The 144,179-nt window shown below is 37.4% G+C and overlaps 7 protein-coding genes across 9 annotated transcripts; 4 read left to right on the top strand and 3 right to left on the bottom strand.

Moving 5' to 3' along the window:
- Nucleotides 1-5,036: 5,036 nt before the first annotated feature.
- On the top strand, nt 5,037-15,750 carry LOC129281277 (UPF0561 protein C2orf68 homolog). Its single transcript, XM_054917216.2, has 4 exons — nt 5,037-5,301; nt 8,053-8,177; nt 10,843-10,934; nt 12,835-15,750. The coding sequence occupies exons 1-4, from the start codon at nt 5,186-5,188 to the stop codon at nt 12,955-12,957; spliced, it is 456 nt and encodes a 151-aa protein (XP_054773191.1). The 5' UTR covers nt 5,037-5,185; the 3' UTR covers nt 12,958-15,750.
- An 11,176-nt stretch (nt 15,751-26,926) lies between these two features.
- LOC129282220 (la-related protein 7-like) lies at nt 26,927-43,735 on the bottom strand. Of its 2 annotated transcripts, XR_010296521.1 has the most exons (11): nt 43,605-43,735; nt 41,335-41,525; nt 40,212-40,396; nt 37,155-37,319; nt 34,619-35,397; nt 34,010-34,139; nt 32,431-32,565; nt 31,408-31,570; nt 29,717-29,814; nt 28,070-28,883; nt 26,927-27,191 (listed from the first exon to the last, which is right to left on the bottom strand). XR_010296521.1 is itself a non-coding variant. In XM_064113394.1 (10 exons), exons 2-10 carry the CDS (start codon nt 41,522-41,524, stop codon nt 28,827-28,829), a joined length of 1,902 nt encoding a protein of 633 aa, XP_063969464.1. In that variant the 5' UTR covers nt 41,525; nt 43,605-43,735; the 3' UTR covers nt 26,927-28,826. The 2 variants fall into 2 exon arrangements, 1 of the variants encoding a protein (XP_063969464.1); XM_064113394.1 differs by having other exon boundaries at nt 26,927-28,883.
- A 4,195-nt stretch (nt 43,736-47,930) lies between these two features.
- Nucleotides 47,931-55,139, top strand: LOC135157491 (alcohol dehydrogenase class-3-like). The gene is made up of 4 exons (XM_064113255.1): nt 47,931-48,171; nt 51,960-52,061; nt 53,508-53,737; nt 54,953-55,139. Exons 1-4 carry the CDS (start codon nt 48,148-48,150, stop codon nt 55,122-55,124), a joined length of 528 nt encoding a protein of 175 aa, XP_063969325.1. The 5' UTR covers nt 47,931-48,147; the 3' UTR covers nt 55,125-55,139.
- Nucleotides 55,140-63,754: 8,615 nt separating this feature from the next.
- LOC129281564 (alcohol dehydrogenase class-3 chain L-like) lies at nt 63,755-81,381 on the top strand. The gene is made up of 8 exons (XM_064113440.1): nt 63,755-63,809; nt 65,938-66,032; nt 68,870-68,956; nt 71,358-71,487; nt 74,543-74,673; nt 75,996-76,131; nt 78,398-78,536; nt 79,081-81,381. The coding sequence occupies exons 1-8, from the start codon at nt 63,755-63,757 to the stop codon at nt 79,103-79,105; spliced, it is 798 nt and encodes a 265-aa protein (XP_063969510.1). The 3' UTR covers nt 79,106-81,381.
- Nucleotides 81,382-84,711: 3,330 nt separating this feature from the next.
- LOC129282211 (methionine aminopeptidase 1-like) lies at nt 84,712-104,647 on the bottom strand. The gene is made up of 10 exons (XM_064112919.1): nt 104,174-104,647; nt 102,375-102,509; nt 101,472-101,532; nt 97,119-97,210; nt 96,330-96,481; nt 95,431-95,501; nt 93,755-93,886; nt 91,344-91,487; nt 90,044-90,109; nt 84,712-88,750 (listed from the first exon to the last, which is right to left on the bottom strand). Exons 1-10 carry the CDS (start codon nt 104,300-104,302, stop codon nt 88,578-88,580), a joined length of 1,155 nt encoding a protein of 384 aa, XP_063968989.1. The 5' UTR covers nt 104,303-104,647; the 3' UTR covers nt 84,712-88,577.
- Nucleotides 104,648-104,773: 126 nt separating this feature from the next.
- Nucleotides 104,774-114,302, top strand: LOC129281545 (vitellogenin-like). Of its 2 annotated transcripts, none has more exons than XM_064113395.1 (3): nt 104,774-104,954; nt 111,033-112,173; nt 112,990-114,302. In XM_064113395.1, exons 2-3 carry the CDS (start codon nt 112,030-112,032, stop codon nt 113,704-113,706), a joined length of 861 nt encoding a protein of 286 aa, XP_063969465.1. In that variant the 5' UTR covers nt 104,774-104,954; nt 111,033-112,029; the 3' UTR covers nt 113,707-114,302. The 2 variants fall into 2 exon arrangements, with proteins under 2 accessions (XP_063969465.1, XP_063969467.1); XM_064113397.1 differs by lacking the exon at nt 104,774-104,954 and adding an exon at nt 107,404-107,835.
- Nucleotides 114,303-125,374: 11,072 nt separating this feature from the next.
- LOC129281257 (uncharacterized) lies at nt 125,375-139,311 on the bottom strand. The gene is made up of 2 exons (XM_054917198.2): nt 138,718-139,311; nt 125,375-129,432 (listed from the first exon to the last, which is right to left on the bottom strand). Exon 2 carries the CDS (start codon nt 129,430-129,432, stop codon nt 127,147-127,149), a length of 2,286 nt encoding a protein of 761 aa, XP_054773173.2. The 5' UTR covers nt 138,718-139,311; the 3' UTR covers nt 125,375-127,146.
- Nucleotides 139,312-144,179: the final 4,868 nt, after the last annotated feature.

Raw genomic sequence — 144,179 nt, 5'->3', positions numbered from 1 at the left:
TCTTTTACATACATTATTTTAGGCATCATGGCCGCTCTTTCATTTATAAAATACTGTTTATGTTATATTATGAAATATTGTATTGTATGTGAAAGATATGAACGATTTTAGTATGTTAGACCATGCATGGACCTGCTAGCTAGAGAGGTCCATGGTTAGATATAATATAAATCACACTGGGGCAGCAACAACAGAAGAAACGGCCTCATCTATGCCCATGGCAAGTAATTAAGATATAGACATATGCAGATAGAAAAGTAGAATATAACAAAGGAAATTGTAAAGGAAAAGAAGGGAAATGAAATAATGGAAGAAATTAAGTTATTCAATTCAAACAAACAGTATCGGCACGAAACGCGAGAAGAATGTTTAAAACCTAAAAATGATAAATGCTTATGCAACCAAACGATATCAATTCGAAATAAGTTTTTACTGACCTGATTTTTTTAAAGCTCCGCCGTCAGTTAATAATGAACATGATTATGAATCTCATTAAAAGGCAATATACAAGCGCGAATTACGCGGCATTTATTGCTAGGCCTTGACCTGAATTTTTTTTTCAATTAACTCTTTCTATCCCCTTATATACCCACCTCCATTATCTTTCGTGGCTTCTTCGTATCTCCTCTCTGCATGCCCCTTCTTTTTTGCCCCCCCCCCTCTTTATTATTAATGTTTGATCACTATTGGGGGACTCGGTGAGTCTTGATACATTCAGCCCAAGCCTATATAGAACTTGAAAGGTATATAGGCCTAATATTGATTAGCACAGGCCCGCCAGACCTTCCTATTGATGGACTTCTAGTTTCTTCCCATTCCATTTTTTGCCCTGACTGTTTATTTTTGTGTGTGTGTGTGTGTGTGTATTTCAAAGTATTAGTTAGTTCTTCCAGTAACATATGCCAAGCAGAAATAATGATTTATATGCTAATTTACAAATTCAATAACTGCACAAACTAAAATCAAATCAATCATTCAGACCACCTTTCCCGTCCCTCCTGCCCCGCCCCTCTTCCAACGCAATTAAGCCCCCGTAATCGTTTCGTAAAGAAAAAAAAGTACATGAGCCTGAATCGGCAGAAAACCAAAGACACAACCACGGGCAGATCCAGGATTTTACAAGGGGGCACACCCGCGCGGCCGGGGGCACATTTTCCCAAACAAAATTAGACGAGCAAAAAAAAGGGTTTCCACCTAAAAATGAAGGTTTAATCGTCCACGTAAATGAAAAGCAAAAATAAAAATAATAATAGTATTAAAAAATGTCCTTACTTGTGTATGAAGGACATATTGCTATTAAAAAAAGGTATGCTGTGACTTTCAAAAGGAGGGCACACTCGTGTAGGAACGGCATATTTACAAGTTTCAAGTTTAAAGATTATTTTTATTGATTTCAAATCCAAATATGAAGGATTACAATCAAAATAAAATGCACAATTTTTTTTACAAATTATATCGAACATTACAATGATAAATTAACATTTCTAACAATAAACAGAACAAAAGGAAAAATATAACAAAACAAATCAAATGCATGAAAAAAACAACTATATGCTGTCAGAAACTGTTTCATCAGGGCATAATTATTCTTATCAAAGCAATAACCCTTGTATTCTTTTGTCTTTGTATGTTCTGTTTTGTATCCCTTCTTTTTCTTTCTTTACTGGGGTGGAACTTCTAACAGATCTTAATGCCAGTCCACACTCGAAGCCTGTTTTGTACGCTATTTACTGTATTATCATTTTTGTTACTTTGTTTTGTTCTTGTCATTGTGTATTTCTTATTTACCTGTATAGGCCTATTTTTATATATTTTTTTTTCAATGTTATTTTTATCGAGTGAAATAAATGAATTGAATTAAATTGAATAATCATGCAGGAATACGTCGTTCTAATTTATCAACTGCAAAATTATCATATAATTTGGATCGCAAATCATACATTTTAATTATTCCAGTGTATTTTTTAATTATATATGTTTCTTTGGCCGTTTTTTTTACATTAAACAATATAAATCTTTCATAAAAACGCTAATTAATAGTATATACGCTTCATAGGCAGCCACCGTAAATCGTCGATATGTGTTGCTGCCCTCTACGTTCGTTGATGAACTGCGCCCATAGCCCGGTGTCATAGCGAACTGGCCCGGGTACCGGCGGTCCAAAACAGCTAGCTGATTAGTACCACCAGTACAAAACGGCTAGTCGATCGGGCCCGCCAGTTCCAAATGACTGGTTCAAATTTTTGCCGAAACGATAGGAGAGCCGCCGTTTGCTTCCACATTTATCAAATCTTTCTAAGGTAGATATTATAATTATTTACTTTGATAAATGTCAATATATATCTTAGTGTAATTTTTGATGTAATTTGAATATTATAGCTTAGAAATGATGATTTCTATAATTCTGTTTAAAGATAAGAAATATATTTCTATAAATATTTGTTTTGATCAAATGTTTCAATATTGGTGTAATTGTTAATGTAATTTTAATACTATAACAGAACCGATTATTTCTATAATTCTGTCTAAAATAAAAATTGTTTGTCTAGATAAGAGGTATTTCAGCCTCGTACGGCTACACTTTTTTTGCGCACGCGACATGCGTATATTGCAGCGCTGGACAGTTGACATATACGGTACTGTACCACGTCTCTTTTTTGGAGTAGGAGCTAGTTTTTATACAACATTTTACTTTTTGATTGTAAACATGGTCCGTGATTTTTTATTTATTTAATGAGAGGACATCTTGCACTACCTTAGGCATGGGGGGGGGGGGGTATCTGTTTGCACACAATACCCCCTTTTGACATATATTATTCTCTGAAAATTGTGTCAAAATCTATATATCACAAATTATATTTTTTATTAAAATATGTCAACATTTTGCTAGCTCGCAGCTTAGAAAAAAATCGTACACCAAGTCTGCCCCCTCAAAACTTTTGCCTCATTATGCCTCTGGGGTAGATATATAGTAGACTATTTTCTTTTAAAATTGTTTTTTGTTTTAAGTTCACTTTTCAAAAGAGGAAGTTCCCCCATTTTCCCCGTGCCCCTTCCACTTTCAAATTTGCTCCGCCGCCCCTGATTATATTATTCTCCTTTTTCTTCGTATGTATAAATTTGGTGAAATATATAGCTTGAGAAATGACCCGCGGACAGAACGTCGGTGCCATACTTCAATGATCAGTGAAAAAAAAACGACAATACAAAACTTGTTGCTGCTTAGTATCTTATTGCGCAAAGCTTTGATGATCGTAGGAAGCTACGACCAGTTTTGAGTCGTCATAAATAAGATATATATACACCTGTGTGTGTGTTTGCTTATGTCAGCACCAAAGCCCCCCCCCCCTCCCCCGATTTTAAGGTCAATTTGGTGGCCCCTCATTTATACAGGTCAATTTGATGCCCCCTAAGTAATTTAATGTCAATTTGTCCCCCCCCCCCCATGTGAAACATGAATGCGTCCCAGGCCAAACATCAAATTGCTGCCCAAAGGTCGAACATAATTATGATCAATTCGGCACCTCCTTACAGGCCACACTTTAAATAGCCACCCACACTCTTGTATAACCTTTTTAATCTCCCCCTTGTCACCCTTCTTTTTTCCCTTTCTACCCCCTCCTTAATTGCCTCTTCCTTTTTTCCCCTTTTCTCTCTTATACTTTCCCCCATTTTAGCGATCCTTCTTCGAATCTCCCTTTTTTTCTCTCCCTTATATTTTCATCTATTTCTTTCTCCTTTTGGCACCTCCTTTTAGGACTATATACCCGGGGGTCCTTAGCAGGGGCCGCGGAACGGTTTTCAAAGTGGGGGGGGGGGGGGCTGAGCCAAAAGTGTGGGGGGCTGACCATGCAAAAAAATACAATCCTGTGGTCATTTTTACGTTTTTGTACACGGTTTTGGAAAAAACCGCGGCCCCTGCTTAGCCCCTTAGCCCCCCCCCCCCCCTCCAAAAAGAAAGAAAAAAAGTGTCACTGAGAGTTCCCTGTGTTTTTGGCAGCCTTGTTGGACTATTAAGCTTTTAGTTCTTTTATTGATATATATTTTTTTTCTTTTCTACTTTGGGGGTTTTGGTGCATATGAGCACGCAGCAGTGTTTACCCCCACCCACCCTCAGCACATCAGTCGCCATCCCATCCTATTTCTTGCCCCGATTTCTTACTTGAGTAATGAAGACATAGATCTATACAAAATCGAAGTTCACGAATAGCACATCATGCAGGTGTACAAAGGGAGCGCTCAGTGTGAATATGACTTCGTGGCCCAACACAGCTGTAATCAATTGGAAGTGTGCTAAAATAATGCATAAATTATATATTTCCAAAACATATATATAGTGAGTGATTGTATATCCGACCGGCCTTGTATTACCGAACGCATCCTACGCATCAGAAAATAATTTCATACGCTCAAAATTTTGCAACATCCTTCCAAAGAGAACTTGAATAGAAAGATGATGAAAAATGGTAAAAAACAATTTTTCAAAGTCTTAATATTCTAAAAATAATAAAATATGGTCAAAATAGCTCATCAGTGATTTTGTTTTTTTTTTCTCAACTTTTCCCATAGAAAACACACGTTCGGTAATACGATACCTTTTTCAAGTGACCAAAATATTTCACATGCGAAGAGGGGTCCGATTGGAAGCTAATATCGTATAAAGGAAAAACGATTTCGGCAAAATTTTTACATATTTATATTTTGTAGGTAATTGTGTATTTATGGTGAATGTTTGGTGCATTTTATGAGAATAATGTGTTTGATATGATTGAATTCATGAAAAGTGTTCGGTAATACGATCCACTATATACATCTCTATGTCCAAAATAAGATTCATAAATTGGCAACTATATTGTTCTGTGGGTGTGGTTGATTTGGAGGAGCCAATTATTGGTTGAAAAGGACTACTGGAATTCTACATTTTTGCTGAAGGGGTGTCAAAGTTGCATGAACGGCGTATATAGGAACAAATCGCCTGGTCGGAACAAATCGGCTATGACGATCGCATCACACAACAAAATTCGGAACAAATCGGCGGATAAAAAGAGCCGCCGATTAGTTCCTCCGGCCCCGATCGGCTGGCCGGTTCAAATCGCCTATGACACTGGCTCTCGATCTATATTAAATTGGCGACAGGCGACGGGGTTCTTGCCAGCTTAAAATTAAGTGAAAGGCCAGGATTAAAATGGAAGATTGTGACTTGGAATTGGATGATGGGACGAGTGACCGTGGCGGAAATGTTTCTCGTTTAGATCTTACTTCCGGATTCATGAAACATATCATTCGCAACCAGCAAAAGAGGTCAGGCGATAATTGATCATGCATGGCACAGGCACAGCCTCAGCAAGGCTAACCCAGGGAGCTCCCGCCCGCGCAGAGGGCGGGAGCCCAGGGGCTTACCGTGTATTTTACAATACTCACGGGACTAGGGTGATTTATGGTCTGAATTTCTCCAAATGAATTGTGAAAACAGAAATTATGCACTTACCACGATTATATGGATGAAGGTCTAACGAGTGGCAGTTTCCTGACATCTGGCATGTCTGGGCACAGACTGGAACCTCAAAAAACGAAAAGTTCTCTCCTACCCCCGTCTCGATCGGCCATTTTTGTTATGGATTGTAACAAAATGGCCGATCGAGACTGGGGTAGAAGGAGACAACTTTTCGGTTTTTTTTCTAGCATGCAATCGCCCTATAGTATCCCAGGCAGGGAGCTCGGGCCTGAGCCCAGGACTCGTCCGTGTATTTATTAGGCAGAGGGTACTCTCCAAAATGGGGTAGAATGGGGTCGCGCGCAATAGCACCCAAATAAAAGGGGAAAAAATAAGTTATGCACTTTAATACCTCGATTATAATATGGGCTCTCACAAGTATTGCGAGGTTAGTATTAGTATACTAACCTCGCACCATGACATCCATGAACCGCGTTTGGCAGTGGATTTCTAAAGGAAAATAAAACAGGTTACTAAACGGACGACCAGGAACATTTTAAAAATTGTTTTGAGGTGCTAACAAGTAAAAATTTATTTGATATACCTTCTGTTATGATAAGAATGATAAATGACACATCAAATTCATTTTTGTCCGATATTTGGAACTAAGCCTGAGTCGAATCGATTTTAAAATCGGTGTTCGATCGATGTCATCGAGCGCCGGTGCAGATTTTGCAAAATCGGTGCATCGAAAAAAAAAAAAAAAAAATACGTCGGCTGGCCGACTCGTTTGGTTCACACAATCATCAAAATAAAGAGTAATGTCCAACTTGACTACTACTTACTTGATTTGTATTCCCCCAAAATGAAACCGATTGTGTAATTATGATGCCTATTCACCATTAATTTGAAGTTTATTTCGGTCATAGTTCGAGTCTTACTCGTCTGCTCTTGCCGGGATAATATGCACGATTAATTCTTCATGAATGGAAGTCATCGATCGTGCAGCGCATGCGCAGTACTGTGCTTTAATCAAACCAGAAAATAGCCGAAAAATTGATGGATCAACGTAAAATAAACCTTGCTATCATGAACAATATTAATATCATGACCATAGAACATTATTTAATCGTAATATTTAACAATAATTTGCATATGATAATCATTTAATATGAATTTAGAGCTTGATGTGAAACGTTTGTATTTCGTTTCAATTTTCAATGACGGACATCACATGACGATCGACTTGAGTGAGTGCACTTGTCTAAAAAAAAATTATCACGTCAGGATTGATTCTCGAACATTGTCAAAATGCAGAAACTCTTTTCAAGATCGTAATATCACCATATAATAACATTTTACATGACAAAACAGAAAAAATTGCGTTTGATATTTTTCCCATCAATTTGAAGCTAGTTTGTGCCCAACTTTGGGCTCTGTTTTCATGAATGGAAAATATGTCCTACGTCAACGAACGCGCATGCGCATTGTGCTTCTTTTTTCTCGGAGCTAGCTCCGGAGACGTCCAGGCCAGAGATGGAATAAAAATAAAAATAATGCCAGATAATACTATTAATGAACATGATATATACTTTGCTGACTTCGTCAATATTTTTAGTATGGCCATAAAATCTTATTGAATCGTAATTATTTAACATCCAATAATAATTTATATGAATTTAGAGCTCGATCCGAGACATTCATATTTATTTCGATCGCATGCTCTTGTCTTCTGTCTAAAATATAAAAAAAGTGGATTATCATATCAGGATTAATTCTCGAACATCGTCATAACTCATATTCCACAATCTTTCCTCACAATCGTTATATCAGCATTGAATACCAATTCAAATGACCATCCAGAGAAAATTACGTATTTATTCCCATCAATTTGGAGCTCATTTTGGATCCAACTACTCAATCTCAGGCAAGTTACAGTGTTCCCGCTGTTTGCACTTGTTTGCTGGCGCTGGCATCAAGCACGCCTGTCGTTTCGGGAGAGTGAGTGTACGGGGCTGCGGGCGGGGCTGGTGTGTGCGAGTCTGGACCGCGAATGCTAGTTGACCGAAAATCGTTCGGATCGACTCTGCGTGATTCATGTCTTTGATATTGTTTCATTTTAAACTTATATGTTGTCATCTGCAAATAACATTGTTGATGATATTTTGGGAAGAATTCTGCATTGGTCCCCGGCTTTTTTTGTGTTTTGTGATCATGGAAAATACAAACAAACTTTGCTCTATCATCTGCTTGTGCAACGCTCACCCGGCCAGCGCATATAAAGCGTGCATAGCGCATCGACGCGACTGCCGGAGCAAAAAAGAATTGACTTGATTTTCCCTGCCGCGCCTTCAAAATTCGATGCATCAATGTTCGATCGAATTAAAGCTGTCGAACACCGGTTTTCAAAATAATCGATATGACTCGGGCTTATGTGGAACCATCCGATATTTGGGTTTTTTACTGTAGATCTTAAGTAAAATGATTAACAGTTAAAGTTCGACTTAACTGCTAACCGTTTTACTCTTACTATAGACAGGCAAATTTTTTTTTTTTTTTTGGGGGGGGCTGTGTTGGACAAAGTGACTGTCAAGGCTAATCAAATTTTTTTTTTTCAGGGATGACTACGACAAGGAGGTGAAAGTAATGCAAGAGCAGCAGAAAACAATCGCAAAGGAAAACAAGAGCCATGCAAAGAAACCAGGACAAGCCATTTATGTTCCTCCTGTAAAAGGAAACAAAGGTAAATATATAGGCCCGTATTCTGAAGTCAGGTTTAACTTTATAGACCATGGTCTACAAACTCTGTGCTTAAATTATGGGAAGCCAAAAGTGTCAAATTTGTATTAAGTTGTATGTTTCTTATGTTTACTGTGCTCTTTCCTGATTCTTCAATGGTGAAGACAATCATCTATTTATACTTCCTTGATACATGTAATTACAGTATGAATAATTTGAGAGCCAAATGAGCTGAAATATGATATCTTTACTGGAATAGTGATTTATGTAACAATTGGCTATCCATACTTAAACCACAACTTGAAACCTGAGTTTAAGTTAAACCCAATTCAGAAGTCCGGCCATAGACTCTAGGTCTATCTACAGGTTTATTCACTTGGGCTGAGGTCGAAAGACTCAAAACACAATACTAACAGTTTACAGTATTGACCTCATACTAGTCTAGGCGACAATAGCGCATAGACTTTTGGGTGGTGCATTCAATTGTACACAAAGATGACAAGGTTTTTCGGCAGGGTGCATTGTTTAGTGATTTTTTTTCTCTTTTAGTTAATGAATTTTTTGAGTGAAATTATTTATTGTTTATCGCAGTTTAGGTATTACAAATTATATCTAAGATAAAGATCTTGATTAAATATCTGTGGATATTGTACAATGGTGCTTGAAAGTCCGACTACTCTGGCAGCTTTTTTCCACCTTATTGAGGTCCCAATGCCCCCTGGGGTGCTTGGTCTACTAACAGATGGTTAGCACTATTGTAGGGGTGCTGGTCAGAACATTTGGATCATCCCAGCTATACAGGCACTGTCTCATATTTCAAAGATTTCTCCACACAAGAAAATCTAGGAAAGTTCACCAACCTGTCAAGTGCGCTAGTCAATGTAAACATATTCGTTTTATAACAGGAATATTAGAAGACGAAAAGTCATAAACAATAGCTTGTGAACTTGGGGAATCGAGGTCACTGAATCTTTTTTTAGCACTTTTAACAAAATCCCATAAACAGAATGATTTGAAGTCTTGAAAAGTTGTATAAAAGATAATCACTGGTCCTATTTTAAAAGGACCTGTCATATTTATAAAAAGTGCACAATTTCTACATAAAATGTATATAAAGCTAAAGTTTACTAGCATCCAATCAAATCAAATGATTTAAGTAGCTTTTAACTACAAGCTGTTTTGTGAAACAGGTCTTACATGTAGATCTCAAGGAAAGAATTGTAATCAGAATTTGTTCCACCTTTGGGCTATTGCAGATTTTTTTAAACGCATTTTGGTGCAGTGTTAGGCAAATTTTACCCCCCCCCCCCCTGAAAAATTTAAGAATTTATGTACAAGAGAGGAAGTTAAATTTGAATGAATAAATCTTGCAAACATCCAAAATTAATCTTTTCCCTGTGCTTATGAAATAATGCCTGTCTTTATTTTCTCTCTAATAATAGCTGGTAATTGTTGCAATGTGTATATTCAAGTAGATTGCTCAACTCATCCTCATTAAAAAGTTATTGACCTTGATTCAAGGGGGGGGGGGGCTTTCAGTGTTCATGTAGATCACTATGTATCTATGATAATGTGCAATTTATTAAATGATTTACAGGTTTCCTCTCAAATTAATCACTCATTATGATTACATATTTGTAGGTAACATTGCATATTAAAGTAAAATTTTTTGGGGCCAGAAAAATCTGTTCAACTTTGGGGAAATTGTGACAGAAATACACTTGTTTTGCATAATCTGATCAATTGACTTATTAAATGCCTTAATTGACCAAGGTGGATATTTAGCTTTATAGGAGGGTCAACTTTATATGCAAGTGTACTTGTTTACAATGAATGGGGTGGGGGCGTCGTGGTCTAGTGGTTACGACTCTCTTTCAATCTGAGTGACGTTGGTTTGATTCCCAGCCATGGCGTGTTTTCCTTCAGCAAGAAATTCACCCACATCATGCTGCACTCAACCTACATGTAGGTGAGGTGAATGGGTACCCGGTAGGTAGAAATTCCTTGAATGCTTGAGCACCTTTTTGGGCATCATAGCCAAAGCTGGGGTATCCTCAGGCAAAAAGCGCTTTATAAACAGAGCTGGCAACCAGTACGTTTTTGGCGTATTTAGTACGTTTTTGCAACCAAAATACGACAGTACGTTTTTCTTTTCAACGATTCTTTTTTACGAAATCGTATTCTATAAAGAAAAAACATACTTTGTGTCTCTTTTTCATAAAACTTACACAAATATGGTTATTGGATCAATGTAATTTCAGGTAACTTTTTTTTTTTTTCAATCATTTTGTTAAAACCAGGGTGAGACACATGTTTCAATGGTTTTTTTTCATCTGCAAGAGCAGTGTGCATTCTAGCTTGCATGCAGCTTGAGCACCGCACATTTTATTATGAAATGCAATTTTGTGGGGAAAATACATTTTTTTTAAATCACAGAATACAATTTTTCATTCCCAGAGGTTGGCAGGTCTGTATAAATCAAGCTAGAGTGGGGTCTGGGAAATTTTTAAATGCCTTCGGGAAGTTTGGGTGATTTTCATCTAAGTTTTCAGGTGCTGGTTTTATAAGCAACAAACTTTCTTTCATTTAAAACTAGAATTGCTCATAGAATTGCTTTAAAAAAAGCAGAGAATTGATGATTTTGGTCATTTTCTCATATTTCTTTGAAGGAAGTGGACATACTGATGAAAGTGATAAAACCATCTTCAGGCTTCAGTATGAGGACCCAGACAGAGAAATTTCAGAATGGCTAGTACACAAGGTATGTTGCATAATATTTACAACCCTTTCACAAAACAGTAAGCAATTTTAGTTATTTCTTTTTTTCAGAAAGTGGCCATTTGATTTTCAGATTATTAAATGATACCTGGAGGCCTTTTTTTTTGGAAATATGCAGAAATATCAAGTGTTCTTTTTTTGCATTTTTTTTAATGAAAATATTGCAGATTTCATAGAAATACATTTTTCCCAAAATTGTATGATACACATTGTCTATTGCAGATAATTGCAAAATACTGTTTTTCTACCATAAATTCTCGGTTTTTGTCTCACCTGCATAGCAGAGTGAGACTGTAGGCGCCGCTTTTCCGACGGCGGCGGCGGCGGCGTCAACACCAAATCTTAACCGAAGGTTAAGTTTTTGAAATGACAGCATAACTTAGAAAGTATATGGACCTAGTTCATGATACTTGCCATAAGGTTAATCAAGTATTACTGAACATCCTGCCTGAGTTTCAGGTCACATGACGAAGGTCAAAGGTCATTTAGGGTCAATGAACTTATACCATGTTGGGGGAATCAACATCAAAATCTTAACCTAAGGTTAAGTTTTGGATATGTCATCATAACTTAGAAAATATATGGACCTAGTTTATGAAACTTAGACATACAGTTGATCAAGTATTACTGAACATCCTGCTTGAGTTTCACGTCACATGACCAAGGTCAAAGGTCATTTAGGGTCAATGAACTTTGGCCAAATTGGGGGTATTTGTTGAATTACCATAATAACTTTGAAAGTTTATGGATCTGAATCATGAAACTTGGACATAAGAGTAATCAAGTATCACTGAACATCCTGTGGGAGTTTCAGGTTATATGATCAACGTCAAAGGTCATGTAAGGTCAATGAACTTTGGCCAAGTTGGGGGTATTTGTTGAATTACCATCATAACTTAGAAAGTTTATTGGTCTAGTTCATAAAACTTGGACATAAGAGTAATCAAGTATCACTGAACATCCTGTGCGAATTTCAGGTCACATGACCAAGGTCAAAGGTCAATGAACTTGGCCATGTGGGGGGTATCTGTTGAATTACCATCATAACTTTGAATGTTTATGGATCTGATTCATGAAACTTTGACATAAGAGTAATCAAGTACCTTTGAACATCCCGTCCGAGTTACAGGTCACATGACCAAGGTCAAAGGTCATTTAAGGTCAATGAACTTTGGCCATGTTGAGGGTATTTGTTGAATTACCATCATATCTCTGTAAGTGTATTGGTCTAGTTCATAAAACGTGGACATATGAGTAACCAAGTATCACTGAACATCTTGTGCGAGTTTCTGGTCACATGACCAAGGTCAATGAACTTCGGCCATGTTGGGGGTATTTGTTAAATTACCATCATAACTCTGTAAGTATATTGGTCTAGTTCATAAAACTTGGACATAAGTGTCATCAAGTATCACTGAACATTTCATGTGAGTTTCAGGTCACATGACCAAAGTCAAAGGTCATTTAAGGTCATTAAACTTTGGCCATTTTAGAGGTAATTATTAGATTGCTGTCATAACTTTCAAAGTTTATAGATATAGTGTATAAAATGTGGATATAGGGGTAATCAAGTATCACTGACAAGTTTTAGGTCACATGATCAAAGTCAAATGTCAATGAACGTAGTGTTGTATCATTATATGAATGGTGTCTTTTGTGAACAATTATTTTATAGTAGTTTTCAAAGTCAGCACTGCTGCTATATTGAATCGTGTGATGCAAGTGAGACCGCCAGAGGCATTCCACTTGTTTTTATTTCATCCCTCAAAATACTGCAGTTCAGTTTACAAGGTTGCCATCCCTGTCCATAAACGAAAACAGTGGAAAATAAGTTTAAATTCTAATAACACTGTGTTGATTTTAATCCTTAAAAAAAAAAACAGGGCGATGATCCCCATGGCATAGCAGTTCGTTTTGGGAGGCAATGCAGGCTCAATGGTCTTTACATCAAGGCTTTAGGATCATTCATCGAGGAGGAAATGGAGAAGAGAGGATTTCTGACGTGAAGCAGCATCAGGTCGGGTCAAAGTTGAGGTCAGATGAGGTCAAATGCCAGATGAGGTCGCCTGTCAAGGTGACGGCACAACAGTGAGGTCTGCAACGTGAAGGTTGATTGATGAAAGGAAACAATCAAACTGGTATATGTTTTCAATCTGTGTGTATTCCTTGTATGTCCTTGTTGAATTTTCATATGAAAGGGTATATTTTGGTATTATTTCTTACGCCATGTTGATGTAAGACAAAAAAAGATGATTGAGATAAGCTCATGCTTATTGATGTGAAGATGGTTTGAGAGGAATAATGGCACCAAAAGGCCCATTTTTATTTCAAAATTCAGAAAAAACTGCATTTGATGAAAGCACATTGGAAAGTCATGAAGTCAGAAATAAATGTAATTCAAATTACTATATTGGTTTATGAGGAAAAGAAGATTTGTATAGACATGAAGATGCATGTATGTCATCATTAAGATAAAAAATCAGCATTGTGTTTTAGTTAAAGAAATATGAGAAACCTGTATGAGGGAAAATGGCACCCATGTAAACGTTTTTTTTTTTAATTCTGAAAAATGAAAATGAAAACAGCATGTGATAAAAGCACATTGATACTTCATGAAAAAACAATGTTTTCAAAATGACCATTTTGCTCCAAGAAACAAACATGTGGAGAATTGGTAAAAGACATGAAGAAAAAAGATATGTTTTGAAATTAGCCTTTCATTAAATTAACTAAAAGTTGAAATGAGTAAGTAATAATTTCCTTTTAAGGAAAGTTATTAGAAACTAGCGCTAGCTAGCAGTCTTTAATGATTGTTCATCCTATGATACATAGAAAAAAAATAGCTTCTTATGAATATGAAGTAGTCTAAGTGTTCAAGCTATGGAGATATGATAGAGTACATAGAATATGATAGGGCATGAAAACATGCAGGCTTCTTTTATTGATCTTTTTTTAATTTTTATTTATGTACATTATTTATTGCATAGAGTAATATATACATAAAGCGGAAGTTCAATTTTCATTTCTTTTTAATGTGAAATAAGATTGCTGCATAGATGTAGAGTATTGAAATCAGAATGGTACAGTATATGTTTGAGTCTTTTTTATTTTATAGAACTTTTCATTGAAATAGAACAGTGACAATCATGTTATGATGATGACACTAAAGCTCTTTTATGAAAAAAAAATCATGAAAAGTGAAAATTGTATTTTATATTTCAGAATGATCATGCCTTTGATTATGTCACTCTTGTTTTGCTAAAATATTTATGTTGCATGATTTGTAAAGAAAATATTAGATTATTATACAAATGACGACATAGATAATGTCTTTTTATTTTCCGATTTCTTTAATAATAGAACGAGTTCAATGTGAATTTCGATAACCTGCGGCCGTTTCATGAAGCTATTTGAAAGTTCTGCACGACTGGTAACTTGTTCTTGGGTGCTAATTGGATTTTTTTTAAATAAATTTTGCTCCAATTAGCTCAGCTGAATTTTTTTACAGCTACATGTAGTTCAGAACTGTCACATACTTGTAATTTGGGGTCTCTCTTCATGAAATGCAAATTCATATAAAGATCTCAGGAAATGATTATAAAAAGTTACATCAAGACATCGGATGACTTGAAGTCATCTTTTGTGAAGTGCCCGCTACAAACCACAATGCCGGCATATTTCCGGGCATCGTTGGCATTAAACTTACTTTTCCTCCCAACAAACGAAATCCAACGCTTCTGGGTTGCAAAAAAAATTTCCCCCCGTGTTGGGCATTTTTGGCAGGCATTTTGTACGTCCACAGCCCATGATGGCTTTCATCGCTGCATCCACCAACAATGCATCTTCCCGAAGTCTTCAGAAGGCTCCGTACATTGATTCCTCCTCCATCATGAGAGATTATAATCAAAAGAATAACAAAAGTAAAGAAAAAAAGAATACACTCATTATCTCAATTAGTTGTAGAGGTTATTTGACTTTATCCCAATTACCCCAAGCCAGGCAGGAAAGATCGCAGGTTTGATTTGACACGGAGCGCCTGCTGGTGCAGTACGAGCCGAGAATTAGGCGAGAGCGCAACTAAAAAAACATTTTCAAAAGTGTTGTATCAGGCTAAAGTGCGAAAATAAATCTGAATGGCTAGATTAAATGTGATGAATTAAAAAATGTCCTCCCGAAAACAAAAACAAAAAGAAGGCAAACAACAAATTTCAGCTGCAAAACAGAGTCAGTAACTTAGACTAAAACACTCAATACCACACAAAAATCATGTATGTACATGCGTAGGATTGTGGGATATGTTTAGGATGTCGTCTAAGGATTTACGTCATTTCCGCTCTACGTAAGTACAGTAATGTTTTCAATTTCTGAACGTGGACGATTTTTATGGCAAGTCAAAAATTTTCTTTTAAGGGGGGTTGGAGGTGGTAACATGGTGTAAATGAAATTGCATGACATTTTGGAAATATTCAAGATTCATAAAATGTGAAATTCACACGAATTCGCAATTTCAGTAATTGTTCATTTCATAGATCCTTTAACACTGAAAATTTGATCAAAATCGGATGCAAATTATAAGAAAGTTATGATATTTTGAAGTTTTGCTTCATTTCACAAAACAGTCATATGCACTTCCTGGTCGGTATGCGAATGAGGCGACTGATGACATCATCCACTCACTATTTATTTTATTGTTTTTCATTATATAAGATATCTTAATTTTCTCCTCATTACTATGTGAAACAAAGTTTTATTCCTCCCTGAACATGTGGAATTAACATTGTTTCAAAATTTTTGGACATTATTGTCAAACCTGTAAAAATGGAAATATTGTATAATTCAAACAATAAAAAAAGCAAAAGAAATAGTGAGTGAGGGACATCATCTACTCTCTAATTTTCATATCACTGAGTTGTGCATAAACTGTGAAAAATAAGCAAAAGCTTTAAAATGTCACAACTTTCTTATTTTACAGGTACATCCAATTTTGATGAAATTTTCAACGTTATGCTTGTTTGATTTTTCTTGATTGAATCAAATCAACATTTTTCTGGGATGGACTTGACCTTTAAGGAGTGCTCAATGAGAATTTGAAATTCAATTGGAAACAAAGCAAAAGATTGCAAAGCCTAGTCGGTTCCCTCAATTAGATTTGAATTGAATTGAATTCATTCGGCAACAGTAGAGATCAACATCAAATTCATTTACAAAAATTTCACAAAGATGTACAAAATAATGAGCCAGGACCTCTAAAAAGTACTATTTGTGGCCTGATGCCCTCATAGTATGGTGTGCTTAGGAATTCTGTTTTCTACGATCCAGGGCATATTGCCTTTGTAACCTCACATGTCCAGGTGGGCAACAAGCGCAGCCCTCAAAACTACTCGCTCCAGACAAACTTTTGGAAAGTCTTCATAAGCTATTACACAGTTCCGTGGAGACAAAAATGTGCACTCCATTAGTGTTGGCATTACTGCACAATTTCCACAACTGCACCGGTCATTGTCCATTCTTCCTGATGGTGGTGGCGATGGATCATTTGCTCCACCATCACTGTCTCTCTCTCCCTGCTGACCGTGCCACATGTACGTTCCGCTGCTAGAAATACATTTCAGGGCCATTATAAGAGCCAATTCATATTAAAAGCATGGGTCGATTTAATTCCCCTAAACCGTCCTATAAATGAAGATTTCAGTCCGTGGTAAGTAGTGAAAGTTTGTCTTTCTATCCAAAGTCTAGCTTGTCTTTGAAGGCTTCTTTTGAATGTCCTAAGTATGTCGGTGAATTTAGAAGGATTCATCTGCGATCGGTCAAGCCAAGCTCATAGCGTTGAGATCCCGTATATTCACAATAGCGAGTCTCCTACTTATATACATGTACCTAACTTATTATCAGGTTTTGATGCGTTCGGATATTAGTGAGCCTCCATCCTTTTTTCTAGACATATCTCCTCCAGGGCCTCCGTCCTTTCGTCTAGACATATCTCTTCCAAGGCCTCCATCCTTTTTTCTAGACATATCTCCTCCAGGGCCTCCATCCTTTTTTCTAGACATATCTCCTCCAGGGCCTCCATCCTCTTGTCTAGACATATCTCCTCCAGGGCCTTCATCCTTTCATCTAGACATATCTCCTCCAGGGCCTTCATCCTTTCATCTAGACATATCTCCTCCAGGGCCTCCATCCTTTTTTCTAGACATATCTCCACCAGGGCCTCCATCCTCTTGTCTAGACATGTCTCCTTCAGGGCCTCCATCCTTTCGTCTAGACATATCTCTTCCAAGGCCTCCATCCTTTCGTCTAGACATATCTCCTCCAGGGCCTCCATCCTTTCGTCTAGACATATCTCCTCCAGGGCCTCCATCCTTTCGTCTAGACATATCTCTTCCAAGGCCTCCATCCTTTCGTCTAGACATATCTCCAGGCGGGCAACAAGCGCAGCCCTCAAAACCGCTCGCTCCAGACAAACTATTGGAAAGTCTTCATGAGCTATAACACAGTTCTATGGAGACGCGGGGAAAAGGACCGGGAGATTGAGCTAGTCAGGATTGATTGACATATCTCCTCTAGGGCCTCAATTCTTTCGTCTAGATATATCTCCTCCAGGGCCTCCATCCTTTCGTCTAGCCATATCTCTTCCAAGGCCTCCATTCTTTCATCTAGCCATATCTTGTTGAATCAATCATGGTTCTTAAGGCATTTCCGACAGAGTATATGTTGGAATCTGCCCACGTCCCACCTTCTTATTGATGTCCAAGACTGTAAGATTCGCCAAAATGGTCAGCCTCTTACTTTTGCTACAAGAGGCAATTCTAAATCCGATTCTAGCAAGAGGTTGGTCAGGGTAGGCCGATATGACGTCTTCAAATTGTTGGAGACTCCAATTCCTCTGCAAATGTACCTTACCCTCAGAAGCAGGATCCAGATTCGGAGGATTTCCTTCATTAAAGAAGGGGAGTGATTAATTAATCTTGGTCAATAGTTGTCAGAAATAGTACTTCAATAATTTAATTTAATGATTTTCGAAAACCATTCCCGACAAGTCAATCTTTTGAAACCTTACTTTTCCAATATTTCATTTTCATAAATCAACAAGTAATGGAGCGAGCCCAAACTATGTCAACTCAATTTTGATAGATATCAACTGTCTACCAAATCTATTGTATCACTTCTATGAGCAATATTTGCATTTATAAACATTTATGAGTACTGTGACGTGCGACCTCATGACCCGAAATGTTATCCAATGGATGACAATAGATTAAATTCATCTTTAATTGTTGTCCTGTCTGTTCACATCTGAAAATGTCCCATCCACCAGCTGGAATATTTGAAACTCTTGGCAGAAAAGAATCTGGCACAAGGCCAAGTTATAGAATAGTCAAGTGCACTTAATAATGCAAAATGTTACAAGAATATTTTGATTGGGAAAACTTATTCAAAAATAGTAATTAATTTCTAAACATTTATTGTAAAAGGTGACCATAACATGTAGATGTAAAGTCAAATTTCCAAACAAACTTATCCTCATTTCATGTTTAAGAGCTTTGAATATGAACACCTGCTTTGCAGCATTAGCTGTACCAAGATGGTTCAACTTGGATACAACCAGTTTGTAGGAGTTTAAAAACCCTCTGTACACCAGAGGATGCAACTACAGCAGGAAACAGCATCTTCATGACTTACATATTTTGATATAAATTGTATTTTGACTGGATTTTATTTTATTATGAAATGAATTTTTGCATGGCTTTTGTTCACCCTTTTTCAGAAGCATACTCTTCAGAGTTCATGATACTTTGATAGATTGCCTAAGAGCGACACAATCAATAAAAAAAAAAACTTTGATATTCATTAACGAGCCCGTTCGTAAGCAAATTAGATGCAAATGAATGTTGACAAATTTGTTGACGTTCTCGATCTTCCCGCTGGCAATTTTGCCTTCTGCTTATCAAGGGGTTTCGATTGTTGGTATGACAAGGTAAACTTCGTATTCTTATTTTCTGTTTGTGTTCATTAAAGGAGAATGAAACCCTTGAAACCAGCTGAATCCATATCAAAGAGAAAAATCTAAGAAACATATTGTTGAAAGTTTGAGGAAGATTGAATGAATAAGAAGAAAGTTATGAGCATTTGAATATTGAGATCACTAATGCCATGTAGATCCTCCCATTGGCAATGCGACCAAGATCTGTGATGTCACACACGTACAACTCCTTCATTACTTTAGTACTTATTTCACTTATATTTTCACTTTTATAGAGTCTATCACAAGGTGATGAGGTGTTCTCTTTATGAGAGGACAAGTACAGAGGTTTCACAACATTATATCATTGATGAATCGTTTGTCATATGATTAGAATGAGCAAAAAGAGATGTTTTGGGGTATATTTTCAGTGTCCAAAATGGGAGAGTTGTTCATCTGTGACATCATAGATCTTGGTCGCATTGCCAATGGGAGGATCTCCATAGCATAAGTGATCTCGACATTCAAATGCTCATAACTCTTCTATTGCTAGTCCTATTTTACTCAAACTTTTGTTGATCTCATTCTTTGATTTTTCTGCTTTCACAAAAGCTAACTTGCTCCAAGAGTTTCATTCTCCTTTAAGAAAATATGAATTTCTTTTTGCAATGAAAGGATTAATGAAAAAGAAATAACCGTGAATAAAGCGGCAAATTCTCGACCGAAATGTCCGGCCAATGTCACAGTCCGTATGCATCTTGATACCGAAGCACTGCTGACTTTATGGGCACATGCTATTTGATAAAGCAACATGCCCCCAGCGTAAAACATCAGTGCGAGACAAACTTGTAATAGCACAGGTAAGACTCTATTACGGTGGGTTCTGGGCTCTAAATCTGCCCTTAAAATGTCCACAATATGTTCAATCCCATTGCATGTAAAGCGATATGCTATCCTGATCTTCCTGTCGCCCAGACCATGGAATGTATCCTCCCTTGGGAGGAACACTCTTCTCGCCCTAGCAGCCATTTTGTTGCTGTGACTATGACTGCACTTACGCACAACTTTAAGAATAACCTTACGCACAACTCTGGTACTTAGGAACAGCTTTATGAAACACCCCCAAGTCTTCATGATGCAACAGTTCTTGCCATTGCTCTCCATCAAATTCAACTCTACATGTCATCATATCTGCCAACCATTCCAATTTTGGCGGAATTATACCAATTTTTCAACCTTAATTCCGAATTTTAAAACCAAAATTCTGATTTTGGGGTTAATAGTGTTGAAATTATTGAAACGGCTGTATGATGCGACTAACGCATGCACGGCTGTAAGGTTATTCTCCACAAGAAAATTTGCATTCTTTATTTCCATTTTTGCAGCTGATTCTGAGTTTCTTGATGTCGAAAACGCTGAGTTTATTTTGGGTTGTGACTTTTCAAGATGGGCATGCATTTTAGAAGCTTCTTGATGTGACTTTGTCCCTGCATGTCTTACAAGTGCTGTTTTTGCACAACCTACCTTTGTTTTACAGTATTTACAATACAGGTACATGTAACTTTTACCCAATTCCTTCTTAACATTAAGCCAATTTGAACAGCTGGGATCTGAAAGCCAAATTTCACAAAAATTTTGTGTATACTTAGCTCTTTTCTTTGTTGCTGAACTTGAAGACGTTGAGGAAAACTTAGTTGAAGAAGCAGTACCGGTAGAAGTGCGATGCTTGACCCCGGCTTTGGTCCGTGGATGCTCTTGAGCCGTTCAGATGAGCGAGCTCCAAAATGAAGTAATCCCGACACAATCTCGCATCCGATTCATTGATCATCTCCTCGCGGCTGAACAAAGGCTCTATGTCGCGTTTGTAGAAAAGTTCTAGTCCACTGGCGATCTGACGTATGTCTTCCATGGTGACTTCATGCAACACGTTGTCTCCTTCGGCCTCTATGGAACGAATATTCTGTTCCTTCTTGCAGGTGCTGCCCAGCCTTCTCCACACCTGGGCTGCTTCGTTTTTTCCAAGATAATCTAGGAAAATGGCCCCGCTACAACAATAGCTGGCAAGTGTCCCTGCAGCCCTGGTCTTAGCTCCTCCTTCATCTACTCATCCACTTTCTGAGACACGTTGCATAAACCGGCGATGTTGCCACGGCACAGCTTGCCACGCAAGACGTAGGTAACCTGACGAACGTGCTGACAGGCCGACTTCTTGTTCATGTTGGGTCCCAGTCTGGACCCGAAGTAGTCTCAGAATCGATGAAGCAGTTCTCTCACATCACTTCTTAGGTCCGCAGTTTGGAGGTCTGCTTCTCTGTCTAAAGTTTCTTCACCTTGTACACCTGCTGCTGCTTCCGTGACTGCATCCGTGCCAGCGCTTTCTTCTACTCGTGGATGCAAGAGGGGGTTTTTGTATAGCAGGGTGTCTGCGGGGGTTTCTCCGTACTTCTGAATTGTCTTTCATGAAGCTAACATTGTCAACCGATGGTGTAGTGCTATTGGCAATGCTGAAGTGGCATTTAATTTTTGACGAGTCCTTTCTCACAACATTCACAAGATACAAGTCCATGTCGGCTGGCAGCAAGAAATATCTTTTCTTGGTCCACGAAGAGGCTCCCTTTCTGGATTGTTAGTCCAATATGATGCAACCGCTGTTGCCTAGCATATTTTTCTTGGGCCTCTGGCTCTAGCCGTACTTAAGTGATGGTAGATCCAATTTTTCTGAAGAGTCCTGACTGGTAATCTTCTTAATTAGACTGTTCGGCTTTGGTTCAATGTTCAAAGACAACTTGCGTCCTCTGGTTATGACAGGCTGTGCAAGAGACACAGTCGCATGCCCAATTCGTTGCTAGTGCCAGTTTGGTTTTCTGATTGTCCTTTTGTAGCTGCTTCTAATTCAGAAACCATGTTGGCGGTGTAGACTGGCAAGCGTTCAAGAAAGCCATCGATGGATATTTCTTGAGCTGAAATCGATGGAAGGGAATGTGGTATAGACGAATCTACTTCTGCTTCGGTAGACATCTCTGGTGCATGAGTGGAAGATGAAGTCTTCTTACCAGCCACGACCATCTGGAAAGCACAAGCGTCTTTGAAGGTGGGATAGAGTGCTGCGGTGATAGACTCCAATGAGGAATGAGATTCATTGGATCGTGCACTCAGTGGCATGAAGAGTCGTCTCACTTTTGGGTTGATGCCCTCTGCTGTATCAGATGAAGCTGAAATTAAGAAAACATTTTTCTACCCAAACGTTCCAAAGCACATCCCTGACTCTCTGCAAAGCTGTACACTTTTATTCTTGAGGAAACAGTCGCTCTTGTCATCGATGCCATGGTATTTGACTTCCTCCATCCAACCCGATAGGCCTTCTAGTCTCTATCGTCTGACATTAGTTTGCGGCGAAGGGGAATGTCATCAATGGAGTTTAAATGCATTCCAGTATCAAATGCCATTGTTGGCCACATAGTTTTGCAGCTTCCGATATCCAATATCCAATTGCTAGGCTGTTTGGGTTGGGTAGTGACCCTGTTGAAGTTTTGAGAGTCTCCTCAAAATGTCGATTTTTCTTGTTGTCTTTGTCTGCTTGAGATGTTGTAGAAAAAACAGGAGCATTGATGAAGTGTCAAAATAATCATATTGCGAGGAGATGAAAAGTATTGTTCGTTGATCGAGTCTAGAAGATCAGGCTTCTCAAACTTTTAACTTTATGCCATCTCAATGAGTTCAGCCATATTTCTAAGTCTTTATCAGGAGAAGCTGGAAATTTAATTCTCAACTGGAGATTTAGTTCTTTTCTTAAAGTACAGAAGAAAATTTAGGGTTAGTTCTTTTCATTGACTGGAGTCTTATTATTTCGGTGACATTCCTAAGTTCTCGCCGACATGACTTTTGAGTCAAAGCAAATATCTACATTTTTACAAATTGTTACTTTCTCTGTCCTCACAAACAGAAGAAAAATTTATCAGTATAGTACTGTCAAGGAGGCCTCCACTATACTTTACTTTATTATCCTTTATTAAAAATCTTACCGGTCATCAGACGGCCGGCCTAAGAAGGCCTTTGAGTGATGACATCAAAAACTTACGTATCAAAATCATATACAATTACAACAAAAGTAAATAAGGTATACACAAAGTAAACCTACAGTGTAACATTATAAATAGTACATTAATGTATACTTAAAAAAAAGAAGGTCAAATATTTCTTGAGTATATTATTTCTTTACGTAGAGTGAGAATTTCATTTGCATATCTGGCTATTGAGCAGCACAGTGTATCAGAAGACAAAAATAAAGATTGTTGGTGAGAGGTTAAATCATTGAACTCAGGGTAAATGTGTGAAATAGTATTAAGTGTGGCAATCTGTAAATTTCATAGGCTGGACAAATCATAAAACAATGGAACTCATCTTCATTATTATCCAAATTACAAATGATACAAAAATGTTCTTCATAAGGTATATTTTGATAACGACCAGTTTCAGTTGCAATAGGAGCACATCCAAATCTAAACAATGCAAATGCGCGTCTATTTGATCTACTTTGGCACTGAATAGTATAACTTGAAGTGGATAATGATTGCTTAAAGTTGCAATGTGTTCTATTGCCTTCCACAATCTAGACTCCCAACTTCAGATTCTCCTCACTGGTCTATTTATAATATTTTTTAATACCACTTTCCTGCATAGCCATTTACAATTGAAACACCATCTTCCTAATTTGAATACGCCCTGATCCAATCAACTTCCCCCTATCCTCCCAGGATACTCCACTTTTTTTCACTTCCCCAAAACCCAGTTTGGTATGTCCTCTTAACAGTTTCTTTAAATCTCGACACGAGACATTCGAGGCACGCTTGGTTTTTTGCCTACAACTCATAACATGTTCTTCTTCGCTGCTTTTTGTTTATACCTGCCTCTAGTTGGATTTGGGTTAGTTAGTAAAATATTTCTCCAATATCTTCTCCCCTACCTTTCTGCTAAGGGTAAACGTTCTCCGTTGACCATTAATTTCTTTGAACCTATGGGGCATTCACTTCTAAGATATTGTCAGGTATTGCACTCGGAACTTTCGGTGCTACTTTGGATTTATATATAAACATTAGGGTTCGAACTCTCCTCCCAGATTTTACCCTAGTTGTACTCACCCTGCCTTCTTTATATTTTAATTAAAATTTGTTCACCAGCTTATTATTTCTTTAATTATTTGACTTCCCATAAAAGTTCAGTACACGACATTCATATCAAGTGGACTTGGCCTTTAATGGCAACGCTTTCATCAAGGATGGCTGAGATCAATGAATCAATGTTATTTATTTTTATTTATTTATTTGGTATTATTTAAACAGGGTAACCCCATCAGTAGTCTTGTACTTTGGGGGCCCTGTATGACATAAAACAAAACAAAATGGAAAATACAAATCATGAACATAAACAGATGGAAATTTCAGGTATAAATCTAATAACAGAAAATTGTGTATGAAATTGAGAACAATAATTCAAACCAGAACTACAAGTAGAAAGTAAGGATGAGTTGAGGTAAAAAGAACACGGCAGAGAGCTAGAGCGGGAGAAGAAGGCACATCACCATTTACACAATAATGCAATATCATAATAAATATCTTCAGTTCTTAACTGCATGGATCCAGGTTTAACATACTAGTACCTGGGGATTAAGATCGAATGATTAAACATCAGTAAGAAAAAAAAATTATTTAAAATTAAAAAATTGTGAATGGATTGTACATGTAGGTCATTGGTTCAGTAAACCTTGGTTTTGTTTTCGCTTTTTATTTATTATATCTATTTATTTATTCTCCGAAATTCACAGTAAAAAACAAATGAACATATAAAAGCAAGATATAAAAATAACAAGTCAGAACAAACATATACAAAGAAACAATATCAAAGAGACATAAGAATAGTGAAATCGGAAGGCCCCCAGTTCATCTCTGCCCATAGACAGTACTGTTCTTCCATTGGGTCCAAGGATTAAAACACAAGTAATAAAGAATATTCTTACAAAAAATTATGCCGTTATTAGGAAATTGATCACTGTGCTCGTGCGAAATTGGCTCCAGTCTTGATATCAAAGAGGGCATAGGGTTAGAGATGGGATTGAATTATAGTTTATGGTTCAGAATAACTTAAAGATCAGGTTTGTTAGGGTTTATTTACTTTTGGAGGTTTGGTTTTATGTTTGGCTTAACATGCAGATTTTTCATCGGAGCAATTTTTCCCGGAGCAATTTTTCCCGGAGCTAATGTCATGGAACTCTACTTTTTTTAATATAATTTGTTTTACATTTATGTATTTATTTGTACTATCCATTTTTATTTTTCCATTAAATGTGTGATTCACTATACTTTCCATTTTCATTTGCTTTATTTTGTGTAGTACATGTACTTCGATAATTTTTTGTATGTATAACATGTAGTATGTTGGCCCTTTGAAAAGCAGCTTTGTTGAAAAGTTTTCACCATGAAAAGGCCAGGGGTGTCGTCAAGGCCGGCCTCAAAGTTGAGTCACATGCACAAAGAGTATGGGAGAACATTTTCTCTAGCGACCTTGTGGCTCTGAAGTACCGGCATTGATGAGATACCTAGACAAGGCCATCCTATTTTAGAGGAAAAGGCCATCCTACATGTATTTTAGAGGAATTACAAAAGACCACTAGTGCCATACAGAAAAAAAGAAAATACATGTAGTATTTCTTATATGCGTATACAGATTGTAACTTATAAACAGGCAGTAGAAAAACCGCAATATGTATTTAACCTGTTTACAAATAAGGTAATCTGTATAAGGATTATTCAAAAAATCTGTAAACTGTGTAATACAGATTATTAGAAAAGCTTGGATCTGTTTTTTACAGATTGGGAGGAAACCATAATCATACAGTAGAAATGCTTTTTTCTCCATCGCACTAATGGTCTTTCGTAGGAAACGGATAAATGGGATTTATGTTTGTTAATATTACATGGTAGATGACGACGATGATGGGTGATGATGATGGTGATGATGATGTTGACGATGTTGATGGTGATGATGATAAAGATGATGGTGGTGGTGATGATCAGTGCACTGATACACCATTCTCATTCACTCTCTAATGATGATTATGATGATGAAGAAGATGATGGTGTTGGTGGTGGTGATGATGATGATGGTGGTGGTGATGGTAATGATTACGATGATGATGAAGATGGTGGCAATCATGATTATGATGGTGGTGGCGATATTGAAATGACGATTGAGACAAGCATCATAATGATAATGGTGGTCATATATGACAACGATATTTATTAGTGTTGTTGATGATGATGATGGTGGTGAAAGTTGTGATCATTTAGTGTTCTCATGATAATTTCAATCATAAACAAACAGGGTATGAATTGCAGTTAATAACCCCCAAGTGGAGACACAAAAAGTCATCTAACATGATGAGAAGTCAACCTATTCAAGATTTTGAAGTCAAAGTCCCTCTCCTCTTCAACCCCTCCCTTCGATCCTGAAGATCAAATAGAGGGGGTACATCACAGTGATTGTGAAGTGCAATTTCCATTACATTTCTTCCATCTCTCCTGTTCTCTCACTCTTATTCTCTCCTGGTCTCTCTCCCTCCCCTCACTTTCTCCCTCACATGCTTTGTACACACCCTACCTCTCCCCTTGCACCCCACCCCCTTTCTCTCTCCCTTTACACCCCCACCCCTTTCTCTCTCTCCCTCTCTCTTTATCTCCCCTCCCTTTTACTATTAGCCACAAGCCTCCATTTCTCTTAATACTCTTCTACCAACTATTATTTCTATCCCTTACTACGATCTTCCAACCAGTCCCACCACCCCCTCCCCTTTGCCCAAATATGACTTCCTTTTTTAATTTTACTGATATTTCTCTCCTCTATCTGCTACTTTATCTTTATTTCTCTCTTCCTCTCTCTCACATCCCTCACCTTTCCATATGATACTATCCCTATCCCCCCCTAAAAAAATAACAGTTTAAATAAAGACAGAACCATCTTGATAAACTTAACAGAAAGTTTATTATACATGAATGGCAACTCATGAAGAAAAACACTCTGTCTCATATCTTGGCACTTGGACATGTACATGTAGCTAACTCAAAAGTTGGCTCTCTTGAAATAGAAAAGCAACCTCACATCGAGAAGTAAAATATTTTGTAAGGAACAAATATCGGACACAACAGAAGATGATGGTATAACTTTTCAAAAATGCGATCGTGGGTATATAACCTCATAATGGAAATTTGGAGGGTAGATGATAATAATGTAGGTATGTCGCAATCCCCGCATCGCGGCAGCGAAATTTCTGTCACTGTGTGTGCGTGCATATGGGTGCGAGATGGACGGGTATCCCCTGTAAATGGAGCTTTCTCAGTGGTTAAATGTACTTCTAATACATCGGATACTAGTTTTTGAGAATGTTGAAAACTTCCTCTTCAATTTGGTATCTGATTTATATTGAGACAATTTATGCTTGCGATAAGTCGACGAAGACAAAGTGAAGTGAAAGTTCAACCCGTTCAAATTCCATGACCGGGGTATTGGACCCAGATAAAAGGTATATAGGATGATTATTTATCTTTTAATTAGTGCTCATGTGAAATCTTATCGAAATTTGACGATTCCAACTATCATTTTTTGAAGCGACATTGGTGCATGTCATGGATTGGCAGTAACTCTTGTACGGTCACTACGGCTACGCTGTACCCGAATGCTACGTACTAATACATGAACTTGCACTATGCTGTGAGTGGCGATCGAACGATCTTGTTATGTCATTAATTATGTATCAACAGTCTTTCCCAAAATAATCTATCAAGACAGACAAATGTATTTGGTAACAGATATTTCACTCTACTAATGGTAAAAACGTCAGATGGATTTCTTTATCCTGAAGAAAGTTATGACAATTTTCATTCTTCAATAGCGTGATCTTGATCACAGTTTTTGGTCGTCTACATAGGAAATGAATGCGGTGTCAATATGCAAATTTTTGCGTATAAAATTAGCATAACTTCCTTAATCTAAAACATATAGGGATGAGTAATGTATCAAATTAAAGGTTTTTGCAAGCTCTATTCAATGAGATAAGTTTCAAGATGTTTCCATGATTTTAATTTTTTTTTGTAACATACCTAAATAATGGGAAGAGGCAACTCATTTATCTAAGTAGCCAATGTCATTCCTTATAGTTGTATTGACTTTGAACACTTAAAATGACCTTGTTGACGTTTGTTGAATAAATTCAACCTAAATATACAGATATGGGTGAATTTGGTTGAATATCACTGAAATGCATTTTCTACACTTGTGTTATAAAACTTTTCTGAATACATTGGCCCGTAGTCTAAGTCAGGCTTAATTTAAACTCTGGTTTAAAGTTGTAGTTTCACAATAGATAGCCAATAATGACAATCTATAACAGTAAAATTTCAATGTATCAGCTCAATTTTTTCAAATTATTCTTAACGTTTCAGAAGGATTATTCACGAGTTAGGAAAGAGCAGGAATGTAAGGAAAATGTTTATGTTTTAGGCTTTCCATGATTTTAGCACAGAGTTAGACCATGGTCTCAGTTAAACCTGACTTCAGAATACGGGCCAAAGAGTTGTCATGCCAATCCAAAGGATCAAAAGGGGGTGGGTGGTAGGAAAATGATTAAAAAAGTAGGAAAATTGTGTGCCCTAAAAGATCAAAATAAATTGTGTAAAATGAATAAAATGTCAAATTTATCCAATAAAACATTCATTTCTTATCCTTCACATCACAGATCCCTATCACTGATAAACAAGAAATGATTGAGACAGTCTAAGTTATTCCATACAAAATTCTTCAAGCGCCAAACAGGAGTAGAGTAAAATCCAGTCTTTGCCGTTCCACCTCTTAGTTTTCTTTTCGGACTTAATCATCGAATCTGATGTGCGCCGTCTCCTTCTCTGTGATCGATCGGCCAGCAGTCTGTACAGAAAGGATTCAAAATGAGAGAATAACAGAAATACAGCTCAGAATACACTAATTGGACACTGTTTTTATCGGCATGAATCATGGCGTAATATCAATAATAATAATAATAATTGAAAAAAAAGGTTAAAACTGTCACACGATCTTTATATAACAGCAAAAAAAAAATTGTAATAATAACAAGGTTCCAGAATCATGGAGCTCCAGAGACAGTACTTTGGTTGACACCACCCCACCCCCCCCCCCTCCCTTCTATGGACTGCCACTCTCAGTTTTAGTACAGTTAATCATTTTGATAACTAAATCACCTGTAAAGCTGCCAATTAGTAATAATAATAATATTAAGTTCTTTTATAGTACATAACACATAGCTACGCATGTCCCTATGCACTTGGATGAAATTAGAAAGTAAGTAAAGAGTGTTGGGCACTGAATTCATTACATGTTGAACAGATACTTTTTAGGGAAGTCTTAAACTTATCTAAATCATGTATATTTCTCATATAATTAGGAAGTGCATTCCATAAGACGGAAGAGGCATGTGCAAATGAGCGCTCACCATATGTTTTGGTAACAATGGGAGGAATAGCAAACAGCCGCTTTTTTTAAACGATTTTTATCCTATTTAGCAGAAGTTTTTAGTGGAAAGTGACACTAAATGAGATTCCCCCCCCCCCAGAAATAGAATTTTTCTAAACTTGCAAGAATGAGGATTTTTAGAATGTTATCCAAAATTTAAAGAAAAAATAGAATTTGTGGCTTGAAAACAGGTCAAAAAGAAAAAAAAAAGATTTTTTGTCAAAATTGCAGTGCAGCTCTGTTTCTCATACCTTATTCACTCCTCTCTTTTTCTTCTTCTTCTGTTTAGAGCCCAGCTTGATCTGTCGATCACGGGAGAGCTTCTCCCAGTATGCCTTTTCTGCGACTCCTGCAACAAAAACAGCAACAACAACAAAAACATTTATAAATTCTCAAAGGCTTAGGTTAAAGATAAATGAAAGTAGTTGCAGTAAAATGATTTCACAAGAAAATCTCTAAAACCAAGATTAATTGTCCCTATATCATTGAGGATCTTAATCTGGTACAGATTACACTGAAATCTTGGCTGAAAAACGATCACACTGAAGATTGCCAACACAGATGTGCCAATGTGGGACAATGTATCATTATTGATTTGAAAAAACCTGACATTTTGTTTGAATCCTGGGGTGGTATTCTGGAACACTGTCATAACTTTCGTCATAAATTTTGTCATTTCTCTCCGAGATGTGACACCGCTGTGATTGTCACAAATCGGTAGTCTGAACATTGTCTTTTCCCTGTCATATCTCTCTAAGTTCCCGCCCATCTTTTCGGAAGCAAACCAATCAAAATCATCGTTAGATCCCAGTGGGAGCCATTCTAGACAATAGGAAGGCCCCGTGACAGGTAGGGCGTTTCCCAAATACAGTTGTTGGCATCGCGCAACTACGCGTATATCGATGCGCTTAATTACAAAGAGAGACAGGGAGCTGTGAAGGATTTTAGAGAAGTAGAAAAAGGAAAACAGAGAAAAAAAAGGAGGAATATGTAGGGCCTAACTAATTGTAGCATGAAAATATAATATTGAAAATTGTCGTGGATGATGAGTGAAACTAATACCACAATCTAATCTAAATAATATGATTATATGCTTGACATTCAGTCGGCAGGGTATTGGGATATTTGGTACTAAAAGATATATCAAAATTAATGACTGCTACCCCCTGTCATAACTTTTGCTTGTATAAAAGGATTACGCGCATTTAAAGCCGCATATTTTTGGTGCGCGCTAAAGAGAAGAGACAAAATTTATGACAATTTTTGTGACAAAAGTTATGACATCCACCAGAATACCGATTTTGTCATATCTCTGAGAAAAGATAAAATATGGAAAAAAGACAATGTTCAGAATACCGCCCCAGGATTATTTTGCTAATTCCTCAGCAAGGACACACGATTCTTCCAGAATCCTGTATCACATTTTTTCATATTTATGCCAACAGACAATTGGGTGGTCCTTTAATTGGATTCTACATGAACACATTTTGAAAACATTTATCTTAAATACTGATTTGACTCTTATACATCTTAGCTGCAAGATCCCCCGTGTCACCCTGTGCCTGTGATATCACACCCAGAAATAATTTTTTAGTGCTTCAAAAAAAAACTGAAATAAAAAAAATGACCAGAAACACTATCTTAATTTCATCCCATACACTAACATGTGTTATATTAATCTCCAAAGGAGATTTTACAAGTGGTGATTTTCAGATACAAATATTATGAAAGTGTCAGCAGGAATTTGAATTTTTCCTTCCTGGGAGTTTTGAAACTTCAGTAAAATATTCTTTTAAAAATTGTTTAAAAACCAACGAAACATATTTCGGTACTTAAAATGTAACATATAAGTAGTTATTAGCACTATGCATCAAGAGGAGTCAACTAGGTCTGGACGGCACAGAACCTTTTAATGGATAATATTTGGTTTGAATATACCTACCCGTAACCAGAGAAAGTGACAGGTGCTGTGAAGCAAGTTGGGCAATGTTGGTATCTTGAAGAACAGCCTTAGGTCCGTCTGCGGATTCGAACCTTACAAACCCTTGCGTGTGACCTTCAAGGAGTTCGACGTAAGCAACGGGCGAGATGGCTTGAAGGTGTTCCTGGAGATGGATTAAAGATTTTTTTTTATGCATGTTAGTGATTTTATTTAGCCCTTACTAGTAGATACCTTTCAGTGTTAGCCAATAGAGGTAGGCCTTCAAGGAGTTCAACATAAGCAACAAGGAGATGCTTGAAGGTTCTCCTAGAGATGGATCAAAGATTAAGTGTGTTTTTTTTTTACTTAATGTCGCCCTCACTTGTAGATACCTTTCAGTGTTAGCCAATAGAGGTAGTATTTGCCTTAAGAGAGACTCGATTCAAACCCTTGGGTGTGGCCTTCAAGGAGTTCAACATAAGCAAGAAGGTTGGCTTGAAGGTTCTCCTAGAGATGGATCAAAGATTAAGTGTGTTTTTTTTTTTACTTAATGTCACCCTCACTAGTAGATACCTTACAGTGTTAGCCAATAGAGGTAGTGTTTGCCTTTTAAAAGAGAGACTCGATTCAAACCTGACAAACCCTTGGGTGTGGCCTTCTAGGAGTTCAATGTAAGCAACAAGGAGATGCTTGAAGGTTCTCCTAGAGATGGATCAAAGATTAAGTGTGTTTTTTTTTTACTTAATTTCGCCCTCACTAGTAGATACCTTTCAGTGTTAGCCAATAGAGGTAGTATTTGCCTTAAGAGAGACTCGATTCAAACCTGACAAACCCTTGGGTGTGGCCTTCAAGGAGTTTAACGTAAGCAACGGACGAGATGGCTCGAAAGTTCTCCTAAATATGAATCAACAAGTTTAACATAGTGGATATCTATCAGGTGTTTTTTAAAGCTGTTTGTAAGCTACAAGTGACTTTATGAACGACTGGTGATTCTTTTACGGGCCTCAGGTACATATAGGACTTTTAAGATGTAAAAATGTATACCTTAACTTCTTTCCTTGAGACCCCTGATTGCAAGCATTCTAATTTCATGACGGTCCCTGCAGTAAAGGCAGGCTCGTTGGTCGTAGACTGGGTGAGATCTTCATTCTTAGGCTGTAATGTATCGCTATCACACACCTGTAGTAAAGAAAGAGAGAAAGGGAGAGAGAGAGAATGAATGAATGAGAAAGGGAGAGGAAGAAAGTGGGAAGAGAGAGGGGAGTGAGAATGGGGGATAGAGGAAGAGAAAGAGGGACATAAAAAGAAAAAGGAAAGAGGTAAGGAGAGGGAAAAAAAGAGAAAGGAAAATGGAAAAATAAAGATGAAGAAGGAATGAAGAGTGAAATGATCATGGGGATTAGATGAATTGATAAGAATTTGATTGAAAATGACAAAACATCTATGATCATGTGTTATGAAATCAACATGTAAAAAATGTGGCATTGTTAATCATATTGCAAGCATAATGGGTGCAAGGTACATTTCACCTATCACAAAAACAAGCTATTACCTAGCTCAGATAAGGTAATAGAAAAGTTAAAGACAGTTTAAAAAAAACAATCCCAGGCTTCAGCACTTTCAAAGTTTGAATGCTCTAATTTATAATTTAAAAATCATTAATATTTTACATCTTAAACATTTTAGAATTTTGAATGACCTTTACTTACTTTGGAAAATTCAGAATGTGCAATCATAATTAAGAAGTAAAACATAACATTTTTTGGATTCTTTGGGAAATTTTCCTTCAGAATTTTTTTTTCATCGGCTAGGAGTATGAAGTAAATGTATCACGAAAGATGGCAAAATATCATGTAACACACCAAGGCAGGCTGACCTTGTAATGCATGTCATATACATGTACACTGCATTAATATGAGAAAATTACTTTAAAATACGCCTCTTCAATATATCCCACAAATATACAGAAGTTGAGCTAATCAAGATCTCCTCTATTTTCCAGACAATCGGCTGTTATATTATGGCAGAATCATGCTTTAAAAAATACATTTCTACACCAAGGATGGCATTCTCAATCATGATCAATAAATATTAATGTTTTAAAAAACTGTGTCTTAAAATATCATTTGGGGGCCAATTTCATAAAGAATTACAATTATGCTACCTGGAAAACGTGATTTTGATTGGCTGCTGAGCCCTATCACCATGGCAGTTTACATAATGGCATAGATCACCATTATTGTAGAGTCCTTTTGTGAAACAGGCCCCAGGGCTTAAAGATTATTGCTTGATCACAACCGATATACTGTATGCCACAGAAATGTGTTTAACCGTCTCTCCCCTGTTCCATAGATGCAGGCCAAGTGACAGAAGAAAACACTCCATCCCTTGGATAGGACTGTTAAATGGAGGCCCCATGTACAGGAGTCACCACCTTTGCACGTTAAGAACTCAATGCACTATCCGTATAAGAGTAGGGGGAAACCCTGGTGTAGTGGTCCACCTGCACTCCCCCAATCAGCAATATCGGGAGGAGAGACCTGCGGGTCATAGTGATTTTTGATTTTGCTTCCAAGGCACAGGTGACGCCAAACAAATAAATACAAAAGATGTCATTACTTACCTTTGGGGCAGTTTGAGTTCCTTTTCTAAATATGGGCATTGGAAAGTTTGATCTCTTGGCTTGTTTCATCTGGGCTAAACTCTCCCTTTGGAGGTCAAGATACTCCTCTTTGAGTAATAACCACTCTCTCCTATTAAAAATATAATACAGTTTGTTGGTCAGCTTCAATTTCTTTCATTTCTTTCCATTTTACTTTTAGCATTTCATTTTGTTTCATTTCATTTCGAACATTTCACTTCACCTCATTTCATCTGAACATTTCATTCTGAACATTTTTTTTCATTTCATTCTATTTAATTGAATATGAACATTTCATTTCATTTTTAACATTCACTCGAAAATCAAACCAATGTGCATGCAAAGTCTCATGAACATGAAAAAGTGTGGAAGTTTTTCACTCCATGTTTTTCTCTAATTTCAATACAATATAATTATTCCCATGATGGAAACACTGTAACACCTGGCGACATAGATATATTTGGCAACCGTAAAAGAGGCATCCATTGTCCAAGACAAAACTTCCTCAGTGGCCCAAAACCAAAAGATTGAGACTGTACGTTAGATCACCCACTAAGTGGCAATGCTTTGGTAGTGAATATCAATACTCACTTTGAGATGACTCTAAGGAAATGAGTTTCCTCTTCCTCCTGAATCTTCTTTAATTTCTTCTTCCGATTCCGCTTCTTCTTTTCCTCGTCTTTCACCCCTTCACCCACTGCATCTCTTGCGTCATCGCCTCTCAGTTTCTTCATTGCCTTGCTGCAAAGATCAGGATCGTCACCGTCTCCATCCTCGTCCTCTGCCATCTCCCGGACACTCCACATGTCTCCTTCGCTCAGACTCCGCTTCCGCTTCATCATTCGCCTCTTGGCCTCCTGCAAAGTCTTGGGCACCTGTCCATCTGCTTCCTCGTCCGCGTTGAGACTCTCACTCACAGAGGCACCCTTTCTTGAAGACGTGTGGCCCTCCAGGTCAGGTTCCACCATCCGCTTCCGCTTCAGCCCCTTCGGTGAGTCCGACGATTCCCTCGGTCCATCACTGGTGTTCTTGTCTTCGCCTGAAGAAGAATCCTTCAGTCTCTTGCTTCCATCTGAAACCCCATCCCCATCCTCAGACTGTATTTTCCTTTTCTGTTTTCCTTGACCACCATACAACCTCCCCATCAGATCACTTCTTCCCATGTTCCCACTAGCCTGATTTGCATCGGTTCCTAACCTGCCACCACTGCAGTTTTCAAGTCCTTGACCTGCAGCCCTAAGAGGCTGGTTGCTACTGGGATAAAATCCCTTGCTCTGGTCAAACTCTAAAGGCACTATCCTCTTCGTTCCTCTCATCTTGGGGAATTTTCCGGCCCGGTCCATCATATTGGGTGAGGGATTGTTTAACAGCTACATAAAAGAAGGAGAAAGAAAACCATTGAGCTTTGAAGGTTTGTATGGTGATAAGACTGGATGGTTTTTTGGGTGAGGGATTGTTTAACAGCTACATAAAAGAAGGAGAAAGAAAACCATTGAGCTTTGAAGGTTTGTATGGTGATAAGACTGGATGGTGAGATTTGCAGTTACACCATGTAAGTTGGTCCTGAAAAGGACTGTTGGTTAATATTTCTGATAATAGCTCTTATTAAGAACTGTTATTCTCGACGTTTCAAGCACATATGCTTTGCTCTTCATCAGGAGTAAAGACTTGATCCAAGATTGAGGAAGTATTCTTCAGTTTCTTGCTTCCATCTGAATCTGCATCTCTGTCTTCAGACTGTATTTTCCTTTTCTGTTTTTCTTGACCACCATCCAACATCACCTTCAGAAGTCTTCACTCCTGATGAAGAGCAAAGCATATGCGCTTGAAACGTCGAGAATAACAGTTCTTTTAAGAGCTATTAACAGAAAGATTAACCAACAGTCCTTTTCAGGACTAACGTACAGGGTGTAACCGCAAATCTCACCATCCAAGAAAACCATTTCAGAATAAAAGATTATTATAAGATAAAGACCTCCAGGAATGGGGCTGAGGGCAATTGCACCTCCGAAATGCTTAAAAGAACCCTGGAAATTGAAAAAAAAAAGAGCCCTAGCATATCCCCATGCACTGCCACGTTAAAGCTTATCCAACGTCACTGATTTTGGCAGTGGGCTGTTAAAAACAGCTCCCCCCCAAAAAAAAAAAAATCTTGCCTGAAGACCTCTTATTCTGGTGTTCAGTTATGAAAATATTATGTCAGACTAAGCCACACTGAAACTCTATGACCTAGTGTTCTGTAATCAAACATATAGCTATAGAGAACTTGTGAATCTGTGTGAATAAATAATAAGCAAACAAATCATCACTCTTAAATTTCATGACAGGAGCATCTGATAGTAAGGATTCTCCATTAATATTTAAAGATTAATCAAAAACCTTGCATTGCAGGGCCAAAAAGAGCTTCCATTACACATCTGCCATGCCTTGCCAGTCCAGTAATTTAATTTGCAATCAACAGTAAACTTAATTACATGATCAATAGCTAGGCTTTGTTTTACACTATTACCCGGTAGTAAAATCAATTACATGATCAATGACTACACTTCGTAATACATGGCCCTATTGAATTAATACACAACTAAACATGCCTGTAAATTACATGAGCAATCATTAGTAAGATTAAACATATGATCAATCTGAAACTTTGTATCACAGGGTGCTAGACAATTCATACCCATCTAGCATGTCCTGTCAGATCAGTAATTATGTTCAATTAACAATAAAATTAATCACAGAATCAATGGCTATCCTTCGTGTTGCATGGGCCTCAACAATTCATACACGTGCTTGTCACCCCTGGGGCCTGTTGCAGAAAGAGTTGCGTTTAAACGCAAGTCAAAATATCAAGCGCAAGTCCCAAATAGGTGCCTCATTGGCTGAAAATCAAGTTGCGCAAGATTTTTTGAGTTGCGTTTGATCAAAACTCTTTCTGCAATGGGCCCCTGTTCAATCAACAGTCAAATTAATCATATAATCAATGACTATCCTTCGTGTTGCATGGGCCTCAACAATACATACACGTGCTTGTCACCCCTGTAATCATGTGCAATCAACAGCAAAATAAATCATATGATCGATTGCTAAGCTTGATGTTACAGGGCCATATACAGGCTTTCATACACACCTGACAAGCCCTGCTGGCCTCTGTGGGAGACTCAAACTCAATGAAAGCAAACCCCTTGATATCCGAAGTCGACTTGTAGCGGGGTAGACTAACATACAACACTTTACCGCAGTATGAGAAGGTCTTCCTGAGCCAGTCATGGTCTGCCTTCTTGGGTATGCATTCCTATGGGAGAAATGAAAAACACACACAAAAATATTTCAATATTACGACTTCTGAATTCTGCAATTCTCAAAGAACACCCAGTAATGGCATGAACTTTTAATTCATGCATTGGCAAAACCAATGCACAAAACTATGCAGTTGAATGGGTTTTTTTGTAGATTTTGACATGTCATTAGACAATATTTTCTTTTTGGTAATGGGGAGGATGCAAGCCTACCAAGGAAAGACATAGTTTTGTTTCTTCAATTGAATAACAGGGGAATCCATACCTCTCCTTTTTACACTCTTCTATCTAATTTCTTCCCTATCCTTTTCCCCCTCTTCTTTACTACTTAAGAACTAGAGATGCTTGGCGGGTCGCGCGGCTGAGCACATGTATCCCCCGAACCCATCGCATCATCCACCATTGCGATATAGAGCTCACACAGAAATTTGACAAATAAATACAATTATCATGGCAACAATGACCCTGCCCACATTTTGCCTGTGGGTACCAAATTTGATGAAAATAATACGATGCAGCAGCGTGACTCTGCTGAATCTTAGGTATTGTCCAGTAGCACCTGTTGGGGAATACAATTACATAGTAATCTGGATATATTTTGTAAACCTAACCCTAAGACCTCCCCCCCTCAAAAATTATACGCATCTTCGCTTTACCTTCTAATGTTGCTTCTGTGTGCCAACTGCTATGACAAACTTTCTATATGGGAACAGCATGGTATAATGATACATGTACCTTGGAATGAAGTAAGCATGATACATTGGATTTTCAAAGTTATTGGTAACACTCACTCACCATGGCAATAAAGACCCCCTCCCCCACCACCTAAATGATAGGCATCTTTGCTTTACCTTCTAATATTGCTTCTTTGTGCCAACTGTTCTCACAAGGACATCTCTGCTATGTCCACAAAAACTCTTGTTACCATGGCATTGATGTCTCCACCCACACCAAAATCGATAGGCGGCTTTGCTTTATAATAATGGACCGTCATGCCACATTTGAAGATGATCGGAGAAGAAATGCAGCTCATAGAGCGCTAACAAAGACATATCTCTGCAATTCCACAAATACTCTTGTTACCATGGCAATGATATCTCTGCCCACACCAAAATCAATAGGCAGCTTTGCTTTATCATAATGGACCTTCATGCCACATTTGAAGATGATCGGAAAAGAAATGCAGCTGGTAGAGCGCTCACATGGACATCTCTGCTATTTCCAAAAAAACCTGTTACCATGGCAACGATGTCTCTGCCCACACCAAAATCAATAGGCGGCTTTGCTTTACAATAATGGACCGTCATGCCACATTTGAAGATGATCGGAAAAGAAATGCAGCTGGTAGAGCGCTCACATGGACATCTCTGCTATTTCCAAAAAAACCTGTTACCATGGCAACGATGTCTCTGCCCACACCAAAATCAATAGGCGGCTTTGCTTTATAATAATGGACCTTCATGCCACATTTGAAGATGATCGGAGAAGAAATGCAGCTGGTAGAGCGCTCACATGGACATCTCTGCTATTTCCACAAAAACCTGTTACCATGGCAACGATGTCTCCGCCCACACCAAAATCGATAGGCGGCTTTGCTTTACCATAATGGACCTTCATGCCACATTTGAAGATGATAGGAGAAGAAATGCAGCTGGTAGAGTGCTCACATGGACATCTCTGCTATTTCCACAAAAACCTGTTACCATGGCAATGATGTCTCCGCCCACACCAAAATCAATAGGCGGCTTCGCTATACCATACTCGACCTTGATGCCAAATAATCGGAGAAGAAATTAAGCTGATAGAGCGCTCACAAGATATCTCTGCGGCGGCGGACGTGGCTTGAGAGGCCAAATCCATCCTTCGAACTCTGTTCGGGGATACAATTATACATGTATGGGGCAGAAAAAAGTTAAAGGGCAACACCTTTTACACTCGACATCCATGCAATATTTTTTTCTAAACTGTTCGCTGACAAGATCTGAACAACTTGGTTTAAACGGGGTAAAGAAACATCTATTCATACATCATAATCAAGTAATGCCCCATCTCTACCCCAACAGGGCAACATCAGAGGACAAATCAGTCACAGAGCACTAGCAATGATTAGGATCATACTTTAATCCAGAGGTGCTGTTCACTTCACGAGTACCCATGCTCCCCTCCCCAATCCCTACGAAAACTGGAAAAAACATACCCTGATAGCAGAGTTAAAACTCACCACATATACGGTGCAGTCACCAGGATCATACTTGGGCGACTCCAGTGGGAGCCCAAGTAGCCCTCCCCAAGCCTGGTTTATTCCCAATTCGTCTAATGCCAATTCGTCCAATTGCCAAATCGTCTACTACCATTTGGTCTATCATCAGATCGTCTACTCACCACATGGTCTACTTTCATTTAGTCTAATGCCATTCCGTCTAATAACCAGTTGGTCCAATAACCATTTAATCCATATACCACTGGTCTAATTAAACTTAAGTGATAATTGTGCAAATTAATGAAAAGAAAATGGGTATTAATTTTAGACCAACTGGTTGTTAGACCAAATGGCAATAGACGAACTGGTGATTAAACGAAGTGATGATTGGACCAAATGGTTATTGGACCGAATGGTTGTTAGACGAAATGTTGATGGACGGAATGGCATTAGACTAAATGAAGGTAGACCATGTGGTGATGGACGAGTTGGCAGTGGACGAATTGGCAATTTACCCCCAGCCCTCTATAACAGAGTGAAAATTCATCCCATATGCAGTGCATTCATCAGGACTGTACTTTGGTGGCCCCAGATGTGCTGTCTGCTTCACAAAAAGTGTTTAGTCCCCCCCCCCCCTCCCCTTACCACTACAAAACATGGAAAATACCCTAACAGAGTGAACACTTACTACATATACAGTGCAGTCATCGGGATCGTACTTGGGCGGCTCCAGAGGTGCTGTCCGCTTTACAAAGAGCTGATCATCACTGAGCTTGAGGATTTTTGAAAGCTGAATGGCAGAGACAACCTCCTTCCTATCTTCAGTCATGGATAACATCTTGTTGAAATTGGCTATGGTCTCCACGCTAACATCTAAAGATTGAAGAGAAAAGTGAAAAACAACTTTGAAATGATAATCATCTATTCTGTCACCTACAGTTGGGCTTAAAAGGTAATAAACCCACCACAAAATGCACTCCTCCATGCTGAGTGTTGAATGTAGATAACACTATGATGTTCAACGAGCCCAGATAAACAATCTTTAATGAATGCAATATTTTAACACCTGGTTTCACAATTAAATGGCAGAACTTGAACACTTTAAATATGTTCTGGGGCCCGTAACACAAAGCTTAGCAATGATCGTAGAACATTTTTCTACGATTGATTGCATTGACTACAATGTACAATCAATCGTGAAAATCAAGTGTACGATTAATCGCTAACCTTTGTGTTACGGGACCCAGGTGGGGTTCACTAACTTTTGAGCACCACTGTGTAACCGGGGAAGTAGTCAATGCTGGTGCTTCCGAGTCATGAGGTCGCTGTGCACAGAGAACCTTTTCCCATAGACTTTGAACATGTGACTCGGGGCGAGTGCCGGTCTTGACTACATCCCAGCCTATAACCCAATACATTGCAGTGGATTTAATGACAAATTCCTGTTTGCCCTAAAACATTTATGATGTGACGGAGAGGAAAGGAAATTGTGCTTTACAGGATAAATTTTACAATTCTACATTAAATCCAAATAAAAAACCTGCATTTTTATTCTTTGAGAATAAAAAGATACAATCTTTATTTGAAAAAATGCTCAAGCTTTTTTTTTTAAAGAAAAATAAAAACACAGCGAGAGAGGGCATCAGATATCTGAGAAAGGAATGCTTGAAATTCCAGAGAGAATCAATGGTTGAAAAAAAATCAATGGCTAAGTACACTTCTGTAAGATTGACATGTCAAATGGACGACAATGGTCAGTTGTAACCCTAACCAAACGTTTGAGCCAGCTTTAAAACTGACCACAGACTTACATCCATCTTTATTTTTAGACATTTCTTGCTTCAGGAATCGATCTTTCCTCAAATTGGCATCGCTGAAGTAAAACTCGATCTGCTGACTGACATCAAGTATGATTTTCTTATGGCGCTTTCTCCTCCGCTTCTCCATCGAGGCATCTCCAAGCGACGAGTTGTCTTTTGCTTCTGCTTTATCTGCTTTCATCCTGCAGATATGGTACAGATGAAGAAAAAAAATTAGAACTTAAAGCCCAAACTAACAGAGAGGTAACATGTTCAACTGCCATCAAATATCTAGGAATAGTGTTAGGGCGACATTTTATTGGAGCTGTTTTTGGTTCTTATTTTCACAAATATTTAAAACAATCATCTTTCTATCAGAGGGCATGGGTTTGAATCCCAGCCATGGCGTGTTTTCCTTCAGCAAGAAATTTACCTACATTGTGCTGCACTCAACCCAGGTGAGGTGAGGCACCAGGCAGGTTTATGCCCTTGAAAGCAGAGTGCTGCAAGGTACATGTAGCTCGGGCTAAAGCTGGGGTAATAATTTATAATAATAATAGTGCACCTCGAAATGGATTATTTCTAGATAGATGGCGCTATACAAATGCCTATTATTATTGGTAGTAAAACACTAAAACTAGTAATAATGTATCGCCCGGGTAATTTGTCAATTATTCATCAGGAATGATGATGATCCAGAGTGAGACTCAAAGAGTCAGACAGCCAGGCCCATATTCCAAACCTGGGTTTAACTAAAGTCTGAGCTAAATTTTTGTTGTATTCAGACGTGAAAGCAGGACATTAAATGAACACGCTGCATATCTTTAAAAAGAAACTAATTAAGTACCGAGTGTGAACTGAATTATTTCTTTCTTTAGACTTGAAAAAAAAAAACGAATTGTGCCTAGTAAGCATAGCGTGCAGGATATGATTAATGTGAGCGAGAGCATTTTTATAAGCAGAATTTATTTTGGCATGTGACCCAACAGGATTGCTAAATATGCCAAACCCCTCCTCTCACTTTCTTTACCACTCTTCCTCCTTTCAATTTTTCTTCCTAATTCTTTTATCGATTCCTTCCTTTTCTTGTCTCTCCCACTTTTTGGTTTTCTTTTTTCTTCTCCTTTTCTTTTTTTTTTCTCCTGTCTTTTGTGCCACCAATTATGTGTAGGCCTCTTGGGTCAGAGCTCTTATCTCTTTCTATTTCCCTTCATTTATTAGGCATAAATATATATATATTTTTTTTTTTTTGGGGGGGGAATGGGGAAGTATATAAAGGAAGCAAAGGTTGTTAGGCTCATATTCCACGTCCTGGACGATTTTTAATGATTGTGCAAACCCTTTGCATCTATCTAGACCCGCACGCACACATTTACCAACACACATGACACACTCCAACGATTCACGTACCACCAGTGATTCACCTAACCCACTGATTCACTTTCCGCGAAAAAATGTGACTATTCAGGGCGTGTGTATGTGTGTTATGGGATTGGTAGTGTGTTATGTGTTTGGTAGTTGCATACATACAAAATATAAAACATTCCAGGAGGTGGACTATTAGGCTCATAGATTCGTATTTTTTCAATGTTTTTTTTTTTAGGGGGAGGGGAAGGACCGAGGCTCCCTCCCCTGGCTCCACTTCAGCTTCAATCCCTGGCTAATTATGGCCAAACAAAAGGACCAGTCCAGTAGCGTACGTCAGCCCCCCCCCCCCCCCCCATTTGGTATTTTTAAACCCAAAACTCCCCTGAAAGAAATCAATTTTTTGCTTGTCAATTTTTTTGGGGGTAAAAATTTCCTACCCAAAAAAAATTGACAAGCCAAACTTCCCAAAGACAAAGTCTTGAAAAAAAATGTTATTTTACTGTGGCTATATTTAAAGGAAACGACCTAAAATTTTGGGGTCGTCAACATTTCATTCGGCTTGAACCCCCCCTTTCAAAAATCCTGCATACGCTACTGGGCGAGTCATTATTTCCGCTATCATGAAATTTGTCACCAGTCCCCGACGTTCATTTTCAGATTCACTGCTTCAGCCTTCGGCTTCACTTCAGATCACTGACTTCATTATCATTAGTGCATGCTACTGACAGCTTTCCATAATTCCATTCCCATAGACTTTGTACAGAAACGAACGCTGAACGATTAGCCAGCGCCAGCTCAGCAGGCCAAGCAAGGCGACAATAAGTTCAAAACAAATGTAAATAGTGTCCGACTTTCCATCACCCACACGACAAGATTACCGTATGGAAGTTTCTTACCTAAATGATTGTACTTACTTTTAGAATACAGCAACAAAATACACGTAGTATATGTCTAGGAGCTAGTATTTAGATGAAATTTGAGACAAACGCCGTGTTCACGCAAGATTTTCTTTTACAGCTTTTAAGTATGGAACGCTATTTATTACGTTCGTAAACGTAACACCACTTCGTTACTTTGTTGGGAGTTTGAAATTTATCCCGAATTTATCATACACGAGGCCGAGGGGGTGTTGTTTTCTTGAGCTTGCAATGATGGGGCCCCCATGGGGGGCAAGCACGGCGAAATCATTTCTTTATGGGGGGGGGCAAACCTCCCAGGAGGCCCATCGATTGGGTCCTTTGGGGGAAGTGACCAAGTGACAGGTTACTATAAATAGGAAAGACCGGGGACATGCAGAATAATCAACTTTACTAAATACTTGCTTCAACTTGAATAAAATGAAATATGCATATCTAATTGGCTTGGCATATATCTTATATGGATAAATTTGGGTTAACTAATCTAGAAGCTAGCTGTTATCCGGGACTGTTATATCATTTCTCAATTCACAATTGCCCCACACGGCCGGGGTATAGGCCTTATAGTAACATCTAAATCATTTCTGTCAAATGATTTTGTTACCAAATCGTTACTGTCGGTTTATTTTGTAACAAAATCATTGCAGTCGTTTGATTTTGTATCAAAATCCGGGGGGGGGGGCACTTCCACTTAACAATTAAGTATTGGAAACAAAACGATACTCTTGGCAAGTATTCCCTGAATTGGATCCCTAAACAAGTACCGCAGCGATAGTTCTGTTTTATACCTAATTTACCTGACATCGTTGGGTTTAATTAGTTCAGCACCACCTGCCACATACCCACTAGCGTACCTATGGGGGGGGGCAGGGGGGGCACTCTGCCCCCCCCCCCCCCTGACGAGTCAAAACCCATGCAAAAACGTATCTTTGCCCTGACGGGCTTGTATAACCTTTTTTGCCCCCCCCCCTGACGAGCTTTAAGACCTTCAATGCCCCCCTGACGAGCTTGAAGACCTTTTTTTTTTTTTTTTTTTTTTTTTTTTTGCTTGTCAATATTTTTCTGGTACGAAATCCTTTATTTGTGATCGAAGACCCTTTTTTTTTTTTTTTCAAATTTTTTGGCGGACGGTTTTGCCCCCCCCCTGTGGAAAATCCTAGGTACGCCACTGCACGTACCTCCCCCACATCTCGCGCAAATCATACTCTAAACAAGTAGAGTTGACCCTTGGGGCATTATAAAACATTTTAGTCTTCATTTTTGTACCCTCGCAAATTTGACCCTAACACGTGCGTAGCTTTCCTATAGCGAAAATAGATAACCTAATTTTAGTGTTTTTGACACCCTTAATACGTTACGTCCGTAACGTGCCCTATCTTGAAAAAGACATCCTTTTTACGTGTTTTTTTGGTCGCGCATGGTATCCACTCGTGAATAAGTGCCCCCCCGGGCCCCCCGGGACCAAAACGATTTGGAGAGTGTTTTTGTTACAAAATCATGCATTTATTTTAACAGAATAGGCCTACTAATTTACACTTGTATATCCCACATGATGTGCACCTCTTAATATTACTCGCCATGAATTGCCTCGTCACACACACAAAAAAAGTAAAAATTTGCCGGGAAAATTAGCTTCTGAAAAAAAAAGAACTACTACTGCCCAGTAAGATTTGGTGTGCCCCCACTGAAAAAAATTGGCAGAGCAAGAAAAAGGGAGAAAGAAGAAAAGAAAAAGAAGGGGGAAGAAAGAAGAAGAGGGAAGAAAGAAGAAGAGGAAAATAAGAGGAGGAAGACGAGTGAATAAAATAATGGGAAGACAAAAGAAAAAAAAAATTCATGTTGCTTCGCGCTCGGATTGCCTTTTCGATGAGAATCATGTCTTGCTAAAAAGGGTGATATGGAGTCCCAGGACCAAAATCCAATTGAAACCAGTTGGATTTCCAACTGGTTTCAATTGGTTTCAATTGGTTTTAACTGGTTTCAATTGGTTTTAACTAGAATTTAACAATTTCCAGTTGAAACCAATTGAAACCAGTTGGGCAACTGGAAATCCTAACTGGAACCAGTTGGGTAACTGGAAATGATTTTTAACTGGAACCAGTTGAGTAACTGGAAATCCCAACTGGAACCAGTTGGGCAACTGGAAATCCTAACTGGAACCAGTTGGGTAACTGGAAATCCTAACTGGAACCAGTTGGGTAACTGGAAATGACTTCCAACTGGAAATGATTTCTAACTGGAACCAGTTGGGTAACTGGAAATCCTAACTTGAACCATGCAGTTGTTTAACTGGAAATCCTAACTGGTACCAATTGGGTAACTGGAGATGACTTCTAACAGGAAAGATGGGTAACTGGAAATGAATTCTAATTGGAACCAGTTGGGTAACTGGAAATGATTTCCAATTGGAAACCAATTGGAAATCATTTCCAGTTACCCAACTGGATCCAATTGAAACCAGTTAATTTGCATATTATCTGCCAGTGTGCACAGATTAATGTTTTATGAGATTCATCATCATTAACAATGTATCTATTTAATTCTTTTCAATTTCAAGTACCACATTTTTTAAAGATAAGTATTTAAAATACTTAGCAGTGAAAACCATGTTCATAAATGTCATAGATTATAATTAAAACAGATTAAAGGATAATTAGTACACCACTAACTGTTACCAAATTACATCAAATAAAAATACATATATTTGAAGATCTTCCATATAAATATATACATATATGAAAGTCTGTATTTTATCAATGCCCTTTACATTGGTATTAATAGACATATAACACTGCTTCTGTGTTGGCATGAGCAATAGTTAGTGCAAATGCTAATTCATTTGTAACTAATTAAGTTCATTCCAACTGGAAGTTCCTATTGGATCCAGTTGGAAACCAATTGGTTTCAACTGGTTCCAGTTGCCTCCAACTGGTTTCAACTGGAACCAATTGAAACCAGTTGCCTTCAATTGGTTTTAATAGGGAAATTGGAACAACTGGAACCAATTGACACCAATTGCCAACTGGTTCCAGTTGCCCAATTGGTTTTAACTGGAACCAATTGGCAACTGGTTTTCAATTGGAACCAATTGGTTTTAACTGGAACCAATTGGCAACTGGTTTTCAATTGGAACCAGTTGTTCCAATTCCCCTATTGAAACCAGTTGGCCAACTGGTTTCAATTGGTTTTGCCCTAATTGGTTTTAACTGGATTTTGGTCCTGGGAGTCGTCATGTATGTTCCTGCATATATGTTCTTTATTTAAAATGTGTTTGAAATTATCCAGTATCAGATCAGAACTTTTATTTTCTGCTCGCGCTTCACGCTCGCATTATAATACCCAATTAACCATATCCTATTCATGATTTACTAAATATGAATAGATTGTCCCGTTTTAAGGTCTAAAAACTCAAATTTCTTCCGCTCGCGCTTCGCGCTCGCATCAATTGTTTAGTTACATACCTAATATCCCATTTCACATTACGAAAAGTGCTTAGAATGACCATTTTTTTTTAGGTTGGAATGTCAAAAATGTTTAGCTTGCACTTCGCCCATAATAATTGTAATATGTACCTTCTTCGTGTGTAACTATAATTAAACAGTCCTTAACAGGTCCCTTTTCGATCATGCCAGAACATTTATTGAAAATTTCTGCTTGCGCTTGGCGTTCGCAGTAATTATCTAGTGTTCAGGATCACAAACATTGCCCAGAATGTAAGATTTTCAGGACAAAATACATGAAAGTTTAAGAAAAATTAGCTCACACATCGCGCTCGCACTTTTTATATAGGGCTTATGAGATTAATCTCATATTGTTTAAAGCTAAGAAGTGACCGATCGGGGAAATATATAATTTTGGGCCCACCCCCTAATTGGCGAAAGTCGGATTGGCCCTTGTGACACGCACAGAAAAAAAATGTTGCCCCCCTGAAAAAGCAAGGACCCCCCAGTGCCCCTCCAGGAAAAAAATCCTAGCTACGCCACTGTACTATATAGTACTCCCTATAAGGGCCTAGTCTGATCTAAGAACTCAAAATTAAGTTTACAGCATATTCTAACCAAAACCAGTAAAAAAAAAAAAAGTGAAATAGAAAAAAAAAGATGAAGGAAAAGAAGCTTTTCATCCTCTCAAAGAAGGCTCCAAATCAAAGCAGTGGCAAAAATAGTCATTTTTTTGACTGGTTGCCAATTAATACACCACAACTCAAAGACAGCTAACAAAAGAGGGAGAAGTGCTTGCAGACGACACTACGTCCCTGGATAAGCTTTGCACACGTCCCTCTCCCTCCTCCAGCGGGCCCCGCCCCTTTTTGCCTGACCAAGCGCCTTTCTTCGGGCGGCCGCAGCGCCGGAATATCGGCCGTGGATGCCCGCCTGCCCGCCTCCGACTCCGCCCCCGTGCCCGCGCGCCGCCGACCGCTCCACGATACCGCATGTTTGCTGTACTGGAATTTCTAACAGGAGTCAGGAGAACAAATTGTCCGCTTCATCAAAGCTAAATTTTACGGTTTCAGAAACTGCCCAAGGATTACTAAGCTGACATGGCTGATAGTACAGTAGGAAAGGTACCGGTACCGTATTGTATCTTACCATACCTAACTTAGTGTAGTAATCGTAACGTTAAGTTAGAACTTAGATCGTTGTTAAAAAAAAAAAAGCGATTTGTGGAAGTTTTGTGCATGTGTTGTGTGCGGGTGCATTGCCATTGAGGAGAAACTAAATATGCACAATTATTCTAGGAAAAATTACTAGGGTCTACCGTATATGTTTTTTAAGAGATGTGAAATAAATGAATTTGAATTTTACATGATTGATTTGCATCATGGGAGAGGCGCATGGCAATTAATATGGGCATGATGGGAGACTCCCTCCATTCTCCATCAACCAATTGTTGTTCGTTGTGGGTCGTTTCCACACCCAAATGATCTCCTCGGTATACTCTCAGTCTCACTTCTCAGTGTGTTTGTCACAAGGTTGATGAGCTGCTAGGTACTATTTGCTCCCAATATGGGAGATAATCTCCATGATCTCCCAAGTCCCAGGCCAGAGACTTGCTTTAATTGCAAAAGAACATTAAGATTTAAGAAACAACAACAAAAGCGTAACTTTTTCCACCCAAAAATTTGTCTCGCTTTGGTCAGGGGCCGTATTCTGAGGTTATTTTATCTTTAAAATATTTTATTTTATCTCTTAAAATGAAATTGACATTTTATCTCTCGGATAAAATTTCAGATTTTATCTTGCGTATCTAGAATAGATGATACGCAACAGACCAGTGCCTGCGTAGACATACCTATCGCGTATCTGGCCATTGCAACAGCAACGCGGATGATGTTACTTTGAAGAAAAATTAAATAAACTAAAAAGAGGGTAGAGGCTATTTTATCTCCGTGGCATTGATTTCGTCAATATTTCTAGGTGAATTAACTCCAAATGTTGACATGAAAATGAAGTAAAGTTATAATCATTGAGAATAAAACCTTAACGTTATTTCTGTACAATCAGGAAGTATTTCATAAGACTTTTCTTGACTAATATTGTCTTTGAAATGATGCTGGAAAAGATACGATACAGACTTCAAATAAAGGTTTGAATATTGTCATTTTTTCAAAAGAAATCTCTGTTAAGATGTGCAAGCGTATTTGAAGTCAATAAATTGACGCAATCTCACTCCTTTGCCATCCTGGCGGAATGGATTTCCATTGGTTGAGTGATATGAGAGAGCTATAAAAGCGTGTTTCTAATTGGATATTGATAAAAAAAATAGGTGTCTTTAATACAGAGATAAAATGAAGATAAAATTGTTTTGGAGAGATTTTAAGAGTATTTTATCTCTGATTTTAACGGAGATAAAATATTTTATCTGAGATAAAATGGATCTCAGAATACCACCCCAGAAGCCTATTTCAGTATTTGTTTTGTGTGTGGATGACAACAAAAATCCTTATCCAAACAAAAGCAGACAGTGAATTTTTAAAGTAGATGGTGAAGAGAGGTAATTTTTCATGAGGAATCTGCTTATCACATTTTTATTTCCCGCCAAGGTAATCCTTTTGAAGCAAATGTAATAAAGGAAATTGATCCAAACTGGAGACTGTCTCTGAAATTGGATACCCAAATTCTTTACAAAAGTTTCTTATATTGGAGATAATCTCTCTTATTGGAGACAGTCTCCCATATTGGCCGTGCGCCTCTACTGATTCCTGTCTACAGTAACGTTGGAGCCCAGGGGGGAGGGGGGGGGGGGTGGTAGCCAGGAGGCTCCTGCCTGGAGATTAATGTCATGTTATCATTGACATGCTTAATCTCCATGGAGCCAGGGACAGGATACCATTGCTCTACGTGTACGCACTATTTTGGCAACAATAATGTTGCTACAAAATACTTGTTTTCTATAGGGTTTTGAGCCCAAACTTATGTAAAATGGGCTACAATGAATACCATTTGGACCTTTTTGGCACTAAAGGGTCATATTTTTAAATGATATTGAACATACAAAACTTCAAAATATTAAAAGTAGATGAGCGTTTACTCACAGTCTGTTATTGTTGCTATCTTGCCGTCTTTGTTATCGTAGCCTAGCTTAAGCTTAGCCTAGCTACAAAACGCGTATAGATCTAGAGGGCGACAATATCATGAGAAGTGCTAACTTTGATTTTAAAAAAATACTTTTTTCATATTTATCAGCCGATGCAAGTATTTTTTTTATCTCAGTTTTTTTCTCTTACTCTTAGACATTAAAATCACAAAAAAAGCGAAAGTGCTTACCTCGGCCTGTTAGTGGTTTCGCATGTCTCTTCCAGAGTCTCCGATGGCCATGATGGCGCTAATGAAATTCACATTTCTTCTAGGAGCAGGTGTGGAATGATTTTCTGTTGATAGTCTAAAGTCAGGCCTGAGATTCTCCCGATATTTATCGGGTTCCCGATATTTTTTCACCAACATAGGTGGTCTCTGAGATCGATGTAAATCCGGTATAAAATTAAGGGGGGGTTAGGGTGTCTATTTTCAATGCCTTATTCGCAAAAATTGCTAGAAAATGAAGGGCACATTGCGCCCAAATTCACACAAAGTTATAAGTTCTGGCAACTTGCTGTCGTTACTTTTCATGAAAATTGCCATCATGCATTCAAAAACTTGATTCTTCGACGGCTATTTGAAGTTTATCGCACACGGTCGGTATTGATCATGGGCGCTGCCATTTTGTATTACCCACCAGACCGTTCGCGCGTTGCAGTGGAGGAAACGGCGTGCACTCGGTGCGCGTGCGATGGCTGCATTCAATTCATGCATGCATGCAGGCGCTAGGATAACCCAGGGAACTCCGGCCCGCGAAGCGGGCGGGAGCTCCCTGGGTTAGCGCTAGGCGTGATTACGGTGATTTGTCAATACGGGAGTTCTTTCATGCGAGCGAAAAAACAAGAAAAGTTTGTGAAAAATTATGGCTTTTCAACGGAAATTTCTTGATCGAGGTGAAGAGGCGTGGGTGAAAGGGATCGACGCTTCAGTTCGTGAAAAATGGACTTGGAAGTGGGTTGAAAAATCAGTGGATGGAAGGGTGGCAAGTGAGTGCATACGGAAAATTGAGGAACCCTGAGGAACGCTTACTACGTGGTGTAATAAGGAAGTCAAGTACGCGAATGGCGGCTGGAGCATGATCAAGCAGCACATGTATGATGCTCACAAGTTTTACTATAGAATTATTTAATGTACGTATTGTGCATTTGATTCAGAAATATTGAACTCAAAATCTCATAAACCTCTAACATGTATAATTGAGAGGTATTGTTGCATGCACTACCAATGAAAGTATATTTCCTGGTGAATTTAAGCACTTTGTGCCTCAGAAACACAATTCTTTCCCTTTTATACAGCAAATTCCAGGTACTTCATGGTGTTGAGGAGATGCCTTCTAGATCCTCTGAAAACCCCAAAATCCATGACCTTTGGGGGGCTTTGCCCCCTCGACCCCCTGGACCCTCGGCCTGTAGGTGCGAGACTCTGGTCACTTTGCTCCCTACGTTCACAAAAAACAGATATTTTTTAAAAGGGCCACTCTCAGGCCTCGTCTAAAGGTACAATCAAAACATTTTGAATTTTATGAGAAAATGACATTTCATTCAATGATTTCATATATTATTTTACTAATAGAATAGATCATTTGGCTGGGGAAGTTGCTCGCATATCACGTCACAACCCAGAATGGGGGTGGGGCTATTTAATTTATCAATTTAACAGGCTGATATGCTGGGATGAGTGAGGTGAAGTTAGCGACCAAGTTTGTGTGCAATATTTTATGCCCCTAAAAGTTAAACCCAGGATTACCGAATTACTTTTTTCTTTCTCTTTCCAGACCATCACTTGCCGTGCTGCAGTAGCATGGGAGCCCAAGAAGCCTCTCTCTCTTGAGGAGGTTGATGTGGGACCTCCAAGAAAGGGGGAAGTTCGCATCAAGGTACTGTATAGAAATATTCTTCTTCTGTTTTCCTTCAAATTTTTTTTTCTTTTGTTGTCAGTGCCCAACAGAGAAAAAATTACACGGGGGTGGGGGGGAGGGGATTTAGCTCAAAGTGGAAAGGGCCTTGGAAACTAAAAATAAGGAGACTTGGAAATCTGCATTAATTGCAATGTTAAAACTTATTCAATGTTGCAGATTTAGGCAGTAATTTGTGAAAAGTATCACCTCAAAATGAAAAAAAAACAGATTTTTTGCCTTGTGCCCAAATGTATATGCCGGTTTGCACTTACAGCCCGACCTCTCTTATCCGGCCTCCCCTTATCCGGATCTCTCTATTATCCGGACGCACACTTGCCGAATTTTTTTTTTTTTTCAATTCAATCTAGTACGTGAGGAAATGAGATTTCAATATAAACTCAATCCTATACGCAAACTCACTTTGATTACATATATTTTCCAATATAGTCTACCTACAACAACATGATTTTTCATGAAAATATCTCACCCAAATTCACCTAAAATACTTTATTATAGGCAGGATAATTTTCCAGTAAATCAGGGTGCAGCGCAAACATATCGTCACGTTCCCTTTTTTGTTTCCCGGGAAAAACGACACATGTCTCGATAGCTAACGCTAGGCCTCAATAGGGACAGCGCCATCTATCATGTTTGAGCCTACAGTCGGTATAACAATGGCTGACATTGTGAAGCTGCGATACCCGCCGCGATGATCTGATTGTTAAACTTAGTTTCATCGAGTCATTCTCTTTCTTTCGAGGTATGCTCGATGTATACCTCAATCATTTTAGCAGGTAAATTATCCAACAGTTTTGGCCATCGATCGACTTCATTTCCGTAAAAATACCGCCTATAATTTGCACTGACACTGCAGTGAATACTGTCTGTGTACGCCCACTACAGTAGATTACGTGTAGCTACCGTAAGGGAGGCAGCTGCGTGTATTCAATATTGGGTCTCCCAGATCCGGATAAATCCCTTATCCAGATTGGTGCTGGTCCCAACGTGTCCGGATAAGAGAGGTTGGACTGTATTTGTATTGCGTTAAGAAAACTAGAAGAGGGTTTTGCCCCCCCCCCCATATATAATTTCAAACTCTTTCATCATATTTTTCTCTTAAGTCCTCCTACATAGATGATTTCCTTGCTGTAACCCCTTTCCAATTCTAAAAAGAATTCTCAGCTAATAACTTGTATTTACGCTGGTGATTGCTGATGCTGAGTGTATATGTTTCATTTGATTTTCATATGTATTTCACCTTGTTTTACTGGGAGCTACAATTCACAAGTTCTTATGAACTTTTCAGTAGTTTCCGTTTTTCTCTTATACATGTAATTTTCATTCTTGTACATATTGTATATTGTTTTTTGTATTGATGAGAAAATAAACTACTTCTGGACTTTCGTGTCTCAAACCCGTATGCAGATCACAGCTACTGGAGTCTGCCACACCGATGCTTATACGCTCAGTGGAGCCGACTCCGAGGGTAAATTTCCCTGCATCCTCGGCCACGAGGGAGGTGGCATCGTCGAGAGTATCGGCGAGGGCGTCACTTCCGTCAAACCCGGCGACCACGTTGTACCTCTTTACATTCCACAGTGCTATGATTGCAAGTTTTGCAGGAGCAAGAAGACCAATCTGTGTAGCGTCGTCAGGTATATTTTGTTTAATAAAAATATAAAACACTTTGAAAAATGCTATGAAATTACAGATTCATTTTATTTGGTCCAATGCCAATTTTCCGATTTCCAACTCATCTGCTATCATTTGGTCTACCATCAGTTCGTCGAATATCCACATGGTCTAATTACCATTTCGTCCACTTACCATTACATTAACCAGTTGGTCCCATCGCCATTTAGTCCATATACCATTTGGTCTAATTAGACCAAGTGTTAATTGGGCAAAATGAATGAAAATAAAAGGAGTATTAGTCCAACTGGTTATGAGACAAAGTGGTCAGAGACGAACTGGTGATTAGACGAAGTGATGATTGGACCGAATGGTTATTGGACCAAATGGTTGGTAGACGAAATGGCATTAGACTAAATGAAGGGAGACCATGTGGCGAGTGGACGAATTGGCAATTTACCATGCCCCCCACATACTGTTGAGTATGTAACCATAATGAATAAATTCAATAATTTAGAAAATATACTGTTTTCATTGATACATTTATTATTTTTTTGTTGTGAGGGGAGGGGGGGGGGGTGGTTCGCCTTCCCCTCACTCAAATATTATCAAACCTGCCAGTAACCAATGATTGGCATGAATGACTTGGTAGGATGACCACACACAGAGCTAAATATTCCTCCATCCACACACCCAAAAATGGTCATGGTTTTGAAGGGAAAATCAATGTTTAACTCATTTCTGACACATGATCCCGTTTATATCCAAATTGAATGTTTTTGGTATCAAATTTAAAGAGAATGAAATGCCCCAAATAGCCTTCTTAGTTTACATTTGGTCACTACCATAATTTTGATGTGGCATTATTTTTTTATGATTATCTAATGTTCAGTGCCCATCAGCTTGCCATCATAGTTCTGAGATTACACAGTAATAATAATAATATTTGAAATTCATATAGCGCATAATAGTCAAAAGACTCTATGCGCTTTACAAAATATATTTAATTACTAAATCATACATTAAACCTTATCTAAATTATACAATAAACCTAAACCTTAATCCTAAAATACTTAATACAAATTAGAACAAATTAAATCAATACATAAAAGTTACATCACTAATGAATTGAAAACTTACAATATTTAACAACATAATATATTGAATATTATTAATATTATTTAGACAATAAGTGATTTTAATCATGTTTTAAAAGTATCTTGTTACCTCTTTAATAGATCTACTCAAGGAGCTGGAGTGATGCCCGATGGGACGTCTCGTTTCACCTGCAAGGGGCAGACTGTTTACCACTTCATGGGAACGTCCACATTCACAGAATACACCGTCGTTGCTGAAATTTCAGTCGCCAAGGTAACTAACCCAAACAAATCTTTGTTTCATTTTCTCTGACCTATCATCTCGGTGGTGAAAACGCTATCAATGTCAAGAGATGAAGATCCGATTATGTTCTTGGTGTGTTGGTGGTGGTGGTGATGATGATGATGAAGATGATTGTGGTGATTATGATGGTAATGATGATGATGATGATGATGAGGGTGATGATAATGAAAATGAACTTTTGCTTAACCCATATTGCCCTACAACTCCATTCATTCTTTGTTCATAATATGAGAAATGCATTTGAGTTTGAAGTTAGCACTGATTGTATTTTATTGATTGTAATTGAAGGCCATTCGATCAGCTTAATTTGTCTGAATTTGATTGAATACAAGCTGAGTCCTGCGGATGTAAAAACAAATTGTACTCTGAACTAAAAGCTGTTTGCGGAGCAGCTTTGAAATGCAAATACTCTGTTGAATTACAGATACACATTTGGTCAAAACAAACATGTGAGTTCAAGTGATTGTGCAATATTGCATTTGTTCACCATGCTCTATTGTTAAGTGTTCCCATATGAGATCTTTATAGAGAGGATAGATGGCAGAAAAAGGTGTATTTTGGGGGTTTTCTTTGTCCCGCCTACATAGCAGATAGAGACTACATTGTACATGTATAGGCGCCACGGCGGCGGCGTTGTCAACTTTGAAATCTTAAAGGTATAGTGTATGATTGGTTAATCTCAGACAAGGTCAGTGAATCAATTGTAAAGATATTATTTTCATTAAATATCTATATCAATGCTCTACTTTATCACTCAAAAGAAATTGGTATAACTCTTCTGTTTTCATGATATTGAGGGGTGAAATATATATTATAATATCTCGGTTAATCGATATCCCTTGGAACTTTCTTGTTGACGCCCTCTCGGGTTAACAAATAAATTGATATTAGAACACCGTTCGAATCATGCATATTCATTACAACCTCATGCATATCGATGAAATACGTCATGGCGCATGCGCGGTATCAAGAAATCCCCGTATCAACAAAGTGCAGCGCTGTGTGCAGAAGTAGCTGAGTAGAAGCAAACACCGAACGTTGCGTGCAAGCTCAATGAGCCGATGCTAGCCGGCTAGCGATTAGTCCACGTCCTGGACGATTTTTATTGATTGGGCAAACCAGGGGCAAACCTTATCGGACTGTACCGGTACCCCCGCGCGCACACATAACCAACACACACACGCCCTCCACTGATTCACTTACCCCCAGTGATTCACCTAACCCACTGATTCACTTTCCCCGTAAAAAAATGTTGTTTCGTGTGACTATTCAGGGGGTGTGTGTATGCGTGTTATGGGGATGTAGTGTGTTGTGTTTGGTAGTCGTATCGTACAAAATACCAACAGTCCAGGAGGTGGACTGGCTATAGCGATATGCTTGCGCTCTGCATGCACGTTTACTTTAGACATACTCCACTATTAGCGATAGCACACACAGGACAAGCATATTATATGGAGCTATAGCTCCATGATTGTATCGTACGTGAATAAGGATTTAGACACGTGGATTATCGGACGTGAATGACGAAGCAAAGGATTGCCCAATACGGCTTACTTTCGGAATCTTATGTCATGAATCTGAAAGTACTCCAAGACTAAAAGAGATACGAGAATCCCAGAGAAGGGCAAGGGCTGAGTTTGATTAGACGGCCACCTCGCTCTTTGCGCTCGCATCAATATTGTTAGGTAGATGACAATCAGAGATATCTATGATGACAATCCTGTTCATGATTACCAAAAGTGCTTAGAATGTCAGAATTTTAGTTCAGAATATCAATCACTTTTTAAGCCCAAGTGATTGATATTCTGACCTAAAATTTTGACATTCTAAGCACATTTGGTAATCATGAACAGGATTGTCATCTAATTTTAACTAAACAATATTGAAGCGAGCGAGATGAAACATTTTCATATGTATATATATATATATATATAGACGGCCACCCCCATTCTGTCTAGGGCCGAGTATGAAGAAAGGGAAGGGCGAAGAGAAAAACGATTATTTTCAGGGCGGGATGCAAAATAGTAAAACATAAAAGGAAGATAAAAGTTGATGGGACCATGGAGGACACACAGTATTGACATGAAAGTAGGATTATTCTTCGTTGTTTAGACTGAACTTGCGAGGTCAAAAGGTGAGCTGAGAAACCTGTTGATGCGAAGTATGTAGCGTAGTCTACATCGTGTAGACCGTGACAGTGTGTGTATGCGACCATGCATCAAGTTGCAAATTTAGAATAAAGTGTTATTTGGTCGATCTTTACAAGCAGAGCAGAGGCGTCATGAGCAAAAGCAAAAAAAATTAGGGGGGGGGTAGACGTAAGGGGCAAGATTTCTCGGAAAACTCTTATTCTTGCAGCCACACAAGAAAGCTTGTAGCTAGATATGGAGTAATGAGAAGTTGAGTATATTCAATATTGCGCGGCGCTGTGGTCTATGGTAGAACCGCTCTAGGTATGCAGAGGGGTGAATTTCGGAGCCGACCCCGGGGGCCGACCGGCATGTTTTACAACAGAACTTTACAAGTCATGCCGTGTGAAACAGGGCAACGAAGTACGTGAAAGAAGACTAAGCAGACTTGGAGAAGCAACGTCCGAGGGGATTGCACATACTAGTAATTTACGTCTGCTTTGAAACGTGTATCAATAAGGATTTCCAGAGAATGGGTCGCAGAGTATTTCTCCAGTATGGGGAGGGTGGGGGTATAGCCTATATGCCTAATCAATCCATCAGTGGATGGATGGATGGATGACTGAAAGAATGAATAGATGGATGAATAGGCATATATATGAATGGATCATCCGATGAATGTATAACCCCAAGAATGGATGGACAAAGACAAATGGATACCAATGACGAATAATAGATAGGGGCGCCCCATGGGAGCTGTTGTTGAATGGGCTCCCCCTTATTAAATAAACAATAAACAAATAAAAATAGATGGAAAGATGAACTTTTATTGCAACAAATGAGAGGAAGATAGGCCTCCGGGATATAGGCCTACGCATACAGTGTGTGCACGAGCAGTTCAACTGTTGAAAAAAATGTGAATGACTGTGGTGCGTGGCGACGTGAGCAGGACACAAAGACATCACTCACATCTTGATTGGCATAACGTAGACTTATTTAGCAATGAAAGTGGAACCGGGAATTGGGACTCCCATTTTCCTGCTATAAATATAGGAAAAACGAATGATAACTGTTGTTTTATATAGCCGAGGAAATGTATTCTTCATATTGGGATTGGGACCAAGGAGATCCCGGCGTGTCAACATTTCACAACTCATGGGGAAAATAATATAATAATCATTTTTGATGATTGAAAAAAAAATGTGCTCAGTTCACACTGTCACGATTTTTTTTTGGGTGGGGTTACCTGCTGAAAAAAAATTGACAAAGCAAAAGAAAAACATAAAGGTTCTAACACGAAATGTTGGTCATTCCATACATTTCTCAAATTTGACACCTATCAAAATTCCAGGGGGTGCTGCCCATGGAAAATAATACATGCCGCATCCCCAGCTCCCCCCCCCCCCCGCTTCCAAGAGGCATATAATCGCGGAATAATTAATATGTATCAGAAAGTATCAGATCAGTCAAGGCGATCGTATTGATCGTAGAAAGTGTTGGAATATGGTTCAACTATTTTGGAGATCAGTTAATTATGAAAGGCCAATCGTGCATGGTGTTCGTGACGGATTGCACTATTGTATGAATAAGAATATTTTGGGGCGGGAAGGTCGCCTACTTCCAAGCGGTGATGACTTTCGGGGAAAAAAAGAAATTTGTGTTTGAAATTTTTGGGCAAGCCCATTCTGGCGAGGTTCAATGGGTATACGCCTATTCTGATGTACTTGATTTATGGTGATGTGACGCAAATATGTTGCCGATAAAAATATAATATTTTGCCTTTATGGGTGTTTTACAACTCACAGGGGGGGGGGGTCAAGGAGAATACAGTAATAGCTCTGAATACTGACTGAGAGACACTCCGATCTGCAAAAGTGAAGGCATAGCTGTCATGGGGCAAGCAAACAAGTAATACTTTCTTGAATAGGCATACCATAATAAAGTTTGTGAGAATAATATTGAAATAAAGAGAAAAATAACATTGAGAATGCGAACATAAGGAATACACACAACCTAAGGTTAGGAATTGTATAAACAGCGAAAAATACAGAAAGATGTTATGAACATGCTTTCACTATTCATGAATGTATAATGCAATGATAAAGGGAAAATGTTTTAAGTTGAATTTAATTTTAACCAGTGGCGTAAATAATTAACATAAAAAAAATGAAGGGGCCAGATATACATATAGGGCACAAATCTTGATTTTTTTTTTGTAATCTATGATAGATTTTGACATGATATTCAGATAATAGTTTCCCTTCTCTCTTTCCTTTTTTTTTCTTGGCCGTGACAAATTTGGGAATCCATACAGCCCCAAGCCTTATTTTGAACGCCACTGATTTAAACTGAATATCATCAGAAAAATATTGACAAGGTAGTCAAGTGGCAGCCGACGCAGCGTGTAAAAACAGTATGAATTTCATTGCATGATAATAATAAAATGATAAATAATGTCATGTGTGGTCAGTGGAAACGAGGATAGGACGTTTTGTAATTCGCTATGCAGTAAAATAATGAGAATGACTGAAACGATATATATTAAAAATATAGATTTCATGAGAGAGAAACGATTCAAACAATAACAGAGTATAATATTATGTTGCGTTCAAATTCCCTTTTGATCGTTCTTTTGATTCCCTTTCAACAATCTATCTCTTTCTTCCTTTCTTCTCTCTCCTCCTTCCCTTTATTGGGGCGGCCGAGCTAGGATGGAGGGGGGTATCGGATATAAGGAAGCAGTTTAGGTGTTATGGCACATGACAACTTCAATTCAGTGGCCTAGTACTAGTAGGTCCATTGGTAAATTGCCAATTCGTCAACTGCCAACTCGTCCATTCATCACATGGTCTACTTTCGTTTAGTCCATGCAATGCCAATCCGTCCATCAACATTTCATCGAACAACCATTTGGTCCAGTTAGTCCAGTATCCAATTCATTTTGCACAATAACACGTCCAATAACCAAATTGTATATGGACTAAATGACTATTGGATCAGATGGTTATTAGACGGAATGCATGCATGTGGATAGTGAACGAACTGATGGTAGACCAAATAATGATAGTAGACGAGTTGGCATTTGGACGAGTTGGCATCAGACGAAATGGAAGTAAACCGATCCGATCCATGGACTAGCGCCTAGTATCACGCCGGTATAGATAAGGAGGTAGTGTTGGAAACGATGCCCAACGGACATGCGCGTATCCAGGATCCATGATTGAGCCCGACTATTTTGGTGCCCCTGTGAACTTTTCGGAAAATGGCACCCCGACCCGCGCGCGCGCCCAGCACGGCAATCATAGGTGCCTTACATGCAGTTTGAATTATCGTATTTCATAATCACGGGAAAAAGGCATCGAAGACCACTTTTCAATGTGTTCATGACAAAAAAACATCCATGAATATGTTGTAACCACCTTTTGAAAAAAATAAATGCGACCAGAAAGCACAGAATTTTAAGCATTTTGGGGTTTCAATTTAGTTCAACTTCTCATCAGAGTGGTAGACCATACTAAAATTATGTGCGGGAGCTGTAATTTCTTAACCGGGGGCGGATCCTGAGTTTTAATGCAACCGTGAACATGATGGGTATATGTATTATCTAAACAATATTGATGCGAGCGAAAAGAGCAATATGAAAATTTTTCATATTCTTACCTAGATTTTGGAAAAATCTATGAGCACTTTTGGTAATCAAGAACAGGGTGGGTATTTACCAACATTTTATGCGATTGCGAAGTGGAAGCTGACAATTTTTGAATTTCCAACCCAACACTGGACATTATAAGCATTTTTCACATGTGTTTTATAATCATGAACAGGATGGGTATCTAACTAAATAATTAATGCGAGCGCGAAGCGCGAGTTGAAAATTTTTGATTTTCTGACATAAAATTTGGACATTCTAAGCACTATTGGGTAATCATGAACATGATGGGTATCTAACAAATCATTTAATACGAGCGCGAGGCGCGAGCTTAATTTTTTGATATTCCAACACAAAACTGGACATTCTAAGCATGTTTTGTAATCATGGAAAGGATGGGTTTCTATTTAAACAATTGTTTGTGCGAGCGCGAGGCGCGAGCTTAAAAGTGATTGATATTCTGAACTAAAATTTTGACATTGACTAAGCACTTTTGGTAATCATAAACAGGATTGTCATCTAACTAAACAATATTGATGCGAGCGCAAAGAGCGAGATGAAAAATTTTCATATTCTTACCTAAAATTTGGAAAAATCTATGAGCACTTTTGGTAATCAAGAACAGGGTTGGTATCTGTCAACATTTTATGCGATCGCGAAGTGCGAGCTGACAATTTTTGAATTTCCAACCCAACACTGGACATGATAAGCACTTTTTATAACCATGAACAGAATAGGTATCTAGCTAAATAATTAATGCGAGCGCGAAGCGCGCGTTGAAAATTTTTGATATTCTGATCTAAAATTTGGACATTCTAAGCATTATTGGGTAATCATGAAAAGGATGGGTATCTAACAAATCATTTAATGCGAGCGAGAGGCGCGAGCGTAAAATTTTTAGTATTCCGACCCAAAACTGGAAATTCTAAGCATATTTTATAGCCATGGAAAGGATGGGTATCTATTTAAACAATTGTGCGAGCGCGGAGCGCGAGCTTAAAAAGTTATTGATATTCTGACCTAAAATGTTGACATTGACTAAGCACTTTTGGTAATCATGAACAGGATTGTCATCTAACTAAACAATATTGATGCGAGCGCAAAGAGCGAGATGAAATTTTTTTCATATTCTTACCTAATATTTGGACATTCGAGTAAGCATTTTCGATTATCATGAACAAGATGAGCACTAACAAAACAGTTTATGCGAGCGTGAAGCGCGAGCTGATTTTTTTATATATTTCGATCCAAAGTTGGACATTCTAAGCACTATTGGGTAATCATGAACATGATGGGTATCTAACAAATCATTTAATACGAGCGCGAGGCGCGAGCTTAATTTTTTGATATTCCAACACAAAACTGGACATTCTAAGCATGTTTTGTAATCATGGAAAGGATGGGTATCTATTTAAACAATTGTTTGTGCGAGCGCGAGGCGCGAGCTTAAAAGTGATTGATATTCTGAACTAAAATTTTGACATTGACTAAGCACTTTTGGTAATCATAAACAGGATTGTCATCTAACTAAACAATATTGATGCGAGCGCAAAGAGCGAGATGAAAAATTTTCATATTCTTACCTAAAATTTGGAAAAATCTATGAGCACTTTTGGTAATCAAGAACAGGGTTGGTATCTGTCAACATTTTATGCGATCGCGAAGTGCGAGCTGACAATTTTTGAATTTCCAACCCAACACTGGACATGATAAGCACTTTTTATAACCATGAACAGAATAGGTATCTAGCTAAATAATTAATGCGAGCGCGAAGCGCGCGTTGAAAATTTTTGATATTCTGATCTAAAATTTGGACATTCTAAGCATTATTGGGTAATCATGAAAAGGATGGGTATCTAACAAATCATTTAATGCGAGCGAGAGGCGCGAGCGTAAAATTTTTAGTATTCCGACCCAAAACTGGAAATTCTAAGCATATTTTATAGCCATGGAAAGGATGGGTATCTATTTAAACAATTGTGCGAGCGCGGAGCGCGAGCTTAAAAAGTTATTGATATTCTGACCTAAAATGTTGACATTGACTAAGCACTTTTGGTAATCATGAACAGGATTGTCATCTAACTAAACAATATTGATGCGAGCGCAAAGAGCGAGATGAAATTTTTTTCATATTCTTACCTAATATTTGGACATTCGAGTAAGCATTTTCGATTATCATGAACAAGATGAGCACTAACAAAACAGTTTATGCGAGCGTGAAGCGCGAGCTGATTTTTTTATATATTTCGATCCAAAGTTGGACATTCTAAGCACTTATCTAACCATGAACAGGATCGTCACTTTACTAAACAATTAATGCGAGTGCGTAGAGTAGGATGATTTTTTTTTTGTATTCTGATCTAAAATTATAGGCACTTTTGGTAATCATGAACAGGATGAGTATTTGATGCGAGCAAACATGAATTTGGCGCCCACCCCCCTCCCTTGGTTAATTGAACCTGAATTTGGCGCACCGGGACAAACATAAAATAGGCGCCCGCGTGTGGTGAACATCCATAAGGCACCCCCTAGGTTGAACATCAATTCGGCACCCCCCTATGTCAAACATCGATTCGGCAACCCTATGAAAAATATCGATTCGGCGCCCCCTCGGTGCCCCTATGTCGAACTTCAATGCGGCCCCCTCTTATGTCGAGCATCTATACGGCGCCCTGAGGTAAAACATTAATTCGCCCCCCCCCCCTCCACCTAGGTTGAACATCAATTTGCCACCCCCTAGGTTGAACATCAATTCGGCGCCCCCCTATGTCAAACATCAATTCGGCAACACTATGGAAAATATCGATTCGGCGCCCCAGCCCCTAGTTTGAACATCAATTCGGCGCCCCCTCGGTGCCCCTATGTCGAACTTCAATGCGGCCCCTCCTATGTGGAACATCTATACGGCGCCCCGAGGTAAAACATTAATTCGCCCCCCCCCCACCTAGGCTGAACATCAATTGGCACCCCCTAGGTCGAACAACTATTCGGCTCCCCTATCTATGTTGGACTTAAATTCGGCGGCCCTATGGGTCGATTATCAATTGGGCGCCCCCCTCCCTAGGGCGAACATTAATTCGGCGCTCCCCTTTCGCTCTTTTGTTTTCCTCCTCTCTTTCTTTCCCCCTTTTCTCTTTCTCTTCTTCTTTCCCTCATTTTTTCTCCCCTTTTCTCCCTATTTTTGGCGCCCCTTTTTCGCCTACCGGGGGGGGGGGGGCGTGCCCCAAGGGCCCTCGAATACGCGCATTGTGGAGCTACGGATATAGAGAAATAAGGACAAAGATGTAATGAAAATATAAGAACTCTTGAAATATTTTACATTTTCTAGGCAAACAAGAATCCAAAGCGTATAAATAATGCCCGGCTGAATAGACCTCCATTTGCATCCTGTTTGATATGCTCGCGTTTAAATAAAATTTCCTACAAGTTCCATTGCAGGCTAAATAAAGGGCAAAAGCATAAGTTTTTTCTTTGAGAGGGGGGAATGACGATAAATAGAAATACCAGCAAGTGCGATGGGTGATAATCAGGGGCGGCGGAACATATTTTCATTTGGGGGGCAAAAGAGGGCACTTATATGTATTTTTTATGCAATTGAAATTTTCACCATGAGATTATCATCTGCGTTAAATAGTTGTGCGTTTTATAGTAATTAAGGTGAGCAAAGCCTTTTTGAAGTCTTTTCTGATTGATTAAATATGTAATCAGGCTTTATTTTTCCCGGGAGCGAGCGTAGCAAGCAAGCGGTTTGGAAACATTTTCAAATCTGAAGTTGTGAAACTCGCTTTTTGGTCAATTATTACCGCGCAAATTATTGTTAAAAGAGCATCCTTGCGAGATGGTGTGAGCGCAAATTGCGGGCTCAAAATTTTGGACATTGCATGTACTAATAAGACCTGAAAATCAAACATTCCGAGCAAATGTTTTTGTTATCATAAAAAAGATGGATATCTAACTGAATAATGGACGCGAGTGCGATATTCCAACCTGAAAACTGGACAATCTAAGCACTTTTTGAAACCAATAAATAATAATTGATGCGAGCGCGAGCCGAAAATTTGTGATATTTTCAACCTGATGGACATTCTAAGTTTTGAAACCAAGAATAAACAATAAATGATGCAAGCGGAAAGCGCAAGCTGAAAATTTGCGATATTCAAACTTGAAAATTGAACATTGTAAGCAGAAGTTGTAACCAAAACACTTGCACCCCTCTCCCAAAAAAAATCCAAGTAGGGAAAAAATGGAAAGTGCCCTTCTTTCAAAATGATGTGAGTGCGAAGCGCGAGCCAAAAAATTTGTGATTTTCTAACCTAAAATGTATTGTTTGACTTTAAAAAAGGTATTTTATTTTGAAAAGGGGCACACATCATTTTGAAAGAAGGGCACTTTCCATTTTGAAAAAAAAAAAAATTCCTACTGGGATTTTTTTTGGGGGGTGCAAGTGCTCTCTGCCCCCCCCCCCCCCGGTGCTAATATGGCCTCGGGTTATAATTTTTAATGTAAGTTGAAACTGGTATTAACAAAAAAAAATTGGTTTGACTGCATCAAATTTTGATAACGATGGTTTTCTTTAAAATATATATTTTTTACCATTTCGATCCATGACATGTTTGCATTTATTTTGTTATTGTCCGTTGACATGCCCAGCGCCTAGAAGTCGTGCCAAAACGTGATTTTGCATAGAGCACATTCGCTGAACCATCGCTGAATAACAAAGAAATGGAAGACCCCTTCCCCAAATAATTCCGCCTAGCTGTATGTCCTCGATATATCTCTCCATGATACGTACGCAATTTTATTCGCCAAGCCCAGAGGACCAAGGAGGAGTGGGGTGAAGGGGGAGGCATCCAGGAGACGTCATCATCAATTTCACTGAGAAAACCGTACTAAAGTTTTGGTCACAAAGTTGGACAAAGTCAAACGTGATACTTGTTTAGTATATACTACCATAACAAGTTGAAAAGAAAAATACAAAGAAAAACTTTCGGGGGGGGGGGATAATCGATGTTACATAAACATCAATTGCTTATAATTCATACAGGCCTGACGTACCGGTATCATAGGCGGATCCAGGAGGCCAACGGGGCGCCCCCACCCTATTGGCGGCGCATAATAGGGGGAAAGAAAGGGAAACAAGTAATAGAATGGAAAGCAGAGGGCGGGGAGAGAAGAAAAAATATAAGGGGGAAGAATGAATAAAATAAGGTGAGGGTAATTCAGACTTGGGGGGGGGGGGGAACCATGTCACTGCATAAAACAATTTAGCCCGCGCTTCGTGTTCGCATTGCCTCAGTTTCGATGGAATATCTATTTTTTTAAATAGGCCTACCTATTAATTTATTTATTCATTCAGTCATATTTAAAAAGGTTCACAAGATCAGAGTTGTAATTACTGTTTTTTTCATCTTGGTCCTTGTATAATAAAACATAGTAAAATAGCAATTACAATAAAAAGGTATTATTCATATCAAATTAAAGAAATATCAGCTGATCAATGTAAACAAAAACAGGCCTTAGTAAAACCATGGACCTATTATAGGTCCATGGTAAAACAAACAAGGGAACTACCATTTACTAATTCAAATGCTTGAGCGCCTACTAGGTAGCCAAGCTAAAGCCGGGGTATTAGCATGGACCGCTGGGAGAACAGTTTACGGAACTGAAGTGGCGACCCAGTGCACCATAGGCCCTACGTACCGTTATGATTATTTTGTTTTATTATGATTAATCTTCAGAGGCAGATCTAGGATTTTCCAAAGGGGGGGGGGCACATTTTCCCGAGGAAAATTTGACAAGCAAAAAAAAAATGGTTAGAACGATAGATTTTTACATAAGAAATATTGATTGTGCCTCTGAAGGGGGGGGGGCGGGGGGCACAGCCGGCCCGTGCTGCATGGATCCGTCAATTTTCAGGACACAATACACGATTTCCGAAAATTTTACCTCGCGCTCGCATTTTTTATAGGGCTTATGAGTAACTGTTACGACTATATAGATACAAACAAATAGCTTTGAGCTGCGGATCGATCAGGGAAAATATTTTTCAACCCCCTCCCTCTTTATTAGTGAAAGCTGGATCCGCCCCTGGATATTGTAAAAAAACAAAAACACTATAGGCCACGCGGTATTTGTCCAATTTAATTGATAAATACGTTGAGGCAGTATATTGACGAATTCAGTGGTGGAGAGCTATATGACACACAAAGCAAATAACGAAATTGGTGGCCAAGCTAGTTCAATACAAAATGATTTCTAATTTTTCCTTTAAAAAAAATGTAGCATAGGCCTATTATTTAAACAATTAAGAAATTACAACGTATATTACTACACGTGATAATAATGAACAAATCAAAATACAGAACCTGAAGAAAATGATAACAATTCAGTGAATCGGAAACAAAACAAAAATACATATAAAAAACTAGAAAAAATATAATAAATAAGAATATAGCCCTTTCTCTCCCTTTCGCAAGCACCGTTCTCCCTCCCTCCATACCCTGGAGAAATAGAGAAACAATACAGATCAACGAAGCAAAGATGAAAGCAAGGAAAAAGCCGTCAGACTTTGTTTTCAATGTACACGCTTTCTACGAAATGCAATAGAAACCGGGAAAGAAACCCGTGCATTCACGGTGTACAGACTCCATACCCGTCCATGCGTCCGGACCGTGCATCGGCACTGCACTTGATTGAGACTCGCGCAGAGGCGAGAGCTAGAGATATGAATATTCATGAGCAGGTATTGATGGCATTTGGTCTCAAGGTGGCGCTCTTCATTTTTTATGTTAGTTCAAAAAATAAATATAAAAAAAACTCACTCGGCAAATCTTCTCATTTTATATATTTTTTTGAGAATAAAAACAGTTCTTTCTGGCCAATGCAATACATTGTATGGACTCAGAACTTGTTTATGAATATTGTGGAAAGCAAAGAGTGAAATTTAAAATAAAGTTTTGAAATAAACCAATGACACAATTTACCTTTAACCCAGGACCCTGGTTAAGTTTTTGAAATGTCATCATAACTAAGAAAGTACAGTGTATGGACATACATTGTAAGTTCATGACAGTTGGACATAAGGGTAATCAAGTATTGCTGAATATCCTGCCCGAGTTTCAGGTCACATGAGCAAGATCAAAGGTCATTTAGGGTTAATGAGCTTCAATAGACCATGTTGGGGGAATCAACATCGAAATCTTAACCAAGGTTAAGTGTATGAAATGTCATAACTTTGACAAAATATGGATCTAGTTCATGAAACTTGGACATAAGTGTAATGGTGTATCACTGATCATCCTGTATGAGTTTCAGGTCAAAGGTCATTTAGGGTCAATGAACTTTGACCATGTTGGGGGTATCTTTTGAATTGCCGTCGTTCTTTGAAAGTTTATGGATCTAGTTCAGGAAACTTGAAATCAAGTATCATTGAATATCCTGTGCATGTTTCATGTCACATGACAAAGGTCAAAGGTAATTTTGGGTCAATGAACTTTATCCTTGGGGAATCAACTTCAAAATCTTAACCAAGATTAAGTATTTGAATAAGTTATAACTTTGAGAGTATATGGATCTACATGTAGTTCTTGAAACTTGGATATATAAGAGAAATCAATGAAGAATTTAGAATAACAATAAAGGAAGAAAGCATTATATGCTGTATACATTGCCAGGAAATACCAAGTGGCACTTCCCGTTATTTGCCCATCAGGGGGAAAATTTAACAGGGGCTCGGGGATTTCACCCCCATATGCTAAGAAGAGCACAGGAAAATCAGATTGAATGATAGCTTTTGATGTTATTGCCAATTTTTTAGCAAGTTTGATGAGTCACATCCCTGGGGAGCGTTTCATCAATATTTTGTCTGACAAGTTGTCAGATCTGACAACTTTCCTTGATTCTGATTGGCTGAGAGGTATTGTTACCATGGTAATTGTCGGATAAAATCTTTTCATGACTATTTACTCAATATACAGGTGAATGAGAAAGCCCCACTGGACAAGGTTTGTTTGTTGGGTTGCGGTATCACCACCGGCTATGGAGCTGCCCTCAATACAGCAAAGGTGAGATATTTGAAATCGATCATATCAATAATAATGACAAATGCTTTATTCAATTTCAATTCATTTATTTCCATATTCAAATTGAACTATATAAAAAACATGATAAATGATACAAACACGAGTTAATTAAAAAAATGACAAAAAAATTATGTTAACAAAAGCTATAAAAATTACAAAGAACAACCAAAAAAACTGATAAATAATACAAACACGAGTTAATTAAAACAATGAAAAAAAAATGATGTTAACAAAAGCTATAAAATTTACAAAGAACCAAAAAAAAAACATTTATAACACTGATTAGTTCATCAGAAGTCTCTATAGTGCTCTACAGTAATGTAGCATGACTACCCTGTCTTTAGCAGTGCAGCTGTTATACGTGTGCATTTCTGCTTATTATTTTGCATTTTTAAAATGAAAATTTGGTTAGTAAACTGGACATCTAATGCAGAAATTTCAGTTGCCAAGGTAACTAACCCAAATAAATCTTAATTTCATTTTATTTCTACTTATTATTTTGCATTTTTTAATGAAAATTTGGTTCATAAACTGGACATCTAATGCAGAAATTTCAGTTGCCAAGGTAACTAACCCAAATAAATCTTAATTTCATTTTATTTCAACTTATTATTTTGCATTTTTTAATGAAAATTTGGTTCATAAACTCGACATCTAATGCAGAAATTTCAGTTGCCAAGGTAACTAACCCAAATAAATCTTAATTTCATTTTATTTCTACTTATTATTTTGCATTTTTAAATGAAAATTTGGTTCATAAACTGGACATCTAATGCTGAAATTCCAGTCGCCAAGGTAACTAACTCCCAAAAATGTTCATTTCACTTTATTTCTACTTATCATTTTGCATTTTTTAAATGAAAATTTGGTTCATAAACTGGACATCTAATCATATTAGAATAAATAGATAATAATTAATAGTTACATTTACATAGCGCTTATTACACTTTGTTTCTAAGTGCTTTACATTGCAATTATTATTACCCCTGTTGTGTGGCGTGTGATACGTCGAACAAAACAATCGTCGGTGAAAAATAGTCTATGAAAAGTCATAGACTATAAATTGGTATTGGACCACCTAGATATTAGACAAAATAGATAATAGCCTCACTGGAAATAGCCAAAATGGTTAGTGAACAAAGTGGCAATTATCTTGACTATTACAGACCTGCTAACCAGTACGTTTTAGCCGTATTTAGTACGTTTTTGCAACCAAAATACGGCAGTACGTTTTTTCTTTGAAAAATATGTTTTTTGTATTTAAAAAAAATTAAAAAAAAAAAAAAATTAAAAACTAAATCGTAATTTATTGAGAAAAATAATCTCTATATGTCTCTATTTCATAAAACGTGCACAAATATGGTTATTAGATCAATGTAATTTCAGGTAACTTGTTTTTTTTTTCAATCATTTTGTTCAAACCAGGGTGAAGATATACACATGTTTTAATGTTTTTTTTTTCATCTGCAAGAGCAGTGCGCATTTTAGCTTGCATGCAGCTTGAGCGCCGCGATGAGCGAGTGCGCCAAGCATTTTATTATGAAATACACTTTTTTGGGGAAAAATACACTTTTTTTATCACAGAATACAGTTTTTCATTCCCAGAGGTTGGCAGGTCTGCTATTAAGCAGAAAATAAATGTTGAAGAAGAACTAGGATTAGACGGTGTAGGATGAGACCAAACGGAAAATAGACAAAGTTCAAGGTTCGTCTTTATTCATCCATATCCGAAATTTGTTTCGGAACTAACAACAAACAACTTTGAGTCAATAAACATCAGAATACCATATTAAACGTATAAAGCTATTATTACATAAAAATATATACAGTGAATGGGAATACATGTTTACATAGTAATGGCTACAAAAGAAATAATGGACATAAAGCCTCCATTCGATGTTAGATGACAATACTTGAAAATCAGTAGAAATGCGAGTACTAGTAATGATAATAATCCGCTTTTATATAGCGCTTCATACATCGGAATGACGTGTCTAAGCGCTTTACAGATATATTATTACCCCGGTCATCGGATTCAATCAGTCATTCCCGCACACAATGTGTGCACATCCTCCACTCCCTGGGGAGTATTCCAGTCAGTCGCCGTTGAGGCGCACACAGTACTGGACAAGCTACAATGACTTTCACATCCTACCGGGTACCCATTTAGCACCTGGGTCGAGAGTGGTAAAGTGTGGATTAACGCCTTGCCAAAGGACGCCAGACCGTGGTGGGATTCGAACACACGACCCTCTGTTTACAAGGCGAGAGTCAGAACCACTCCACACGGCTCCTCCACGTATACATGTAGTATAGTAGACCTAGAGGCAATTTACCGCTCGTGCTACTAACATGGTGTTTTTCTACCCGTATGTTTTTACAGGTGGAGGAAGGTTCGGCCTGTGCAGTGTGGGGGGTTGGCTGCGTAGGTTTAGCCGTGATCATGGGATGTCAGGCTGCCGGTGCTTCTAGAATCATCGCTGTCGATATCAATTCAGATAAGGAAGAGATTGGTGAGTGGGGCATCGCATTGATAACAGAGTGATCACATTTGTGGTTATGGTTGATTAATTTTCAATTTGGCACCTTGAATTTTAAGAATCGTACAATATGTATTTATATCAAAGGAAAGGAGTAAAATATTTGACTGTCCTTGCTGTCATGATCACTGTCTCATTGTAGTGGTAAGAATTTGCGTACTTAATATTTATTATGTTCAATACAATGTATGATTTTATTTATTTTCAACAATTTATTTCCTTGTATTATAATAAGAAGTACTAGTAATTTTATATCATTTCATGTATGTATTTGAGTATTATTCTATTGTTGTAAATTGTACACATGTTTTTATTCAGCCTTTGGCTGCGAGGCATGTTTTTAATAAACCATTATTGAATTGAATTGAATTGAACTGTCAAGGTACGTGTAGACATCACCATCAGAATTTGTTGTGTCGGTGCAGGAACGCCCTGGCTTAGCACCACACTTCCGCGCACCTCACCGGTGCAGAACGCCCTTACGTAATGCCCCAATGTGCGCTACGGAGGGTGTTTCTACACACATGCAATGCGCGTGGCTGTGGTGCTAAGGTCGTTCCTGCGCCGACACAACGAATTGTCATCACCACTACCATTATCATTAACTTGATAATTGTTATCGTTTTCATTATTGTCATTATCGTCATCATCATAGTCATCATAATCATCGTTATCATTGCTATCATTACCACCACTATCATCATCGTTATCATTATCTTTACCACTGTCAACTTGGTCATCATTTTCACAATTGTCAATGTTGTCAATACCACCATGATTATTATTAAACTTGATAATCATCATTATTATTACCATTAGCAGCAGCAGCGTCATCATCATCACCACCATCATCACCACCATCATCACCACCATCATCATCACCACCATCATCATCACCACCATCATCATCATCATCACCACCATCATCATCACCATCATCATCGCCATCATCACCACCATCACCACCATCGCCATCATCACCATCATCATCACCATCATCACCACCATCATCACCATCATCATCACCACCATCAACATCACCACCATCATCATCACCACCATCATCATCATCACCACCATCATCATCATCATCACCACCATCATCATCACCACCGTCAACATCACCATCATCATCGCCATCATTACCACCATCACCACCATCATCATCATCATCACCATCATCACCACCATCATCACCACCACCATCATCACCACCATCATCACCACCACCATCATCACCACCATCATCACCACCATCATCATCACCACCATCATCATCATCACCACCATCATCATCACCACCATCATCATCACCATCATCATCATCATCATCATCGCCATCATCATCACCATCATCATCACCATCATCACCACCATCATCATCACCACCATCGCCATCATCATCACCACCACCATCATCACCATCATCATCATCATCGCCATCATCATCACCATCATCACCATCATCATCACCATCATCATCACCATCATCACCACCATCATCATCACCACCATCGCCAACATCATCACCACCATCATCACCATCATCATCATCATCATCGCCATCATCATCACCATCATCACCATCACCACCATCATCATCATCACCACCATCATCATCATCATCATCACCACCATCATCATCACCACCACCATCATCACCATCATCATCGCCATCATCACCACCATCATCATCACCACCATCATCATCACCATCATCATCACCATCATAATCATCGCCATCATCATCATCAACAACATTCAACATGGTCATTTTCTTCACTGTCAGAATTGTCATCATCAATAACCATTATTATCGTTATGAGTTGTCATTTTGATCATCATCTTTTTCATTATCATCATATATCAAAGGAAGGGAATAATTAATTTGTACACATAATCCTAATTCCTGTATGCTGTCAGACTGAAAAAAATTGTAAGAATTCAACTCAGTTCTGCTAGGAGTCACATGCAATGTACACTGGAAGCTTGTATAAAGGGTTATAAACAATACTTTGTAATTTAACCTTTCGACATGTATGACTGAATGAGTAAAACAAAAATACAGCTAAAATATTGTCATTTTAATTCAAATCCTTGTCATGAACACATACCTATTATAGATGTCCTGAAAGAATATTTTCTCCCAAGTACGTGCAATGATATAATTTTATGTGGTACATGCATACGTTTATGCTTGGATAATACCTAAAAAAGTTCTAATGTTGAATTATTTAAAGGTATTTTGTAATGAATTCTACGGCAACTCTTATAGGTTTATGACTTATAAAATTTATAATACACATTATTTTGCTGGATTTTGCTCAGGTATTAGAATAATAACACTTTAGTTTAAAATTTGAAATAGGTAGAACTATGCCAAAGGTACCTAGTTCATGCCATGCATATAATTCTTACCTATGTCTTGAATGATGTGTGCTATTGTATATTGTATTATGAACCGTATCAGACATCTGAGCAGGGCAACTTTAATACATTATTGCCTGCTTAAGACTTAGATCAAGTGGTCGGTCAATAAGTTTCCATTTGTTTAACCACGGACAAATTTATTGCCCGCTCAGGAAAGTCTATGAGAAAATGCGTGGAAATGTAGCGGGCAATAAGACAGAGATAACATCCGGGTATTCTACACGTTTTGTACGTGCCCTTGAACCGCGCAGTGCTGTAAGTCAAGTTGAGACAACGCGCTGGATCTGCGTCCCCAGGCCAGGGACGCGTCATGTCAATTACGTCACAATAGTAAAGTTCAGAAGCCTGGTCTGCTCTACATAGATTCCCATTCTTAAACTGTAAAATATCTAAATTTTCACGATTTTTCCTCGAGATGTCTGATTTGGTTAATAATAGCAATATTGACTGGCCTGGGGGCGAAAGGACATATATCGCCCTTACTAAATTGATATCACCATCGTCTACGACTCGGGCGATATAAATCTAGTTTGGGCGATATATGTCGTATCGCCCCGAGGCCAGTCAATATTGCTTTATTATTCCTATCCCCTGACAGCTAGACAGTTTGGTGCAACCGAGTTCTTTAATCCCAAGGATCACGACAGACCCTCGCAACAGGTCTTGGTGGAAATAACCGATGGCGGTCTGGATTATACGTTTGAGTGCGTCGGGAATATCCACACCATGGTGAGTTGTCTATCTAATATCCTCTATAAAGGACCCGGCGCAAAACCCTCAATAATAATAATCGATTCTTAGATACGCGTATAGTTATTATGCATGTGGCAGATTTGTTTTAATTCTGTATACAAGCGCTTCTTAAATAAGTATGTATTTAACACAGATTTGAATCTGTTGAAGTCTGTTATTGATCTAATATTATGAGGTAGGTCGATCCACAATTTTGGTGCCGTTTTCCCAATAGCTCTATCACCAGAAGTCTTGGACTATACTTGTATTTCAGAATGAAGATACTTTGATTGTGAACAAAGGATTCGACTGGGTGGGCAAGCAGGGGCATTCCCATTAATACGCCTAAAAAACAGAGAACAAAAAGAAAATAGTTTGAATGTAAAGTCTAAAAATCATACCTCTCCTATCTACTGTAGAAAATTTGAGTAATGAAATTCAAACTTGAGATAAATGAGTTTCTTTGAGACCCCCCCATATGCGATAGCTGGATCCGCCCCCTGGAATAGTAGACAATAATAAATAGTATTTCATACAATGTTTCTAAGCGCTGAATACTATTAGTCCAGCTTTAGCACTGCTACCCTGACATGATACTCGAGCATTCAAGGAATTCCTTCCAACCAGGTATCCAGACACTACACCTGGGTGGAGAGTGGCAAATGTGGATAAATGCCTTTGTTCCCACTGTCATGCGATCCTTTACAAACGCAGCAATTGGCCTTTTGTAACTGATTGCGAAACTTTTTGAACCATTAAAATAAATTCTATGATCAATATGATTGCCACGACTGATCTGATACGATCTGCAATTACTCCGTGATTGAGACCACCGTTTTGATCGCAGCGCAAATGGTGACAGTGTGAACTATGTATTACCAAAGGACACATGTGCTGCACTGAGACTTGAGTCCCGGGCATTGCGGTTCAAAGTCTGGAGACTTGCATGAATCCACTAAAGCCAGAACGCATTCATAACCAAATTTAAGTCTCAATTTTGTTACCTGTGCCCCGTCTTACAAAGAGTTTTGATTGATCCGATCAACCACAACTATGGAAGGCCAGCAAGGCCAATATCTAAACTGCATGTCTCTACAAACTATTTTCCAGATATGATGTAAATTCATACACATGATTTTCTTGAGATTTCAGTGTGGCTCTCTTTGTTTACCTAGGACTTTGACATTGATTGGATATGTTTAAGGTTGATCGGATCAGTCGTAACTCTTTGTAAGACGGTACCCTGGTTCTCACCCTCTCTTTCCCCCGCTTGCTATGTCTATCATTCTGACTCTCTCTCTGTCTTTTATCCTGGACAGCGTGCCGCCCTTGAGAGCTGTCACAAGGGATGGGGCGTGTCCACGATCATCGGGGTAGCTGCTGCGGGACAGGAGATTTCTACCCGGCCATTCCAACTGGTTACGGGGCGCACCTGGAAGGGAACAGCCTTCGGAGGTAAGTCTTTGCAATCAAAGAATAAAAGCTAGTTCAAAAGAGAATGAAGCCCTTGGGAAAAGTTAGCTTGTATGAAAACTGAAAACTCGATGAAAGTTTGAGAACAAATGGACGAAACAATAAGTTGTGAGCATTTGAATATCAGAATCACTAGTGCTTCGGAGATCCTTCCATTGGCAATACGACCAAGATCTGTGATTCCACGTACAACTCGCCCCCTTGTACATTGGTAATATACCTCAAAACATTTTTTTGCTCATCCCAATGATAGTACAAACTCTTTATTGATGATAAATTTTATGAACCCTCTATGTCATCCAATCAAAAAACAAACACCTGGGTCTTGTAACACAAAGGTTAGCGATTGATCGTACGATTAATTGTACATTGTAGTCAATGGAATCAATCGTAGAAAAATGTTCTACGATCATTGCTAAGCTTTGTGTTACGGGCCCCTGGTGTATGGACAGACTTGATAAAAGTGGTAATTGAAGTGAAATATGTAGCAAAATTATTGGGAAGTTGTACAATTGTGATGTCACACAGGTTGGTCGCATTGGCAATGGGAGGATGTCCACATCATTTCTTATTATTGGTTAAAATTTTTCTCAAACATTCAATGAATTGTTCCTTTATTTTATTTTTTTTGAATTAAATGTTTCACATATTTTCGCACAAGCTAACTTGTTCAGCGTTTTCATGCTGCCATCTTCTGGAGGCATTATGTTTTTGTGCTGCCCATCTGTCTGCCAATCCTGTTTAATTTGCTGAAATTGCTTGCTCACACCCCATGTCACTTTGTCCAAGAGCCAAGGTTCTAGCCAAGCCGGGCGGAGCCGCCCGACACTGCAAATTACTGCCTCCCGGCACAAATTTTCTGGGCAAAGAACTAAAATTTGTTGAATATGTACCAATTAGATCGTGTATCAAGCTAGCAAAGTCATAATTTTTACACGCTGCAAGTTCTGCATGCATTATTTTGCCAACGACACCATCGATCTCGAGCAAAATTATTTCAATGTAAAACTCTGCTTCACAGCTTCGACTCTTCAGATTTTACCCAGCACTAAATTTGTCATAGCTAGTACCCTGCCAAAAACAAAACATCTTACTTTGCAAACAGACTGACGAGCCTCTTTTTTTTTTTTGTTCCCCAATTGAAAACTGATGACAAATTTGCAGTTGCTGGCAGAGGAGGAGGTGGATGAAGGATAAAGGGAGGAGGAGGAGGATGAAAAGAAAGAGGAAAGGGGAAGAAGAAAAAGGAGAAGCGCAAGGAGGTGGAGGAGGAAAATAATTATTACCTCAATCTCTTTTGATAGTGTCAGTGAACTGCATGAATTTACACATTGCAAGTCTATGTAATGTGATTTCAAATGAAGCTTTGATAAAAAGAAAAAGTATTTGAATAATGAATTGATGACTGCAAATTTATTATTAATTTCTAACTGTGCAGACAGCTTTGCAAGACAATGGACTCATTGGTTTCATGGCGATTGCCTCTTTTAGTAGCATCTCAAGAACATGCCATACATATTAAAGCAGAAGTTGATATATTGCTTGAATCATGTATTGATCTGCATTTGTAGTTTCTGAAATTGTTGTTCCACTTGTTTTAGTTAAAGAATGTCGCTCCAAGATCTAAACCCCAGATTGCATAATCGCGAGGAAATTTGACATGGTGTTAGGAACTTATGTTATCTATGGCATTATGTAGTCGAATTTCATAAAATCCTATTTTATTTGATATAAATGAAATATCCTAATTCTGAATGAAGTTAGAATTCGCCTGTAAATCTACATGTATAGATGAAACCCGAGAATCGCTAATCTCAGAAACTGTTTGTCATGACTAATTTTAAGATATTGATAAGATTTACATAAAAAAGGATTGGTATCAAAATGCATTCATATTTATTTGTCTTTTTATTTTTTTAATGTATTTTTTAATTTTTTGTCAGCAATACTATTCTGATCATTGACAGTATGAATTACTTGAATTTAATCAATTAAATTGAAAATAGTGGTAGAATTGCATTCAATCTGTGAGCAATTTTACATATGTAAAATTTACCAAATTGGATTCGGGCATACATGTACCCGGGTGTGGCACTATTGGTCTCAAATGTTGCGCAAGGCTTGAAAGATAAATGTCAGGAAGTGTCGCGGCCAAACCTCAAGGGGAGTGAGAGCCCTCCATGAGGCCTATTTAGGGATGAGAACGATATTAAATCATGATCCTATTTGTGTTTGTGTCCTTGTACAGGGTTCAAGTCTCGTGATGGAGTACCTCAGCTGGTCGACAAGTATATGGATGGAAAGCTCAAAGTTGACGAGTTTATCACACACACTCTGCCATTCGATAAAATAAATGAAGCATTTGATCTGATGCATGCCGGGAAGAGGTCAGTATGAGAATGTCAATGGGTAATTTCAAGTTCAGTTTGGTGTTGGTGTATTACAGCAAAGGTGTTTGAACCAGGGAAAAGAATCTTGCCTGTGCTACCAAAATCAAACTTGAAAGCACTTGTTTATTTTCTATGAAATGAAATCTCTACTGTTAAAGTCAAATTATGCTCTTTATTTAATGCAGTTTTAAAAGGAGCTAGAAGAAGAATACACAAGGAATAAGTCAATGATACATTAAAGAATTAACAGAGCTGCCTAGTAGTAGGCTTTTAACCTATTTAGTAGGAATAAGGGAAAGTGACACGAAATAAACCAATTGCATATATCTGCAACATTGGATTAGCTTTAACATTGCTAGCAGTAAATGGGGATTGTCCGGGGCTCTTGAGCATTTCGAGGGCAAAATCGCCCCAAGCCCCCATGCATTTTCCCTGCTGCACAGACTTTGGGCACCATACCATACGTAAACTTTGCCACAGGGACCAGACCAAGTGTCCATTCAACATTGTTTTCCTCTTTATTTTCTCTCTCTTCTTGCAGTGTCCGAACAATAGTGAACTTCTAGATCAAGCCGACGAGTAACTTCCAGAGAAACTCCACCAAGCCTCTTCAGTACCTTCCGTAACGAAACAATGATTCTTTCGGGTTGAATATAACATGATTTTTATAATTCTGGGACATTTGTTCCGGCAACCATAAATCTGCACATTTAAACTACACTGAATTCTAGTCTGGGTCATAATTCTAATCCTGATCAATTACCATTGCAGTATTCTGAATCAAAACTCCTATCGCACACCCAACCCTCCTCCTATTCACAGGGATGATACTCTTCAGACTTATGGGGCATTGCAAGAAACTTGCGATCAATGTTTAGTCCATTTCGGTCCCTAAATCAATCATAAGTCTTGCAATTAATTGCAAATTTGTGATTGATTGCTTGCTAATCTGCTCCTTGAAACAAGCAGAGTAATTTGATTTATTTTCAGCTAACGTTGATCTACCAATTGTAACGTTGCAACAGAATATTTGCAATTGAATGCAAATATTTTCTTGCAACACCCCCTTAGAGTCTGAATTCAGACCTTTGCAACCCATTTGCAGCCATAAAAAACTTTTTGTGTTAGGAAAAGGTTAATTTTAGCTGATTTTCAGACTTTTTAATCAATTCTCAGTGCCATGCCTGTTTTTAATCGTATCCAGTTGTGCTAACTGGGATGCTGCTTTTCAGATCAAAGTTTGAATTCGGGCTTTTTCAACCTATTATGAGCTATAGAAAACACCTTTTTGGGTAGGAAAAGGGTCGTTCTAGTTTTCCAGACTTTTAAAATCAATTCTAAGTGGCATCTCTGTGTACAAGAAATCAAACGCAAGTCGCTAATACCCGCTTCTGATTGGCTTACAGTCAAGATGCGATGGATTTTTTTAGACTTGCGTTTGATTGTAGATGGACAGGAAGAACTGTCGCAGGATCAAATATCCGGTCACCAACTATTCTTTGGATTTTAATTGTGGTTAAAGTCATCCCACTTTTGAGTATTATTATGTGTTCTCATAAAGAGTTGTAAGATTAAATAAGTCAGGGTTAGTATTTACCATTATTTACTGTTTTGCGGAAATTCTATATCGGTACTTTTGAATGGCTGGAGGAGAAAAAGTAAGGAAAGCTATTATACCTGCCGATAATGTGGATTAGAGAGAAGAATATCAGGTAATGATTACAAATAAACAATTATGAGATTAAGAGAGTAACAATCTGTATTTACCCATCATTAACTATTTTGAGAGAAGTGAATATATTTAAGGGATCTGAGGAAAAGAGAGGAAAGTTAGTTTGAGAAAAAGAAAGGACTTGTTATAAAAGCATATAATGATTGCAATTCCGTGGAGGGGTCCGATTTTTTATTTTAATATTATCACATGATTTTAGTGTGGAATATCCTGGTAATCAGCATATTGTTGTGATCAAGTATAATGTTAATTTGGATGATCGTTTAACTTTCGTATAATCCTCTATGGCAGAAACGACTCTATATTCGTTCACGAGACTACTGCTATGGCACCGAAAGCTGGCTCGTTCATTTTGAAAAACCTCCATTTTTTCATCATGTAATTTTTCTGAAGAGAATGCATGTTAAAGTGAAATTTTTATATCGTGTAAGGATATGATCTATATGTCAGTGCCAATGATCACCCAGTGATTAAAATGACAAAAAAAAAGTGATTTTGTACTCGGGCTGCACGACATTGAAATTACCATTGAAACCTGGTGGGTGTTTCATAAAGCTGTTCATATTACACACAACTTTACGCACAACAGGAACATGTTCTTAGGTCTTGTATCAATTATACAGGGATATCATTTAGCACAAGAAAGGATCACCAGTCGTGCATAAAGTCATTCGTATCTTGCGAACAGCTTTATGAAACGCCCACCAGGCATTGAACGTCAATGAATAGACAATATATCACCATTCATTGGGTTATAACAGCTGGTGGGTGTTTCATAAAGCTGTTCGTAAGTTAAGAGCAACTTTAAGAACGACTGGTGATCCTTTCTTGTGGTAAATGGTACATCGAATTGGCGATGGTTTAGCGCTTAAGATGGGTTCACCAGTCGTTCTTAAAGTCTCTCTTAACTTACGAACAGCTTTATGAAACGGCCCCCTGGTCATAATGGAAAATCCAAATGGAATGTTCGATATCGTGCAGCTCCTTACTTGTACTACAAATATATTGCATCTGTATTTTTGTGAAGATTTTGTGCCCGTCAAAATTGACATAAATACTATTGAATTATTTTCAAAATTATTGTGCCATAATAAATGCATAAGGAATGGATACACCCTGGTTTATAGGTTTTTATTTTATTTTTTAGATTTTACCTTGCTGCATTTTGATTTTGAGGACACAGAGAGCTATGCTGTGAGAGATGTGTGTTGTGAATTTGATGAAAAAAATGTAATTAAATTACGAAACATACTGGTATTTTTTTTGTAACTGGCTGGTATGTCTGTGGTTGGGCACAAATCCTTTGTCTACTAAAATCTGCATGCAAAATCTTGTGAAGCGTATGCCCGACACATTTTATCCCTGCAGCTTCAATATGGTTAAATGTCTCCAGTGAAATCTGAAGAATGAGGATTTGACCTTTGTGTGCACACTCATTGATGGATCGATTTCATTTCTACACACAAGTTGGTCAATATTGATCACAGGAAAGCTTTTACATAGTGATTTTGCCGAATCCTTTCATACAAAGTAGTTGGAAAGTCAATTGAAGGGAAATTCACATTTTGTGTTGTTAAAATTTTCCTTTTGCCGAAGTAATTCTTTCCTTTTCCTTATTTTTGCGTTTTCTTTATACAATTCCATTTTTCTCTTCATTAATCCCCCCTTCCCTTTTTCCCCTTCGTTCACCATTCTATATCCCCCATCTCTCAGCTATTTACCACTACTAGTATTCTCTCCTCTCCCCACCCCCTTTTCCCTTCCCCTCTCTCTCTTCCTCTTATCCCCTCTCACTCTATGTCTTTCTTGGTCCAGATTCTATCCATTGGTGTGTTTGTTATTTCTCTCCTCTTTCCTCCTCCTCCTCCAGCGTGCTATCCCCATATGATCGTGATCAATGGGGATCGCGCTGGAGAATGAGGAAAGAGGAGAGAAATAGAGTACCGAAGTGTGACGTCAGTTGTCATGGTGGGCTGGTTCTAAACAGTCGCAGCTGACGATTGTCTACACATTTGTATGACTTTGGCTTGTCTGAAAAATAGGTTGCAAGCGAATTCCGATAGCAGCCTTTTCTCCTGAGAAACACGGGCTCATTTGTTTAGAACCAGGCCGCCATGGCAACTGACGTCATTGCTTAGGTACTCTATAGCATACACACCAAATGATAGAATCTAGACTATGTCTCTCTCTGTAGCTCTCTCCTCCCCCTCTTTCCCTCCCCTCCCCATTTCTATTTCTCAACTCTTCCTTTCTCTCTTTTATATAGAATAAAGCCTACATTCACATGATAATAATACACTGACTTTTTCCACATCATACACTTTGACTAACAAAATTATAAATCAAAATACATGTAAAATAATTCAAAATTATTTATTTCATACTAGATAGAAAGAAATACATGTACATGTAGTATTTATTAAGTAAATGCATGATATAACCAATACCCTACAAAACATGATTTGATTATTGATATAATGGCTTAAAGTATTTCTATTATATTGGATGGTGCAGAATGGGATACTAGAGATATTCCAAGATTTAGCACACAAACTTTTGCACAAATCAAAGTGCAGTATTGGCCCTTTGCAATTGGACGATTTCTGGTCTTCCATGAAATAAAGCCATCCAATATAATTACCATCTATCCCCCAAAAATAAGTGACTGAGAAAAAGTATTAAAAGTTTTTCACAATATCTGGTATTCGATGACATAAAGCCGGTGACACGACATTTGCTCTGGGAGTAATTTTGTCTAAGATGTAGGGTTATGAAGGCAATGGGGTTTTATGTTAGGTTTAGGGTTGAAGTTGGTTAATTGATTAGTGTGTGGAATTTATAGAGTGGAGCAAATGCCATGGAACTCATAAAGCCATCCAATATAATCTTTATATTATATTCGATGGCTCAGAATGGAATACCAGAAATATTCCAAGAATTCGAGAAAATATTCCACGAATCGCAGTGGAATATTGGCCCTAACGAGTGGAATATTTCTGGTATTTCATGAAATAAAGCCATCCAATATAATTATTATCATCTATCCCACCCCCCCCCAAAAAAAAAGAGGGAGCAATTTGATTAACAAGTCATATCACATTATGCCATTATCACTTCATAGGATCAATTTTGGTCGTTGACATGCGACTTGCATGTAGTTCGTTATGACGTCATCAAGCATAATTGTGCTCTGTGTTGTGCATTGCTTTCATCGTTGTACGCGTTGTATATTTCACGCATGCGTCCTAAACTGTTGAATAAGCTCTCATATTCAATAGCAAATTTTGTACAGGAGCCTATGGGATATTCGCCGGATTTCGGTCCTTTTTAGGGATACGCTCTGATACTGCACGAGCTATTGATGCAGACCAAAATACGCATTTTTAAATGCATCGCTAGAACACTATATAGATGATAATATATATCTTCTAACCCCCTCCAAAAAATAAGTGACTGAGAAAAAATAAAAACAAAGCTTTGCAATATTTCTGGTTTTCAATGAAATGAAGCTTTCTGAAATTATCATCTATCCCCCCCCCCCAAAAAAAAAGTGATGAAATAAAAATATTCAAGCTTTGCACGTGATCATACAGTTGCAGTGTATGTTCGATTGCACAAACTGAGATACCGGACCAAGTAATGAGCTTAAAGAGTGATTGAATTGTGAATGAAAATGTCTTAATTAAAAGGGAAGGTTTAAAATGATGCAAGTCAGTCGTAAAATATAAATGAAAGTTATGGTAAAGATGGAGATGACCACTGTGTATCAAAATCTTTTCAAATTTTGGACAAGTGTCTTTTACAGTATCCAACCCAAATAAAAACTTGTTTCTAGAGGAAAAAGAAAAATCAGACAGATAGGTGAAAGTTTGAACAATATCGGACAAACAATAAGAAATTTATGAATTTTTAAAAGTTGTAAATATTGGTAATCACTGCACACATGGAGACTTCAAATTGGCTGCATATGTGATGTCATAGTGATGTAAGGCAAGGACTACTTGTCCATGTACTCCAATACATGAAATGGCTAAAATGTCATTTTATTCAAAAGTTTTACTTCAAATTATAATTTTCTTTCATGAAGACATAAAACAATATACTACCTGGGTTATAGTTAGATTACTGCCCCAGAGGAATAGGTACTTACGAGAAAACTGCAAATCCCTGATAATTAAGTACATGGCCTATGGGAAAGTCGTCCTTGCCCCTTGTCATAATTTACTTAACCAGTTGCCAATTTGAAATCTACATAGTCTTAGGGATCTCAATTTTAAAACAGCCATAACTTTCTTATTGTCTGATTTCTTTCAAACATTCACCATTCTGTCTTAATTATTTTTCTCTATTCGAACACAACATTTTATGACCAAGGCTGGATTCCCCTTTACCAACAGCTGAAACTTTCAAGATGACAATTTGGGCATAGTCCCATGCATGCTAATATGTGTGCAGTGCACATGAACATCGGAAAAATTTTCGTTGTATTTTATTGATTCTATTGCTTTTCAACATACACAAATTCTTAGGTGCATTTTACACAGTCTTCTTTCGCAATTACTTAGAGACAATTAGCTCCATTACTCCGATTCACAACCGGAACTAAATGTAAACTTTAATCTACATGTATATTAGATCTTCACGTTGAAATTAATATTGCTTGAAAAAAATGACATTTTTTTAGAACCACCACCTCCCTCCCCTCCCTAAAAAAAGTGAATCGTATGAAAAATGAAAGAAAATGTCCACATACAACTACATGAACATTTCAAATGATTTTTCTCCCACAAATATGATAAAAAGGGCATCTTTGAAAAATTGTGATAATTCATTACAAGCATAATATTTTCCACAAAAAAAAATTGATGCTCAATTTCATGATATAAAGAAGTCTCCTATATCGACTATTGTCCACATCTGTTCATTTAGTACAGATTGAGGGCAGCATTTATTCTAACAATGGAAATACACATTTTCAAATATGATATCGTTATAACTTCTATAATAGTACATCTGCAGGTTTCAGCTTTTCTTACTACATAACAATGCAAATATTATTTGTATGTTTTGGTCATAAAACAAGTTTCTGAAATGGAAGGGAAACAAATAAAATGCAAATCATTAAAGGTCAAGTACAACCCAGAAAAATGTTGATTTGAGTGAATAGAGAAAAATCAAACTAGCATAATGCTTAAAATTTCATCAAAATTGGATGTAAAATAAAGTTATGACATTTTAAAGTTTCGCTTATATTTCATAAAACAGTGATATGCAAAACTCAGTGACGCGCAAATAAGACGGTCGATGATGTCCCTCAGTACTTTTGTTTTTTATTGCTTGAACTATACAATATTTCATTTTTTACAGATTTCATATTAAGGATCAACTTGAATGAATCACATAGTATTAAACAATGCTAATTACACATGTTCAGGGAGGAATTAATTGTTGTTTCACTTCACAATGAGGTGAAGACTAGAATATTAAAATACGAAAGAAATAGTGAGTCCGCGTAGCCAGGATTTCATTTTGGAGGGGGCGGTAAATGCACGCGAAGCGTGCGAACACTTACAGAGCGGGTGGGTGCAGGGAGGGGGAGCTTTTGGTGTTTCATAAATTAAAATGAAAAGGAGCCGTCTCTCTTGTCTCTAGTACCTATATCAGCTCCAATTCAGTTGATTATATTGTGATTTTGAACCTTGTTTTCATGAACCTTGTTTTCAAAAGTGATTGTGAACGCACAAAAAAGGAATACAATGGAGGAAATTAATATAACAATAACCCCACGCGAAGCGTTTTATCAATTTTTTTGGCCATGTAAAGGGTCCAGAGAAAAGGGTATTCTCAATGATATATTGAATACTTCCCTTGGAAAGATCAGATTTTATTACAAACAATTTAGCGACAGTGCACATATTTAAAAGAAGTGTATATGCCGGGAGGAAGATATTCCTCCCCGCGCAGAGCAATGGAACTCTGGAATATCAAAGAGCGGACGTTTCATCAAATGCAGATATCTCTAATACGCCATCGGCTCTAATTCAATTGATTTTCTAAGATTATTGAACTTCATTACAAGGAAAATAGTGCGCAAAAAGTTGAAACTTCTGTGATTTATTGAAATTATATAAAAAAGGATGCCTAATTTCTTTGACTTATCCTCAAGCGTTTCATTTTGAATTATAAAGAAACTTAAGTGTCATTCAAAATTTCAAACTGAGGGCGCAAAACAGGACAGAAAATGAATGTGCAGAGAAATGACATGAAGTTTAATAGAATTTGATAAAAAATATTGTACTTTTTTATTTAATACGACACGAATTTTATACCTTCCTCTTTTAAAATTAGGTACCTGTTTGCCCCAAAATTATGGTTGTTTAGTAATGAGCTGAAAAGCGGGAGAAGTTGACTTATGGAGGTGACGGCAGAAATTGATATAAAGATTTTACACGCCCGGAGCCGACCAGACCAGAAGTTGCGCGATCAATAAAAAAAAAGATAACTTCATATACTTCGGCCTATCCTTACTCTAATTCCATGCCCTAATGTATACATTTGAACTGTGACTGGCAAGAAACACATATAGCTGAGGTGGAAAAACAGTGTTGGGAAACAATGGAGAACTTCAGTATTGTCATTTAACCGCGCGCAGCGCGGAAGCAAAATTCATATATACATTTAGAGCAAGAGTGAAGGACTTTCTCTTTTGAGAAAAAAAAAAAAAAGAATAAAAATTAAAAAAAACACAAAGCTACCTTCCTTCCCTTCCCTTTTCCTTTTCTCCTCTTTTCCCCTTTTTTTTTTTTCTTTTTGGGGACGTTTTGGGGGGGGCGACCGCCCCCACCGCCCCCCCCCTGGCTACGCGCCTGGTGGATGATGCCAACAGTCTCCTCATCTGCATACCAACCAGGATGTGCATATAACTGTTTTGTGAAATTAAGCGAAACTTTGAAATGTCAAAACTTGCTTATTTAACATTCAACTATGATGAAATTATCAGTATTATGCTTGTTAAATTTTTCTCTTTTTATTCAAATCAACTTTTTGTTGGGGTGGACTTGTCCATTAAAGATGCTGATCCTAACCATATGAAAATAATCTGCTTTTAATATTGTGCTTAAAGGGCAAGTCCACACCCACCCCCCCCCCAAAAAAAAAAAAAAAAATCAATAATTATGTGAATAAACAGAAAATTCTAAAATGGATAGAACTGAATTTTTTAATAAAAATCAGATGAAAAATGAGATAGTCATAGTGTTTTGAAGTTTTGCTTATTTTCACAAAAAAGTTATATGCATATAACATGGATGATATCAAAAATGGGAGAGCAGGTTCACGTCACACACTCGCTATTTTGAATCATTTAATTTTTTTGTTCCTATTATATAGGTACATGTCATATATCTATGTATCATATACAACATGGAATAATTTTTATAATTTAATCAGAAGGATCCTCAATATAATATCTATAAAAAAGATAAGTAAATAAAGAAAAAGTGGGTTTGTTAAATGTTCTAATCTCTAATTTGCATATCATCCATGTTAAGCATATAAAGTGTTCTGTAAAATTAAGCGAAATTAAAATGTCATACTATTTCATATCCGATTTTGATAAAATTTCAGTGTTGTGCTTTTCAATATTTCCTAATCAAATTATTGTTGGGGTGGACTTGAACTGTAAGAAATTGATAAGGTACCTCAGCTCTCTACAGATCATACCTTCATCCTAGGTTTCAATCAGACTTTTGCCACACACAATAAAGCATATTTCCCTAGGGAACGTTCCAGCCAGTTTGCTGTGTGAGGCAGTCACAATGCTAATTAATCTACACTGTCTTCTAACATCTTACCCGAGTCCCTCGTCCTAAAAAGATCATGCGAACTCGCATCAAGGCAATCCACACTAGATTCTAGCTGTCAACTGGAAGTGATAGTCAAAGGAATACCAGGGAAACATTTCGTGAAAGGAATAGCCAATCAGATGCAAGGATTTCAGTAGCTTATAAAAAATAGTCGGTTTCATGAAATACTCCAAAGGTAATCTAGGATCCTGGCTGCATGGCGCGTTGCAAGAATCGCTGAGGACGCATCCAAGATAAACCCTTATGCATAAAACTCCTACTATATGAGTCCGTCTGATCTTGGAAATGGGGTTATAAAAAATAGTCAGGTGAAAATCACCATTGTTCCACGAAATACCCCAAAGGTAATCTAGGATCCTGGTTGCATAACCGTTCGCGGAAGCCGAATAGCAGAATTGCAGAAGACTCGTCCAAGATAGACCCCAAGACATAAAACTCCTACTACGAGTCCATCTGATCTAGGAAATGAGGTCTCCCATGTCCTTCACCCCTCGCTGTCAGTACCTCCACACCGGTGTCCGTGACGATCATCGTATGTTCAAACTGCGCTGACCATTTGCCGTCAGTGGTCACTGCTGTCCAGTCATCGGGCCACAGGCTATCCTTCCAAACACCTAAGATTAGCAAAAATCAGTGAGGGTATATTTAGGTAAGACGAAACCAGTCCTGATATGATCGTCATCAATAACAACATCGTCATCTTCATTGATTCGGGCTGATAAATTCAAGCAAGGAAATTGAGAAATCCTGCTCTGGTACTATAATTTTCATAGCTCTACTTGGTTGATTTATTGTTCCGAAATAATAATATCATGTGTAGCTTTCGATATATAGATCTCCAAAAGGAAATAAAGGCCTGAAAGTGATTGATATTCAGTCTTTGGCGACACTGCATTTCTTATGTATATCTTTATTTTGGTGGTCCACCGGTCTCCGCCGAAAAATCCCTGGCGGGCACCAGTCTATAAAAAAAAAACAGAATAACTCTGGCCTAATATCTAATGTACTTAATCATAAGGAATCTGTGACTTTCCCCTTTAAGAACTTCTCCCTTTAGGCTAAAATTAGATATCACATAGAAGGCATAACTGTAATATGTCTTCAAAAGAAGCAGGATACATGTACTAGTAAAAGGGTGAAAATTTTTAGTCATTTAGTGTATTGGAGCAAATGGCAAAGTAGTAACTATTATACATCTCATTGACATTATCAGTTCAGTCAATTTGAAATCCCCATAGGTATAGAGATTACACTTATTACAACTTATAGGGGAATGCAACCCAAATAAAAATCTGATTTTAGAGGAAAGAGAAGAAATCTGACACGAAGAAAAGTGAAAGTTTGAAACAATATCAGACAAACAATAAGAAAGTTTTGATTTCTTAAAAGTTGTAAAAGTTGGTACTCACTATATCTTGGAGACTTCAAATTGGTCGCATTGGTGATGTCATAGTGACATAAGACAAGGAATACTCTTGATACTCCAATACTAAAAATGGCTACAATGTCTTTTTTCTCAAAAATTTTACTTCAACTCGTATTTTTCTTTCATGATGACATAAAACAATATGCCACCTCGTTTATATTTTGAAACCTGCCCAAGGAGAATAGGTACTTGGGGAGAAAACTACAAATCCCTGATAATTAAGAAAATGGCTGTTGGGAAAGTTGTCCCTGCCACTTGTCAATATTTACTTACGTAGTTGCCAATTTGAAGTTTATAGTATTGGGGATCCCAATTTTAAAATGGCCATAACTTTCTTATTGATTGTCCTGATTTATTTCAAGCTTTCACCATTCAGTTTTTATTTTCTCCTCTCTTGCACAACATTTCATGACCAAGGTTGGACTCCCATTTAAAAAAAAAGCCAAGACAACACTGCCTCTCATTACTGAACCACACTCACCTATGTTAACCATCGGTTCTATAGTAAAGGCATGTCCCGGCTTCATCACTCCCACTGCTTTGTTTTCTGAAAAAAACATGACAAAAATAACAGATTACAGAAAATCACTCTTCCCAGACAATACTGCAATCTCTCAAAAAATACATGAATTTAATAACAATTTTTGTCCTTCTCAAAGAAAGCTCTAAAATGCATATGAGAGCGAAGTTGGCTCAGTCGGTAAAGGGTCTGCCTGTTGAAATAAGATCGTGGGTTCGAGTCCACCCCAGGCGGATGACTGAAGCCAGTGCGTTGTGTGTACGTCTCTCCCCTGTTTCATAGATGCAGGCTTTGTTACAGTGGAAAACACTCCGTCCCTCGGATAGGACTTTAAATGGAGGCCCCGTGTAGAGGAGAGTCACCACCTTGCCCGTTCAGAACCCACTGCACTATTCAAATAAGTGTAGGGGGAAACCCCGGTGTAGTGGTCCACCTGCATTCCCCCAATCAGTTATATCAGGAGAGACCCGCGGGTCACAGTTCTGTGTGCGCGCCCTTCTAGGTGACCCAGATTGAATGGCTCCTCCAAAAATGCGCTTTTGAATGTCTTTATACAAATAGCGAATAGGCATGAGTGCGATGGTGTGAGATTTTGCATGAGGTGAAAGAAAGATGCTCTATTCAACGAGGCGTTAGCCGAGTTGAATAGAGCGTCTCTTTCTTTCACCGAATGCAAAATCTTGCACCATTGCACGAATAAGAATATTCGCTATTTGTGTTGTACAACGCCTCGGAAGTTAGCGAAAATATGAAAAAACAAGAGTTTTTCCCTGCAGTAATCTATGAAAAGGGAGCAAAAAAATTGAAAGCGAAAAGCAAAATCCCACAAGCGTACATGACCTTGGGCAGCAATGCGCATTGAGCCAGCAGGCTTATACGCATATCGCACCTTCATTTTACTGAGCGCAATGAATTAAATCGTATTGTGACGTCACCTCCTAAAGCCGTGCAACGGTACAAATGTTTGACATTCAGCCTCTCATTTGCTCGCGTACAACAAGCTAAGCAGGCGTTGTACAATGACAGATATATGGCGCAATACAAATGCTGTGCATCATCATCATATTATCCATTACATACAGTATTATAACTGTACAGAATTCAACCTTTTAAATAAGCTTGATGTGCCTTGATCCATCAAGATATACAATAAACTTATTCTGTTACATATTAGCGAAGTAAAAAAAATTAAGTACAAGTGAAGGTATTGAACTGAACATCAGCCGATATGGATTTGGAGCAACATCCTACATGTACTTACTTGCATAGAATGGAACATTTGGTGCCGTGTGAAAGAGTTTATGTATGCCGTGTCCGCAGTATGACCTGACGACCGAGAAACCGTGTGCTTGGCAGTGCTTCTGTATCACAGCACCGACCTCCCGATATTTCACTCCAGGCTTAACTGCAAAGATTAAAAAGATAATAAAAATCATAATAGTAGTGGTAGTAGTAGTAGAGCTGGTAGTAGTAGTAGAAGAAGAAGAAGAAGAAGAAGAAGAAGAAGAAGAAGAAGAAGAAGAAGAAGAAGAAGAAGAAGAAGAAGAAGAAGAAGAAGAAGAAGAAGAAGAAGAAGAAGAAGAAGAAGAAGAAGAAGAAGAAGAAGAAGAAGAAGAAGAAGAAGAAGAAGAAGAAGAAGAAGAAGAAGAAGAAGAAGAAGAAGAAGAAGAAGAAGAAGAAGAAGAAGAAGAAGAAGAAGAAGAAGTAGTAGTAGTAGTAGTAGTAGTAGTAGTAGTAGTAGTAGTAGTAGTAGTAGTAGTAGTAGTAGTAGTAGTAGTAGTAGTAGTAGTAGTAGTAGTAGTAGTAGTAGTAGTAGTAGTAGTAGTAGTAGTAGTAGTAGTAGTAGTAGTAGTAGTAGTAGTAGTAGTAGTAGTAGTAGTAGTAGTAGTAGTAGTAGTAGTAGTAGTAGTAGTAGTAGTAGTAGTAGTAGTAGTAGTAGTAGTAGTAGTAGTAGTAGTAGTAGTAGTAGTAGTAGTAGTAGTAGTAGTAGTAGTAGTAGTAGTAGTAGTAGTAGTAGTAGTAGTAGTAGTAGTAGTAGTAGTAGTAGTAGTAGTAGTAGTAGTAGTAGTAGTAGTAGTAGTAGTAGTAGTAGTAGTAGTAGTAGTAGTAGTAGTAGTAGTAGTAGTAGTAGTAGTAGTAGTAGTAGTAGTAGTAGTAGTAGTAGTAGTAGTAGTAGTAGTAGTAGTAGTAGTAGTAGTAGTAGTAGTAGTAGTAGTAGTAGTAGTAGTAGTAGTAGTAGTAGTAGTAGTAGTAGTAGTAGTAGTAGTAGTAGTAGTAGTAGTAGTAGTAGTAGTAGTAGTAGTAGTAGTAGTAGTAGTAGTAGTAGTAGTAGTAGTAGTAGTAGTAGTAGTAGTAGTAGTAGTAGTAGTAGTAGTAGTAGTAGTAATAAGCAGTAGTAGTAGTAGCAGTAGTAGTAATAACAGACATTTATAGTGCCATCTATCCAGCAGCAGTAGTAGATTTATATAGTGCCATCTATCCAGAAATAATCTAGTCCAAGGTGCATTTTGATCATTATTGTAACTCCGGCTTCAGCTCGAGTGGCCTTACAGCGCTCGGTGCATTTCAAGGAATTAATCCTGCTGGGTGCCCATTCACATTACCTTGGTATAGTGCAGCACAACTTGCTGGGATTCAAACCCACGTCCCTCTGATTGAAAGACAAGAGTCGTAACCACCAGACCATAATGCCCCCAACAGGGGGCTGTTTCTTAAAGCCATTTGAAAGTCATGCACATTATTACACGAATTCAAAACCCTTTTTCGGGTGCTAAATGATAAATAATACTATGTTTCATTTATATACAGCTTACTATTTCTAAGCAATTTACAACTTGAATAGCAAGTAAAACAAAACATTGTAAAACATAGTAAATCGTAATAAATATAACTTCCGAAGGTTTCCATAATGAAGAAAAAGAGTGTAGTGGGTTTCACTGTACACCATGTATTCCTCCGTTGGCATATGTTGGTCCCGATAAGGACCACCCAAACTCGACTTTTGACAAGTGTGTTCTTGTCGTCTTCAGTAGAATGTAATGAATAGCAATATTGTTTGTATAAGTTACGATAAGAAAGAAATGCTAATGTATGATACAAATATCATTAAAGATAAATACCAGTTGTGGTAATGATCTCAAAATGAATTCAGACAGGAATACAATAAAATGACCACCCAAGTGTTAGTATGTATAAATAAAAAACATGTGCCAGTTGGCTCTGGAAGAAAATGTGTAATAGCTGTAAAATGAGCAAAATAAGCATGATGTCAGGTATTTTTCAAGCAATATTAATACACTGTCTCATATATGCTTTTTTGTGTTAGTTTTCATCAGAATTATAGGTTTCCAGCTAAAGATTTCATGATTTCACAAAGAAGAGTTGATTTTAATGTACCAGATCTAGATCTATGATAATATAGTGGTAATTAACCTTGATTTCAAAAGCTTTCTCATGAAATAATTGTTTGCTACAATTACTTTATTTTACCTTTTGGAGTAGCAATAACAGTGTACAAGAGTAAGTGGTAATTAAATATCTAATCTTATAACAATGTAATACAAAGAAATAACAAGTATGACAAGGGAAGAAGACTGTTCATTGCAACAGCTTAGAAGTCTTCCTAAAGTTGGTTGAAGAGATGGATTTTGAAATATATATGAATATCCTCACCTATATCTATAGCTTGCATCATACTTTCATACGTAACCTTCACTAGTTCTTTCATCTTCTCGTCTACCTTGCCGACAAAGAAGGTTTCATTCAAATCGCCATGGTAACCATTGTAGTATACAGTGATGTCAACTGTGGAATAGATAATAGACAGAAATGAGCACTTTGATTAGAATAATCCACAGGATAGCATGCAATGTAGTAAATAATGGTATTTCAAATGTCTAACGTAGTTAGAATGTGTATTATGTCTTGAAAGGAATGTGATTTATACTCTTGTACAATATTCAAGCTCAAACTAACCAACTTCTAACAGGGAGATTTATCAAATCATAAGGATGTTCATCATTATTTTCTATAACATATGATGCACATAATTTCACTTGGGCATTAGAATTATTACCCAAACTTGCTACTTTCAAAGGTACCTGATGCATGTAATTCTTTCATTTGCCTTTCATAATGTGTATTATTTGTTTACTAAGACACTATAGCTACAGAAGTCGGCCCAACCGGCACAGAAGATTTCTGACCACCACTCATCATGAAAAACACTATTTCCAACCACAACTAATTTCAAATGAAAATTGTTTCAAACACAATTCCTTGCAAAGAAGAATCGCATTTGTGTTAATTTCCATCTTTTATCTTGTTTAAATTGCCTAATTTACAATAAATATTCTTATATGTTATGAATATCAGTTTATTTTCAAAGATTTGCTACTGTCGATTGTCATTACATGATGTTCATTTGCTTTCAGCTTAAGACCACTAACTAGACCTACAAAAACTTTGTATTGCCGTGAAATTGCGACCACCACTAACTAACAAGTGGAATGCCTCTGGCCGTCTCACCTGCATCACGCGATTCAATATAGCAGCAGTGCTGATTTTGAAAACTACTATAACTCGCACAAGATGTTCAGTGATACTTGGTTACTCGTATTTCCACATTTTATGAACTAGACCAATACACTTATAGAGATATGATGGCAATTCAACAAATACCCCCGACGTGGCCAAAGTTCTTTGACCTTACATGACCTTTGACCTTGATCATGTGACCTGAATCTTGCACAGGATGTTCAGCAATACTTGATTACTATTATGTCCAAGTTTCATGAATCAGATCCATAAACTTTCAAAGTTATGATGGTAATTCAACAGATACCCCCAATACGGCCAAAGTTCATTGACCCTAAATGACCTTTGACCTTGGTCATGTGACGTGAAACTCATGCAGGATGTTCAGTGATACTTGATTAACCTTATGTATAAGTTTCATGAACTAGGTCCATATATTTTCTAAGTTATGATGACATTTCAAAAACTTAACCTTAGGTTAAGATTTTGATGTTGATTCCCCCAACATGGTCTAAGTTCATTGACCCTAAATGACCTTTGACCTTGGTCATGTGACATGAAACTCAGGCAGGATGTTCAGTAATACTTGATTAACCTTATGGCCAAGTTTCATGAACTAGGTCCATATACTTTCTAAGTTATGCTGTCATTTCAAAAACTTAACCTCAGGTTAAGATTTGGTGTTGACGCCGCCGCCGCCGTCGCCGTCGCCGCCGCCGTCGCCGTCGCCGTCGCCGTCGGAAAAGCGGCGCCTATAGTCTCACTCTGCTATGCAGGTGAGACAAAAATGCTCTAGCTAGCACACTGCTTACCATTGACTATATCACCATCCTCTAACGGCCTCTGATCTGGAATCCCATGACATATGACCTCGTTCACTGACCTGCAACAAGTTTACAAGATTCATGGTTGATGAACACGAGTTTAAGATACAGAACTCCAGGGGCACGTAACACAAAGCTAAGCAATTATCGGAGCCTACTTTTTTCTAATGGATTGATTGCATTGACTGTGACAATGAATAATTAATCGTGAAAATCAAGCGTACGATTAATCGCTAATCTTCGAGTCATGGAATCCAGATTTATAAAGACCTGTTGCCCCATTCTGGAAAATGTGCCGTTGACAAAGGTTGTTCAACACAGTGGTCACAATGCCAGTGTGTTTTTAAGACAAACCATTGTAACTGCATTGGGCAGTAATTCAGTAAAAATCTTCAAAATGAAGGTTAATAGTTATCACATCCTCATAGATCTAGATGTAGAAATCATTGACATAGTTTAAGAAAACCAAACATTGAGAAAAAGGCAAAAACCTAGTAAACTGAAAATCACCAACATATATAGCATCTTTGTTATTTACCCTCCAAAATAATAATAATACTCATTGTCTTGATAGTATTCAGTCATTAAAGGTATTTTAAATGTCTCAAATGAATTTGTTGTACATGTATGTGCATTAGTTTTGTAATTTGTTGTTGACGTGGAAATAAAACTGAAATAAAATGGAAAATAAAAACACTACACATAACCCTGAAATCTGCCTTAGTTTATGACATGGGGAATCCCCTAGAGTTAAGCGGTCAAGAAAAGTGATCCCTATCAATTCAAGCTTGCAAAAGACCGAACACATACCATTTTCTTCAAAATACGACGAATATCATTCAACAATATATCCTTATCAAATCCACTAGAGATGAAATGCAACTTACGTGCAGCATGATTTGGGGAATCCCCTATAGTTGAGCGGCGAGGGATAGCAGTTTCTATCAATGCACGCTTGGTGAACAGCGGCATCGATGTCATCTGTTGTGATGCCGGGTTTAATCATAGCCGCTGCTACGTCAAGGACTTCCCTGCCATACTGCAATCAATTATTAAAAGAAGAAAAGGTAATTATCGATAAACTGTAGATCGCCAACACAGACAAGAACACGTAGGACAGTACACTATCATTGATTGGAAAAAGACCGGCATATTTGCTTGAATCCCGTGCTTATATATATATATATTGCTTATTTCTCAGAAATTACACTGTGTAATTTCACAATTTCTTCCAGAATCTTTTGGCACATATTTTCTATTTGGACACTTGGGCGGTCGTTTGATTGCATTCCGTACAAGCTCATCGTGGAGCGTTGTGGCCCAGTGGATTAGTCTTCAGACTTTGAAACAGAGGGTCCTGGGTTCGAATCCCAGCCATGGCGTAATTTCCTTCAGCAAGAAACTGATCCACAATGTGCTGCACTCAAACCAGGTGAGGTAAATGGGTACCGGTAGGAAGTAATTCCTTAAAAAGCTGTGTGCGCTATGAACGCCTAGCTTAGCCGGGTAATATAGGAGCGCCTTGAGCACCTAACAAGGTGGATATGTGCGCAATATAAATACCCTATATTATTATTATTATTATTTTGAAATTGTTACCACAACTGCCATTTATCTTGAAACCCTTTGTGAAATAGTGTCGATCATACAGTATGTATTTGTGAAAAGTGACCTACCGTACATGCTGCCCTTAAACCTTCTATTTCATCCTTGGTTAGCTGTTTGATGTAACTGTTCCCTCGTACTGCCATCTCGCTAGCCGGGTAACCTATCAACACAAAAGAACATCATCAACATATTTTTCACACAACAGAAACACACTATAATTTTATCTTTATTTGTTTGTTATGTTTTTCACTATTCATAACAAGAAAATAAATTGACAGAATGTAATGTTACATTGATAATAATAATACACAGTAGGAGCGAGGCATAAACAAAAAATATTTGAAGTGCAGAGTCCCTTAAATATAAACATTGTATATACATGGAAGTAACTCGTTTAACATGGCTCGAAATAAGCATTCACAAAAACCAGAACAAAAAATTAAATTAATAAATAAATTACGGTAACTAAAATAATGCCCTTATAGCATATTAAGATATATTTAACATTAATAAATTGATAATTGAATTTAGGAATAAAAGAACATCCCACTTGTCCACCCCTCACAAGCAATTTTGCTTTCCTGATGGTCACAACCATAATCATGCATTTGCGACTATTTTCTAGGATTGTAAATTATGCTTTGTGTTTTATGGTTGAATAAAATTGAATTGAAAATCGAATGACCCTCGTAATAGTTCAATTCAAGTACATGTATTGTGAAGAAAGACAAATGAATTTGTGTGTTTGACAAATGAGGACTTTGGTCACATTTTCATTCAATTCGACACTTATGGCTGGAATTTTAGGGGGGGCACAAAATGTGCACACAAGGTGGCCACCATAATTAAATAAATTTCCAATGTCTGAAACAATACGTCCAAGACATGGACAAGGGTAGTTCTAAAATTCATACACTCAATGTTGAGAACAGTTATCCGGGCTTGAATTTGATAGTGGCCAGGTGCCCAAGGTCACTTGAAATGCCCTTGGGCCAGCCTCCCTGGCCCATCTGGCCACCCAAATATTTGGACAATAATTTCTAAAAAGCGTCCCAATCCATCAACAAAATACCTGACAAAAATTAATTTTCCAAGCAATGCAATCCAATCTAACATTCATCAGCCCATCAGCGCAGAAAAATACATGTACATAGTTTTTTTTGCGCTAAACAAATCAGTACATATTAAATTTTAAATATTCAAAGAGTCAGACTTTATCAATATTTTTTGTTTTGTGTTACCTCGTAAATTTTATGCACAAGGTTGGGTGTACAGCACGCAGCCGCCTTTCGCCGGTATGGTATGGTCGGTCGATAAGCTATGCGCGGAGCGGGAACACCACACGTAGGGAAGCCCTAGGGCGACCCTCGCTAGCTTGCTTGCTGTCCTGTTGCTGTGCAGTACCATCAAGCTTTGCCATTCATGTCGTGCACTTTATACAAACTGTGCATGAGATTTTTGGTGGGAATGATGTGTAATCCCACATGCTGCGTTTAGAATGGTTGTATCATATTTTTCCTATTAAAAACAAATGAAAATAAAATAAAAAAAACTTGCAATTATCTGTTTCGCCTTTCTCACAACAGAAAATTCCTTTTAAATATATGTTATATATATATATATATAAAGATATATGTTGCACCTGGCGGTTACTTTTTTATGTTGAATGTGGACTGGAATGCATTCTTGAAGCGAGCTAGAATAATCACATACATTGTAATATGAATTTTTTTTAAATAATTCAATTTGCAATCAGAATGAATTTGCAACTTCAAGTACATATACGTAAATTTCCAAAGCACTTAAAATAGACAGAAGTAAATGCTTTGTGTGTTCTTAGTTGCATGACGTTTCCTACAAAATCGTGAGGTAGAGACTGAGTATCCTGGTGAAGAACATTAAAACTGGAAGAAAAAGACTTAAGCCACAAGTTTTTGATGTGAAGAGACAATTTTTTAACAAGAGTCTGAGAACAAAGTTGTAAGAGCACACTCTTTTTTTAATACACCCAGAGGCAGTTCCACAAAGCTGTTCATACATGTAACTGATGTAAGCTACGCATGACTTTAATAACGCATGATTGGTGATCCTTCCTAGTGCTAAACGATTTTCCTATGACCTGTAGCTGACTTACAGTAGCACCTGAGAACATATTCCAGTTGTGCGTACTGGCGTGCGTAAACTTCCAAAAAGCTCTATGACTCGGACACACCACCCGATAAGTTAATTTTAACTCAATTTTATGTAATATTAATGTTCTTTACAATACAATGTAAATACATAGAGAAAAATTTAATTTGGCCACTTGAAAATCCCTTCGGCCAACCAGATTTCATGCCTAAGTGGCCCTGCTGGCCGACCACAAACAGTTGTTAAGTGCAAGCCCTGGTTACATGTATAGAGATACTATAAATTAGCAACTAGTCCACATATCCACCGCAGTGGGTGTCAGAGTGCTCCTATTGCAACGCATACATGTACATGGTCCCACAGATAATTCTCGCTACCCCAAATAGCGATTTTGCCGAGATCCGGGAAAATCCCTGTAACACGCATTGCATTATGGGATAGCTTTTCGGTATTACAACTTCCTGTTCGGAAGTCCAATGCACTGTTTTGCCATTCAGATCAACAGTGCTGTCATGCACAACAACACAACGTCGCTTTCGCTCGGAAAGTTCGTGATCACAACCCTCTCTTTCACGATACAATTTAACGGCCTTTTCTGCTAAGTCACTAATTCTGCCCGACGCTTTCCATTGCGCGGTATTCCTCACCTGTCAGTTAAGATTTTTTAAAGTTCCGAAACTGATTTTTATCCATTTTGTGGTCGACGAAGAATTGAACGGAATGAATGCTGTATATATTTAGCGTCTAGTCGAATACGATCGTGATGTCAGGCCGGTCGCTAAATGCAAAATTTTAAGATTTTCATTTTTTGTTTAATTTTTTTATAACCAAATAAAAACATGAATAAAAATTATTTTCACATGAAATATATTTTTTATTTTTATTTATAATTCAAATGGAATCAAAACTGACCAAATTAAATAAAAAGTACTATAATCTGTACATATTACGCTGATTGGCATCGATTTCAGCATGGTGGAAAACTCAGTATCGCGAACCTCGCGTGAGCATGACTCTGAACCGGAAGTGGTGATGACGACCCGACGGAGTTAAAATTATCTCGTCTCTCGTTCCTATTTGGGGTAGCGAGAATTGGATGAAATTGTAAATGGGATAAGTGATATGTGGCAATTAGACCCAATATTCATTTGACAAAGCGGTTGGAAATTAAGAGATCGCACGGGTTACACCAATATGATACCTGGGGTAAACTACATGTATATCTGCAAAGGATGTTTACAACATTAGACAGTTTTATTAACCCAATGAAGCTGGGGCTCTTTGCGGGATTCTTTTTTTTTTCTACAGTATAGGTTAATAATCAAAACTTTACATATCCATAGCTCTGTTGATTTTTTCTGGACTTTCTGTAAACCTTCATTGATACAGTGCTTTATTAAAATATTTTTAGGAATAGGCCATTTTTCAAAAAGGGCACATTTCAATATCAAAGCACAAATAGGAAAAAATTAAGGAGGGTACTAAGAAATATCCATGGCCAATAAGAGAAGGGGCAATGAAGCCAATCGATAGGGCATCCTAGGCCTGACATTGGGTAGCCTTAGGCTCGAGATACACACATCTGTTGCATTTGAAGCCGCCTCCAACGCCGGCTTCAAGCCGGCCTTAAACCTACAATTTGAGTGGTGTTACACATACAATGTATGCCAGACGTAGACTGAAACCGCTTTGAAATTCTTTATCCACAACGCCTATTCAAGTGAAACGTGTGCCAGTCTTCTCACGTCAACATTTGTTGTTTTTCATTAGCAATAACTATTGTTCCCTATTTCTTGTTCAGTGGTTCAGCTGCCTTGGCTGTAATTGGTGAACTGAAATCGCCTTTTAGGTGGAGTCATTTGTCAAAAATAGTGAGCCGATGCACAGTTGTGCTCAAAGTTAGTGAACCCCACCACAAAATGCACTCCTTCATGCCGAGTGTTTGTAAGTAGACAACAAACACTACAATGTTTAGCCAGCCCAGAGAAACAAACTTTATTGAATGTAATATTTCATCACCTGACTTCACAAGTAAATATCTAAAACACAGCACAACTTAAACACTTTAAATATGTTCATTTTCTGATGGGGTTCACTAACTTTTGAGCACCACTGTACAAATCGAGCCGCTCTGAGCCAGCCTCAGTCCACTTTAACGCTAAGTGTATCTTGGGCCTTTATGATTAATTCAAGCCCTCTTGATAATATATTTCTCTAACTTCTTTTTAAATCAAACTTGAAATCAGGGTGGCATTTCCCTTTAATGTTATTCATTTTAAAGTGGAGCTTACCGTCAGGGTGATCTGCATAGTCCGGCCTTCCTATATGATCTGGTAAATCTCTTAAAGGACCCTAATAAGAAAAGAAAATATTGTGTAATCTAGGATACTCCCACAGATTCTCCCTTTTCTTTATATTCATATTAATCATCACTTCACCAGAATGTAAAACTTCTTCAAATTTGATTTTAAACAAAATCATATTGATATCCTCTACTGTAATAGTTTTTCTTCTGAATCAAATAAATCTAGAAGATTCATTAACTCGTTTTCAATTTGAAGTTTGCAGGAAATCCTTTATTTGAATACAGAAAAAAAAACTTGATTAACCATTGATCAGAAGAAATATATTATTATCCTCTCTCTGTATGTTTTTTATTGTTTTATTACTGTAAAGAAAGGGAAACAATATCATATTGGTCTTTAATGCCCAGTTTACATTTGGTCTATGGTCATCATGGAGTGACTACAGGGTGATCATGTACTGCTCTTCCTACAACCTCCAGAGGGTGTCAAATAACAATAGCAGGATTTTTGTACGGATTCAAAATCATCGTAGGGTCTATGATTTTGTTTAGCGCAGAGTATCGTAGGATTGTAGCCCTGAAAACATCATACGGGCATCGTGCGATCAGCATGGGGTTATCATTCGCTCAGTGCAGGGGCATCGTACAATCTCTATGCTGACCTCTCTACGCCTTTGTATTTAGCTTCTACAAAGACCAATGTAAGAAATAGTATGATGGCCATATTGTAAACACAAAAATTAACGCCCCTAGCAATCTACACCAGCAAAAAAATACAGACTAATCCACTTTAATATAATTACAACAAATGTAAACGAGGCAAATTTCTCTGCTCCAATGCATTCTTATTTAACTTCGTTTCAAACGTAATATTAATAGAGACTCTTACCCGAGGATATGGACGCAGCTTCCCTGTGAAGAAGAACCCTGGCCAAGGGATATAAGGCCTGACATCTTTCTTTTGAAGATCTTTTACTCTCTTGTGGACTTGTTTATGCACTCCCCAGCTTCCTTTAAAACATTCCTGTCAAGAAAGGGGGAGAAAAAAACTTTATTTACTGACAAAAACCATCTCCATCTATCTCAACTCTTCCTCATCACCTACTTTCCTAATAAAAAAGGGCTATCTCATTTACTTAGCCATGAACCACTCACTTTAGGAATATAATATTTCTCCTTTACCTTTCTTTTTGATAATTGGTACCTTCACCAAGTTGGAAGCATGATTGCAGATGACTTGAAATGCAATAACTTTATAAGGTGTCACAATCTGCTTAATCATGAGTAGCATCTAGACGAAAGTGCTTCTAAGTGATGTCTGGATTACCCCTTTCTGGGATTCTGAGCACGTCCCCCCCCCAAAAAAAAAAAAAAAAAAAAAAAAAAAAAATCCTGCAGCTACAACTTCCAGAATTAAAACTGATCTTGGAAAAAGCAACAATTTCATGAAATATGAAGGGCAATACCAAAACAAATATAAATTGACCAGAAAAAAAAAAAAAAAAATTGCCTCTTCCCTCTTCTTTCATTTTTTTCTTTCCTTTTGCTTAGTTTTCTCTTTTCTCCTTTCGTTTTCCCCTTCTTCCCATCCTTTCATGCCTTTGCCTCTTCATCCTTTCTTTTCATCCCCTTTCATGTTTATTCTCTCCTTCCCTTTGCTTTTTTCTACTTTTCTTTTCCCCATCTATCCATCTCCTCTCTCTTTTTTGCACAGCTTCAATTGGCTTTTCTAATCTTATTTTGGGTTTTTGTTTCTATTACTCTTCTTCTTAAATTTTCTTTCCTTTTATGGAACTCTTTCCCTCATCATGCTCATTTCTTTCTAATTCTATCCTTTTGCTCTTCTTCACTTTTATTTGATTGGCTTAACTCTTTAATCTTCTTTTATTTTCCCCCTTTTCTCTTTCCCTTATTTGTCCCTTTTCCTTTGGCTAACTGTTAAGCCTTTGTTGGGAGGCAGCGTAGCTCAGTCGGTTAGAGCGCATGTTTCGGATAAGATCGTAGATCTCAACGTGAGGGGTTCGAGTCCCGCTCATGCCGAAACGCGTCTAACAAAAAAAAAGTCTGATGCTATAGCGTTGTGTGTTAGCGTGCCTCACCACTGTATTCAGTGCAGGTGTGAATACAGTTGGAAAACACTCCGTCCATCGGAAAGGACGCAAATGTTGGTCCCGTGTATAGGAGAGGTACAACCTATGCACGTTAAAACCAATACACTATTCGTCAAAGAGTAGGGTGTTCACCCGGTGTATTGCACCTGCCGGTCCCGGCAAAATCCAGGTCAAGTACCCGATGCGTTTATGCCCAGAAGGGCCCTGCATCGTATACATCCAGTTGCTTTTTTAGTTCAATGGATTTTCTTTTTTTTTCGTTTCCCCCCGAGGCTGAATCACTTTCTTCATTTCATTCCACTTCTTCTAGCTTTCCCTCCCTCTGATCCTACTTTCTTTCCTGTACTCCTATATTATTGTGTTTTACCCCAGTTTTACGTATCAATTGTTATCTTTAATTTTGCTCGGCACCGCGCGCCGCGACAGTAGGCCCACTGTGAAAACTTGACCTAACAATAAGTTAGAGTTAATCTGACACCATTCACGGCATGTGGGACTACACCCTCATTCATTGCACTCATCAACACCATGCGGAAATAGACGTGTTGTATTCTATCAAAGAAGTTGCCATAATTACCTGTGAGCAAAAGAAAGATCCTGGAATTTGTAGCTTGATGCATGAAGGGCATTGTAATTTTGCTTCTTTATCACAACCCGATGTTTCACATGTGTGAAAAGAAAGATTTTCAACCTCGGCTGTCGCCATTATTGCTTTCCTTTTCAACTCTATAAATTTAGTCTTTTTCAAAGGTGTTTTTTTTTAATTATAATTACTAGTCTTTTCCGGGTAAAATTTGTACCAAAACAATCACGACCACATTCAGTATCCCTAATTCCATGTAACTACCAGTACCACATGTCCAAAATTGTCTCAGAAATGTTTTTGATAATATGTTTATTTTCCTTAGGCTTAGGCCTTTCCCTCACCCTCTCTCTGTAGACCGAATCCCTTTTCACATTATCCTTTTTTTTCCTTAGTTTATTCAAACCACTGATCTGTACACTCAAACAAGGGTAATGATTTTGAAGGCCGGCATGCCTGTGCAAGAATGGACTTTAATTTCGATGCCCTTTGCAGTATATCCTGTTTTATGTTTAATTTAAGGATTTGCATAAATCGGCGAAACGATAAAAGCGACCCGATTCAGGGAAAAGAGGTGATTGACATTTGAATAACATGGATATAGAAGTTCCTCGTTAGGTCACAGGCAACAGGATTATTAGAGCATTTAAATACACGGAATGAATTTGATTTGATCGTTTTTTAGTCGCTGAATCTGTAACATCGATCCTATAATTTGTGATATTATAAAACAAATATGGAATTCATACTTTATTCTGCCTAGATCCAAACTCAGGTAAGCAGTCTTTTTTTCACACTTAAACAGGGCTGTAGCAAGATTTTGATGAGGGAGGGGGCTCAAACATGTGATGGTGTCCATATATGCGGGGGCACAAAATATATGGCATCATTGGTCGACTTCCTGCGAGATAGGTCTATCCCGATGTCTATAAGAGGAGGGCTGTTTTTTTTTGGAATAAATATGATGATTGGTGCGGTCTTCCTTTCCTTTGGATAGGATATTTTGGCTTTTCTAAAAGAATTAAGATGCAAAAAACTTTCTGACACATAGAAATAGAAATAAACAATATCTTTAAAAATCACTATGTATATGACATGTGTAATCTGGATGCAACTGTTGTGTCGGTTATATTTTATTATTTCCTGTTTTGACTTAAAAGGAGTCATTTCTGACCCGAAATAATTACAGTAAAATATGACTGGACATACTTTTGTATTTTAAAGCAGTTTTTCAAGAATTCAAATATCCTATATCTCTATAACAGGCGCTAATACCGGGCGCAACCCGTAAAATTTGATCCCCAAAAGAAAAACCCCAAATTTCCTTCATTTTGGGAAAGAGTTGCTCCTTTTTTGTTGCTTGTCCCTTTTTTTTCTGGAAACCAAAATTTCCTTCAATTGTTAGTGAAACAGGACACCAAAATGCCCTTCGATCATTATAATGAGTGAAAAAAAAATTCTTGTCATATTTTTTGGAACAAAATGCACTATTTAAAAGAAATCATGGACCTGCGGTTGTATAAAGAGGTCAACAACTAGTACATGGTACATGGGTGCAAAACCAAATTATAATATTGTCTTCTAAAAAGAAACACACAGTTATCCTTAAAAAATCAATAAAAGGAAATGAAATCAGAGTTCAATGTTCAGTTCGTGTTGGGTGGATGGCATTGCTTGCCTTCCACAGAGCCAGTGGCGGATCCAGGGGGGGGGGGGCACAGCCGGCCCGTGCCCCCCCCCCCCCCTTGAGAAGCAAAATTAAAATTTGTAATGTAAAAATGCCATTGAAAGGGAAGTGTGTGCCCCCCCCCCCTTTGAAAGTGAAGAGCTCTTTCTTTTTTTTTGCTTGTCAAATTTTTCCTTGGAAAAATGCGCCCCCCTTTTTTTTTGGAAAATCCTGGATCCGCCCCAGCACAGAACCATGCATAAGAAAAAAAAAATTGTCACGGATATGAACTTTATTCATGAGAGAATAATGGTAGAGAGAGAAAATCGAGCACAAAGGTGGCTTTCTCTCGCGGCATTGTAGCTAGGTATTCTCCCTTCAAAATTACCCCTAGTGGTGGGCCAACCAAACGAAATTGAACAGAAGATGCCATCATTAATAATAGCTGCACAATACCATGAATATGCAGAGCTGCATGGGCTATTTTTGTATAAACATGTTTAACGAGTTCCTACTGACAATGTGGAGTTATGATAAATGAGGATGATGTTGGAGGTTAGGACTTTGGATGAGATTCTGGTCCACCCCCCCCCCTTGTGATTTTTTTTCTCCAAGTAATAAAAGGAGGGAGAAAGGAGCATGAAGTTAATGAAAATGAGATGTCTAATTTTGGTTTCTGAAAATATAGGCCTATGCCGTCACATTAAGATCGTCCTGACCCCCCACCCCATCAAAATATCCTGGCGCTGCCCCTATATAGCTAAATGACGGGGTCACTTGGGAGAAACTGTTATTTGATTTATTTATATCTAGTCATATTTTACTATAATGGAGTAATTAGGCCAGGGCGCGGATCCAGGGGGGGGGGGGCACTAATTAATTAATTAATAATTAATTGATAATGGAAGACCTTTTTTTTTTTTGCTTGTCAAATTTTTTGGGTACGAAATATCCTTAATTTGTGGTTGAAAACTTTTTTGGGGGCTTGTCAAAAATTTCCTCCCCCCTTTTGGAAAATCCTGGATCCGCCCCTGATTAGGCCTGTGACTATATAACTTGCACCCAATTGACCGTCTAGTCATTTTAATTTGTTTGTTTATAGACGGCATGATTTTAAGCAGAGGGGTAATGAGGCACAAAACTTGAGGGATCTAGTTAATGTTACACGGTGCACCTTTAGGGCAAGTTTACGAGCGGGTGAAGCGAGCGAGTCCGTAATCTACATAAAACATCATATCAATCGGCCAGATTTCAAATTCATATTCGATGGTATAGAAAATACAATAGATACAATGATTGAGCATGATACGTTTTCTTACAATTTGGGGGCAACATCCCTCCCCAAAATACTATTATTAGGCGAGAAATTTTGAGAATATTTTTAGGACAGGTGTAAAAGCTAAGAAGTATCGTATTGTGAAATATTGTAATGTGAATTATTTTTGGGACAGTGGGGACGAGCTACAAGTTCTTTTCGTGACCTCGAGGTCACCCGAGTATTATGATATCGGTATTCCCTTTCAGAGCGGTTTTGATCTTTGGCCAAGAACTTGGATCCACACAAATCTGACACTAGACGTGAGGGAACATGTGATATTGTTTTTATTTACACCCCCCCCCCTTTCTCTATCCCCCCCTCTCTCTCTTTCTTCTCTATACACCAACGTGGATCGCGTTGGTACAATTTTGCACACTTGGTAATCATATCAGGTACTCAAAACATCTACAGATTGCTGTCAGTGGATGAGTGGCGGTCGTTGAGTATAATCAGTCATTATCATTACAGCAAATTGTTCTACGATCTTGTGATTATACGTGTATTTAACACCTTTTAAGTGTTGACATCAAAACGTACGTTTCAATCTTTTTTTCGACACTGCTTTTATAAACCGTGGATTCCAAGTGGACGTTTGTTTATGCGAAAACGGAATATTGTTGTAATCATGCCGTTTTTTCTTCTCCGTTTACGGTGAAATAGTACCTGTGTGATGTAAGTGTATACTCTGTAAAAATTGTCGTTATTTGTTATCTGCCCTTGAATTTATATACATATATTGTTAAGATCGAACTGCATCAGATCTTTTCTTAATGTTGCCGCCTAATGCCTTTTGTTGATCGAAAATGAATAGCATAGAATATAGGATATGATGAAATAGAATGATATATAAAATAGAATAGAAAATAAATGCTATAGAGTGGAATGGAATAGAATAGACACTAGAATAGAATAGAACAGAATGGAATAGAATGGAAATAGAATGGAATAGAATGGAATAGAAAGGAATAGAACAGAACAGAATGGAATGGAATGGAATAATGAAATGGAATAGAATAGAATGGAATAGAATATAATGGAACAGAATAGAATTGATGGAATGAAATGGAAATAGAATGGAATGGAATAGAATAGAATCGAATGGAATAGAATAGAATCGAATGGAATCATGAAATGGAATAGAATGGAATAGAAAGGAATAGAAATGAAATGGAATATAAAGGAATGGAATGGAAGAGAATAAAATAGAATGGAATAAAATGGGATGGAATGGAATAGAATGGAATAGAATGGAATGGAATATAATGGAATGGAATGGAATGAAATGGAATATAATATGATAGAATGGAATGGAATAGAATATGTTAGAATAGAATAGAATCAGGGGCGTGCAGATGGATGGTTTGGGGGCTCTCCCCCCCCAAAAAAAAAAAAAAAATCACGACCAAGAAAAAAAAGGAAAGAGAGTATGAGGGTGAAATTTTCTTCTGAAAAACTTATGTCAAGATCTATTACAAAATTTGAATTTTCCAATAAAGATATTTATATTTTGGCTAGCTCGCTCGCAACTTTTTTTAAAATAAATTTTCCTCGATATATCATATCTCGCCTCCTCAAAAGTTTGAACTCCTTACGCCACTGAATAGAATCGAATAGAATAGAAAATAATAAAATCAGAATGGAATAGAATAGAAAATAATGAAATCAGAATGGAATAGAATAGAAAATAATAAAATCAGAATGGAATAGAATAGAAAATAATGAAATAGAATATAATGTAATGGAATAGAATGGAATGGAATGGAATGGAAATAGAATGGAATGGAATAGAATAGAATAGCAAATAGAATAGCATAGAATAGCATAGAATAGAATAAGATAGAATAGAATAATGTAGTATAGAATAGAAAAGAATAGAATAGAATAGAATGTAATCATGGTAATAGTATATTAGAATAGAAACGAATAAAACTATGTACAAATTAATACTCGTACTAATATATAATAATTTAAATTATCAAAATGCCTATCAGTTGTGAACAGAAATTCAATTTCACATTTAATATAGGGTCCATCACGTACGCCCTTTCGAAACTTTTGTATTTACAGTGGGGGTAAAAACGTTGGCAAAACTCCAACTCTATATTTATATCATTATGTTCAGATGCGATGCATAGGCCAGTGGTAGCTCATTGTCTATATAGATTTGCAAACATTCATGTTTGTGTCTGCTTGATACTATATTGTAGTACGATTTTTATGACCAGAATGTAAATCGTGATCGGGAATCATCATGATACATTTATGAAAATGATTTTCTTTATGTGGATTTTCATAGACATGATAGATGAAACAACCAGTGCAGACCTAATCAATCACCGTTTCAATCAGATCCAGTCTCATAAACACTAATACTGTATTATTCCGTTTCAACCAAGTCACGTATTATACCATCTGTTTGAATTAACCTCACGCTTTTTTATTGTTGTTTTTAGTTTCTAAGATGGAGTGGTTAGCAACATAAAAAAAATAGTAATGGGCTTACGATTAATTGTGCCCGAGCACTCTAAAGAGTGGATTTGGCGCATTATAAATCACAGGCATATATTATTATTATCACGGCAGTAGTATTAGTAGTAGTAGCAGCAGTAGTAGTAGTAGTAGTGGTAGTAGTACTAGTAGTAGTAGTAGTAATAGTAGTAGTAGAAGTAGTAGTAGTAGTATAGTAGTAGTAGTAGTAGTAGTAGTAGTAGTAGTAGTAGTAGTAGTAGTAGTAGTAGTAGTAGTAGTAGTAGTAGTAGTAGTAGTAGTATAGTAGTAATAGAAGTAGCAGCAGCAGCACTCTCTTTTTGGTAGGGGTCGACCCCGGATTCCTTCTATGCGCCAGTACGTGTATTTCCCCCATATTTCTGAGCTTTATAGGCCTATAAGAAAAAGATTTTGGCAATTTTCATTATCAAATGCTGAAATCAGTCTTTTTCTTATCATTTATTTTTTTGTCGAGACACCTACAAATTTGATTTGGGGAAAAAATTAGCCTGCATGCCTCCAATTTACATCTGAATTTTTATGACTTGTATTAGAAATGAATTTACATTCAGACGTCCCCCACCTCTTCCACTTCATCTTCTTCTCCCCCTCCTCCTTCTTCTTCTTCTTTTATCTCTTTCACCTGTCTTTTACTTCCTCCACCTCTCTTTCTACATCACTATCCTCCTCCTCCTCTTCTTCTTCTAAGCTTCTTCTTCATCATCTTCTCCCTCATTTTCTCCTTTCACCATTCTTATGTTTGACATGAAATGTTGCAGGATATATTATTAATGTGAATTGTGTAGAATGATTACTTACGTGCTTATTTTCAGTTTTTATCATGATTTATAATGTTCTGGGGTTTTGGCTTCATCTCTTTAGTCCCTGCATGGACCATGGTCTCTGCGACCACCCTCTTCCCCACCCCCCCCCCCTCTCCATATCTCTCTCTCTCTCTCTCTCAACTTTCTTATCATACATTCCTTTTCTCCTGCCATCTCTTCCCTGCTTCCTCACTTTTCTCTCTCTGATCAATCTCATCAGTGGCGGACCGTGACCCGGAGGAGACAAAGCATTGGAGGGGCACAGCATTGTTCACAAACAATACAGTGCCCCTCCAATGCTTTGTCTCCTCCGGGTCACGGTCCGCCACTGCATCTCATTGTTTTACTTGATGAAATACATATATCTTTATTGATTTTTATGATGGATTCAATCTATCTTTAAAACCTACAATTCTCTACACTGTACTTTCATCTGTAATTTTACTTTGTAATGACATTGTAAATTAGCCCTTTCAGCTCTGCTGGCCATTAAAGTGTTGGCTAATATTTATATGTGTATACCAATAAATTGTTGTTTCGTGTTTTTTTTTCCTGCAGATATCTTCCATCACAAGGCATCAAGACAATCACACCTTTATACAGGAGTTTCACGGCGAACAGCAGCTATAGTGAAACACGGAAAGCGCGAAATGCAAACATCATTCTGGAAAGTAAACCCCATTCACTAATGTTTAATCATCTTGTTAACACCATCGATGTACACGGAGCAGGATAACATTGGCATGGAGGAATTTCTCTCTCAGATTTTCACACCATGTTGACAATGTTCAAGGATCATTCTCAGTGAATTGAAAACTCATTCGCTCATTTAAAGTGTGTAATCCCGTGAAGCAACCCTTTGGACATCTGATACATTTTGGGCTATTCAAACATTGCGTCCTCCTGATGTGATAGTCAACACGGTTAATGCACTGTTTGTTAACTTTAACATCCAGGCGAGATTTCTTGATACATTAATTCTCTCTCAAATCTGAACTGTAGCTTTTCACCATCACCTGGTCTCTCAGAACTGTTCATTCCTGAATAGTTCACGTGTTGCAATAAAGGCCATCGGACATGTTGGAATGAATTTGAAATGAATCTATAGAGCAACGACAGAGTCCCGTTTTTTTAATAGGCCTACTGAGTTTTAAACATCTTGGTCTGGTTAGCTGCACTTGAACAGAGTTTTCAGAGCAAGGAGTGAATCACTGTCTTGATCAGTCAGAGAAAACATCCCTGACCTTGAACTGGAAGTGCCGGGTTCTGATCATTTTATAATTAAGCGATATTGGGCTTGCATTTGTTGCCGTCTGAAAACATATTAATTTTTATTTTGGATTACCATGTTTGAACCGAAATTTTAGAGCAAGGAGCGAATCACTTGATCAGTCAGATTAAATAAACTTGAGATACACGGGTATGAACCCTTCCTAGAAGCGATATTTGTCGCCGTAATATTTCATTCTGGATAACTGTGTATGAACCAAACATTTAGAGCAAGGACCGAATCACCTGATCAGTCAGACTTAACATCCCGGACCCTAAACTTGAGATGCATGGTTCAGAACCCTTCCTAAGCGACCTTGGGCTTGTACCCGTCGCCACCGGGGAGAGGGATGCATCGATGCACCTCTACCGCCGCAATAGCTGCCATCAGGAAAGACTACATCAGGATCTCCAAAGGCTAAGGCATCAGGTAAGGTTACAGAAGCATAGATCAGAAGGGTCCCAAATTGCCTTTCTTTTCCGGCGGGTTGGATATCAACATTTACCAGTCTGGTAGCTCCAAGATTAGACTGGAAGCGTTTCAGTCTTGTGATGAATTGAAATTAGGCATACAGGAAATCAAAGATGGAACAGTCACATCTGTGAAACTGACTCCACAAAAGTTAGCGATTAATCAATAAATGAAATGCCACATCAAGATCATCGTTGCACGAACAAATCAGAACCAATCTTTCAAATATAGTGATCGATTGATAACCTTTGTGTTACAAGGTCCACATTGACCAAAGTTGTTACTGGATATCCATTGACATACCATTTTGGGGTTAGTTTAGAGTCAATAAAGTCATCAATGTAAAGCAAATGACACACAAACACAATACCAAGTAGGATGGTAAATAAATAATTACGCGATATGAGGTCCCTATTAAAAAGAAAGTTTGTCTATATAGATTCCGAGATCCAAATATTGTATAAAACTGTAAGATTATTGATTGATCGACTTGTAAGATGGTTTGAAGTCAAGGGCCCTATTTCTGTAATTGCAAAAGAAATAATCCGATGCAACCAATCGTAAATCAGCCAAACGATCATTTGCTAAGTTTTGTGTTACGGGCCTACGGGGCACTGCAAACCCTCCTCTATCTCTCTCTTGGAAGGTTTTTATCACTGGAAAAAATCGCTATGAATTTAATTTTATCTACCAAAGTATTATCTTCACATGTATGTGGGTCGATTTAATTTGCATTAAGAAATAAACTTGTCCTATTCGTATCTTTCTACACAGCAAGAACAAGTGTTGCGGAGAGCCAACCGTGAAATCATCGATCTAAACTTGGAACAGAAAAAGCGCCGAGAGAATCTATACCGAACCCGACGTCGATCGGAGTGCCTTGGTACTCTGCGACATCCAGATTCTACACATGGTGATCCCCACCCGTTCAGTAGATATCAATCAAGCAGCCAGAGCAGTATTCACAGAACGACCTCCCGCTCGCCATCATCACCGTCGTCGTCGACCAGCGGGTCGTTTTTACGACGTCGAGCATCGATCGACACCCTGACAAGTCTTCCACCGTTACCGCGCGCCACAACGACGACTGAAGCTTCAAACTCGAGTCCGGTTGAGCGTCCGAAATCTACATCGCCCGAGCAGCTGCATTCGAGTTCATCGACCTCGATGACTACTAAATCCTCGGCTTCGATACATGAGATGTACATGGACTCCAAGTCGAAGAAAGACTTCACGAGACTGAAGAAGGTGTCTGACCGATGGCGCAACGCGGCGCAACAGGTCACCAACGTCGATCGGACGGGCAAACCTCCTATTCCGACGAGCTCGTTTGCCGGATCGTCCACCGGAAAGGACCACGAGGTGCACAGGACGTCGAAGGTTTTCGACAGGTTGAGTATGAATACCAAAGCCACTGCGATGTCCTCGGACAATTTCCTTAAGGTGCTCAAGCACAAATACAAGACTCATGATGCACCCTCGAAGACATAGTGAATACCCATTTAAAGATCCAGACCGGACCCGAAAATGAAATTGATAAATTATATACCAATCGAAAGCTTATAAGCTACTAAATACAGCAAGGTACACTATGCTTTATGCATTTTCACCGCTTCCCAGCTGAGTATTTTGCTTGTGAATATTCCAATTATCGGGCTTCGAACCCCGCTTAGAAAATAGGCTTTATTGTGCTTTTCACCTGCCTCGAGACCGTGACGTCACGTTGTGTAAGAAGCGTCGTGATTCCATAGGTTTGTACACAGAAAAACTGGGTGATTTTTTGCTTTCCAGATTACGCATTTCATTCTCTTCACTTCTATCACAGAGGGATATCACATATATTTTTACCCACAAGCTTGAATTTATGAAATCTACAGTTTTGAACTAGTTTTTGCCATATTTTATTTCCTGCTTATTTGGCGCAGATTTCAATTCTATCTGCATTTAGATTATGTATAACAACTTTTCCTGACATAGCAATTTAGGCCCAATAAGAGCCAAACAAAGAAATCACAAAAAAGGTAGTGAATAGTTGTAGGTTTACAACAATTTGAACAGTGAATAATTTTGAGTGCCATTTTCATCTGAAAACGAAAAAAAAAAATGGATTCATAACATGGAAATGGAAGAAAATACCCAATGCTTTTGTACACAAACCTATGGAATCACAACCCTCCTGACACAACGTGACGTCATCATTTCCAGGCGACGTGGGGGTGCTCAATCGAAGCGTACTTTGGAGGAGCAGTTTCTTAGATTTTTATTTAATATTTGTCAGAAATGGAAGGAGATATATGTAATATTTTTGATATATTTGTATTGTATGAATCATTACCTTTATTTTGATATATGACTGTTTTTACACCGGTCAGGGTCTTTAAGTCATTGGAAGCTTTTGTTCTTTTGAAATGACACAGAGATTTCAACAATATTCTGTGGAGAGTATTATTGCGTAAAAGAAATCTTATTATTTTTAAAATTGTTTGCTTTTCAGCCAATTTTCGTATCCTTTCGTATCCTCTCATTCAAATGCTGAATTGAAAAAAATGCTGAATTTAATTCAATTTACTTATTTCATTCTTATTGATTAATATTGATTAATTAATTCATTAATTAATTAATTAATTAATTAATTCATTCATTCATTCATTCATTCATTCATTCATTCATTCATTCATTCATTCATTCATCCATCCATTCATTCATTCATTCATTCATTCATTCATTCATTCATCCATTCATTCATTCATCCATTCATTCATTCATTCATTTGTTTATTCATTTATTCATTTTTTAAAATGTATTTATCTTTTTTATTTTTTTGGGAGAGGGGGTTCCTTCATCACAACTTATCTCTTCAATTCTCTAGGCCCCATCTTACAAAGAGTTACGATTGATCCAATCAATCGTAGCTCTATGGAAATCCATCAGTGTCATATTTTTTTCTACAGGAAATTTTCAAAACGTCCTTTGTAAACAAAGGAGAACACACCAAATTGTGAAGAAATCAATGAATTAATGGATATACATTCATATCATTTTTTTTGTTTGAACAAACATGCATTTTATATGTTGACTTTGCTGGCTTTCCATAGTTGTGATTGATCGGGCCACTGGTCTGTACATACTTTCTTTCGAAGACATAATCATTTATTTTTTAATTCAACTGTTCTTTTCTTTCAATTGGATTACAAATCATGGGCCATACAAGTAATTTGAATTTTTTTTTCATATTCTCTTTATTTTATTGTTATGTACTATTGGTACAACAGCGGTGTTACTCCCATGCTCTCTTTACCTCACCTCCCTACAAAATGATGTGCTTATTTTGCTTACATTGACTTTCCTTTATAAACTCCATATTAGCCGTATTACATCTCTTTCCTCTCTGTAATCATTAACTGCTGATGGACATTCTTTATGCAGCACCTTGCTGTTGATCTCCGATATAAGCGGAGGAAGAAGAAGAAGAAGAAGAAGGTACATAAAAATAAATTCTAACCCGTGACGCAATGAGGCAACAAACATGAGGGGCTTGGTTCATTCATCCAGAACAATTTACGATTTGATTAATTTACGATTTGAATTTCATTGATCAAAGATATACTTTAATTAACTATTTATTGCAGGGAACCCATACCAACAAGCTTTGCTTTCCAGTGGGTTCCCTTTTTTCATTTCTGTATATTACATTTTTGTGTTTTGCCTTATATTGTAACTTTTGTTGAATTTTGGAATGAAAAAGAATAAATGCAATCAATCAATCAATATTTTTGGAAAATGGAAGTGAATACAAATATTATTTTCCATTTTTCAAATACATGATTAATTTTGTAATATATTTCTCGTGTAAAAGATCAATATGATTATATCAAAGGAAATCAAATAAACATTATGATGTTTAAAAGTATTATACAATGATGTATCATCCCGGAAAATACAACTTTTGTGATTCCCTGTGATGTTACTAGTTCTCATTTTGAGTACTATTAGTTTGAATTAAAATCATTATTGCTTAAATTTGTTCTTCTATATACACTCTTGGTGGGTGTTTCATAAAGCTGTTCGAAAGTTAAGAGCGACTGGTGAACCTTTCGTACGCGTCAAACAATCACCGTTACCCATTGAATGAATATCATCAACCACAAGAAGGATCACCTGTCGTTCTTAAAGTCACTCTTAACTTACGAATAGCTTTATGAAACAGCCCCTGGATATATTACATGAATAGAAATTGGATACGAGCCACTCAGAACGACATTTTTTTTTTCATTAAATTCATGTGTGATTTGGGGTAAAAATGATTTCTGATGTGCACATGATGTTTTCAAAAGGGAATAATGCTAAATGCTTTTTTTTATAGGGGACTATATTTCAAAGGGTGCGTTATTTAGTTAAAAGTACCAAACTCAATTTACTGACCGAGGTAGAAAATTTAATTCACTCTTTGTTATATCAATCTTCGTTGGATGGTCGCGGCTTTTTTATGTTATTTATCTTTTAAAGTGCATGCCATTTCCAGTTTGCCTGTCTCATTTGATCTGTGTTAATGAAATATATTGAACCGTCAATAATAATAAATCCGTCCTTGAAAGCCCATTCTGCCCCTATTGCTTTAAATATATCAGCTTTATTATCCGTCCAGTTTTTATTGCAAAGGGATGATCATATATCAATAAAGTTGATTTTTAATAGATAAAATATTATGATGAGAATGTTGTTCATTTAATAAAGGTTCCAAATAGTGTTGTATTTTAATGTATTAAAATAATGACGTATCGATATAAAATTGCACAGGTGTATAATGTGAATTTTTTGGCTCTTTGTTTTGATGTTTGTTAACTGACGGGCGGGCCGGGGGTGACGTCATGGCCTGTGGAACTGGGATCCTAAAATGGCATAATTCCCCACCCCTTTTCAGCAAACATGTTAAAAATGTAAAAAATTATCATCTTATCGTGATTTTGCATAATCAGCCCTCTATTCTTTACACAAAAATGTTCCACGGACCCTGCGTGCTAATGGCTTGTGCCATCCAGGGGCGGATCCAGGATTTTTTTCCAAAGGGGGGGGGGCACGTTTTCCCGATGAAAAAAGGGGGTTTCACCTAAAATTAAAGGCTATTTAGTCCGCGGAAAATCTGACAAGCAAAAAAGAAAAAAAAAAGGTCCTCACTTTCAAGGGGGGGCTTACTTGGGTAAAAACGGTATATTTACATTACAAATTTTTATTATTATTTTTTTTTTTTTTTCTTTCTTTTTCCCCTCCACAGGGATTTTATTGGCAATAAAAAATCAATAGGTACAGAGCACAATGAATAATACAATCACTGATATAAACAATGAACTGACAAGTATAACAAAATAATTTTACATGTTGAAGTCAAACAGTAAAAAGATTTTTCAACCGAAACCATCTTTTGTCAAATCTGCGTTGTTTGAAATTAAGTTGGGCAATGTATTTCTCATTTTGATAATAATTGATTATTGAGGATTTAATGATACTGAAAAGAGGAATTGTATTGTTTATTTTACAATCATATACAGTTTTTCTTACTATAATAAAAATACAATTAAGTGCACAATTGTTTTTTCCAATAAATCCGAATATTTTATTTTCATCTGAAAAGTGTAGAGTCTCACTGGTTTTGGTCCTAATCCAAACCTCTAACTCTTTCCAAATGTGATTAACATGCCTGCACTCCGAGTATAGATGCAAAACCGTTTCGATTTCTTTTCGGCAGAAGGTGCATTTGTTTACTGAAACTAATTTCAATTTGAAAAGCAAATCATTTGTAAATAATATACGTTGCACAACCTTATATTGAAACCAACGCAATGTTACATCAATGGTACACTGAAAACCCAATGAGCAATAGGATTCCCACCTTTTATCGTTCAGATCAAATATGCACTTCCATTTAAGAAAGCTTTTGTTTTCTGTTTTTCGTCGTTTCAATAGAATGGAATAAATATGCGAGCATCCTTTTTTATGTTTAGTAATAAATGATAGCACATCTGGAATTAATGGTTGGGGGATTCTATTGAAAGTGGACCTTTTGTAGGCTTCCTTGATAGCAGCACACAGTGAATGATAAAAAAGAAAATTTGACTGGACATCATAAAGATCCTGAAAATCTTTGAAAGATAAAAAATGCCCTCCTTCATCCAAAATATCATTAATGAAACGTATACCCCTTTCACTCCATTTCTTCATATATATTGGCAAATTGCCTATTTTTATGTTATTATTCCATAAAGGATGTGAAGGTATATTGACATGATTATTATAATAGATAGTTAAGAAATTACTATAAGCAAAAAACATTTCACTCCAGAAAGAGTTATAGGTCTGTTTTGATAATTCTCGAAAGTAGTGACTACCCATATATGTCATATACAAAAGAACATCTTGTAGTCTTGGCAAGGATAACGTAAGAAAGCTTAGAATGTAACTATCAATTGATCCGTTTACAATTCTCCTAATCCAAGAAATCTTTAATGATTGACAGTGTGAATATATGTCTATCATTTTAACCCCACCGTTTAAATATGTTTGGGACATTTGAATCCTACAAACTTTGTCCGGTTTTTCCTCCCATATGAATTTGTAAAATAATGAATTTAAATCCTTTAAAACTTCGTCACTAGGATTCGGAAGAGACATAATGAGGTAATTAAGCTTAGAAACCAACAAGGATTTAACCACAGTTACTCTTCCTAACACAGTTAGATATCTTTTTAACCATGATGTCATTTGACTCTTTATTTCTATAATTTTTTCGTTGTAATTATATTGTACCATCTTCTGCAAATCCGTACAAAAATCAACACCTAGATATCTAAAGAATTCATCAAATACCCATGTTAAATTACGATCAATAAGTATCTTGTCTTTTTTGTTTTTATTTAGCCCTATCCAAATCGCTCGTGTCTTATGAATATTTATTTTTAATCCAGATATTGCAGCATATTCATCTAAAATATTTAATGCGATATTCAATTCCGAAGCGGTACCGTTTAGCGTGAGTAAAGTATCATCCGCATACTGAATCAATTTCAAATTTTGTTCAGATATCCTTATTCCATTAATACACCTTGTATTTCTAAATAAAATTCCAAGAATCTCTGCACACAAGAGGAAAATATAGGGAGATAATGGGTCCCCCTGGCGACAACCTCTTTCGATTCTAAATCTCGGAGTGAGGTGTCCATTTACCACAATACAAGATTGAATATTTTCATAGAAGACATTAAACCATTGTATAATCGATGGGCCAAAATTAAAGTATTTAAAAACTTTTATAATGAAGCTGTGAGAAATCGAATCGAAAGCCTTTTCGAAATCGATTAAAAGCAATAAACCGGGGATATCGTTCACATCTGTATACAAAAGCAAATCATATAACAGTCGAATATTTTCACCAATAAACCGGCCCTCCATGAAACCTTTTTGGTTCTCATGTATTAAAAAAGGAAGCACCTTTTTGAGTCTATTTGCGATACATGCCGAAGCTATTTTGTATGTAACATTCAATAAAGATATAGGTCTCCAATTTCGAAGATAAAGTCTTTCTTTTTTATTTTTTGGAATAAGAGATATCACACCAAGTTTCTGAATCTGTGACATGCTACCTGATTTAAAGGCAAAATTTAAGCATCTAAGCAAAAAAAAGTTAATATCTTTCCAGAAATGTTTGAAAAACTCGACTGTATACCCATCTAGTCCGGGAGATTTACAATTCTTCATATTTGACAATGATTGATATATCTCCTCTATAGTAAGCTCGCCTTCCAAAGATTGAGATAAACAGTCTGTTAACTTGGGTACATCAGCATAATTTAAAGAGGTGTTCAAATCAATATCAATGACCTCGTTCTTTCGATACAATTCTGAATAAAAACGTAAAATCTCGGATTGAAGATTTTCCTGAAGACAAATAGTTTTATTTTCGTTATCAATCAGTCTATTTATTTGTTTGTTCACTGCATTCCTTTTTTCTAAATTTAAGAAGTATTTTGAAGGTTTTTCACCAAATTCCATCCATTTGACTTTTGATCTCATCTTTAGACCATCTATCTTTTCTTTTCTTATCAAATATAACTGAACTTTCTTGTTTTCCAACATCTCAATATATTTATTTGTATCATGTCCATTTAACATACCAATTTCTAGGGCTACAATTTCTTTTTCTAAATCATTTTCTAAATCACGCATTCTTTTCTTTTTATTCACAGAATATGAAATCGTCTCACCCCTTATTAAAGTTAATAAGGTGTCAAAAAATAATTGGTCATTAACCATAAATTTACAATGCTCATAGTTATCGTGCGGGAAGTTTATATCACCGTCACGTTTTACAATATAAGTTTCAACAGTTTCTGCAATTAGCTGTCTTATTCTACATGTATAATCACCGTCTTTCAATAAGGAGTTGTTAAATTTCCAATAACCGGGACCGATTTTGTCACGATTCAAACATAATGTTAGGTTTACCCATGAGTGATCTGATCTGTAACCAGGTACTACCTCTGTACTGTCAATTACTGATATTAATTCTTTTGATATCAAAAAGAAATCTAATCTGGCAGCCTTGTAAGGTGTAGGCTGACGCCATGTAAATACTGTATCACTGCCATGCAATTCCCTCCATGGGTCAATCAATTCTAAGTTAATCTTCATCTCGTCGACCCTTTGTTTCGCTTTGGGATTATTTAGTCGGATATAATTGTGTGTATCTTTTTCAAAATCCTGAACCAAATTCCAGTCACCACATATGATTGTAAACGGGTTGTTGAAATCCAATATTAAGTTCTCAATGTGTGCATAAAAGCCGACATTATCCGTGTTAGGACCATATAGTGAAATCAAAGTAATACTGTAATCATATAACATCATATCTATAGCAACAAAATTTCCATCATTACATTTTTCAGTTCTTATTACTTTCACTGGTACATCATCACGAAATAAAATCACAACGCCTCTTGCGTTTGATGTTTTGTTACTAAAAAAACAATTGTTTCCCCAAAATCTTTTTATATCATCTTCTTTATCAGTGTTAAAATGTGTATCTTGTAAACAGCATATATGATAATTCTTTAATTTCAATAATTCAAAAACATCTCTTCTCTTCACTGAATTGCCTAAACCTCGGCAGTTCATTGAAACAATCTTTATACTACTCTTCATAAAACTGTTTTTTCTTTATATTATAAAAACCAACAAATCCTGTGGAGTTTATCCTTTCTTTAAAAACAGAACACGACGTTATTACTAAAATAATAAACAAGCTACAAATACAAAAGTGGTCTCCACTTCTCCTGAACAATGACAAAATACATATATAATAATTCAAGATAAGATAAGGTGGCCTGTTCAGTCGTGGTTTTAGCCTAGACTTATAGGCTCGATGCAAATAACCAACAAATACAAATGAGACAAAACACATAGTGATCCTGGTGTAATTACACACAGTGTTCACAATTAAAAACATTCAGATAGAGGACTGATCTTTACTCCAAAAAAGAGAGCAGGAGGATTTATACTTTCTCTCTTTTTAAAAAGGTATGTAATAGCCATACTAATATCATAAGTATTGAAATAAAAACATTAACCGTCTTCTTGGTCATGAAAATATTCTGTTGATGTGTCGATGATGATCATAATCTGTCTTTACATTTATCTCACTCCATTTGGTTTCCTCGATTATTTTTTGACACATTTTACCTTTTGGAATGATTCTATTGTAAGTCTGTCACGCGGAGTGTTTTCAACGGTCCTGGACTATCTTTAGCACCTTCCTTGTACTTAATTACTCAATTTACGATTTGATTAATTTACGATTTGAATTTCATTGATCAAAGATATACTTTAATTAACTATTTATTGCAGGGAACCCATACCAACAAGCTTTGCTTTCCAGTGGGTTCCCTTTTTTCATTTCTGTATATTACATTTTTGTGTTTTGCCTTATATTGTAACTTTTGTTGAATTTTGGAATGAAAAAGAATAAATGCAATCAATCAATCAATATTTTTGGAAAATGGAAGTGAATACAAATATTATTTTCCATTTTTCAAATACATGATTAATTTTGTAATATATTTCTCGTGTAAAAGATCAATATGATTATATCAAAGGAAATCAAATAAACATTATGATGTTTAAAAGTATTATACAATGATGTATCATCCCGGAAAATACAACTTTTGTGATTCCCTGTGATGTTACTAGTTCTCATTTTGAGTACTATTAGTTTGAATTAAAATCATTATTGCTTAAATTTGTTCTTCTATATACACTCTTGGTGGGTGTTTCATAAAGCTGTTCGAAAGTTAAGAGCGACTGGTGAACCTTTCGTACGCGTCAAACAATCACCGTTACCCATTGAATGAATATCATCAACCACAAGAAGGATCACCTGTCGTTCTTAAAGTCACTCTTAACTTACGAATAGCTTTATGAAACAGCCCCTGGATATATTACATGAATAGAAATTGGATACGAGCCACTCAGAACGACATTTTTTTTTTCATTAAATTCATGTGTGATTTGGGGTAAAAATGATTTCTGATGTGCACATGATGTTTTCAAAAGGGAATAATGCTAAATGCTTTTTTTTATAGGGGACTATATTTCAAAGGGTGCGTTATTTAGTTAAAAGTACCAAACTCAATTTACTGACCGAGGTAGAAAATTTAATTCACTCTTTGTTATATCAATCTTCGTTGGATGGTCGCGGCTTTTTTATGTTATTTATCTTTTAAAGTGCATGCCATTTCCAGTTTGCCTGTCTCATTTGATCTGTGTTAATGAAATATATTGAACCGTCAATAATAATAAATCCGTCCTTGAAAGCCCATTCTGCCCCTATTGCTTTAAATATATCAGCTTTATTATCCGTCCAGTTTTTATTGCAAAGGGATGATCATATATCAATAAAGTTGATTTTTAATAGATAAAATATTATGATGAGAATGTTGTTCATTTAATAAAGGTTCCAAATAGTGTTGTATTTTAATGTATTAAAATAATGACGTATCGATATAAAATTGCACAGGTGTATAATGTGAATTTTTTGGCTCTTTGTTTTGATGTTTGTTAACTGACGGGCGGGCCGGGGGTGACGTCATGGCCTGTGGAACTGGGATCCTAAAATGGCATAATTCCCCACCACTTTTCAGCAAACATGTTAAAAATGTAAAAAATTATCATCTTATCGTGATTTTGCATAATCAGCCCTCTATTCTTTACACAAAAATGTTCCACGGACCCTGCGTGCTAATGGCTTGTGCCATCCAGGGGCGGATCCAGGATTTTTTTCCAAAGGGGGGGGGCACGTTTTCCCGATGAAAAAAGGGGGTTTCACCTAAAATTAAAGGCTATTTAGTCCGCGGAAAATCTGACAAGCAAAAAAGAAAAAAAAAAGGTCCTCACTTTCAAGGGGGGGCTTACTTGGGTAAAAACGGTATATTTACATTACAAATTTTTATTATGGCTCTCAAGGGCGGGGGGGGGGGGGTAAGGCACGGGCCGAATGTGCCCCCACCCCCCCCCCGGATCCGCCACTGGTGCCATCACATCGGGCATTTTCGCCATTTGCGTAACCCGACCATTCGAGAAAAGGACCCCTAAAATTCCTGAAAAATCAAGTCGTGTTTATACGACCCTTTGTATATCTGGCTTACAATTTTCACAAAAAAAATCGGGTTAATTGAACCCGAACTTTCGCCTATTTAACTGAAATTTGTACATAGCGACGTGTAAATAGGATTCTAACTTCCGGGAAGTTAGGGGGGAGGGGGACTTTCCTCGAATGGTCTGGTTATCGGACGCGATATGACGCATCTTCTTTTTTAAAATATAAGTCTTCCGTCCCTCTTTTGTTCACCTGATTTATTTTCATCTTCTGGATTTCGTATTTTGTTTTCAATTGCAAATTTTGTTGGAAGTTGAAATGATAAATAATAAATGGACAACATGTAAAAAGAATTAATGTATTTCAAAGATTGTATGTAAAAGAGTAATGTAAAATAATTTGATTCGTTATTGTTTTGTTTATATTATGAAATAAAGGTTCTTGAAATAAATGTGGAGGTCTCCCACATTTCTATATACAGTATATATGTTCAGTAATTAAAGAAAATGTATATATAGATATAATTTCACAGTACAGTTGATATTTTATAATGATTTATGTGCATTATTCATTATGTTTAAAAAAATATTTGCCTATTATGTAATATTGAAAAAAATATTGTTTTGTTTTGTTTTGAAATGTGGAAATAAAATAAATCAAATCAATCAAAATAAAGGTTCTTTTTTATTCTCTGGAATAAAAAGGAAAGAAAGAAAAATAAATGCACTCACTCACTCACCCACTCATTCATTCATTCATTCATTCAATCAATCAATCAATCAATCAATCAATCAACCTTCCTCGTAAATATTTTCAGTATTTCATTCACTCAGAATGCTGGGCTCAATTTCATCGAAATCACTCATTCATTCTCCTGATTACGTCATCAATCTGCATTGCCTCTTATCCCCTCCCTCTTTCGTTCTTTATTTCACTTGATTTCTATTCATCTTCGGGATTTTACTTCTTGCCTATCTTTCACCTCTGTCTCTGTCTGCCCCCCTCTACCCCTCTCTCTTTTTATCTATCTTTCTCTCCATTCGTTGTCTGTCTGTATACACCTCTCACCCTCTCTCTATTTCCTTTGCTCTCTCTTTTTATATCTCGTTCTCTCTTACGTCTTTTTTCACCTTTCTCCTTCCATAGCCCCTTCTACTTTTCCCCATCACCCCTCCCCCCTTTCTGTCATATGTTTACTCTCTTTCGAATTGGCTAATGAGAGAACACTTTGAGGGGGCTTATAATTGGCAAAGTTGCGATTGAGCGAAGGGAGTGAGCCCACAATAATTACTTTCATTACTGATGAAAAAAAAAAGTTTCTAAAAATGGGTAAAATACGCTGCTGATTATTCAATTTGCAAAAATGATACAATGCAATCATACAATATGATTTATTTTGTTTTTATTCTTTTAATTTATTTCCTAGGGGTGGTGTTGGGGGAGGGGTGGATCGATTACTCTCACTCTTGGTACAAGACTACTGCGAGTTGGCAAATGACATACATGCAAACGGCTAGATTAATTGTTTATATACCTCATCATGTTTATTACATATAAAACATTGTTAAGCAGTATTTTTTTCTGAAACGAGTGATGACTTGTGAACATCACTATTTCAACTTTCATCCTTGATAGTATAACAATAATAAAAGTAGTAGTGGTGGTGGTGGTAAAGATGTGACTACGATGATGGGAAATTGGGAATGATAATGGATGATGACGATGATGATGATGATGATGGATGATGACGATGATGATGATGATGATGGATGATGATGATGATGATGGTGATGATGAGTATGATAATACGGAGGAGGATAATAGTGGTGCTGGTGATAATGATGACGATGGTGATGATGACGATGGTAGTGGTGGTGGTGGTGTTGGTGGTGATGATGATGATGGATGATGATTATTCTTATTATTGTTATGATGATGATGGTAATGATAATGATGATGAGAATGTTAATGACGACGATGAAGATGGTAATGGGTATACTGTTTTGTAAACATTGCAATGATAGTCAATGTCACATGTTTTGAGGGTCAATGAAAAACTAAAATAATTATACCAAATACGATTTTTTTTTTTAGTCTTATTTTTTTTCTCTCTCAAGTCGTTGTCACGGCTATAGAGGGCATCATCTTCTGAAACAAAGGTGTATATCAAAAATGCTCTTTTATCCTGCATCCAACTAAATGGAAGTGCCATACGTATTCTTGATAACTAGGTGTGCACTTGTTTTAAAAAATATAGTCACCATTGCAATCAAAGTTGTTTGGTGTAAACCACCTGATGATAATGATGATGAGAATATTAACAACGATGATGATGACGAAGATGAAAATGGGTGTAGTTAAGTGTATTATAAACATTGAAATGATATCAATGTCACATGTTTTGACAGTCGATGAAAAACTAAAAGAATTATCTATCAGCTGTACAATTAAAAATGATTTCGCTAAATGAATTGTATATTGTATACATACTGTTGGATAAGTGTTTCAGTTTTTGCACGAATCGATGATTTCAAGTACCTAAACCTTTTTTTCTAATTTAATCATTCCAGTTTTCTTATGAAAGAATATATATCGTCATACTGCCACTTCAAATCGTCATCGTTCAGTTTAGTTTCATGACATACAGAATTAGTTTCTTCTTTCCCGGTTTAAGTGTTTATGGGGTCATTAAAGGGATGTTATTCATCGGACTTCATATCGGTGCTTTCTAAAATATTTTGAGTTGCTTTAACCCTAAATAGACTGGGCTATTTCGACACCTAAAAAGACGGGGGCTGATTCAGCCCCCAGTCTTATTAGGGTTAATATGGAAGATACTTATCCAACTCTTTAAAAGAAGTATAGGAGTAGTTGCAATTGGATAGGTAACATGGGCATATGTGCAGTAGATTAATTGTCGTTCTGGGTAGTTGTCAGGGGTATCGTTGACTCTGAGTTTTAATGGAAAAGCAACTGAATTGAATTTATGTGATATTTTTTTTACGGCTTCAAAATAACTTGCCAAAAATTTGCCGACCCACTCCACCTCTTTTTGTGAAATGGGGTGGCTGCCCTCAGGGGTAATGATCACAGGGGGAGCGTTATTCAATTGGAAGAAAAGATGTAAAAAACACACGAATTAATAAAAAAATCAATATGATAAGCGATGAATATTTTAAGGAGACATCAAAGGTAATTCATAAAGATGAATTATAATAAACAACTTGGGGGAATGTTTCTTCTTCCTCGTAACTGATTCTAACAAGTACAGTAATTGATATCGCTTTGTTTCATTTCTCCATCTTTTCTAACATATCCTGGTAGCTCTTACTCCACCTAATATAGCGGCAGTTCTTCATCGACATGATGAAATCCGACATATCTTCCTTCTCAACTGGCGTGGCGGATCTGGACGTACTCGCCGATTCCGTCGTTTCGTTCCAATCGACGCATTTCGTGACAAACGCCTTGTCCTTCTCGTCATCCTCGTCCTCCGCCGGTGACTTCTCAATTTCGTGGTCGACGACGTCGGATTTTGTCGTAGCTGTCGGAGGCGGTTTGGGCGGAGCAGGGGTTGGTAGATCACGATCAAAGATACTTTTGATTCGATACCCGAGTTGAGCTACGGTGATCTTCCCGTTGCCTTTTTCTAAGACAACATCCTCGTATAATCGACCGTCTTGAGGGTCGAGCAGAAGAGCTTCGACTTCGTGGACGTCGGAATTCGGTGTCGGAGACCTCGGGGTACCGTCTTCGAACCCACTGTCGCCATCCATTTTATCACCCAGAGACAGCAGATCATTGTCTCTGTCATTGTGGTCCTCCTTTTCCCCCGAAAGAGAAGCATCATTCTCACTACAATCTATACTGTCATGGCTTGTTGTGATAGTATCTTGACTGATTGAGGTTAAAGGAGGCTTGGACTCAGGACATGTTGACATTGTTTTAGAAATGTCTTTGATTTTCTCCTGAATGTCTTTGACTTTTTGTTGAGCCTCTGCCTTTTTCATCGATTTCTTATACAGTGCAGCAAACCTCTCCCGCTCTCGCTGCCGTCTTTCCCGCCTTTTTATATCCTTTTGTTTCAACCTCTCCCGTCGCTCCTCATCCTCTAGTTTTTTCATGTTTTCATTCCGAACAGCAAGAGGTGATATCAACCGAATGTCCTCTAGATTCTCAGTCTTGGCAAAACTCACGCTCTTGGCGCTTCCGGACGACGTTGTCCGTCTCCGTCGTCTTGGTGACAGAATGGATTTGATAGGCTTCTTGTCCAATTTTGGTTTCGCTGAAGATGACATTTCCGCGAGACATTCGTCACAGAGACATTCTTCATCCGATGATAAATCGTCAATCCCCATTGCCATGAATGGGTATTCACTCAAGGCATCCTCATCGATTGTCTTCTTGCACACCAGCTTATTCTTGGTGGTCTTAGAGTCGATGTCGTCGCCCTTTCCTCGAGATATATCGGATAGCTTGTTCGAGACTTCCTCCAAGACCGGTGTCTTTATGCTAAGCTCGGTCTCAACTTCGTCATCGGTGATCAACCCGATTGATGATTCGTCATTCTCCTTTTCCCTTTCCAACTTTTTCTTTCTTTTCATTCTTGAAAGCTTCTTGCAGTGTTTGACTTTCTTCTTCGGCTTTTCCGCCGATGGCTTCTTCTTGACACCCTCAAGAAGAGGAAGTTTCACCACATTTTCGGTGTGATCATGTTCCCCTTTAGGTTCCTCTGCTACAATCTCTGTGATGATCGGTTTGCTGTTCAGTTTTGGTAGGCGATACTCGACAGTATCGCTCTGCATAACCCCGCGCTTTTTGATCGTCGAGAAGCCCAGCTTTTGTCTGTGCGTCACCTTCGTCACGACACCACCGCGTCTTTTGGAGTGCTCCTCCTCAATGGTTACTCTGACCGACGATGAGTAATCATCGTCGGACTCATCCACGGAGTCGATCATTGACGGGGAGACCTGTCGCGCCTGTTTCTTAGGTTTCCAACCGCCGCATTTACCCTTTTTCAGTCTCCTATTTGCCTGGTCTCTGGTCTCCTCTTGAATCACTCTAAACACTTTCGAGCTGTCCAGAGAGTAAGTGCAACCCTCTTGATGCGACCTTTCCACGTCACCCTGGTAGTCATCATCGAAATCGTAGCATTGGACGCGACTCATGATGTGCGGCATCCTAAGACTTTTCTTCTTCTGTCGGGGTCTCGAATCGTCCCAGAGGCCACATTGCAACGCCGCTTCAATCTTCCGGTCGTCAACCCCAAGCGGACGTACAGGTCCACGAGCTGGACGTTGTCGGTGCTTCGACGCAGACGCCTGCGACACGTCCTCAGACTTCTTTTCGACCGGCTTCCCGTCTTTTCGCGCCCATTTCTCGTAGTCGTAAATGATTGCCTTTTCCCTGTTTCTTGTGAGCGATGACAGGTAGATGCGGTCGAGGGTGGTCTTGGTCTCTTTGACCTTCTGGAAGAACTCGTCTTGGAAGTTGGCCTCTTCGGGAGAAACACCATGTCTGCAGTTCAGTGCTGGAAGCGACCAGGTGAAGGTGAACGGCTCCGCAGCCAAAGGCATCTGAACAATGATAAAAGAAATATACGAAATGTTATAACATGAGAAGGCTGGAACGTGTAGGGTTACAATAATTGAATAACCAGGAAAAATGCAAATCTTAAATTGTATTCTTATATATTGCAAGATGAAATTTACATTCCTAAAATTGTCATTTATTATATCATAATGATAAAAGTTCTCATGGAAATGAGATTTTCTGTTGAAAAAAGAAAAGCAGCATATTACAAGTTAATGCAATATAAGAAGGTTCGCTCCAGGTATTTTACATAAACAAAGCACTCATGGATTTTAGAAATTCTTCAAATATGCCTCTAAGAATTAAAACAATCTTTTGTATGTTTTATTACAAATTTACAGATGATTTTGACAAAACTTTTAGGCCTATGTGCAAATGTTCTATTTTTGTATACAGTATACATAATTTATATTTATCCCTGGAAATGATCTTAACTTCCCGAACAATTAACATCACAAAATACATGAACATAAGAAAAATGTACATTACCTAACAACATATTAATTTTTGCCCCTCCCCCGTAAAAATGGATAAAGATAAACAATTAATGATTGCACTGTTTATCTGGTTTTCTTTCCCTTTCCTTTGGAGGCCTCCATCAATTTCAAGCTCTAAGTTTAAGTTGGAGGTCTGTTGCACCCACAAATGTAATAACGCCCACAAATGTAATAACACTTTACCCACAAATGTAATAACGCCCACACATGTAATAACACTTTACCCACAAATGTAATAATTTCACCCACAAATGTAATAATGAACTTTACCCACAAATGTAATAATTTTTGATCGCCCACAAATGTAATAATGACTTTACCCACAAATGTAATAAATTTGAAGGGATTTTTGGCGAATCCGTTCTAAACTAAAATCCTATAGTAATGCGTTCATATAGCACAAAAGTGCAAAGTCTTTTTTCCAGACCCAGTTAATTAAACATTATAGTACAAGTCTTTTTCCAGACCCGCTTGTTTCAAAATTATAATATACGTCCAAAGTCTTTTTTCCAGACCCGGTTAATTCAAAAATTATAATATACGTCCAAAGTCTTTTTTCCAGACCCGGTTGTTTCAAAAATTATAATATGCGTCCAAAGTCTTTTTTCCAGACCCGGTTGTTTCAAAAATTGAAATATAAATCCAAAGTCTTTTTTCCAGACCCGGTTGTTTAAAAACTTATAATATAAGTCCACTCTTTTTTCAGACCCGGTTGTTTCAAAAATTATAATATAAGTCCAAAGTCTTTTTCCAGACCCGGTTATTTCAAAAATTATAATATAAATCCAAAGTCTTTTTCCAGACCCGGTTATTAAAAAAATTATAATATAAATCCAAAGTCTTTTTTCCAGACCCGGTTGTTTCAAAAATCATAATATAAGTCCAAAGTTTTTTTTTCAGACCCGGTTGTTTCAAAAATCATAATATAAGTCCAAAGTCTTTTTCCAGACCCGGTTATTTCAAAAATTATAATATAAGTCCAAACTAAGATACGATAATGATATTCCAGTGGGGAAAAAAGAGAATCGACCTTAGTCTTTTCTCCAGACCCAGTTAATTAAAACTGGCGGAATTAATTTCTTTGTTGTTGTTTCAACTTATACGGCGTATATTGTGAATATATTCGCTAAGAGTAAATTGAGAATCAAGTGTAGTCTTTTCTCCAGACCCGGTTACTTAAAACTAAAAACTAAACCCTATAGCAATGCATTCATATAGCACAAAAGTGCAAAGTCTTTTTTCCAGACCCGGATAATTAAACAATTACAATATAAGTCCAAAGTCTTTCCTCCAGACCCGGCTATTAAAATATGAAATAAAAAACTTGAAATCTAAGACCAATTTTCCAAAGTTTCACCCAGTAAAAAAAATATGTCTTTACCCCACACCCATTTTTTTTTTTAAATAATACTACGACCCCTACAAAACATTGTAATAATGCATGGGTAAAGCAAACATCCTTTCTCCAGACTTGGTTATAATTTGAAAAAAATAAAATAGTTTTTACAATATTCTTAAACGAATACCCAATAATCTAATTACTGTGGAATAACATGAAGACCGATTGTCGAAGATCGACTTTCCTCCAGACACAATTATTTAAAGAATAAAAAATCAATAAAACCCAACCCCCCAAAACGAATCTTAGAACCAACAATCCTCCAAATTAAGACCATGCATGTAGAAAAGCACATGTTTAGAGCGTTGTCTTTATTCCAGACCCAGTAATTTAAAAATGATTTAAACAATCTTAAAAACAAAAGACTTTGTCATATTCTTATTCTTGTGGAATAACACGAGTATTATGCTTAGTCTTTCGTCTAGACCCGGTAATTTAAAAGATAAACAAATATTGAAAAAAAATCACAGCTAAAACCAATCTTCAAAATTAAACCCACTTAAAATGCTTGGGCTTAGAGTGTTGTCTTTACCCCTCATCCAGTTCTCTTTAAAATACAAATTAAGCGAAACATCAATATTAAAACTTAGACCCCAGCATCTTCCAAACTATAAAACCCTTGTGATAACGCATACTTAATTTGACCAGACCAGTTTATTTATAAAAAAAACAGAACAAAAAAAAATTAACCCTCATCCAGCCTAACATGCTGTAATAAATAATGCAATTAAACATTCAGTTTTTCTTCCAGGCAAAGACATTTATAATAAAAAAACAACTTTAAAACTTAGAGCCCGGGGAGCATTTCATGAAAGGAGTTGTCTGACGTTTTATCCGACACTGGTAGCACTGCTTCTTAGCCAATCAACATCAAGAACAGTTGTCAGATCTGACAACTTGTCGGACATAAATGTTGATGAAATACTCCCCCAATCATCTTATTCATGTTGAACAGGCACAAGAATATGATTGTGTCTTAGTTATGAGGATTTCATTTATCTTATTTTTGAAATGACAAGGTCTGGAATAAAAAAAACTCTCTAAACTTTTATTTATTGAAGGTTCTTAGTTTGAAGGATAGTTGAGCCTTAGATTCTGTTATTCTTTTTTTAATGATTTTTGGTTATTTTGAAATAATTGGGTCTGGAGGAAAGACTACACCATATTTCCATGTTATTCATTGTTGATAAGATTGGAGGGTCTTTGTTTTGCTGTCGTTGTTGTGTTTTAAATGACTTTTATAACTGTGTCTGGAGGAAAGACTACGCTCTATTTCCATGTTTTCAACATAAATAGGATCGTGGGTCGTTGTTTCCTTTTTTATTAATACTAATTTATTATTATTATTATTATTATTCATTTGTTATTTGAAAGATCTGGGTCTGGAGGAAAGACTACGCTATATTTCCATGTTATTCAACATAAATAGGATCGTGGGTCTTTGTCTGCTTTTTTTATAATTACTAATTTATTATTATTATTATTCATTTGTTATTTGAAAGACCTGGGTCTGGAGGAAAGACTTTGCTATATTTCCATGTTATTCAACATAAATAGGATCGTGGGTCTTTGTCTGCTTTTTTATCATTACTAATTTATTATTATTATTATTCATTTGTTATTTGAAAGATCTGGGTCTGGATGAAAGACTACGCTATATTTCCATGTTATTTAACATTTACAAGAGAGTTAGGGTCTTTGTTACTTTTCCACCAGTTTTAATTGACTGGGTCTGGAGAAAAGACTATGCTCGATTCTCATTTTATTCCACTAGAATATCATTATCTTAGTTTTGACTTATAATAATTTTGAAACTACCGGGTCTGGAAAAAAGACTTGGGACGTATATTATAATTTTTTAATTAACCTGGTCTGGAAAAAAGACTTTGGATGTATATTATAATTTTTGAATAAACCGGGTCTGGAAAAAAGACTTTGGACTTGCATTATAATTTTTGAAACAACCGGGTCTGGAAAAAAGGCTTTGGACGTATATTATGATTTTTGAAACAACCAGGTCTGGAAAAAAGACTTTGGACTTATATTATAATTTTTGAAACGACCGGGTCTGAAAAAAGACTTTGGACTTGCATTATAATTTTTGAATTAACTGGGTCTGGAAAAAAGACTTTGGACGTATATTATAATTTTGAAACAACCGGGTCTGGAAAAAGACTTTGGAATTGTACTATAATGTTTTATTAACCGGGTCTGGAAAAAAGACTTTGCACTTTTGTGCTATATGAACGCATTACTATAGGATTTTAATTTAGAACGGATTCGCCAAAAATCCCTTCAAATTTATTACATTTGTGGGTAAAGTCATTATTACATTTGTGGGCGATCAAAAATTATTACATTTGTGGGTAAAGTGCATTATTACATTTGTGGGTGAAATTATAACATTTGTGGGTAAAGTGTTATTACATTTGTGGGCGTTATTACATTTGTGGGTAAAGTGTTATTACATTTGTGGGCGTTTTTACATTTGTGGGCGATTATTACATTTGTGGGTGTAACAAGGTCTCCCTCGTTTAAAAATGTATTATGTCGATATATGTGTATATATTTTGTTTCTGCTATATGTTTCAATAATTTAAAAAAAATCAGGTATAATTATATTTAAATTAGAATGTTAACATGTATGTATCTATGCATATATGTTATTCATTATGTCATTTGCTTATTGTTGTGTTTGGCTGAGAAAAATGATTAAACTTGTATATACTTCATTTTGTTATTGGAATGTGGAACTAAATAAATCAAATCAATAAAGATTAATGAAATATAGAATTACTCATTAACTAAACTGCACTGTGACTATTAACCTATATTTGCTGCATTTATTTTCAGAACACTTATGGATGTGCGAATACATTTCAATAATAAGGAAAAATAAAGGAAACGATAACAAAACCCATAGAAAAATTGCATTATTTAATAAAAAACTCAAAAATAATATATTATTTAAATCCACATCAATATACTGTTCATATTAATCGCTGTTCTCGGTCGTTGAGAGCGCGATGCACAAACAGCGGCACATGGCTTAACATAGGCGAGGCAGAAATTTATTAGTTCACCAACTTGTTCATTGACCATGGGCGGAAATCCCAGGGGGGACAGGGGGGACGTGTCCCCCCTACTCAAAATAGTAGGGGGGACACAATATCAAATGTCCCCCCTACTATTTTTGGTCTTTTATGATGGTAAGAAATACATCATTATAAATCGAAATAACACATGTATTTTGGGACGAGATGAACTTACTTAGACGATGATAACCATTTTTTTTGCTTGTCAAATTTTCCCGCCCCTTGTCCCCATAGGCGGAGCTAGGGTGATTTACATATCTTGTTCAATATGGAGTTCGAATATCAAGTTTGGAAGTCAATATACAAAACATATTTCACCTCGGAACTCGAGCTTTCATTATTTTGTGTAATTTACGAATTGGTTTTTAAAAAGTGCTCTGTAAAAATGTCAGTTTTATGGTCTGAATGTTAACATTTGCTGCTTGCGCTGCGCGCTCGCAAATTTTGATTTATCAGGTACCTATTATTTTCGTGTATTCCATAAAGACTCGACGTTTCGGGCAGGTTGACTGTCCGTCTTCACTCCTGAAGACGGACAGTCAACCTGCCCGAAACGTCGAGTCTCTCTTCTGCTTCTACTCATCATCTCCACTCGCCGACTCAAGCCAGCAACTCCTCATCCATCCTACTACTCAAGCTGTTTCTTCAACTCATCAAACTCTTCTGGTTTACAGTCCTTTTCAGCAGGCGCGTAGCCAGAAGGGGGGGCGGTGGGGGCGGTCGCCCCCCCCCCCCAAAACGTCCCCAAAAAAGAAAAAAAAAGAAGGGAAAAAAGAGAGGAGAAAAGGAAAAGCGAAGGGAGGAAAGGGAAGAAAGGTATAGCTTTGTGGGTTTTTCTTTTTATTCTTTATTTTTTTCTCAAAAAAGAAACTCCGTGACTCTTGCTCTAAATTTATATATATGAATTTTGCTTCCGCGCTGCGCGCGGTTAATGACAATGTTGCAGTTCTCCTTTGTTTCCCTCACCCTTTCTCTAACCCTGTTTTTTCACCTCAGCTATATGTGTTTCTTGCCAGTTAAAGTTCAAATGTATACATTAGGGCATGGAATTAGAGTAAGGTTATGCCGAAGTATATGAATTTATCTTTTTTTAAATTGATCGCGCAACTTCTGGTCGGGTCGGCTCCGGGCGGGTAAAATCTTTATCTCAATTTCTGCCGTCACCTCCATAGAGGCAACTTCTCCCGCTTTTTCAGCTCATTACTACACAACCATGCATAATTTGGGGGCAAACAGGATCCTAATTTAAAAAGAGGAAGGTATAAAATTCGTGTCGTATTAAATAAAAAAAAGTACAATATTTTTTATCCAATTCTATTCAACTTCATGTCATTTCCCTGCACATTCATCTCCTGTCCCGTTTTGCGCCCTCAGTTTGAAATTTTGAATGACACTTACGTTTCTTTATCATTCAAAGTGAAGCGCATCGGGATAAGTGAAAGAAATTATACATCATCCTGTTTTATATAATTTCAATAATCACAGAAGTTTCAACTTTTTGCGCACTATTTTCCTTGTAATGAAGTTCAATAATCTTAGAAAATTAATTGAATTAGAGCTGATGGGGGTATTAGAGATATCTGCATTTGATGAAACGTCCGCCCTTTGAAATTTCAGAGTTTCATTGCTCTGCGCGGGGAGGAATATCTTCCTCCCGGCATATATCCTTCTCCTCTGTTTTGCGAGTTAAGATATGCACTGTCGCTAAATTGTTTGTAATCAAATCTGATCTTTCCAAGGGAAGTATTCAATATAACTTAGAAAATAACCTTTTCTCGGGACCATTTTCTTTGCAAAAAAAAATTATAAAACGCTTTAGCTTCCGCGCTTCGCGCGGGGTTAATATTATTTTTAATTTCCTACATTTTATCCCCTTTTTTTTCGTTTTACAATCACTTTTGAAAACAAGGTTCAAAATCACAATATATTCAAATGAATTGGAGCTGATATAGGTACTAGAGACAAGGGAGGCGGCTCCTTTTTATTTTAATTTATGAAGCATCGAAAGCTTCGCGCTTCGCGCGGGAGGGGGAATCTCCCCCTCCCTGCACCCACCCCCTAGGGAGCGCGCTTCGCGCGCTCTGTAAGTGTTGCCACGCTTCGCGTGCATTTACCGCCCCCTCCAAAATGAAATCCTGGCTAAGCGGTTGCTTTTCAGGACTACTTTCAAGAAAGGAATACTCTACTCTCAAATCTCCACTTTCTCGCCTATCCAATTCCTTTTCTTCCTCTTTCCACTGTTTCTATAACACTCCACATGGTGTACCGTAATTAACCACATCAGCGATTGTACATGCCACCATTCAAACCTTCAAACAACATCACGCTCACGCATGTTTATTCAGATACTCAACTTGTTCTCTGATTTAAATCATTACCCAGTTTCAGATCACAATATCAAAAATTTTCTGCTCGCGCTTTGTGCTCGCATTATTAATGTAGGAAGACCCCATATTACTCATCCTTTTGATGATTTACAAAACATGAACAGAGTGGGCCATTTTTAGGTCTATAAATCTCGATTTTTTTGCTGCTCGCGCTTCGCGCTCGCATCAATCGTTAAATTGTATAGCTATCCTGTTCACGATTACAAAAACTGATTAAAAATTTCTTATGAATACGCAGGATGTGTATCTCACTAAAACGAATAATGAATTTTTTTAATTGTTGAAATATGTAACGCCTTCATGGCTAAGTGCAAGCAGTCCTTAACAGGTACCTTTTCAACAGGTACCAGTTCAAAACATATTTAAAAAATTTCTGCTCGCGCTTTGCGCTCACATTATTAATACTCATCCTTTTCAGGATTTACAAAACATGAATAGAGTGTCTCGTTCAGTAAATATTATAGGACTAAATCTTGAAATTTTCTGCTCGCGCTTCGCGCTCGCATTATTTGTTTACTTATATACATATTCTGCTTGAGTTACAAAAAGTGCTTAGAATTTCCATTCTTTAGGTGAAATGTCAAAGAAAATTCAGCTCGCGCTTCGCGCTCGCATTATTTGATTGTTAAATGCTACTTTAACATGTATCTTTTCCATCAGTACATTTTTGCTCGCGCTTTGCGTTCGTAGTAATTATTAATTTGCATACACATCTTTTTCAGGATAAAAAAACAAGACCAGAATCAGTTCAAATTTTAGGAAAAAATACATATACTTTCCAAAAAAATTAGCTCGCGCTTCGCGCTCGCATCATACAAATAAGGATTATGATATTATATATTAATTTATAAGAATAAAGCTAAGAAGTGACTAATGGGGACTACCCCTTCAAAGAAACAAACAAAAATCATCTTCGAGCCGATCGGGGAAAATATGGCTGAAACAAATTTCTGCCCCCCCTATTGGCGAAGGCTGGATCCCCCCTGTGTCCCCCCTACCTTTTGAGAGAGATTTCCGCCCCTGTCATTGACAAAACTTTTTCACATATTAATTACATGCTGAAATTAAAATGAAAAAAAAAAGCAAACAATGCTTGACCGTGAACTGGAATCAAACTCAATTAAGTGAAGATTTTATGTTTTTAGTCATTATTTTGATGTTCATTTTCATCGAAAAGTAACTGGAAATCATGTCCGGCCAATATTTGTTTTGAATTATATCGGGGGAAAAAATCTCGTTACTATCGCTGAAAACATGGTAAAGATTTGTTTTGAAATTTTTAAATTTTTGAAATTATCTCATTCATTTAATCACGGTTATAAGGTATTTTTTTTAGCTAGAAGCTAGGATTTCCAGCAAAGCCGTAAACAAAAGTGTAAATTGTGAACAATGTAAAAATGGAGAGTACCAAAATTCTGGTAGAATGATGGTTGGTTTTGACAATTTTGTCGGTTCCACACATATTCACTCACAAATCGGTTACTTTCACCAATATCTTTTAAGAGTATACTTTACAAAAAGATCATGTAAAGACCCGCGTTTAGAGCCATTTGAATAAATTTTGTCTTATTTAGATGAATGATTCGACTCAATCATAATCAAATTAAAAAAAAACTACTGCCTACATGAATCGAATTGATTTTATTGGAACATCACTGTCATCTGCCAATAATTATGTTCAAAACAAAACTATAAAATAACACAAAACATTTCAAACATTGTTTGAGGAACAGTTAAGGGGAAATGGCACAATGCGAAACAAGGCTAAAACAAGGTATAACCAAATATTAAATACACGTGATTAAAAAAAAACAATAAAACAATAGAGATGTACAAATGAATATATGTTTGCTCTAAATGCACCAGCATCAGACAGAAGAATCCTACCCACCTCGTAACAGCAAATCCACAGTCAGTGGAATTACGTCAAATTAAACTGTAATAAAAGGTGATCAATGGTCATTCAATAGATCCACAAGTTGAAGTAACTCCCGTCAATCGCGACAATATTCCTTTGAATCTGTCCTTTACATTGATGACGATGACTTTCGAATTGCGGAAAAAAAGATGAATCCTCAATATCCCATGAGGATGAGGTGGTAAACCATCACTCTTCTATCAAGAATATTTCGATTAGGATATTTGAATAATTGTTTTAATCAATGACATAATACGCGTCATTAGAATATAAAATGATTTCCAGGGATGCTGGCTCGATTATTGAAGCAGTATCACTCGACGTTTTATGCGGTTGTGGCGACAAGGCGTCCACTTGTATAATGGTCAAAATTTCACGAGTAAGTTCATTCTGTGAACATTCTGGATGCGCTCCTGGCGGTTTCCAAGATCTTCGAACGTTGGCTGGTAACCTCAGAAACAACACCCTTACTTCAACATCATTTATGCTATGTCACCCCGGCGACACTGACTCCAGACCGATCAAAGCTATTACGTTATGTTGAATGGCATTATGATCGGCCGATTAGGGATCTGTTTCGTTCGTGAGACTGTCGCATCACTATCCAAGTCAATCATCGAGTCAATCATCAGACGTAAAGAAAGGATCGGTGACATGACTATCATTCTACATCAATAGTGACCCCCTGATGTCTTTGACACCTCGGATATTGAAGAAAATCTCATTGACTTTGGTCAATTCTTTTAAACGCGATAAAGGGCTCTTTTGACATTGATCTGAGTTCGCCGGAAGAGCTATATTATTCAGTTGCACTATCACTCTTTATTGACACCTTTTCTTTTGAACGTCTTAATTTCTATACCTTTCTTAAGGGAAATGTTTCTACAATGGACACGAGTACGTGATAATCTACTGTCGTGTATTTGAGTGATGTATGAGAGCCAATTGAATCGGATAATCCTATTCATGGGAGGTGTCATTACGCCTCTTAAGTTCATTGTCGGATTAGCTAATCCCATACAATCGTGACCGCTTTACGCACAAACGAGCACCCGTCTGTCAAGTTCGAAACACAAAAAGGATTAAGTGGACATGATGGAGGGAAAGGGAATATGAACTTCTTAATGTATTTAAATCCTAACAGTCAGACTAAAACTTTAAGTTTATGAGGATCATTATAAAACGTTTAGAAGATGATTTATTTTTGCAAACATGAAATATACGAATAAAATATTAATTTTACGTAATAATGATGTCATTATTAAAACATATAAATAGTAATAATAAACTTTCACTTGTACATTATACACTACTCAATCAAAGCATATAATAACAACGTTGTTTGCATTAGGCATGAAGCTCTCCAAGAATATTTAGATCTGCCTTTAGTCGTTTTACATCACTTTCAAATAAACAAAGCTTCGCTCTGAAACGGAAACAAATTACATACATACATGTTTATAAACGGCATACCATAACTCATTTTCCTGACACGCGATTTCCTTTTTCAGTTGATATCTAATTTAAAAAAATCTCACAATGACAGGTAATTTGAATGCCATAATTATATTGGTTAATATATTAATTAAGTATCTGTGTGGGTTTTGAGTCTATCTCAGTTCGGCCTTAGCTGCAATGATGTTTTTTTAATTTTATTCGTAAACCATAAATTCTATCTATCCATCTATCTATCTATATCTATTCATCTATCTATCTATCTATTCATCTATCTATCTATCTATATATTCCTCTATCTATCTATCTATCTATCTATCTATCTATCTATCTATCTATCTATCTATCTATCTATCTATCTATCTATCTATCTATCTATCTATCTATCTATCTATCTATCTATCTATCTATCTATCTATCTATCTATCTATCTATCTATCTATCTATCTATCTATCTATATCTATCTATCTATCTATCTATCTATCTATCTATCTATCTATCTATCTATCTATGAATTTAGCCCTATTCTGGTTGTTAGAATGGAAATAAAACTATCTCAATTCATTTTGACTTCTTGGCAGTAAAGGTAATGAATGAGACCCCTAGGGATGATGGTGATGATGATGATGTTGGTGCCATGTTGATGATGACGATGATGATAATGACGATGATGGTGGTGATGATGAAGGCGATGATCGATGGTGGTGGACTGGTGGTGATGATGACGGAGATGATGTTGGGGATGATGATGATGATCATGATGATGTTTGATGGTGGTGGTGATGATGGTCATGGTGGTACTGATGATGATGGTGGTGGTGATAATGACAGGGACGGCGGATTTATTTATTCATTTGTTTATTTTTATTATATTTTTTTTAATTATTATTGTTATTGTTATCATTATTTTTTTGAGGGGGGGGGGCAAATCCATAAAAGGCACTTATATGTCAAAATTGACATTATGCTGTAAACAGATATTTTCACCGTGAGATTATCATCTGCGTGAAGTAGTTATGTGTTTTGTAGTAATTAAGTTGAGCAAAGCCATTGTTAAGTGATTTCAGATTGATAAAATATATATTAAGGCTCATCCGCGAGCGAGCGTAGCGAACGAGTGGTTTGGAAAAAAAAATCAAATCTGAAGTTGTAAAACTCGATTTTGGTCAATTATGACGCTAATTTCTGTTAAATTGGCATCCTGGGGATGTTGCAAGCGCGAATCGCGAGCTGAAACTCATGGACAATTCATGTAATAAGACACGAATATTAAGTTTTTATAATCATGAAAAAGAGAAGTATCTAACTAAAGAATTAACGCGAGCGCGAAGTGCGACCTGAATTTTTTTTTATATACTGACCAGAAAAGTAGCCTGCTAAGGACTGCATGTATAGTGACTCATGAATAGGATACATATCTCACCGATCGAATAATGTGAGCGCGAAGCGTGAGCTGAAAATCTGTGATATTCCAACCTGAAAATCTGGACATTCCAAGTATTTTTTGTAACAATTAGGAACAGAATGAGTTCCTTAATTGAAGCGAGCAAGAAACGCGAACCAAAAATTTGTGATATTCCAACCAAAAAACTGGACATAATAAGCATTCTTGTAATAAAAAACAGGGTGAGTACCGGTACCTTACAATATTTGATGCGAGTGCAAAGTGCGATCCCAAAATATTGTGATTTTCTAACCAAAAATGTATTGTTTTACCCCAAAAAGGGTATTTCATTTTGAAAAGGGTTCAGCCGACCCTGGGTGATGATAATGATGACGACAGAGGCGGCGGAACATCAGGCTCGGACAAAGAAAGTGGAGGGGCACCTTTTGTCTGCCAAACAATTGGCGCCCCTCCACTTTCATTGTATGAGCCTGACGTTTCGCCGCCTCTGGATGAAGATGATGATGATGTAATGGTGGCAATCGATGGTGATGATGTTGACGATGTTGACGATTCATGATGATGATGTCGATTATGATGACGAATATGATAACGGTGGTGATGATCGTGATGATGATGAAAATAATGATTGATGGTGATAATGATGATCGATGGTGGTGATGATGATGACGGAGATGGTGTTGGGGATGATGATGGTTATGATCGATGGTGATCCTGATAATGATGGTGGTGGTGGTGATGATGATGTTAACGATGACATGGTGATCAATTGGTAGCCCTAATGTTCAAGTTCAAGTTCAAGTTTTATTTCATTTCTCAACTCAATACAAGATAAGGAATAATTACACAGATATAAAATGATAACCGTACAAATCAATACAAATGAATATACATTGCAAGCAATATGACTATACAAGAAAAGTAAATAAATGTTTATGGTAAACACTAAATAACGTGATAATCATATTAACCAATAACAATATATACAATGGAAATAGAACAAAATGTATGCCATTCTCGGTAAAAAAAAAAAATATTAAAAAATGCAAGGCTACCTTTATAACTCTTTTTTTTTCTTCAATAAGTAAGGTTGAGTAAATGGAGGGATCCACTAAAAAGCAGGGCTTGTTGAGTGTGGACCCCTCAGAGAATTAAAGATTTGTAAGTAGGTATAAAACGAAAATGGGAATGAGAGAGAGAGAAAAAAAAAGAATAAGGTTGATGTGATGGTCGATGAATGGGCCCTAATGATTGTGAAGGTGGTGCATGGTGGTGACTTTGATGATAATGATGGTGATGATAATGATCATCATGATGACTATGATGATGATGACGATGATGATGATGGGAAAGATTGCGGTGGTGATGATGGCGATATGGCATGATGATGCCGGGTGTGATTGCGGTGACTGGTGATTATAGGCCTATATATGAGCCGGGTTATGAGCCTTATGAGTGACTGGCGTTGGTGAATATGATGGCGACGACGACGATGATGACAATGAATATGATGATGGACACATGTTCTCACAAGACGAGGTTAAATAAACATCAATTTCCCCAAAAGAGTTCAGGAGAGGGATTGTGTTCTACTCCTGCTCCTGCAGTGCAAGCGAGTGCAAGTATTCATGATCTACCGTAGATCTTTTTTTCACTACACACGTGCACGCCCCTCTTAGCTCTAGCTCTCCAAATGCTCGATCACGCATGCGTAAACTTATAATAACATTAAGCCAATATGGCCGCTGTGTAGACTATCGATTTGGATACGGAACTGGAAATAAATTACAGCGTTATTCAACTTTGGTGCATAATTTCGGCTTGTCGTAGGGTAAGTTGTATCGATGTGATGTCTCTGCATTTGGGTGTGCTTTTGATGTGGATGAAAGGTGTATGAGTGGGATGATATTGTTAAATTTCTCCCCCGAAATGAGCATTTCTCATTCATTCATTTATTGACGATGGGTGCCCGCTGCGCTGTGTGAGTGAGTGTGACAGTCGACAGATGAGGGCAGACAGCAACAGTCGTGTCAACTGTCTGCACTGCACTGAATGGTCCGAGGCATTGAAAATCCAATTGTGAATTGTTTGCTATGGCGAAGTGGTCACTGATCGTAATCCGAATGTATTTCTTTTCGGATATCTTGCTGTGTTGTTGAATTTGAAGTATGTGAGTGACTTTCTTACTTTCTTTAGACTTTACTGGTCAGTAATGACATTGACAGCTGTTTTTTGTGATTGCCTGGCCTTTTCCGACCAAGATTCAAGAATGTTATCAATGTCTGATTTAATATCAATATCAAATTACAAAATGAATTTCAATGTCAATATTTGTCATCATGCTTGAGCCTGACTGGATGTCAGTTTGATGAAGCAAAGTAATGAAATGTTGTATTCTTAATCTTAATTACCGCCAAATATAACAGACTTGGTGTTTTCTAACTTGAGACTTTTTGAAGTGGAAAGTCATTGTCATTTTCACAGATAGACTAGCCTTGAGGACTCCATGATGATGTTTTTTTCAATAATATTTTGACATATACTTCTTCATCATGGAGCCTTGAACCGCCTGCC

Source organism: Lytechinus pictus, chromosome 18 (genome assembly GCF_037042905.1).
Source record: "Lytechinus pictus isolate F3 Inbred chromosome 18, Lp3.0, whole genome shotgun sequence".
In the NCBI taxonomy this organism is placed as follows: domain Eukaryota; kingdom Metazoa; phylum Echinodermata; class Echinoidea; order Temnopleuroida; family Toxopneustidae; genus Lytechinus; species Lytechinus pictus.
This window is presented reverse-complemented; position numbering and strand designations above follow the sequence as displayed.

What these genes read in the sequence shown, in the direction of transcription:
- LOC129281277 (XM_054917216.2), top strand. Translation starts at nt 5,186, where the DNA reads ATGGAAGATTGTGACTTGGAATTGGATGATGGGACGAGTGACCGTGGC. An exon ending in ATTCGCAACCAGCAAAAGAG is followed by an intron (nt 5,302 to 8,052) that starts GTCAGGCGATAA and finishes TTTTTTTTTCAG; the next exon opens with GGATGACTACGACAAGGAGG. An exon ending in TCCTGTAAAAGGAAACAAAG is followed by an intron (nt 8,178 to 10,842) that starts GTAAATATATAG and finishes ATTTCTTTGAAG; the next exon opens with GAAGTGGACATACTGATGAA.
- LOC129282220 (XM_064113394.1), bottom strand. Translation starts at nt 41,524, where the DNA reads ATGAAAGCAGATAAAGCAGAAGCAAAAGACAACTCGTCGCTTGGAGAT. An exon ending in AGGCCAGCAGGGCTTGTCAG is followed by an intron (nt 35,398 to 37,154) that starts GTGTGTATGAAA and finishes TCTTTTATGTAG; the next exon opens with CTGTTAAACAATCCCTCACC. An exon ending in TTCCTTAGAGTCATCTCAAA is followed by an intron (nt 34,140 to 34,618) that starts GTGAGTATTGAT and finishes TATTTTTAATAG; the next exon opens with GAGAGAGTGGTTATTACTCA.
- LOC135157491 (XM_064113255.1), top strand. Translation starts at nt 48,148, where the DNA reads ATGGCTGATAGTACAGTAGGAAAG. An exon ending in CTGATAGTACAGTAGGAAAG is followed by an intron (nt 48,172 to 51,959) that starts GTACCGGTACCG and finishes TTCTCTTTCCAG; the next exon opens with ACCATCACTTGCCGTGCTGC. An exon ending in AATCTGTGTAGCGTCGTCAG is followed by an intron (nt 53,738 to 54,952) that starts GTATATTTTGTT and finishes CCTCTTTAATAG; the next exon opens with ATCTACTCAAGGAGCTGGAG.
- LOC129281564 (XM_064113440.1), top strand. Translation starts at nt 63,755, where the DNA reads ATGTCGAACTTCAATGCGGCCCCTCCTATGTGGAACATCTATACGGCG. An exon ending in CTGCCCTCAATACAGCAAAG is followed by an intron (nt 68,957 to 71,357) that starts GTGAGATATTTG and finishes ATGTTTTTACAG; the next exon opens with GTGGAGGAAGGTTCGGCCTG. An exon ending in TTCAGATAAGGAAGAGATTG is followed by an intron (nt 71,488 to 74,542) that starts GTGAGTGGGGCA and finishes ATCCCCTGACAG; the next exon opens with CTAGACAGTTTGGTGCAACC.
- LOC129282211 (XM_064112919.1), bottom strand. Translation starts at nt 104,302, where the DNA reads ATGGCGACAGCCGAGGTTGAAAATCTTTCTTTTCACACATGTGAAACA. An exon ending in TTCCCCAAATCATGCTGCAC is followed by an intron (nt 95,502 to 96,329) that starts GTAAGTTGCATT and finishes AACTTGTTGCAG; the next exon opens with GTCAGTGAACGAGGTCATAT. An exon ending in GGATGGTGATATAGTCAATG is followed by an intron (nt 93,887 to 95,430) that starts GTAAGCAGTGTG and finishes TCTATTCCACAG; the next exon opens with TTGACATCACTGTATACTAC.
- LOC129281545 (XM_064113395.1), top strand. Translation starts at nt 112,030, where the DNA reads ATGCATGGTTCAGAACCCTTCCTAAGCGACCTTGGGCTTGTACCCGTC. An exon ending in TCCAAAGGCTAAGGCATCAG is followed by an intron (nt 112,174 to 112,989) that starts GTAAGGTTACAG and finishes CTTTCTACACAG; the next exon opens with CAAGAACAAGTGTTGCGGAG.
- LOC129281257 (XM_054917198.2), bottom strand. Translation starts at nt 129,432, where the DNA reads ATGCCTTTGGCTGCGGAGCCGTTCACCTTCACCTGGTCGCTTCCAGCA.